We start from the raw sequence: 126,438 nt of genomic DNA on the forward strand, positions 1-126,438 counted from the left end.
ACCCCCGCCCGCGGCCGCCTCTCCTATGAGGGATCCGGGCCGGCGCCTCCTTCCACGCCCTGAGTCCCGGGCGCCACTTCGGACTCGGAGCTCAAATTGCCCAGGGCGGGAAACCTGCCCGGCCAGAGCCCAAGCCCCGGGCGGCCGCCGCGCCCCCACCCTGGCCTCGGCGTGCGGCTCCAGCCGGGATCCGGTGTCCCTCGGCGGCCGCCGCCCTGCCCTGCCCGGCCCCGCGCCCGCCGCACCCGCCTCACCTGCCCGCTCGCAGCCCGGTCCGCAGTGTCTCCGCGCGCCCGCTCCGCCCGCATTTCAAGCCACGTAGGCCCCGCCCCGTCCAGGGCGGCGCCCAGGTGGGGGCCCCGACGCGGGGCGGGGCAGGCAGGTGCCGGAAACCCCGCGCGACCCGGGCCTGGCGCTTGCACCCCGGGCAAGAGGCGGCGGCCCGGCAGCCGGGACCCTCCCCTCGTTCCCAGCAGGTAGTCACCGCGAAGGAACGCAGGGCCTGCGCGGGGGCGTCCTGTGCCCTTCAGAACAGTTTTTTTTTGGGAAAGGAGTTTGGAGTGAAATGCGGACCGACCAGAGCAGCGGTTTCCATCCCCACAAGTCACTTGAGTGCCCTGCGGGCTGGTGTCCCTGTCTCCAGCCCCGACCCCGCCTTGTCTGCTCATCCTCTTGGGGACACTGCTTCGCCCCCTGTGTCTGCTGGGTCCAGGGTTCTTCAAGGCTCTCCTTGGCGGGCCCCTCTGCTCCCATGACGTTGTAAGAGCTGGGGTGCCCTCCCTGTGGACAGTGCCAGGCCTCACCCCCTGGTCTGGCCCCTCCACCCGAGCTCAGAGAATGTTCCCTGTTACCCTGGGAGTACCTGGTCCCCTCTCTGAAGCCCATCCTGGCACCCACATTCCAAGGCTGGGGCCTGCCAGAGATGCTGGGCATGGAGGCTCACAGCCTCGGGGGCTGGCCTGGGGGCAGCCTCAGCCTGGCACGGGAACCTTCCATGGATCTTCTGGAGGGCCCTCCCCGTTGCTGCCCCGAGATCCCAGGTGGGCAGGGCCGGGGAAGGACAGGGCCCAAGGCCCCTCCTCCACTGTCCCCAAGGCCCCTCCTCCTCTGTCCCCTAGTCCTGGAGGTCCTGAGGGCTCAGGTGCTCCCCACCCCCCACAAGTGTCCCCTTCCTCCAAACCCCAGCCTTCACCTCTGCCCGAGTCATTCTTGACCAGAACATCATCCAGAGCCGCCCAGCCACCTCCAACGCACACCATGAGGGTACTTGCAGGCCCTGGCAGGTGCAGCAGGGAGAGGTCAGGCCTTCAGGGGTGAGGGTGCTTGGGACCACTGCCCTGGCTCTGCTCTCACCCACCCACCAGGCCCACACTCACACCTGCTCGCCCAGGCTGCCTGGACCCTGTCCACACCTGCCACGCTGGTCGCGCGGTGTGGCTGCTGCTGGCTGCTGGGCCCTGACCTCGGAGGAGCGCTGGTGTAACCCGCATTTCCCCAAGGCACCGGCAGACCAACAGCATCCATTCCCAGCCCTGCTCACCGGACGCCTGGACACTGTCTGTGTGGTCTTGCTGGGAGGCATGGTGGTGCTGGCTGCAGCCTGTGGCCCGGAGCACACCCCAGAGCCGCTTCTTCCTGCGGCTGAGCCGTTACAGGCAGCACCTCTGCCAGGCCACAAAACCTGGGTGTATGCCAGCCCCTCGCTGCAAGAAGAGGGTGTGAGGCTGGCCAGGCCAAGCCTTCTCAAGTGCCCAGGGACGGGCCACATGCCTGTCTGCCCCTCCCCCCTCTGGTATAGGCAAGTGGCACGGAGCTGGCCCTGCTCTGCTGCACCCATTGGCATCTGTCCCCTGACTCCTCTCCCTCAGCTTTGTCTTCCTGTGACTCCAGCTCCCCTGCCCTGTGGTGGCCCCCAGCCCAGTGACCTCTGGGGACACCTCCGGGGGCAAACTTGAGTGCCTGCCCTACTCCCCAGGTCCCTGGGCCACTTCTGGTCAGGGCTTCTGGGAACCGCTACCTCCCCAGGGATGCCAGTCCAGTGCTTCAGCCCAGCAGTCCCCGGAGCCACAGGCCACTCCTCCAGCCCCCAGGCATGGGCCTATACCACATATATAGCAAGGAAGGGCGTCAGGAGGTGAGCGAGAGCGCTCCCATGCCCAGTACTGCTCACAGCTCTCACCTCCACCTGGCGCTGGCACCCAGCTTCCCCCTGGTGGTCAGGGAGGCTCTCAGAGGACCTGGTCCAAGGAGGGAGGTCCCAGAGCCCCAAGACCAGTGCCGATGCTGCCCCTGGGCTGGTCCGTGGAGTCACTGTGCTGGTTGGAACCTCTGGCCAGGATCCCCACTGGTCCCATGGAGCCTGGCATGGCACAGCCCAAAGGGGAGTGCCCGCCACTGCTCCATAAAGCAACGGGGAGCAGGGTGTCCCCTCCTGTGTCCCCTCCAGGGCACATGGCCCAGAGAGGAGACAGGGCAGATGTGGGCAGGATGGAGGGCCTGGCAGGAGTGGGTGGGACAGAGCTGAGCAGCAGGCTGACCTCTCCACCAAGGTTCTGGACATAGCAGCCTGCAGCTCCAACCACAGGCCCAGGTACTGGGGGTGGGCAGCCTTGGGGTGGGCCTTCCTCTCAGGCTGGGTGCCCTCACAGCAAAGACATGGGCTGCTGTCCCAACAGCTCTCGGGGGACACCTGCCATCAGAGGAGCCTGGTGACGCACCTGCCTCCTGGGGTGGGGGAAGGGCTGAGGTGGGAGTCGGAGACCTGCTGCCTCTGTCCCCCTCAGAACCCCCCACCACATCCTAAATTCTCTTCTGCACACCCTTGTCGCTGTGCCTCTCACTGATCCCCCGTCCCTGGTCAGTCAGGGTGATGATATGGGCTGGCCCAGTTTCTCCTACCCAGGCCTTGGAAGCCGGCCGACACGAGGAGCACAGCCTCTGCCTGCCAGGGTCCCCATGCTGCTCAGTCAGGGCCAGGAGAGGAAGAGCCAGAGGGTTCCTCCCAACTGTGGCTTGAACTCCATCCCCCAAATTCCCGCGTCGAAGTCCGGACTCCAAATCCTCTGGGAATGTGACCTTCTTTGGAAGCAGGGTCGTTGCAGATGCGGTTAGTTGGGATGAGGTCATGCTGGAGTAGGCGGGCCTCATCCCATGTGCCTGGTATGCTTTCAAAAAGGGGCATTGGACACAGACGAAGACCCACAGAGAGGGAAGATGATGTGAAGATACAGTAAGAAGATGCCGAGGAGGGGCCCGGAGCCGGGCCTTACCTCACAGCCACTGAGGGAAACAGCCCTGCCCACATTTCCGTTTTAGACTTTGGCCTGGAGAGCTTAGGGTCGATACATTTCTGTTGTTGGAGCCACCCCCTTGGTGGTGGTTGGTTAGGGCAGCTCCAGGAAACCCAAACAGTCCCTAAGCCAGGGAAATAAGCCAGGGAGAGCAAGGGCAGAGGGGGCTGCAGGGTCCAGGTGGGAGGCAAATCCTGAGGCTGCCTCATGCAAGCCCAGCTTCTCCCATTTTATAGAAGAGACAGGAAGGAGGAGGAGGGGGAGGAGGAAGGGGAAGGGGAGAAGGAGGGGAGGAAAAGGGGGAGGAGGAAGGGGAGGAAGGCTGAGCCAGGGCAGAACCCACTTTGGGCCTTGAGGTTGCATTAAACACAAGAAAGGAGGCCCCAACCTGTATCTCAGAGTGAAATCTTTTTCCTATCTTGCTTCAAATGTATATTATTTCCAGTTGCCACATAAATGGGAGTCATACGTAGCAATACCATGTTCTTATTTGGGAATTCTACTTGATTGGAGAGGTAGAAGGCACACCCAGGTACCTGGGCCCGCTCTGCCCCACCCCAACACAGTTTAGAGGCTGGGCAGTGCTGTTCTGAGAGGTACTGTCCTTGGGCTGACTAGACCCGCCTGTGGGGGCAGCCAGGGCCACCTGTACCTCCAGCTCTGACCCCGTGGGAGAGCAGCACAGCCATGCATGGGGGCTTGCAGTCGTTAGAAGGATGGGAGCTGAGGCATGAAATCGGCACCAGAAATCACTGCTCAACCCCGCCTGTCCCTGCCTTCCTTCTCCCCTGCCGTACCCTCTTCTCCCTAAAGGGTGGGTGTCCTCTGGCTAGGCTCCTCCCAGCAGCTCCAGCCCAGAGCCCCCAAGTTGTCCAGCCTGCCCATGGTCACCTCTCCTCCTGAGGGACTCTGGGGTGACCTCCTCCCTCTTCAATTGTCCAAGGCACCTGCAAGGCTGGGGCCTAGTGGCCCTCTGGCCAAAGCCCCTCCTCCAGCCCCACCAGACCCCACCAGGTCCCACCAGGCTTGCTGGTCTGGCCCCTAGGTGGCCTCCAGCGCCGTGTCCTGCTGCAGAGGCCCTGACCAGGGTTCCCCCGGGGATTCCTCCTCTGCCTAGAACACCACTGGGGAGAGACAGCACCGCCTGAGCACCAGCCTGGGGCCTGGCACCCTCCCCACCTGGCCCCAGTCCCCTCCAGAGCCTGACCACGGGCAATCTCTAGGTGCCTGGCAGGAAGTGCTGTTTTGGGGCCACCACTGGGTGTGCTGCTGCCTGGCCAGGGGCTTCTGCCTCCCATACCATATTGGCCACCTGGGCCCTCAGCTGGGGGAGAGCCAGCATTGTCCTGGGCAGCCTGGCCTGCGGACTGAAAGCCCTCGGCACTCCCAGCCATCCTTGCTCCTTGGGGCTGTGAGCTCCAGCTGCCCCAAAGGGTACGGGCAGGGTGGAAACCCTTCTTCTGGGGTGGGCCAGGTGGGCGCAAACACCTGCTCCTGGTTCTTGAGTCCTTGATGCTTCCGCCAGTGTGAGCTGGGCCTCCAGGACTGCTCAGCAGATCCTATCCTCGGGGCACACCGCGGCTCCCCCGGGCACAGGCAGCACCATCCTTGGTCAGCCTCACGCAGTCCCGGAGCTGCTGCAGCGGCGGCTCCACCAGCTGAGTTTCACCCCCTGCCACACCCGGGGAAGGGACCAGGGGCTGGGGGGCGGGGGGCCAGGACACGGGCATTGGAAGGGGGCCTTGGACTGGGGACCTGGGACGTATGCCCCAGGGCAACCTCCCAGACCTCAGCACCAGGATGGCGCCCCAAGGCATGGCGAACGAGGGGCTGGGGAGGGGCTTCTCTGGGAGCACTCAGGACTCCTTGGGGGGCCGCCAGCCAGGCTGAGGGACAAGGCTGAGGGGCCCTTACTTGTGAGCAGCTCCACCAGCCTCTGGCCCGTCTCCAAGATCTTCAAGTCCTTGGTCCGTGCCGCAGCCCCGTCACACACATGCTGCAGACACATGGGCTAGGGGCACGTGTGTGCTGGGGCCATATGCCATGGAGCCCTGTGCCGGCCTGCCGCATCTCCCTGGGCCTGGGTCTTACCTGCAGGCACAGAACGGCCCCTCCTGGCCCTCGGGCTCCAGCTGCCCTGCCACCACGCGGCCAGGAGAGCGTCGTGGGCCACTTCGAAGCTCTGGGCTGCCAGGAAAAGCTGCTCCAGGAGCCCTGACCTGGGGACCAAGACTGGGCAGCCAGCAGCTCGCTCCCCGTACTGGTGCCCTCACCACTCATGCCCCCCACAGCCTCACCAGGCCTCTGCCTGCGGCACCAGGCAGCCCTGCTGTGCACGCAGCTCCCAGGGGCTCCTGGCTTCCTGCGGCCTCTACCCCACCTGTGGCGCCCTCATGCCCAGCAGGCACAGGAGCAGCTGCTGGGGCATGGGGGTGGGCTGAGCGCAGGGGGCTGGTGGTCGCTGTCCTGCCCTCCCACCACTGCCCTTCACAGGGGTCACTGGCCATGGGGACAAGAGCCACATCTTCCACCAGAGTCTGCCATCTGTCCACCCCACAGGGAGGGTTGGCTGTGACCTGACACCCAGCGGCATCATTAGGTATCAGTGGCTTGAGCTGAGATTCAGAGGAGATTCAGAGGTGTCCCAAAGGTGTCACTACCCAGCCCTGCCCCCTGCTCCCTGCACCTCCTGTTCCTGCAGCTGCCACAGCATGAGGGACCAGAGACCCTGAAAGGCCTGAGCTCTTCTACACCATCCAGCCAGCTGCGAAGGGCATCCAGGGACCCTGGGGATGCCTGCAGGAGGAATGACAGCCCCAGGGGCTGTCCTGCTCCCTGACCCTGGCTGCTCCTGCCTCACCAGAGCCAGCTGCCCTCCTCACTCTCCCGGCTCCAGTTCCACAGGCTCTGTCACCACCATCTCCATCACCAGTGTCTGTCACCTCAATGGCACGGGGGCTCCACCAGGCCCAGGAGCTCCCAGAACACTGCTGGCAGCAGGGACCCCCCCGGACTTGGGGCCTAGCCCCCGTGTGTCTCCTCCTCAGCCCCAGGCAGCCTGACCATGAGGCCAGGTTTCCCGTGGTGAGCACTGTGGGACAAGGGGACCTGAAACCGATCTGGAAGGCCACCTGGCCCGTCCAGCCCCTTCAGCCCTGTGCTCAAGGCTGGGGCTAAGGTCACATCCTCAGATTTACTGTCTGCGGCCACTGCTGCAGCAGGCCTGGGGGCCAGAGGGAGCCCAGAGCCCAGGGGTTAGCTCCACCTTTGCTGACGTCCCTGCCCCCAGCCTTCCCTCCCGGCCATAGCTTGGCCCGCCCGTCCAGCTGTTGGTGCGGCCACTGCAGCCGGTCGAGTCACAGCCTCAGCGCTCTCCTCTTGACCCTGCCTCCTACTGCCTCTTGTTTCCAGGGAAACCAGGACCCGGCCCCAACCATGCAAGTAGGAGAGACTGGGAAGGGGCTTCTCACCCTCCGCCTGAGTTTCCGGCACCGCGGGGGAGGTGAACTGGCCAGGGTTGGAGGAGCTCACTGCCCCCGAGGCCCGTCCGGCCCACTGGACTGAGCCCCGACGCTGGGCAGGCGACCAGAGGGTGGGATTGCTGGCAGTGGGTGCCAGGCCTGCCCTGGGAGGATTTGGGGGTGGGTAAATGGGGGTGCTGCTCACATTCCTGTGGACTGGGGACTGAGGAACTACAGGTGGGCTCTCCTGCCTCCTCCTCTGCAGCCCCCAAAGATCCCTGTTTCCTCACCTACACCCTCGATGGCCCCTCCACTCCCCAGCTGCCCCACCCCTGGGGCCCCAGCAGCCCCCACCCAAGACTTCCCACCACCCCAGACTGGCCGGTCTCGCTTCCAGGAACCTCCACCCTGTGGCCACACCTTTCCCACCCAGGCCTGGAATGAACCTGCCCTTCCTCAGCCTGCAGCCCCCTCTCCCAGGCCTGATGATGCGGGGAGGTGACTCCCCAGTGCAGGAGTGGGTGCCCCTGGTCCCTGCAGGTGCAGGGTGGTCAGCTGCTTCAGCAGGTGCCAGTGCAGGCCCTCCCCCCACCCACTGAGTCCTTCATCCAACACTGGCCTCTACTGAGGAGTGGATGCTGTGTTGGGCACACCGGCCAAGGCACATCTGTGCCCACCACTGTGCTGGGCCCCAGGCCCACCAGCACCGTTGCCTGGGTGAGAGAGGGGGTGGAGAGCAGGGGCCCAGCCTCGGGGCAGCCTGGACAGACACGGGGAGTCCCTGTGGGCCCAGGCCCACCCCTGCCCAGGCACGTCTTTTTCACAGTTTGTGCTGTTGTTGCCTGGGGAACTTTCCATCAGAAAATGCTGGGTGGGGTGAGTAGGCAGGCCGGGCGGGCCGCAGACACGCTGTGGGTGGATGGGTGGTGGACGCCTCTCCCGGGAGGGGCTGCTCTGGCCTGCACCCTTGCACGGCCCACCCTGCCCACTCATGCCCCCACCTCCAGGCCCAGAGGTGCCAAGCATGTGAGCCCTGCAGAAGCCATGGTGGGCATCCCAGCACAGCTGCCAGGGAGGCCGGCATGTCTGTACCAGGGCCTGTGCCAGGCAGGCCTGATGACCCCTCCACTTCTCCCCTGGGGAGGAGGGGCAGGCGCCCTGGCTCCTGACGCCCTGGGTCACCTCCCCGCCCAGGCAGGGTGTGTGGGGTCTCTGTTAGAACCTCCACAGGGCCAGTCACAGGGCTAAGGCCCAGGGCAGCCTCCAGCTACTCCTTCCCGGCACCTGGGGCAGGGTCTGGGCTGAGCCTGGCTCCTGGAAGGGAACAGCAACGCTCACCAGGCAGGACCCCAAAGCACAGCAGCCACCCTGCCTTCCCCAGGGGCTCTGATGGCCACTCTTCGAGTTGTGGGCACACCCAGCTCCTGGCAGCTCAGCCGACCACAGGGTCCCTTTCCACAGTGAGGCTTCCCCATCACAGCAGGGGCCCCGCCCTCCACGCCTGCGCCTGCACACGGAAGCAGCTGCCTTGCTGGGGCCCATGGCCCTGTAGCTTGGGGTTCATCCTGGGTGCTGCCGTGGGACCTTCACACAGGCCTGGACGCTGCCATGGGACCGTCACGCAGGCCGCCTCTCTGCCGTGACCTCCCTTCTCCCTGTCCTCTCCTTGCCCATTCAAGCTGACATCCTCTCCCAAGACCTCCCCCTGGCTTCCTGCCGACCCAGGCTGGGGACAGAGGTCTAGCCCCACCCGCACCCAAGGCTTTCTGCCTTCAGGGTATCTCAGCCCCTGCACGGGGCAGGGAAGCAGGCCCAGGAGGACCCTGTGTGCATGGCCTGAGGGCAGGCGCAGATGAGCCCGACTGGGGAGGGGGAACACAGGCAGGGCCAACGCTGAAGACGCAGCCCAGACCAGTCCTAGCCCCGGCCGGCACCCGGGGGACCTCCCGGTGGACACGCTGTGTGTGTCCAACAGCAGCCATGGACCGCAGGCACACTGATGTGCTCATGGGGCCTGGAGCGCACCAGGGTCTGGGGGACCTGCCGAGGCAGGAGGCTTAGGGGCTGGAGTGGGTCGGGGTGGGGGGCCTGGGACTGGGACACCTGCTTCCCCTGTGGCCCAGGACGAGGGGCCGATGGGCACAGCAGGCACTCACTGAGGTACTTCTCCTCTCAGGGGCCTCCGAGGCCCTGGGAGGAAGGGACTGGCACAAGGAGGGGTCCCAGGGAGAGCCAACTCTGGCAGAGACCTCGGCTGGCAGGGGTGGAGGTGGAGGTGGAGGTGTAGGTGGTGGTGTAGGTGGCCGTGTAGGTGGTGGTGTAGGTGGCCGTGTAGGTGGCGGTGTAGGTGGAGGTGTAGGTGGCGGTGTAGGTGGAGGTGTAGGTGGCCGTGTAGGTGGCGGTGTAAGTTGAGATAAGAAGTGGGTTTTCTTTGCAAAATCTAAAGATTCACTAGGAAAAAAATTATGGCAGGAATAATTGTTTCCACACTGACCAGCTCAGGTGTCTCTGTGATAGAAAAGCCCAGAGAGTTGGGGGACTTGGGCCTGAGGGGCTTGTACCCCCATCCCAGTTGGGCAGAGCTCCTGGGCCCCTCCCAGAGCTGGAGAAGTGGCTGCATGGCCAGTCCAAGGCTCTGTGGCCCGTCGGAGCAATGGGGGGAGCCCAGACTCCCGCCGGTCCCCAGAAACCCAACTCAAACTGTCTTTAAACACAGAAAATAAAAAGGCCGCTCAGCTGGTAGCACTGACAGGGTGGGGGGGGGGTGCTGGAGCAGGGGGTTGCATAGCGTCAGGCTGAGGCCTCCAGCCTGGGGAGCCCTGAGTGCCAGGACCCCCAGGGCCAGGCCAGCACGAAGCCAACAGGACAGAGGAAGCCCATGAACTTCTCTCCCGAAATTCTAGAAAAAGCACGTTAGTTCTCATGGGATTGCCTGCTGTTCTGAGCTGAACTGTGTCCCCTAGAAAGACGTGCTGCAGTCCTAATCCTGGTACCTGTGAACGCAGCCTTACTTGGAAATAGAGTAGTTGCCAACGTCATCAAGCAAAGATGAGGTCACTAGGGTGGGTCCCAATCCTAATAGACTGGTGTCCTTACAAGAAAACGCCGCCCTGTGAGGACGCGCGAGGGCGTGCGCGGTGACAGAGGCAGAGGCTGAAGAGCTGTCACCGCAGGCCCAGGACTGCCACAGGTTGGTAGCAAATGGCCAGAACTGAAGGAGCAGGGAGAGGTCGGCACAGAGTTTCAGAGGAGCAGGCCCTGCCGACACTCTCTTCACAGGCTCTGGCCTCCAGAACTGCCACATAACACGTCTCTGTTTGAGCCCCACTTTGTGGTGCTTGCTTGAAGCAGCCTCAGGAGACAGGTCCACCTGAGCCATCTTGGGGCCTGGAACTGGGGGCAGGGTCAGCCCAGCTGGGCCGTGGCCTGAGGGTGAGGAGGGAGTGGCTCCCCAGAAATGTTACTGCCAGAATCTGGGGCAGCGTCTGCTGAAAGATTTATCGGGGCAGGGCCTGGGAGGGGGTGAGTGCGTCTCAGCAGACGCTGGGGAGGGAGAGGCGGAGGGCAGGGACTGGATTCATTCCAGCCCCCTGCATGCTGCAGCAGCCACAGCCTGAGACAAACCCCCAAGGAGAGGGAACCCGCTGGCTGAGCCCAAGAGTCTAGGCTCAAATAAAAATGGACGTTGGCTGTGAAAACAGCACAGTCACTTCTCGCCCCGCTGTGTTTGTGGTCCAAGGTGGTGCTAGGTGTGTGACTGTGGCTATGGAATCTAGGAGGCCTTGTGTGGCTTCAGAGGGCTGAGGGCAACACTGGAGGACACCCTGAGTTCCTGATGGTTCCGTTTGGCTGAGCCGCGTCTGAGTAAATGTGACAGGAAGCAGCTCGGGCACACTGAAGGCTGGAGGTCCTGCTGCTTGGTGTGTGCCGCAGGCCTGTGTGTCCGAGCCGTCTCTCACGACCACGCTGGCCTTGGTCTCCTCATGGCTTTGCGTTGGCTGTTCTTTGTGCCATTTTCTTTCCGGCTCCATCTTCATCCCTGGAATGGGAGGTGTCTAAACAGGCATCCAGAGTGTCACCAGGTCCCAGTGCCATGACACCCGGCACAGTGGGTCACCATGATGCTCCATGGCCTGCCAGGTGATGGGTGCCCTTGGGCCCCATGGTGACAGAGGGTGCGAGGGTGCCACTGCCCCGTGACAAGCTGTAAACACATGCTGTTATCCATCCCAGGAAAACACACACTGCATCTGTTCCTCTCTCTCAGCAGATAAGGGAAGGAATGCCCTCCCAGGCTCTGGGAGATGTGCGTGTGCGGGATGCCACATAACACAGCTGAACTTGCAGGGCCGCTTTTGGCAAAGGCAGCATGACAGGCCCGTGTCATGGGACCCATGGTCGCCGTGGTGATCCGCATGGCAGCACCCGAGCTGCAGCCCTCAGGTGGTGGAGCCGCCCTGCAGAGTCACACTCAGGGGCAGACAGGTGACCACGGGCTGTGAGCTGGATGCTGCGCTCCACGGCGGGGCTTAGGCCCTGAACCCATAAGCAGTGCGTCCTCGGCGTCTCCTCCCCAGTAAGTAGAACGCATGGGCCTGGGGTCAAAGGGTGGAAATGGGAGGGGCCGCACTTGCCATCCCTGCTGGTGCCCTCCTGAGGACCCTGCGTCCCCTCCTGCAACCAGATACCCCCAAGGGCCGAAAGCCCAGTCTGAGCAGAGGACACTGAGGCCACCGCCACGCCAGGGCAGCCGCTCCGTTTTCAAGTGAACCTGAGCACAGATCCTCGGTTGCATGAGGGGCGGGCTGGGTGGTGCCAAGCAAGAAAGCACAGGTGTAGCGCCGGGGCTAACTGCGTGGGTGTGGGCTCAGGACCTGGAGGCTGTGGCTCGAGCATTCAGTCCACAGCCAGGCCAGGGCTGGCTCAGACACCGCCGTGATCCCAGGAGGAGTGAGCGGATGGTGGGCTCCAGGAGTCACGGCCAGAGAGTACGTTTCCAGGCCTGGAACTTCCTGTGGGAAGGGGGCCGGTGGCCTCCAGGAAGGCCCTGCCTCCCGCAGCCCTGGCGGGCCCCCTTACACCTGTGTCTGCTCCAGCAGGTGCATTCCTGGGCCTCTCCAACACCCTGCACACCTGTCCAGTCCTCCTGCGTCTCTGGCCACCTGCCTAAGCACGGTTGCTGGCCCGATGTCCTTCCTCAGTACTGGATGCCTGCTTTCAAATGCTGTGCGGGGCTCGTGAGCCGTGGGCCCCAAACCAACTGGGAGAGACCCAGCCTCCCCGGTCTGCGGCCGACTCTGTGCCTGATCCTGGCTGACTCGGGCCCGTCCTTGGCTCTCAGGCCAAGCAGGCGAGGCCCTGGGGCTGCTGTCCACTGCAGCTGATTTGGGGCCCACAGCTCATGAGCCCAGCACAGTCTCATGCCCCGCTGCCTCCGAAGGCTCCCTCATCTCTGGCGGGCGGTGTCCCCCATGTCCCCTGTGTTCAGATGGGCTGTGCCGCCGGCCCCCTCCTGACGTCCTGGCACCTGCCTTTCACTCCCTCATTCCTTGTCACCCCAGAAGCACTCGAGTCCCCACGCCCCTCCTCGCAGCCCCGATGCAGGCTCTGCCGACCCCCGGCTGTGGAGCCAGCTGGGCCCCCAGGACCGCTGCTTCCACAGCCCCGAACTACCTTCCTCCCTCCACTGCACACCGGCCGGGGAGGGGCGGCAGATGTTAGCAAACTCTTCCTGCCCAAGAGGCCACACCTGCCGGGCGACTCTCAAAATCAGCCGTGGAGAAGCTCCCCAAGCAAGAAGGGGTGTGGACTCTAGAAACCACCCAGTGAGGCCCCGGTGGGGGAGCTGGTGGGCAGTGGGCTCTGCTCTTGCTGCTCCCTGGCCTGGCCTGCAGACCGTCATCTACCCCTTCACCACAGGCCACTGCTGCCGTCAATGGTGGCTTTGAGGAAAACCCTGGCTAGGTGACCGGTTGTGACAGGAGCTGGGGGTTAACATCGCCGGGCCCCTCCTCCAGCCCCGGGGCTGCAGGAAAGCAACCTGGGAAACCCACCTCCCTCAAATGCATATGGGGGGATCCATGGCGCCCTGGCCCCCAGGACAGACCCTGTAGCCTGCCAGACAGGGGGGCAGCTGTGAACGTGCAGTGGAGGCGTGGGCCACATCAGGCACAAACACGGCTGGGCGGCAGGTGGGCCTGAGGCTGGGCTGTGGAGGCAGCCAGTCAATGAGCCAGAGGACTTTCCCGTGAACAAGGGACGTGATCAGGCCAGAAGCAAGGGTAAGAATTTGTTTAGGAAAAGTTCCAAACCTGCCAGGGCAGGGACGCAGGCGGAGTGTACGGCATACTGGGGGCCAGGCCGGGGCCTTGCTGCTGGTGGCTGTGAAGGAAAAGGAGACCAAAAATATACAAGAAAATCCAAATGCTTTGAAGAATGGAGGTGAGAGAGCCCAGGAGCTGTGGACTCAGGTTCCCCAGAGTTGGGGCGAAGGGGAAGATCTCGCACAGAAAGGATGAGGGGTCAGTGAGGCCACACCTGAAAGCCCCACCCCGTGACCCAGACGCGTCAGAGGCAGGAAAACTGAAAAAACGTTGGGATAGAACGAGAAGCCTCCTAAAAGGGGCATCACGAGGGCGTCAGATTTCTCAGCAGCAGCCCTGGCTAGGCGAGGACAGCAGTGCCTTGTTCTGAAAGAAAGAACGGTGGGCCTTAGACCTCCATCCCTGACTTTAGACCTCTGTCCCTGACCTTAGACCTCCGTCCCCATCTTAGACCTCCATCTCTGACCTTAGACCTCCATCCCTAACCTTAGACCTCCATCTCTGACCTTAGACCTCCATCCCCAACCTTAGACCTCCGTCCCCACCTTAGACCTCCATCCCCACCTTAGACCTCCATCCCCAACCTTAGACCTCCGTCCCCGACCTTAGACCTCCGTCCCTGACCTTAGACCTCCATCCCCACCTTAGACCTCCGTCCCTGACCTTAGACCTCCATCTCTGACCTTAGACCTCCATCCCCACCTTAGACCTCTATCCCCATCTTAGACCTCCGTCCCTGACCTTAGACCTCCATCCCCACCTTAGACCTCCGTCCCTGACCTTAGACCTCCATCTCTGACCTTAGACCTCCATCCCCACCTTAGACCTCCGTCCCCGACCTTAGACCTCCGTCCCCGACCTTAGACCTCTATCCCCGACCTTAGACCTCCGTCCCCACCTTAGACCTCCATCCACACCTTAGACCTCCGTCCCCGACCTTAGACCTCCATCCCCACCTTAGACCTCCGACCCTGACTTTAGATCTCCGTCCCTGACCTTAGACCTCCGTCCCCACCTTAGACCTCCATTCCCAAACTTAGACCTCTATCCCCACCTTAGACCTCCTTCCCCACCTTAGACCTTCGTCCCCGACCTTACACCTCCATCCCCACCTTAGACCTCCGACCCCGACTTTAGACCTCCGTCCCTGAGCTTAGAGCTTCTTTACCACCTCAGACCTCTGTCCCCGACCTTAGACCTCCTTCCCCACCTTAGATCTCAGTCCCCACCTTAGAACTCTGTCCCCATGTTAGACCTCTGTCCCCGGCTTTAGACCTCCCTCCCCATCTTACACCTCCGTCCCCGACCTTAGACCTCCATCCCTGACCTTAGACCTCCGTCCCTGACCTTAGACTTCTGTCCCCACCTTAGACCTCCATGCCCACCCTAGACCTCCGTCCTCACCTTAGACCTCCGTCCGCAGCCTTAGACCTTCGTCTCCAGCCTTAGAGCTTAATCTCCGAACTTAGGTCTTTGTCCCTGGCCATCCGGGTATCTCTCAAGCAAGAAGACATCGTGAGAACAACCGTCTCAGGCCTCCAGGACCCCCATGGAGTTAACGTGCGGAGGGGTCAGGAAGGAGAAAATGAGAAAAGAAACCAATGGGTGCGTGGGGTCACAACCACGGGGCTGAGGAGGGTAGAGGAGAAAGTGCAGCTCCACACACAGTGCTCCGGGCCAAGTGCCGGCGAGGGGGCCCTGGGGAGCACGCGGCGTGGATGAGGCTGAGAAGAGCAGGACAAGCTTGTCTGAGCCCCAAGGCAGCCAAGGTCAGAGCGGACGTGCAGGCTCCACTCACCAGGCCGGCAAAGGAAACACAATGCATCCAGGGCAAAGGAATAAGTGAAAGCCTAGTGTGTAGAGGCTGCAGAATAAGACGAGGAAATCTCTCCAAATACAGCAGGAGATGCCAGACCCAGCCAAGCTCACCCAGGAGGAGACCCTCGGACCCCCTGGAAAAAGAGCAAATGAGACCTGGCAACTGGCGGGCTCTAAGGGACAATCTTAGAACAAAAAGACATGTGGGTCCAGGGCAGGAGGCACCAACCTCTGACCAACTAGAATCACAGTCGTGTGGCCGGGTGCGGTGACTCATGCCTGTAATCTCAGCACTTTGGGAGGCCAAGGTGAGCGGACCACCTGAGGTTGGGAGTTTGAGACCAGCCTGACCAACATGGAGAAACCCCATCTCTACTAAAAATACAAAATTAGCCGGGCGTGGTGGTGCGCACCTGTAATCCCAGCTACTTGGAAGGCAGAGGCAGGAGAATCGCTTGAACCCAGGAGGCAGAGGTTGCAGTGAGCCGAGATCACGCCATTGCACTCCAGCTTGGGCAACAAGAGTGAAACTCTGTCTCCAAAAAAAAAAAAAAAAAAGAATCAGAGATGCATGCCCAGGAGGGGAGGACGCCTATCTACCACAGGGACAGCAGGCACCGACTTGCAGAACGGACCTCACAGACACCAGGGGCCAGAGAGACACAAACACAGAGGCTCTCACGGCTGACCCATCTTTTTTTTTTTTCTCTTTGGCCCTGTGGAACACTTCTGCCCCTTCATCAGAGATGTTTTGGAACAGCCCAAATGGTCAATATCACACAGACAGTCCTCTGACCAAAATGCAGTAATTTAAATAACCTCTAACAAAAAGAATCTGACGAGGTGACAACTGCATCAGCATATCACTTCTTTCTTATTTTATTTTTATTTTTATTTATTTATTTCTTTTTGAGATGGAGTCTCGCTCTGCTGCCCAGGCTGGAGTGCAGTGGCACAATCTCGGCTCACTGCAAGCTCTGCCTCCCGGGTTCCTGCCATTCTCCTGCCTCAGCCTCCCGAGTAGCTGGGACTACAGGCACCCACCACCTCGCCCGGCTAATTTTTGTATTTTTAGTAGAGGGGGGTTTCACCATGTTGGCCAGGATGGTCTTGATCTCCTGACCTCGTGATCCGCCCCCCTCGGCCTCCCAAAGTGCTGGGATTACAGGTGCAAGCCAGCGCCCCTGGCCTAACTTCTTCCTTATTTTCTTGAGACGGAGTCTCACTCTGTCGCCCAGGCTGGAGTGCAGTGGTGCAATCTCGGCTCACTGCAAGCTCCACCTCCCGTGTTCACGCCATTCTCCTGCCTCAGCCTCCCAAGTAACTGAGATCACAGGCATGCGCCACCATGCCTGGCTCATTTTTGTATTTTTAGTAGAGATGGAGTTTCACCATCCTGGCCAGGCTGGTCTTGAACTCCTGACCTCGTGATCTGCCCACCTCAGCCTCCCAAAGTGCTGGGATTACAGGCGTGAGTCACCGTGCCTGGTTCTTTCTTTTTTGTTTTTTAAGAGACAGAGTCTCACTCTTGTCTCCCAGACTGGAGTGCAGTGGCAATCACAGTTCACTGCAGCCTCGACCTCCTGGGCTCAAGCGATTCTCCCGCCTCAGCCACTCGAGTAGCTGAGACTACAGGTACACGCTGCCACATATGGCTAATTTTTGTATTTTTCTGTAGAGGCAGGGTCTCGCCATGTTGCCCAGGCTGGTCTCAAACTCCTGGGCTCAAGTGATCCTCCCGCCCTTTGAAACTGTGAAGCCAATCGTTGGCTTCTCTCCCGCTACGAAAGTCTTAGATGGCCTCTTCTTCCAGGGAAAGTTGTTTTGTCTGCATTGGAAACGTGTTGTTCAGGATAGCCACCTTCATCAGTGTTCTTAGCTTTGCTGAACCAGGGACCTCGTAACCCTACCCTAGGATTCGAGGTGGAAGATACCGTCCCAGGATGTGGGATGGAGGAGACAGTCCAGGTCTCTGCGGAAAAAGCAGAGAGAAAGGCAGGCAGGCACCATGAGTTTCCAGGCCACTGCCCCGGATCTCTAGATTTCCTAGAGACGGCACTCTCTCCTGCTCTTCAGCTGGTGAGTATCAATAGTTTTGAGAGACACTTGGAATTCCTCGGAATCCTGTGTCAGAAGCCCGAGGTAGAGAGGGGACCCTGCTGGCCCTGAGTCCCTCTCTGGGGTCTACATGCCTATCCCAGCCCCTAGAACCTATGCTCAGGGTTGCAGAGGGCAGGGCTGGTGTGGGGGCAATCCCAGGGCAGTGAGTGCTGGGACTCTAGGTGGGTTCTGGGCTCAGTGACTGGCAGAGCTTGCTTCGTGTTTCATTGACCCACATATGATTTGTGAACTTTAGGGGGTCTTAAAAATGTAAAGGCCCTTATTATTTGATGATATTGAGGCCCAATAATGACGTTGTGATTATTATTTTGTAAAAGCTCCCTTGTTTTCGATAGACATACACGGACGATGGGCCGTGGGAGATGGACGGGGGTCCAGAGACGAAAGGCTGGCCATGAGCTCCTCATTGCTGAAGCTGGTGGGGGGCGCTTGGGAACTCTTTATCCTATTCTGTTTACTTTAGCATGGGTTTGAACTTTCCACTATAAAAGCTTGAAAGAAGTAACAGAGGCCGGGCGCAGTGGCTCAAGCCCGTAATCCCAGCACTTTGGGAGGCCGAGACGGGCAGGTCACAAGGTCAGGAGATCGAGACCATCCTGGCTAGCATGGTGAAACCCCGTCTCTACTAAAAAATACCAAAAAAAACTAGCCAGGCGAGGTGGCGGGCGCCTGTAGTCCCAGCTACTCGGGAGGCTGAGGCAGGAGAATGGCGTGAACCCAGGAGGCAGAGCTTGCAGTGAGCTGAGATCCTGCCACTGCACTCCAGCCCAGGCGACAGAGCGAGACTCCGTCTCAAAAAAAAAAAAAAGAAAAGAAAAGAAAAGAAAGAAGTAACAGCAGAAAGAATTGTCTTCTTCCTCATCTGATCCTGTGGCTGCGCGTGCCAGTGCCCACGCCCGCAGATCTTTGCTAGAGACTAAAGGTTTGATGGCTGCTTTGCTCTGTACACTCAGGCCTCTTTTTCTTGACTTAATCATAAGCACCTCAGTCCCTTCAGGGACCTTTAGTTTCTTTTCCTAGAGCCATTTTGTTACTTAAAAGGATTTACAAGGTGCCTGCCCAATTCATCAGGGATTTTAGCCTCTGATGGGTGTGCTGGCCTACTCTTGACTTAATCCCTTGATTTAAGGCTGAGATCTATTAGGCTTTGTCACTCAAAGCATTTCAGCCTAGGGTTGAGAAGCAGTTGTCTCTTCCAGCTTTGTAAGTCCTTGACAATATGACTGGCTCCCTTCTCTTTCATTCCTGCTTACAACGCAGGCTGTTCTTGTCTAAACCTCTCTCTCTCTCTCTCAACATATACTTCACGTACCATAAAAGTCACCCCTATGAAGTGTACAATTCACAGTGGTTTTTAGTACAATTCGAAGGTTGTGCAACCATTACCACTACGTAATCCCAAAACAAACCCACACCTTTTAACAGGAACTCTCCACCCCCTGGAAAGCTAATCTGCTTTCCGTCCTGGGGAATTTGCCTTCTCTGGGCATTTCATATTAAGAGAATCATACAATATGCAGTCTTTGGTGTCTGGCTTCTTTAGTCTAGCATCCTGTGTTCAACGGTCATCCAAGCCATAGTGTGTGTCAGAATTTCATTCCTGTTCATGGCTGAGTAATATTCTATGGTGGGGAAGTCTACATTCTCTTTATCCACTCACAGCTGATGGACATTTGGGTTTTCACATTTTAGCTATGATGAACCGTGCTCCCGTGAACATCAATGTTTGAGTTTCTGTGTGCACAAATGTCTTCCATTCTTTTGGGTGTACACCTAGGAATGGAGCTCCTGGGTCACATGGTGATTTGTGTTTAACTTTTTGAGGAACTATCATTGTTTTCCAAAGTGGCTGCACCATTTTACATCCCGTCCAGCAGTGCATGAGGACTTCAGTTTCTCCACCTCTTCACCAACACTTGTTACTGTCCATTTTAAAAAATCAATTATGAGGCTGGGCACAGCGGCTCACGCCTGTAATCCCAGCACTTTGGGAGGCCGAGGCAGGTGGACCACTTGAGGTCAGGAGTTTGAGACCAGCCTGCCCAACATGGTGAAGCCCTGTCTCTACTAAAAATACAAAAAAAAAAAAAAAAAAATAGCTGGACATCGTGGTGCACGCCTGTAGTCCCAGCTACTCAGGAAGCTGAGGTGGTAGGATCACCTGAGCCCAGGGAGGTGGAGGCTGCAGTGGGCTGTGATCGCACCACTGTACTCTAGTCTGGGCAACAGAGTGAGACCCTCCCTCGAAAAAAAATTAAACATAAAATAAAATTGGGCTTTTGTCTTCTTATTGTTCAGTTGTGATGTTCTTTATAGATTCTAGATATAAGTTTCTTATCAGAAAGATAATTTCCAAATATTTTCTCCCATGATGTGGTTGTTTTTCTTTTTTATTTTCTTTCTTTTTTTTTTTTCTTTTATCTTTTTTTTTTTTTGAGACAGGGTCTTGCTCTGTTGCCCAGGCTGCAGTACAGTGGCGTGATCTCGGCTCACTGCAACCTCTGCCTCCTGGGTTCAAGCGATTCTTCTGCCTCAGCCTCCCAAATAGCTGGGAGCACAGGTGTGCACCACCACACCTGGCTAATTTTCTAATTTTTAGTAGAGATGGGGTTTTGCCATGCTGCCCAGGCTGGTCATGAACTTCTGAGCTCAAATGATCTGCCAGCCTTGCCCTCCCAAAGTGCTGGGATTATAGGCGTGAGCCACGCCCCTGACCCTCTTTTTGTTTTTGAAATGATGTCCTTTGAAACACAAAAGTTTTAAATTTTAATGAAGTCTAATTTATCTGGGCTTTTTTCCTATGGTTGCCTGTGCTTTTGGTGTTATATCTAATAAGACTGCGTAATTCAAAAGAACAAAAATTTAGGGCCGGGCTCAGTGGCTCACGCCTGTAATCTCAGAAGTTTCGGAGGTTGAGGTGGGCAAATCATGGGGTCAGGAGTTCGAGACAAGCCTGGCCAACATGGTGAAACCTTGTCTCTACTAAAAATACAAAACGTTAGCTGGGTTGGCCAGGTGAGCTGTCTCACACTTATAATTCCAACACTTTGGGAGGCTGGGGCAGGTGGATCACCTGAGGTCAGGAGTTCAAAACCAGCCTGGCCAACATGGTGAAACCCCGTCTCTACTAAAAATACAAAAAAAATTGCTGGATGTGGTGGTGGGCGCCTGTAATCCCAGCTACTTGGGAGGCTGAGGCAGGAGAATCACTTGAACCCAGGAGGCAGAGGTTGCAGTGAGCCGAGATACACCATTGCTCTCCAGCCTGGGCAACAAGAGCAAAACTCAGTCTCAAAAAAAAAAAATTAACTGGGTGTGGTGGCAGGTGCCTGTAATCCCAGCTACTCTGGAGGCTGAGGCATGAGAATCACTTGAACCTGGGAGGTGGAGGTTGCAGTGAGCCGAGATTGTGCCACTGCACTCCAGCCAGGGCCATAGAGTGAGACTCCATCACAAAAAAAAAAAAAAAAAGATTACATCTGTTTCCTTCTAAGAGTTTACTAGTTTTAGCTCTTATCTTTAGGTATTTGATCCATTTTGAGTTAAGTTTTGTATGTGGTATATGAGGAAGGTGTCCAGCTTCATTCTTTGCATGTAGAATCCATTTGTCCAGCACCATTTGTTTATTTTATTATTATTATTATTATTATTATTTTGAGACAGGACCTTACTCTGTTGCCCAGGCTGGGGTGCAGTGGCGCGATTTCGGCTCATGGCAACCTCCACCTCCTGGGTTCAAGCAATTCTGCCTCAGCCTCCCGAGTAGCTGGGATTACAGGTGTGCACCACCACGCCCAGCTAATTTTTGTATTTTTAGTAGAGATGGGGTTTCACCATGTTGGCCAGGCTGGTCTTGAACTCCCAGCCTCAGGTGATCCACCCGCCTCGGCCTCCCAAAGTGCTGGGATCACAAGCGTGAGCCACTTCGCCGGCTGATCACCCACCTCGGCCTCCCAAAGTGCTGGGATGACAGGCGTGAGCCACTGCGCCGGCTGATTTGTTTAAAAGATTATTCTTTCCCTGTTAAATGCTCTTGACCTCTTTGTCCAAAATCAATTGATCGTAGATGTGTGGTTTTATTTCTGGATTCTGAATTCTTTTCCATGATCTATCCTTACCCCAGTACTGCACTACCTTGACTGTAGTCGATTTTAATTACTATGAAGTAATTGAAATTGGGAAGTGTTAAGTCCTTCAATTTTGTTGTTCTTCAGGATTGTTTCAGCTTTTCTGGGTCTCTTGCAATTCTATATGAATTTTAGGAACTGACCATTTTTGCAGCTTGTCCGTTTTTTGCGTGAAGGCAGTGGGGTTTTGTTGGGGATCGCACTGGATCTGCAGATCAGCCCAGGGAGCGATGCCGTCCAAATAGGAACACCCATGGGCATGAGATGACTTTTCATTCATGTCCTCTTAATTTCTTCCAAACATGCTTACAGGTGAGTATACAAGTCTTGATCTTCTTTTATATTTATTCACAGGTATTTTAGTATTTTTAGTGCTGTTGTATGTGGAATTGTTTGCTTATTTTCATTTTCAGATTGTTCATTGCTAATATGAAATACAACTGGTTTTTGTATATTCATTTGAACTCACTTATTAGCTCTATGAGGTTTTTGGTGCACTCTCTAGAGTTTTCAACATACAAGATCATATTGAGTTAGTTTCACTTCTTCCTTTTCCATCTGATGCCTTTTATTTATTTATTTATTTCTTGCCTAATTCCCTGGTTAGAACCTCCAGTATTATGTTGAATAGAAGTGGTGAGAGCTGACATCCTTGTCTTATTCTTTTTTTTTTTTTTTTTTTTTTTGAGACGGAGTCTGGCTCTGTCGCCCAGGCTGGAGTGCAGTGGCCAGATCTCGGCTCACTGCAAGCTCCGCCTCCCGGGTTCATGCCATTCTCCTGCCTCAGCCTCCAAGTAGCTGGGACTACAGGCGCGCACCACCACACCCGGCTAATTTTTTGTATTTTTAGTAGAGACAGGGTTTCACCGTGTTAGCCAGGATGGTCTCGATCTCCTGACCTCGTGATCCGCCCGCCTTGGCCTTCCAAAGTGCTGGGATTACAGGCGTGAGCCACCGCGCCCGGCCCCTTGTCTTATTCTTAAAGGAAGCTTTCAGCTTTTAAAACTAAGTATGATGCTAGCATTGGGAAGTGTTTTACATGCCCTTTATCAGATTGAGCAAATTCCCTTTGATCCCTAGTCTGTTGACCATTTTTATTATGAATGGATGTTGGATTGTGTCAAACACTTGTGTCAAACACTTCATCTATTGAGATGATCATGTGGGTTTTTTCCTCCTTTTACTAATTTAATAGGATGTATTACATTGCCTAAATTTCATATATTGAACCAACTTTGCATTCTTTGTTCTCTTGGTCAGTCTGGCTAAAGGGTTTTCAATTTTATCTTTTTTGTGGTTGTTGTTTCGTTTTTGAACATCAACTCAAGATTTTATTGTCTTCATAATAAAGCAAAAGATGACACTTAGAACTGTATCACTTGGCCCTTTCCCTTCTTGTCTCTTCCCAGTTTAAAAACGTTTGCATCTTTTAGTAGCCAGCATTCTCTTAGATCTGCAGTTGGGCTCAACGCACTCAAGCCTTAGCACAATCTTCTTGGTAGTTTCAGCCTTTTTCCGGAAAATCGGCTTAGTCTGCCCACCATAGCCACTCTGCTTCCTGTCATGACCTGCTTACCCTGGGCGTACCAGGAATCCTTGCCTTTCTTGTACTGTGTCACTTTGCGGGGTTGGTGCTTGCCACACTTCTTATAGAGAGCCCGGCGGGTTTTAGGAACATTTACCACATTTGTATGAGCGCTATCGGCACTGAAAGCCAATTTTATCTATTCATAGAATCAACTTTTAGTGTCATTGTTTTTTGCTACTGTTTTTCTGTTCTCTATTTCATTTATGTCTGCTCTAACCTGTTATTTCTTTCTGCTTGCTTTGGATTTAATTTGGTTTTCTTTTCTAGTTGCTTAAGAAGAGAAGTTAGCTATTGACTTAAAATGGTTCTTCTTCTTCTTTCTTCCTTCTTCCTTCTTTCTTCTTTCCTCTTTCTTCTTTCTTCCTTCTTGAGACAGGGTCTTACTCTGTCGCCCAGGCTGGAGTTCGGTGGCACAATCATAGCTCACTGTAGCCTCAAACTCCTGGGCTCAAGAGATCCTCCCACTTGGCCTCCTGAGTAGCAGGGATTACAGGCATGTGCCACCATGCCTGGCTAATTTAAAAAAATTTTTTTAGAGATGGGGGTCTTGCTATGTTGTCCAGGCTGGTCTTGAACTCCTGGCCTCAGTCAATCCTCCCACCTCAGCCTCTCAAGATGTTTTTTCTTTTCAATGCAGGCACTTACAGCTACACATTTCCTTCTGAGCACTGCTTCCACTGTATCCCATAAATTTTGATACAGTTTTTAAAAAAATTCATTTCAAAGTGCTTCTAATTTCCCTTAGAATTTCCTCTTTGATCCATGGGTTATTTAGGAGTATGTTGCTTAATTTTCACAAATTTGTGAATTTTTCAAATTTTCTTCTGTTTATTGATTTCTAATTTCATTCCACTGTGGTCAGAGAACATACTTTGTATGATTTCAATCCATTGAAATTTTATTTTTTATTTTTATTTTATTTAATTATTTTTTGAGATGTAGTCGTATGTAAATATAATATCCTTTTTATAGATTGACCCTTTTATTATTATAAAATGTTCTTCCTTTCCTCTATTAACAACTTTGTCTTAAAGTCTATTTCGTCTGTTCTTACTGTCCACTCTAACTCTCTCCTTTTTTCTTTTCTTTTCTTTTCTTTTTTTTTTTTTTTACCAGTTATTTTCTTAGTGGTTGTTGTAGGGATTACTATTGACCCATTACCTGATAACAATCTAATTTGAATTATTGAAAACCATGCTTAAATAGTACCCAAAAATGTTGCTCCCAGGCCACTCCCTTTTCACCTCCTTTATGCTATTCTTGTCACAGATTACCTCTTTGTACACTGTGTTCTCATCAACATAGATTTGTAATTATTACTTTATGCAGTTACCTTTAAATCAGCTGGAAAACGGAAGTTACAAGCAAAAAATAAGTTTATGCTGGTGCTCTGTGCTTCTTTATACGGATTTGAGGGTTTTTGTTTGTTTGTTTGTTTTTTGAGACAGAGTCTCACTTTGCCACCCAGGCTGGAGTGCAGTGGCTCGATCTCAACTCACTAAATCCCCTGCCTCCTGAGTTCAAAAGATTCTCCTGCCTCAGCCTCCCAAATAGCTGGGACTACAGGCGTGTACCACCACATCCAGCTAATTTTTGGTAAAGATGGGGTTTCACCATGTTGGTCAGGCTGATCTTGAACTCCTGACCTCAGGTGATCTGCCCGTCTCAGCCTCCCAAAATGCTGGGATTACAGGCATGAGTCACTGTGCACTGCCACCTTTTTATAACTTTGATCTCTTTGTGCATATCCTCTATCTGGTGAGAGATTTCTTTTATACTTTAGTTTTTGGTATTTGTTTTTTTTGTTTTGTTTTTTTCCAGCTGAGTTTTGCTCTCGTTGCCCAGGCTGGAGTGAGTGCAATGGCACAATCCTGGCTCACCTCAACCTCTACCTCCCAGGTTCAAGCAATTCTCCTGTCTCAGCCTCCCGCGTAGGATTACAGGCATGAGCCACCACGCCCAGCTAATTTTGTATTTTTAATAGAGATGGGGTTTCTCCATATTGGTCAGGCTGGTCACGAACTCCTGACCTCAGTTCATCCACCCGTCTCGGCCTCCCAAAGTGCTGGGATTACAGGCATGAGCCACCGCGCCTGGCTACTTTAGTTCTTCAAATATTGTTTCCCTTAGCTCTTCAAATATAGATTCAATCATAGCTAATTTTAAGTCTTCATTTAGTAAGTCCAATGCCTGGGCTTCCTCAGGGGCTGTTTCTGTTGATTAAATTGTCTTCAGTGTATGAGCATACTTTCTTGCTTCTTTGCATGTCTTACAACTTTTTGCTGAAAAGTAGACATTTAAAACAACACAGAGGTCGGGCACGGTGGCTCATGCCTGTAATCCCAGCACTTTCATAGGCCAAGGTGGGCAGATCACTTGAGGTCAGGATGACCACTATGGTGAAACCCCATCTCTATTAAAAATATAAAAATTATCCAAGTGTGGTAGCGGCACCTGAATTTCCAGCTGTTCTGGAGGCTGAGGCAGCAGAATCGCTTGAACCTGGGAGGGAGAGGTTGAAGTGAGCTGAGATCGCGCCATTGCACTCTAGCCTGGGCGACAGAGCAAGACTTCGTCTAAAAAATATATATATATATATATATAAAAAATATATATAATGTAAAAAATATATATATAATGTAAAAATATATATATATATATGCATATACTTTATATATATAATAGGATATAGGCCTGGGTGCAGTGGCTCACACCTATAATCCCAGCACTTTGGGAGGTCAAGGCAGGAAGATCGCTTGAGCCCAGAAGTTAAAGACCAGCTTGGGCAACATAGCAAGACCCCATCTCTACAAAAAAATACAAAAAATTCGCCAGGCATGGTGGTGCACACCTGTAGTCCCAGCTACTCAGGAGGCTGAGATGGGTGGATAACCTGAGCCTGGGGAGGCAGAGGCAACAGTGAGCCGAGATCTTGCCATTGCACTGCAGCCTGAGCAACAGAGAGAGGCTCTGTCTCAAAAAAACCAATCGTAAAAATAATAAAACAACATAATGCGACAACTTTAGAAATTCGATTCTCTCCTCCCCTCCGGGATTTGGTGGTGTTCTGCTTGTGGCAGTCGAGCACAGCTTCCCTTGTCAACGTCCTGCAGGTGTGGCCATAGTGACCCACGTATTTCATGAGTTCTATTTTCACCCCTTCTCTTGGACACAAGTTCACTGATACGAAACCTGCTTCCCAGTTATCTTGGAGACAGTTTTGTCACGTGTTTTGCATAATGCTGGTCTCTGTCCTTCTGGTAAGTGCTTTGCTGTCAGACCACTAGTTAGTGTCCTATGGGGTTTGCTGTAGCAGCACCCCCCTCCTGGTCTCAAAGTCCATCCACTGCAATAGGCTTGCTTATGCCATGTTCACAGGCAGCCCCAGTGTCTCTGGCTTAAAGCCACAGCTTGTTCTCACTCACATTGCATGGCAGGGGTTGGCTGAGGTTCTCGTTCTCTCTTCCATCTTTGCTTCAGGACCCAGGCTGATGGAATGACAGCTGCCTAGAGCATTGCGGGTCCTCCCAGATGAGACGCAGAGGCTCTGGAGGGTCGTGCAATAGTGAGTAAATGCTCTGGTGTAAGGTGCCACGTAAATACCTCCTCGCATTCCTCATTGGCCAATATTGTTCACATGGCACCACCTCATGACTCCCTGCCATGGTCCCCCTCATGGCCATGGTGGGCCCAGGCAGTCCAGCCCCCCCCACACACCCGAGGATGAAGCAGAGTTGGGGAGCATTGCTAGGGAGCACCACTCCCCTCATTCCAAATCATCACCGTTATTCTCTGTGCCATAATCTTATTTATTGGGTTAGATAATTTATCCTCTAAATAACAAATCGTAATATTTAGTATAAATGATTGTTTTCCATGTACATGATTTGGCAGCATGTGATTAAATTTTGCTATGATTTCTGGCAAATGAATGCTATTTGCCTTATCCCACGCATGCGGTTGTTTGAATGGTCTTCGGAATCCTAGATACTGCCTCACCAGAAGCTGAGCCTGGTACAGGCAGAGCCCACAGGACACCCACAAGAGTCACGTACCTGCCAGTGACCACCTCTGGGCTTTTTTTTTTTTTTTTTTTTGAGACGGAGTCTTGCTGTGTCGCCCAGGCTGGAGTGCAGTGGCTGGATCTCAGTTCACTGCAAGCTCCGCCTCCCAGGTTTACGCCATTCTCCTGCCTCAGCCTCCCGAGTAGCTGGGACTACAGGCGCCCGCCACCTCGCCCGGCTAGTTTTTTGTATTTTTTTAGTAGAGACGGGGTTTCACCGTGTTAGCCAGGATGGTCTCGATCTCCTGACCTCGTGATCCGCCCGTCTCGGCCTCCCAAAGTGCTGGGATTACAGGCTTGAGCCACCGCGCCCGGCCACCTCTGGGCTTTTAATACCGAAACCTCAAAGAACTTATGTATCTCTCATTACACTTTTTAGCAATATTTATACAGGAACATGTTGTATTTATGCCCCCAAAAATCAGTCAGAGAATTTTAACAATGTACAAGAAAAGTCTTGAGTCACATTTCAGAAACAATGCGCAGACGACTGTAATAGCATGAGGGCGTTTTGCAAAGTTTGAGAATCAACAAAGAGGTGTGCGCACAGCCAGGGTGGGGCGGGGGCGAGGGAGGCTGTGCTCCTGCAGAGAGATTTGCCGACGGCTTGGTGTTCAGGAAGCCATCTGCATCAAATGTTACCTTCACTCATGCGTAGTGTGTGTTACTGGTGTATGCGTTTGCCTGGTTTTTAGTAACATTGTAATTTTTCTCATTTTTTAAAATTTTTTTCTATTTTTTGAGACAGGATCTCCCTCTGTTGCCCAGGCTGGAATACAGTGGTGTGATCACAGCTCACTGCCATGAGTCTGGGAGCTTCAACCTCTGGAGCTCAAGCAATCCTCCCATCTCAGCCTCCCAAATAGCTGGGACCATAGGAGTGCGCCACCACACCTGGCTAATTTTTGTAGTTTCTGTAGAGATGGGGGTCTCACTATGTTGCCCAGGCTCGTCTCAAACTCCTGGGCTCAAGTGATCCTCCCACCTTGACCTCCCAAAGTGCTTGGATTAAGGCATGAGCCACCACACCTGACCATTTTTCTCTCGGCCGGGCACTGTGGCTCACACCTGTAATCTGAGCACTTTGGGAGGCCGAGGCGGGTGGATCACTTGAGGTCAGGAGTTTGAGACCAGCCTGGCCAACATGGTGAAACCCCATCTCTACTAAAATACAAAAATTAGCTAGATGTGGTGGCAGACACCTGTAATCCTAGCTACTGGGGAGGCTGAGGCAGGAGAATGGCTTGAACCCAGGAGGCAGAGGTTGCAGTGAGCTGAGATCACACCACTGCACTCCAGCCTGGGTGATGAAGTAAGGCTCCATCTCAATAATAATAATAATAATAATAAAATAGATTCTCAACGGAAGGTTCTTGGTATTAAGTGGAGACTAAGTGGAGGGCATGTGTGTGAGCGCCAGCGGCACCCTCGGATGCTTTTTTCAAACCACATGTATTCATGGCATGGACTGCCCTCTTTTTCACATTTTCTGTTGACTTTCATTGCTCTGTGCTGCAGATGTGCAGGTCACGCTAAGGCTGTGGGTAATCACCGCCATCCTCCCTCCTCAACTGATCCTTCCGTGTTCAGAGAGGCTGAAATAAAAATGAAATTTATGGCCGGGCGCGGTGGCTCAAGCCTGTAATCCCAGCACTTTGGGAGGCCGAGACGGGCGGATCACGAGGTCAGGAGATCGAGACCATCCTGGCTAACACGGTGAAACCCCGTCTCTACTAAAAAATACAAAAAACTAGCCGGGCGAGGTGGCGGGCGCCTGTGGTCCCAGCTACTCGGGAGGCTGAGGCAGGAGAATGGCGTAAGCCCGGGAGGCGGAGCTTGCAGTGAGCCGAGATCGCGCCACTGCACTCCAGCCTGGGCGACAGAGCAAGACTCCGTCTCAAAAAAAAAAAAAAAAAAAAAGAAATTTATAAGCCTGGCCGGGCACGGTGGCTTACACCTGTAATCCCAACACTTTGGGAGGCCAAGGCAGGCGGATCATGAGGTCAGGAGATGGAGACCATCCTGGCCAACATGGTGAAACCCCGTCTCTACTAAAAATACACACACACAAAAATTAGCCGGGCGTGGTGGCAGGTGCCTGTAGTCCCAGCTACTCAGGAGGCTGAGGCAGGAGAATGGCGTGAACCTGGAAGGCGGAGGTTGCAGTGAGCCGAGATTGTGCCACTGAACTCCAGCCTGGGCGACAGAGTGATACTGTCTCAACAACAACAACGACAAAAGAAGAAGAAGAAAGAGAAGGAGAAGGAGAAGGAGAAGAAATTTATAATTCTTTGAGTATTATATATTATAAAGTAACCAGGATCTAGTTGTTTTGTTTTGCTTTTTTTCACCAGTTGGAATAATTCACGTTTAATGTTTCCAAAGCCTTCTGCCTGCAACTTCTGCCCTGGGGATGAGAAATCTCTGGGGAGGAGGAGTTTGGGGGCCACTGTCTTGTGTTGGGGCACAGGTTGTTGAGATGACACTAGCACCCCCCCACCCCCCGTCCTGCTACTGGGCTAGTTTCCCCTCCAGGGGGTGACGTGGCAACTCCCAGAAGGGACACAGCCTGCTGTCCCCACTCTAGTCAGAAAACAGGAGTGAGACAGGTGGCCAGGACGAGACGCTGGGGCTGGGAGGCACTTTGCTGCCATCTGCTGGGGAGGCCGCGGCAGTAGCTGCCGTGGACCTTGTGCTGGTGGAAAGCACAAAACCACTGTCCATGTGAAGGCCGCCCGTGTCCTGGCAAAGCCCCTGAGGGGTGGCCTTCTGCAACCACCCTCCTGCAACCACCCTCCTGCAACCACCCTCCTGCGGCCACCCTCCTGCAACCACCCTCCTGCAACCACCCTCCTGCAACCACCCTCCTGCAACCACCCTCCTTCGGCCACCCTCCTGCGGCCACCCTCCTGCGGCCACCCTCCTGCGGCCACCCTCCTGCAACCACCCTCCTGCGGCCACCCTCCTGCGGCCACCCTCCTGCAACCACCCTCCTGCAACCACCCTCCTTCGGCCACCCTCCTGCGGCCACCCTCCTGCGGCCACCCTCCTGCAACCACCCTCCTGCAACCACCCAGGGAGCCACAAAGCCACTCTGCTCGTGCTGGCCTAGCCTCTGAGCCCATTGTGCTGTAAGACAGCAGATAATCGAATGGGGTGTGGCCCAGCATGCACTGCTCAGCCTGGTCTTGGTGAACGGACTCCATCCAGCCTCCGTCCTCAGAGATGGCAGGTGGTGCCTCATCTTCCTGGCAGACCTGGAGGGGGTGTGGGTAGAGTGGGACCTAGTCAGAAGTCCAGGCCCCGAAGCTAAGGGCAGGCCCATGTCTCCACCCGCCCACAGTCCAGCATCCTCAGACCAGGCCCAAGAGAAGCCCCACTCCTGAGCAGGGGGAGGAAAGGGGAGACGGGGAACTCAGGCAGCCGCCCTTTAGAGTGGGAGGGAAGGGCCTCAGCGTTTCCCAGCTCTAGCCCCACTTGGCTTTCCGTCCCTTAGCTGTGGTCCCCAGGGGTGTGGCTTCCCGGGGGCTGAAGCAAACACGCGCGGGGCTCCAGTCCCTCGGCAAACACGTGCGGGGCTCCAGGGTGGGGGATCAGACTCTGCCCCCAGAAGGCTCTGAAATGTGCCGGGATGGGACATGGTGGAGCTGCCCAGGTTTCCAGCAGGTCTGCGGGGCTGAGGCCTGCATTCCCTCGGAGGCTGACATGTGCTGTCTGGCACGGAAGGTGGATCCCTTCAGCTATGCCTTCTTTGGTCATTGGTTGGAAAACTTCGGCGACAATGAACTGCCTTCTCATGCTGTTTGGTTACTCAGAGGCCCATTTGCATAGGAAAGACAGAATAAGCGCTTGATTCTTTTCTTATTTATCAATTTAAAGAATGTAAGCTTGTTGCCGGAATCCCCTAAGGATGATCAGTTAATTTTTTTTTTAACTCAGGGATTTAAGCGGGTGAGTTGAGGAAGCTCAAGCCGTCCCATCTTCTGAACGCGCTTCTAGGATGGCAAAGCCTCCTGTTCCGAGAGGGGCAGAGCAGGAAGCCACTTCCCACGGATCACAGCCACCCATCCCTTCTGGGTGTCCTGCCTCACCTCGAACTCCTGGCTCAAGTGGCCCATTCCCTTTCCTTAGAGTGTGGGATGAATGCCTCCGGGAGAGAGGCTCCGTCTCCAGGTCAGCAGCTGCAGCAACCTGAGCATTCTCTTCTCACCCACAGGGCCCACAGCCCGGGGTTACGGTGAGACTCCAGTTCAGGGTGGGGGCTGCCAGGGAGCTGTGGGTTGGTCGGCTGGAATCAGCTGAGGCCCAGATCCAAGAAAGCCCTTTCATGCCAAGTCCAGGGAGGAGGAGCCTGTGGACAGTGTTGTCCCTGGGACATGGTGGGCAAACAGGCCGGGGACGAGAGCTCGGGGCGCAGAGACCCGAGTCTTGCCTGCATATGATCCAGTAGGGAGGGCAAGCTGGTCTGTCCCCCAGGCCCGGCCACCAAGCTGGGCTGTCCCTAGAGGCCCTGGAGGACAGGTGCGATGCTCGGTGGGCTGTCTCCGCAATATACAAACATCAGTTGTATTTCATGCTAGCAGTAGGCAATCCAAACACGAAACTAAGCAAGCAACTCCATGCACAATAGCACTGCAAATAATAAAATACTCAGGAATAAACATAGCCAAAGAAAGGCAAGACTTGTGTACTTAAGACTAGAAAACATTGCAGAAAGAAATGAAGAGGACATGAATGAATGGAAAGTCATCTCCGCATCACACCCCAAGCTGACCTGCAAATTCAGTGCGATCCCATCACAATTCCACCATCTCCTGCCTGGGGGCTGCCCCTCCCCACGTCCGCCCTCTGCCCAGGACACAAGACTGCTGGGTGGCCTTGTGTGTGTGTTGGGGTGGGAGGGCTCCACTCCTGTCTGTGGTGTGCAACCCTGCTCAATGCATTCCCAGCACTGAAGAATGGCCTCTCCCCGGGAGAATGGTGTGAACCCGAGTGGCGGAGCTTGCAGTGAGCCGAGATGGTGCCACTGCACTCCAGCCTGGGCGACAGAGTGAGACTCCGTCTCAAAAAAAAAAAAAAAGAAAAAAGAAAAAGAAAAGAATGGCCTCCCCCAGGGCCCAGCAGTCGGGGCAGCCTTCCTCCTGAGGTAGGAGGCAGGACTCAACTCTGGAGGCGGGGTTTGGACACTGGACCAAAGTGAGGACTAGCTAAAACAGGTGTAATATTAAGTTGTTTCATTGGGACTTCTCAGAACCAGGTGAATACACAGCAGATAAAATACCCTGGAGGCCGGGCGTGCTGGCTCACACCTGTAATCCCAGCACTTTGGGAGGCTGAGGCAGGAGAACTGCTTGAACCTGGGAAGCAGAAATGAAATTCCGTCTCAAAACACACACACACACACACACACACACACCTTGGAAACGGAGAAACCTGTTCTACCCTAACGGGAAGCAGCAGCCCTCAACCAGGATCTGCCTGAGATAGCAAGTGCCGGCAGGTCCAGCGACCTGCAGGGCCACCCCCTTTCCCGCTCTCACCCCCCTGCCCACGCTGTGGTGAATGCTTTCTTTGTTAGCATTCCTTAGTCACCCTGTTTCCTGTTGGGACTCCACTGACAGACACACTGAGTCTCCATTCTTTGAATAGTTGCTCTTACATTTTCAACATGGATATTTGACAAAGTCCAGATTCAATCTAAATCTCTACCCTCTTCCTGAAAAATACAAAGGCAGTAAAAGTTTTGTTGTTGTTGTTGTTTGTTTGTTTGTTTTTTGAGACTGAGTTTCAGTTTTGTCGCCCAGGCTGGAGCGCAATGGCACAATCTCAGCTCACTGCAACCTCTGCCTCCTCGGTTCAAGCGATTCTCCTGCCTCAACCTCCCGAGTAGCTGGGACTACAGGCACACACCACCACGCCCGGCTAATTTTGTATTTTTAGTAGAGATGGGGTTTCCCCATGTTGGCCTGGTTGGTCTTGAACTCCTGACCTCAGGTGATCTGCCCACCTCAGAGCCCCAAAGTGCTGGGATTACAGGCGTGAGCCACTGCACCCGGCCTGGATGTGCCAAACTCTTTTCCAAAGTGGTTGAACCACTAATATTTCCATCAGCTCAGGGCGAGGGCTCTAGCTGCTCTACCTCCTCATCAACATTCGATATGTTTAGTCTTTTAACATTTTTAGGCATTCTAGTGGGTGCACGATGGTGTCTCACTGTAGTTTTAATTTATATCTTCCTAATGACTAATGTTCTTGTGCATCTTTTTATGTGCTGCTCACCACCATAGATCTTCACTGGTGAAATGTCCGTTGAAACCTTTTGTCTAGTTCTAAATTGGATTATTTCTGTTTATTGAGTGCTGGGGGTTCTTTGTATATTCTGGATACAAGTCCTTTATCAGTTACGTGATTTACAAGTATTATTCCCAGTCTGTGGCTTGTCTTTTTATTGTCCTAACGGTGTATTTTAAAGGGCATAAGTTCCTAATCTTGATGCAGTCCAATTTATTGATCTGTTTCTTCTATAGATCATGATTTTAGTGTTGTATTCCAGAAATATAACTCAAAAATCACAGAGGTTTTTCTCTCATGTTTTCCTCTCGATGGTTTATCATTTTCGATTCCAGTTGTGATCCATTTTGGGAGAAGTTTTGTACATGGCGTGAGATTCATTTTTTGCATCTGGAGATTGAAAAGATCATTATTGCTTCACTGAAGTGCTTCTGCACCTTTACTGAAAATCAAATGACAACAGGCGCACGGGTCTATTTCTGGACTCCATTGATCTATGTGTTTGTGTTAATATCAATACCTCACTGTCTTGATTACAATAGGCTTGCAATAGGCCTTCAAGTCAGATGGTGGATGTTCCCTCAATTCACTCTTCTTTTTCAAGGTTGTTTTAGCTGCTCTTGGTCCTTTGCGTTTCCATATTAATTTTAGAATCAGCTTGTCAATTGCCACACAAAAAACCCTACTGGAATTCAGATTGGGTTTCACTGACCTGCAGTTCCAGTTCGAGGCTGTATCTCAGCAGTCGAGTCTCCCAGGGCATGGACAAGGTCTCTCTCCACATGGATTTAGGGGTTTAATTTCTCTACTTCTTTTTTTTTTTTTTTTTTTTTTTTTTGAGACGGAGTCTCGCTCTGTCGCCCAGGCTGGAGTGCAGTGGCCGGATCTCAGCTCACTGCAAGCTCCGCCTCCCGGGTTCACGCCATTCTCCAGCCTCAGCCTCCCGAGTAGCTGGGACTACAGGTGCCCACCACCTCACCCGGCTATTTTTTGTATTTCTTAGTAGAGACGGGGTTTCACCGTGTTAGCCAGGATGGTCTCGATCTCCTGACCTCGTGATCCGCCCATCTCGGCCTCCCAAAGTGCTGGGATTACAGGCTTGAGCCACCGCACCCGGCCGGGGTTTAATTTCTCTCATCAATGTTCAGTCGTGTTCAGTGTTCAGGTCTTGCACATCTGATCAGAATTATTCATATTTCATATTTTTGATCCGATTTTAAGTGATGTTTTAAATTTCACTTTATAATTGTCCATTATTACAATATAAAAGTACAGCTGATTTTTATATCTTGATCTTGTTTCCCACAGTCTTGCTAAACTCAATAGTTCTAGTTGCTTTTCTGTGGATTCTATCAGATTTTCTACATGGGTAATCATGTCAATGGCAAATAAGGACAGTTTTACTTCTTCCTTTTCAATATGGATGCCATTTGTTTGTTCATTTATTATTTATCTGTCCTTTTTTTTTTTTGCCACTGGCTAGAAGCTTCAATACAATGTTGCCCTTTTTCCTGATCTTAAGGAAAAGCATTTGGTTTTTCATCATTAAATATGATGTTACCTGTAGAGTTTTCATAGATGCCCTTTATCCGGTTGAGGATATTCTCTCTTCTTCAATTTTTTGGAAGCATTTTTACAGAATTGTTATTGTTTTTCCTTAAATGGGACACTGAGTTTGCAGTAAGCCATGATGGCCCACTGTACTCTAGCCTGGATGACAGAGGAAGATCCCATCTCTTAAAAAAAAAATGCAGGTTCTGGACGGATATGGTGGCTCAGGCCTGTAATCCCAGCACTTTGGGAGGCCGAGGCAGTTCACCTGAGGTCAGGAGTTCGAGACCTGCATGGCCAACATGGTCATCTCTACTAAAAATACAAAAATTAGTCGGACCTGGTGGCGTGCACCTGTAATCCCAGCTACTCGGCAGGCTGAAGCACAAGAATTGCTTGAACCCGGGACAGGGAGGTTGCAGTGAGCTGAGATCGTGCCACAGCACTCCAGCCTGGATAACAGAGGGAGATTCATCTAAAAATAAAAATAAAAAATGCAGGTTCTATCAGCGCGTTTTCCATGAAAGGGTCACTTATGCAAAGCGATCCCCACGTGAGGACGGAGCTGAGAAACCAAAGAATGAGACCGACAGATTCAGTTTGTCAGGAGAGGGCGCTGTGCCGGGGAACCTGCCGCCAGGAGTATGTGGCCGTGGGTGGAACAGGTGCAGCTCTGCACCATCGCTCCCTAGACCCAGGGCTCAGCTTCGTAGGGAATGGGTCTGCGTGCTACACACAGGCAAGAATGCATCATTGCCCGTAATCTGTGTTATAACACCAAGGCTGCTTTGATGGACAGGCAGGATTCATAGCGAGTGCATGTTCTTACACTAAGGACAGTAGATACGGCAGGAATCAGGGGGCATTCCCGGGACTGCGGCTCATCAGAAGTCTGAACCGTAGATTAGAACCTAACATGGAGTCACTTCTGTCTCCACGGTGGGTCTGCGCTGGGTCTCGAGAGCCTTCATTTCAGAAGTTCAAGGGTGAGGCCCTCGCTCCTAGTTCACGGAACACACATTAAGAGGCTTCCCCTTTTGCTAATGAGTTGTGTCCGTTATCCTTTAGGGAAGGGTAGGGAATCTGTCTTTTCTCTCTAGCTGCTTTCAAACTTTTTTTCTTTTTTGGTTTTTGGTTTTCTGCAATTTCACTACAATGTGTTTTGATGTGGACGCTTTATTTGCCATACCTGGGTTTTACCGTGCCTGTTGGATAAATGGTTCATGTTTTTAATCTATTTGGAAAACAATGATCAGCTGCTATTTCTTCAAAACGTGCTCACCTTATTCCAGGATCTTCTTACAGAACTCCAGTTAGACTGAGGCTAGATATTTTCTGTTCTGCCTCCTAACCTCTCTCATATTTCCCATCTCTGGGATAAATTCGGAGTAATTTCTTTAGCTGTACCCTTTAATTCAGCAATTCTTCAACTACGACTAGTCTGCTGTTTAACTAGCCCATTGAGTTTTAAATATTACTAGTATTATTAGAAATTCTATCAAATGTCTTTAAAATCTTCTCGCTCTTTTTAGCTAGAATTTTGCTTTTCACATGATAAATTTGTTGTGTCATAAACATTTTAAACATACTTACTATGGGCCGGGCGCGGTGGCTCAAGCCTGTAATCCCAGCACTTTGGGAGGCCGAGACGGGCGGATCACGAGGTCAGGAGATCGAGACCATCCTGGCTAGCACGGTGAAACCCCGTCTCTACTAAAAAATACAAAAAACTAGCCGGGCGAGGTGGCGGGCGCCTGTAGTCCCAGCTACTCAGGAGGCTGAGACAGGAGAATGGCGTAAACCTGGGAGGCGGAGCTTGCAGTGAGCCGAGATCCGGCCACTGCACTCCAGCCTGGGTGACAGAGCAAGACTCCGTCTCAAAAAAAAACAAAACAAAACAAAACAAAACAAATAAACATACTTACTATGTATTCTTTATTGAATAATTCCAGTGTCCTACGTCCTTCAGGTTCCGGTTCTGCCCTTGTTCATGACGCTTGTTTCCATGCGTCTTATAACTTTTGACTGTATCATATTGGAAAGCCCAAGGGCTTTTATCTGAAGCCGGGGAAGCCTTGGTTGGGGGCAAGACCTCCAGATAAGTTTATGTTGGCTCATGCCAGGTACCAGGCAACAACTAACCTGGGGCCATGGTGATGTAATCCCTCTACACGGGATTCTTCAGACCCTACAGGGGGATGGCCTGAATTTGTAAAGCTCGGTGGAAACGCTTTACTGCCAGAGCCCAGGCAGGATCCAGCGTTTCCCTTCTGTGGCTGGACCATTGGAGAACCCATGTTCTTGCTGGGTGCAGCCCTTTGAGGATCCGGATGCCACAGAGGCCCCTGCCTGTCCGGCCCGCATCCCTGCCTCCTGTTCCTGAGGACCTTTAAAACCCTAGGCTTTGGGTTTCCAGGATCAGCAAATTCCTCGGGAAGTGTCAGCTCAGCCGCTGCACTGAGGCCCCCCTTTATCTTTCAGCCCTGGGGGCTTCCTTGTCTTTTTGGTAACGTCAGGAATGCACCTGAGAAGCTATTTAAATTTTACCTGGATTTACGCGGAGGAGTTTTCAGGATCTCTTGGTCCGTCCACATGGCTGCTGAGGAGCGGCCACCGTGAAGGCAGCTGCCGTGGCCGATCCTCCAAGATCCCCCTGGGGGTCCGTGTGCACCCCCCAGCTGCTGCAGACGCTCACCTGTGCCCTCCTCCAGAACGCTGCCCTTGGCTGACAAGAGCTGCTCATTCAGAGATGCCTGAGGACCATGTGCCACCCCACAGGCAGCTCAGACCCATGTCTGGGCAGGAGCGAGAGCCTCTGAGCTGTGCCCCTGCCTCTCAGATGTCCGTGGGGCAGGGCTATGGCTCCAGCCCCCTTTGCCAGCTCCTTGCCCTCCCCACTTGTTGCATCCCTTTCCTGAGAGTTCTCCAGAAACCATGTGTAGCTGAGGCACCGCCTTGGGGAGCCTGCCTGGGACAGGGGGCACAGACGTGGTCCTGGGGCACAGACGCCACAGTTGCTCAGAACACCACCGACTGCCTGGTGATGCTGTCAGCCTGGCATCCATGGCAGTGCAACCGCTGGAGCTCCCACCTGTTGAGACATGCTGGCAGCGGGAGGGAAGGTGGGGGCAGCGGCCAGAAGACCCGGACCACGGGGGCCCATGAAGCTGGCTCATGAAGCGCCGCGTCCTGACAGGAGACGCAGATGGGCAGCCTGTGAGGGGCTGCTTAGTACACTGGTTCTCACACTCAGGCACATGGCAGCCCCTGGAGGGCTCCTTAAAGCATAGCTGGCTGAGCCCCAGGCCCAGGATTTCTGACTCAGTTGGTCTGGGCCAGGGCCAAGACTCTGCCCCTCACAAGCTCCCAGGTGGTCCTGAGGCACACTCAGAGGACCACTGGCTTAGCACACAGCACCCACGAATTTTAAAACGAGTGAGTCCAGGTCCACGGCTCCACAGCACCGATGAATTTTAAAACAAGTGAGCAAGTCCAGGCCCACTGTTCTGATGGAAAACACAACTGCTTGCTTTGTTTCCTTATGTCAGCCAGTTCTCAGAGCCAGAACCCATAAATGGAAAGAGGGGCCAGGGCCCCTTGTGAAAGGCCTCACGCCTCCAAGTGTGGACAGCAGTGACCCCCCCAGCCCCTCACCCAGGGACCCAAAGATGCTTATCTGGACAACTGTGCCCTGGGGAGAGGAAGACGCCCAGATCAGGGTCTGAGTGGACGCTGACACCTGGGGCGCAAAGCACCCTCAGAGGCTGTCATCTGGGTGGGGAATGTGGGGTCAGGAAGGACATGGAGTCCTGGCCCAGGCCTCAGCCCATCATTTCCCAGCCCCGGAATGTGCAGTTGGAACTGGCATGCTCAACAGTGGGCAAATCCTCACGTGGGCTTTTTGGCCCATGGAGTAAAAATCACCGTAGTAGGAAAGAACAAATGGAAGCCTTAGAAACTACCCCTAGCTCCAGCCAAGGAAATAAAACGATACGACATCCTGGTCAAAACAGCAGTGACAGCAACACCTCCGATAACTAAAGGGTACAGGGGTGATGATCACCATCTTCCCACTTAGTTTGCTGGTCAGGTCCCTACAAGAGCTGGGCGGACTGTGGTGGATGGCGGCTGAGCCACAGCATCCCCCGGCAGCGCCGACTCCAGCCGCTTGCTGTCTGTGGTCTTCCCTGGAGCAGACTTACAGCCTCACAAGGTGTTCTGTGGCTCCTGGCTGGGCAAAGGGCTCTCTACTGCACCAGGAAGAGGTCAGGGCAGTTCCCACTCACACGGGGTGGACAGCGGCGCACAGACCTGCAGACACACAGACAACTGACCAAAGCACAAACACAAGTCCGGTTACTGACAGCATCGCACCCACCAGGCCTGGCAAGCAGGAAGTGGCGGGCGTTCTGAACATCCTGTTAGGACACGGGCACTCCAGGGCAGGAGAGAGGCTGAGCCAAGATTCAGGGACTGGTCACGTCATGAAGGTTTTAGGAGTCCAGAGATCTAGGCATGTTAGGACGTCCTGTTCAAGGTCAAGAATGAGCTTTGAGCCTTGCATTTCCTACCACCAGGAAAAAGCTGGCAGATGGCAGGCCTCTGGGTTCTGGACACAGCACGATGATGCCAGACACGGCACGATACCACACACGGCATGATGCCAGACACGGCACGATACCAGACACGGCACGATACCAGATATGGATCTCCATCGGTTGGCACAGAGGCTTCTCGTTTTGAGTGGGGCCCAGGAAAAGGAAGGGTAGCGCAGTTGGTGAGGCTGTGGAACGAAGTCCTGCCACTCAGGTCCCGTGAGCTAACAGAGCTCTGGCACGGGGAGTACCTGCCGCAGGTGGGGAAGGATGCGTCAAGGGGTCTCCAGCAAGGCTCAAAAGAGCTGCAGCACAGGCCCTAAGTTTTGAAGCAAGGAGGTCCCGACTGCAACAGAGAACTGCAGACTGTTCAGAGAAGTTTCTGGGGATGGTGTAGCCACAGCTCCCACCAGAAGCCAGTGCCACAGGACCCACCCAGGCTAAGGTCAGCGGCACAGTGAGGATCCAGGGTAAGGAGCAGTGCACAGCCGGGCACCGGCCATGAGAGCCAGAGGGCTGCACGGGCAGGTGGCCCAGCTTCCAGCTTGCCTGCTGGTCAGGCCACAGCCTTGGGGGTCCCTGTGACTGGGTAGGGGTCCAGCCCGGCCTGCTTCATGGTGGTTGGGTTCGTGGTGGTCAGACCACTCCACTCGGGCTGGCCCTGGAGTCAGGGGTGGGGGCGATCCCTGGCCTCTCATGAGGAGAGAAGAGCAGCTCACGGTAAGGACACACGTGGACAGGGCTGGGGAAGGGCTCGGCTGGCTGGTCAGGGCCTGAGAAGGGCAAGGCTGGAAGGCAGACTGGGGAATAGAACTGCCGGATGGACACCGGTGTAGGGACTTGTGGGTGTTCACCAGGGGCCCCGGCTGCAGAGCAGGCACCAAGCCACCCACAAGCCAAGGACGCGGCCGGCGAAGCAGCGTCGGTGCGCCCACACGGCTCCCGCCTGGAGCAATGGAGGAGCAGATGGAGCCGAGCACCCCACGACAAGCCCAGCTCCTCTCGGCAGCAGCACACCCTATCCTCTGGCAATAAAGACCACCAGGGACCCTGGACACAAAACCAGCCAGAGACCAACCGGTCACTTGGAGGTAAACTCAGCCCTGGAGGCCCCTTCCCCTTGGAAAGACAACAGCTGGTATTCCAGGCACGGACCCGCCTTTCCAGCCCACGGTGCCTCTGTCTGCCCTGGGAGACCGGCTCCTGTGTAACGGCCCCCAGGGCCCGACTGCTTCCGGCAAAGGGGTGCAGGGGGAGCACAGGCGCCGCAGAGCCTGCAGCCTCGGTGAGCTTCTTGGAAAGAGCTGCTGCCACTGTCCTGACACCAACCCTCTGGGACTGTGGTGGCCCTGTCCTCAATGGCCCCACAGAGGACCGCATGGGTCTGGGGACCAAGTTAGAGGCAGGAGTGGCCGCCCACTCACCAGCTCCCAGTGACCCACTGACAACGTGTGCTTCCTTTCCCTGTAACTCTAAGCTGTGAGAGCTCAGAGGTCCTAAAACCCAGCTACCTGGGACTGAGTGAGGCGCTGCCCCACTCGATGGCTGTGGGTCACCTGGCTGGGGCCGCTCCTGTTCCAGCGGATCAGCAGGCAGAGCACCCACCACTGGGCCGGGGCGGGGAGGATAGAGCCCTGCAAGAGCGAGAAGACCAGGACTCGGACCCCAGGGTGAGGGCCTGGGTCCCACCAGCAGAAGAGGGATGAAGGCTGGGCATGGTGGCTCACGCCTGTAATCCCAGCACTTTGGGAGGCCCAGGCAGGGAGGATCACTTGAGGCCAGGAGTTTGAGACCAGCCTGGCCCACATGGTGAAACCCCGTCTCTACTATAAATACAAAAATTAGCTGGGCGCACACCTGTAGTCCCAGCTACTTGGGAGGCTGAGGCAGTAGAATCATTTGAACACAGGAGGCGGCGGCTGCGGTGAGCCAAGATCACAACACTGCATTCTAGCCCGGGTGACAGAGCAAGACTGCCTGGAAAAAACAAACAAACAAACAAACAAACGAAAACCAGGAGTATCGGCTGAGCCTGGGCCAGTGGCTGCTGCAGGCTGGGGTTGGCCCCACTTCCCTCCTCCCCTACGTCTTCCCAGAAACTGCCAACAATCGGAAGCCTGGAGAAGCCCATCCAGGTGGAATCCCCGGAGCGTGATGGGCATCGGGCCGAGAGACACGGCAGACTGTCGTGGAGGCCCTCACACTAGGCCCACTGCTTGTGGCCTCTCCTCTGGAGGGCTGCCCGGCCAGCACGAACCAACTGACCCGGGGCCATGTAGCACCCTCCCCAGAGGCCAGGGGGCCACAGCCAGTGACTGATATGGGAGCATGCTAGACCCCGCCTCAGATGAGAAACAGCCCCTTATAGTGCAGGGGTGGGGCTGGGGGGCTGGTCAGCACCTGACCAGCAGCAGGCCCCAGCAGGCCCGGCCTCAGTATGGCCACCACCCTGCCCTACACTGCCCCCTCTGCCCAGGGTCTCTCAGCCGCCCTCCTGCTGGCACCTGGTCTCTGTTGCACACAGACGTCTGTCTCTGGCCAGCCATAGTGGCTGAGCTCAGAGCCTGGAGCCCGGGGCTGCAATGTCCACCCTGTCCCTGACACACACCTGACCCCAAGACAAAAACACAAAGCAGGAGGCACAGGAAGGTTGGAATTGCTTTTATTGGGGGCGGATGCCGCAAGGCCCCGCCCACGGTCAGGTTAGTGTTCTGCCCTTGCAGAGGCGCCAGCAGCCTGACACCTCCACCTGCCACCCGCCCAGGGTTAGTGGAACATGCAAAGCTCAGAAGGTGGAGGCAGGGGCGGTCGCTGCTGAGGCCAGGGCTGGGTGGAACAGGACGGTCAGCACAGAGCCTGGCCGGCGTCCCTGGGCCCAAAAAGGGCTGGGGCTCCCTGGGAGAGAGACGGGCAGGCAGCACCCCAGGGTGGGGTCCACAAGCTGAAGGGGCCCCTGGACCCACCAGGGCAGGTCTGCAGCTCCCAGCCATGCCAGCTGGAACATCCGTCTCCCCACCGGGTCTGGGTCCTCAGGGCCTGGGGTTAGAGGCCGACATGGAAGGCACTTACTAGGGGAACAGAGGCTGGAGGCTGATGCCGGAGGCCAGAGGTCTCAGGAGTGAGTGTGGGGGGTGAGCTGGAAAGCACAGGTCAGACAGCACTGTGGGGGCTGGGCCCGAGGGCCTCGTCTTCCCATGGGGAAGGGGCTTCTCTGGGTAGACCGGGAGAGAGGCCGACTGGGGCTCCCCATCCCCAGCAAGGCCTACCGTGCAGGCCAGTGCTAGAAACACCAGGGCAGAAACGCCAGCCCAGGGCTCCAGCCCTGAGAGGCTGAGGGCCCTCTACTGACGGGGCTGAGCCCAGCTGCCCTGTGCAGCTAGGACAGGCAGACGGGCAACCCTGGGGACAGGAGGGTGGGCTGGGGCCCAGCGTGGGACCCTCCAAGGCACCTGGCTGTGTGAGTGGCAGGTAGAGGGGAGTGGGGAGACCCGAGGGGGTGAGACGGCCAGCAGGGCTGGGCCAGCCCTGTCCCCCAAGATACAGGCTGTCTGGACAGCAGATATATATTAATATATTAGTCTGGTCTTTTTGGTTAAACTTTAGGCACCACTTGGGAGGAAGACACCTTTAAGCGTTGAAAACGACCCCAGCGCCTCGGTGGGAGCCGGGCTGGGCCGCATGCAGAGCGGGGTGGGCGCAGGCAGGCTCAGGCCACGGCAGACTCAGGGCCCCCCACGGAGGCCGAGGACCCTGAGGCGTAGCGGCGGCCGTAGCCCGAGGAGGAGTAGGAGGACGAAGAGAAGGTCATGGAGAAGCCAGAGCCAGTGGCGTCAAAGCTGCCGCGGCGGGAGCCGGCCCGGGAGCCGGTGCGGGAGCCGGTGCGGGAGCCGGTGGTGGAGCCGGAGCCGCTGACACTGTAGGGGCTGTAGTAGCCCTTGCTGGACTGCGCGGCAGCCTCCAGCAGCCGCAACCCTGTGCCCTCCTCCACCATGCTGCGGTCCAGCGCGTCCTTGTAGGAGATCTTGAGCTTGGTCTTAGGGCAGGTGAGGTACTTGGAGTAGGCGCCCACGTCACGCAGCTTCTGTGCAGTGCGGGCATCCACCGTGCCGCGCTGCAGGGCCTCGTCCAAGGGCACGCGGCCCGGCGTGTCGGGCTCAATCAGGCCACCGGTCAGGTACTGCACCTCCAGGAAGCGCTGGCCGGCCTCGTAGTAGAGCCAACCCTTCTTCAGGGCCTGGGCGGCCGACATCTTGGTCTTGGTGCGTGGGTCCTCAAAGCCGCAGAAGGCCTTCTGGGCCAGATTGATGCGGTCCACCATGATCTTGTCCACCAGGCCCTTGTTGACAGCATCGGTGACAGGGAAGCGCTCACCGGTGCTGGGGTCGATGATGCCCCCGGTGCAGGCCTGTGCCTCCAGCAGTCGCTGCCCTGTGATGTTATCCACCAGGTTGCGGTGCATGGCCTCGGTGATGGACACCTTCTCCAGCGTCTCCGTGTCCAGGATGCCAGCCACGGGGCCCGTCTCCTCAGTGGGGTCTGACCAGGAGGCCAGCTGGGTCCTGGAGACGGCGGGGCTGATGGGGTAGGAGGAGGAGGATCCCACGGAGGAGGAACGGGACCGGAAGCCGCTGGCATTGCCCGAGAGCATGTCGGCGAACTCGGTGATGGAGAGCGTGCCGGCGCGGTACTGGTCCAGTGCTGAGCGGTCGATGAGGTTCTTGGCGATGGCGTCATCAATGTCATATTGGCGGCCGGAGCGGCGGTCGATGATCATGGACTTAACTACGCCGTCCGAGGAGGAGATGGTGATCTCCTCCCACTCGCACTCCTGCTCGGACAGCTCCAGGTACGTCTGGTGGTCAATGAGGCCCTTGCGGTAGGCCTCGTACACTGACATCTCCTTGCCCGTCTCGGGGTCCACGATGACCACTCGGCGCTTGCGCACGGAGGACTTGGAGGACGTCTTCCGCTCCCGCTTCTTCTCCTTCAGCGGCAGGAGGCACAGGCCCGTCTGGGGGTCGGTGATACAACGCTCCATCAGCTGCAGGTAGGTGAGGTTCTCCTCCGTGTTGGGGTCAAAGAAGCCCTTGGTGTCGTCCGAGGGGTCGGTCAGGATCTCGTTCATCTCCTCGTCGAAGAGGCCACGCTTGTAGGCCACCTCCACGGGCAGCCGGTGGCTCTCCTCGGGGTCGATGATGCCGCCTGTGGCGATCTGGGCCTCCAGCAGGCGGATGCCGTGGTCCTTCAGGATCAGGCCCTTCTTCATGGCCTGGAAGAGGGAGATGAGCTTCCCAGAGTAGGGGTCCTTGTACCCGGTGACGGCTCGCTCGGCCGACAGCAGCTTGTCCTTGAACTCGGGGCCCACAATGCCCATACGCACAGCCTCCTCCACCGTCAGCTTCAGTCCCTTGATGGGGTCGATGACGTACCCGGTGGCCGCCTGTGCCTCTAGAAGCTCAAAGGCCGTGCCGGGGCGGATGATGCCCTTCTTCATGGCCTGGTACACTGAGAGCCGTTCCTTGGTGGCGTCCACGAAGACGCCAGCGATGCAGCTGGTGCCTTCCAGGAACTTCTGTAAGTTCTTGGTGACCTCCTCGATGGAGGTCAGGCCCTCCCGCAGCTGCAGCGCCGTAGCCTCGTCCATGACCTGCGAGCGCACCAGCTCCTCCACGGTGATCTGCTTCCGCAGGCCACGGAAGGTCAGCTTGCGAGCGTCCGACAGCGGCAGGAGCAGCTGGCCAGTGCCATCGTCACGGCGACACCGTCTGAGCAGCTGTGTGTAGCTGAGGCGCTCGTCGGTGGATGGGTCCACGTAGCTGCGCACCTCGCTGGGCTCGGACAGCTGGTCGTGCGTGTCCTTGTTGAGGTAGCCGCGCTGGTAAGCCACCTCCAGTGGAAGGTGGAAGCCCAGGCGGGGGTCCACGATGCCACCGGTGGCCAGCTGGGCATCCAGCAGCCGCAGGGCCTCCTCAGTAGGGATCAGCTCCTTCTTCATGGCCTGGAAGAGCGAGATGGTCTGCTCAGTGTAGGGGTCGCGGTAGCCGGTGACCGCCCGCTCAGCCGAGAGCAGGCGGTCGTGCAGCTCGGGCCCCACCAGGCCCTTCCGCACAGCCTCATCCACAGTCAGCCGCTGCCCCTTCACCGGATCCAGCAGGAAGCCCGTAGCTGCCTGTGCCTCCAGCAGCAGGCGGGCCACCTCGGCACTCAGCAGCCCTTTCTTGAGGGCCTGGTAGATGCTCAGTGTCTGCCTGGAGCCGGGCAAGTAGACGCCGGCCACGCAGCCCGTGCCATAGAGGTAGCGCCAGGCGGACTCCGCCTCGAGGGCCTCACGGAGGCTCCTGGTGCCCTCCCGGAGCAGGTTGTAGGTCTCGAGGGAGATGATCCGAGCCTCGTAGAGGTCCTCAGCCGTGAGGCGGCGGCGCACGTAGTCGTAGGAGGCCAGACCCTGCTGGCGGATGATCTCCGTCTTCTCAATGATCTCAATGATGATGATGATCATGCGTTCCTTGGTCACCCGGCCGGCCTGAAAGTCAGCCATCAGCTGGGCCCGCTGCTCCTCGGGGATCAGGTCCGACTGCATCACCTCCCACAGGGACATGGTGGAGCCGCCGTGGCTGCCGCCGCCAGGAATGTCAATCTGCGTCTCTTCAAATGCCCTTCGTGTCTCCTCCTCAGTGTACACCTGTGTGGTCTCCACCACCTCAGCCTTCTCCGCCCCTTTCAATGGCAGGAGGCGCAGGCCCGTCTCAGGGTCCTCCACGCAGCGCTCCAGCAGCTGCCTGTATGTGAGGTTCTCGTGAGTGTTGGGGTCGAAGAAGCCCTTGGTGTCGTCGCTGGGGTCCGCCAAGACGCGGTTCATCTCCTCGTTGAAGTAGCCACGCTGGTAGGCCACGTCCACGGGCACGCGGTGGCTGTGCACGGGGTCAATGATGCCGCCCGTGGCAATCTGGGCCTCCAGCAGGCGGATGCCGTGCTCCCGGAGGACCAGGCCCTTCTGCATGGCCTGGAAGAGGGAGATGGTACTGCCTGAGTAGGGGTCTCTGTAGCCGGTGACAGCTTTCTCAGCCGACAGCAGCTGCTCATGAAGCTCGGGGCCCACCACGCCTGCCTTCACGGCCTCGTGGACATACAGGCGCTGGTTCCGCACGGGGTCCACCAGGAAGCCAGTGGCCGCCTGCGCCTCCAGCAGGAGCGCAGCGGTGCTGGGTCTCAGCAGGCCCCGGCGCATGGCCTCGTAGATGGACACCTTCTCCTTGGTGTCCTCCAGGTAGATGCCGGCGAGGCAGCCACTGCCCTGCAGCAGCGTCCGCACGGAGTCCAGCTCCGAAAGGTCCTTGACCGTCGTCTTGCCGTCCTTGAGCTGCTCAAACTGGGCTCTGCTGAGGACCCTGGAAGCCAGGAGCTCGCTGGCTGGCACAGGGGCACGGAGGCCGCTGAAGGACAGCCTCTCCTGCCGCAGGGTCTCCACCTCCTCCACGATGGTGATGAGGATCTTGATGACCTTCTCCACGGTGACCTTGCCGGTGCGGAATTGACGCAGCAGCTCCTGCCGCTGCTCTGCGGTGAAGTACTCAGAGCTGATGAGCTCCCACACTGTCACCGTCCTGCCCTTGAAGCCGCCCACGGGGACGTCAACCGGGGTCTTCTCGAAGGTCTCACGGGCCTGCAGCTCTGAGTAGAGCTCCTCCTGCCGCGCCCGAGCAGCCTTCTCTGAGAGCGGCAGCAGGCTCAGCCCAGTCAGCTGGTCGGGCCGGCACCGCTGCTGGAGCTCGCTGTAGGTGACCGGCTCCCCTGTGCTGGGGTCACAGTAGGCCTTGGCGTCGGCCCTTGGTGCTGACAGGGCCCTGCTGGTCTCCTCGTCCAGGAAGCCTCGGGCGCAGGCAACATCCAGGGGCACGCGGTGGCTCTTGCTGGGGTCCACGACACCGCCCGTGGACAACTGGGCGTCCAACAGGCGCAGGCCCTGCTCCCGGGGAATCAGACCCTTCTTCAGGGCCTGGAACAGCGAGACACTCTGCCCCGTGTAGGGGTCCCTGTATCCCGTCACAGCCTTCTCGGCTGACAGCAGCTTCTCATGAAACTCGGGGCCCACCAGGCCGGCACGCACTGCCTCGTCCACGGTCAGCCGGGCGCTGGTGGAGGGGTCGATGATGTGCCCGGTGCCAGCCTGGGCTTCCAACAGGGCCACAGCCACGTCAGACGGCAGCAGGTCTTTCTTCAGGGCATCGTAGATGCTCAGCCTCTGCCCTGCCTCCTCCAGCCACACGCCTGCGATGACGTTGGCACCCCGGAGGGCCCGCCGCACAGTGTCCACCTCGGCCACCTCTCGCACAGAGCGCTCACCTTGTTGCAGCTGGTGGTAGAGCTCGCGGTCGATGACCCTGCTCTCCAGCAGCTCGGCGGCTGGCACCAGGCTGCGCAGGCCCTCGAAGCAGAGCTGGCCCTTCTGCTCCTGCTCCTCCACCACCGTGATGATGATCTTGATGATCTTCTCCACCGTGATCCGGCCCGTGCGGAACTGCCGCAGCAGGTCCCGCCGCTGCTCTGCTGTGAAGTATTCCGAGTTGATGATTTCCCAGATGGTCACCGTCTTGCCCTGGAACTTGCCGAACGGCGCGGACACAGTGGCCTTCTCAAAGACGTCCCGGGCCTCGGAGTCGGTGTAGACCAGCTCCCTGCCCTTGGCAGCCTTATCCGTGAGCGGTAGAAGGCGCAGGCCCGTCTCGGGGTCCTCCACGCAGCGCTCCAGTAGCTGCAGGTAGGTGAGGTTCTCGTGCGTGTTGGGGTCGAAGAAGCCCTTGGTGTCGTCGCTGGGGTCTGCCAGGACGCGGTTCATCTCCTCGTCGAAGTAGCCGCGCCGGTAGGCCACGTCCACGGGCACGCGGTGGCTGTGCACGGGGTCAATGATGCCGCCCGTGGCGATCTGGGCCTCCAGCAGGCGGATGCCGTGCTCCCGGACGATGAGGCCCTTCTGCATGGCTTGGAAGAGGGAGATCTGCTGCCCGGTGTAGGGGTCCTTGTAGCCAGTGACGGCGCGCTCGGCCGACAGCAGCTTGTGGTGCAGCTCAGGGCCCACCACGCCCTCCTTCACAGCCTCATTGACAGTCAGCCGTTGGTTCCGCACCGGGTCCAGCAGGAAGCCTGAGGCCGCCTGAGCCTCCAGCAGGATGAGGGCCGTGCCAGGGCTCAGCAGCTGCCTCTGCAGGGCGGTGTAAACACTCAGCTTCTCATTGGTGGGCTTCAGCAACAGCCCCGCGATACTGCTGTGGCCCTGCAGGTAGTGGCGTACATCTTCCCGCCGCGCAAGCTCGTCCACTGTGGTGTGGCCCTGTGCCAGCCGCTGTAGCTCCTCCGCACTCAGGATGCCGGCCTCCTGCAGCCTCTGGGCTGGCACCTTCTGCCGCAGGCCATTGAAGCTGTGCTCCGGCTCTGCCTCTGTTGCAGGGCCATCAAGTGCATCCCGGCCGTTGGGCAGGGTCTTTGTGGCGGCCACCTGAGAGGCAGTGACCTCCTCTGAGTGCGCAAGTGCGGCCCGATGCTCCTCCTCCAGGCGCTGCAGCTGCTCACGCAGCCTCTGGTTCTCCTCAGCCAGCAGCTCCTCCTGCTGCCGCCGCTGCTGCTCCAGCTGCTGCAGCTCCTCCTGCTTGCGCCGCACGCCCTCCTCGGCCTCATGCTGCCGCCGCCGGGCCTCCTCCATGCTGGCCACCAGCCGCTGCCGCTCCTGCTCCATCTGTTCCTGCTGCCGCTGCTGCTCCTCACGCAGCTGCTGTGCCTTGGCCACCTCGTCCTGGAAGAGCCGCTCCAGCTTGGCCTTCTCCTGCTCGATGAAGCGCTCCCGCTGTAGCAGGCTGTCCTTCTCAGAGAGGAAGCTCTGCTGCAGGGCCTGCGTCTCCTGCAGCAGTTGTTCCTGCTGCACCGTCTGCATCTGCAGAAGAAGAGGGTGTGATCAGGGACCGCCAGCCCGGGAGCACCCACCACCCACCGGAGCAGATCCCCAGGCCCACCCGCCTGTCGCATGGAGAGGGGGCGGTACCTCCTCAGACTTGAGCTGCAGCAGTTTGGCCTCCTGTTGGAGCTTCTCCTTCTCACGCTCCAGCTCAGCAATGGCCTCCCGCAGGCGCTCGGCATCGTGGTCACTCTGCTGTCGCTGGATCTCCAGTGTCTGCACCAGCGTCACCTTCTCCTGCGTAGCAAGCTCTGTGCGGTGCAGCTTCTCACCGATCTCCTCCGCCTGCTTCCGGAAGCGCTGGGCGTCCTCCTCAGCGCGGGCCTGGGCGCGGCTCATCTCAGCCATACGCAGCTTGAGGCGCTCAGCCTCAGCACTCATCTCCAGCTGCCGCTGCCGCTCGGCCTCCAGTGTCCGCTGGAAGCCCTGCGTCTCCTCCGCCAGCTGCTGCGCCATCTGCTCCTTGTCCTCCTGCAGCCGCCGAGCCTGCTCCTGTGCAAGCTCCTTCTGCTGCTGCAGCAGCTCTGCCTCAGCCTTGAGTCGCGTAGCCTCCTGCACCGCCTGCATCTTCTCCTTGAGCATCTTCTCTGCCAAGGCTCGCTGCTGTGCCAGGTCCTCCTCTGCCAGCTGCCGCAGTCGCGCAGCCTCCTGAGCTGCCACGCTCAGCCGCGCGGCCTCCTCCGCCACCTGCTTCATCTTCTCAGCCTCCTCCTGCAGGAAGCGCTGCGTATTGTCCTTGTCGCGCAAGATGAGTGCACGGTTCTCGGCCTCGATGCGTGCCTTGAGCTTGCTCAGCTCCTCCATTTGCACGCGCACTGAGAAGAGCTCCTCCTCCACCTGGCTACGCTGGCGTGCGGCCTCCGTCGCCTCTGCCTTCAGCCGCTGCAGCTCCTCGTCCAGCAGGTTCTTCTGGTGGTCGGTCTCCTCCAGCTGCAGCCGCAGTGTGGTCAACTCCTGCTCCACCTGCGCCTTCTGCCGCAGCGTCTGTTCGGCGAACTTCTTATGCTTCTCCATCTCTGCATCAGCTGCCTGCTTCTGCCGCAGGGCCGCCTGCTCCGCCTGTGCCCGTCGTGCTGCCTCTTGTTCGGCTTCCTTGCGCAGCTTCTCTGCAGCCGCCTGCGCCTGAGCCCGGGCCTGTGCCTGCTCCTCTGCCGACTGCTTCAGCCGCTCGGCCTCTTCCACCTGCCGCCGGGACTGTGCCGCCTCACGCTCCGCCTGCACCCGGGCCTCCTCCGCCTCCTCAGCTGCCCGCCGGGCAGCCTCTGCCTCGCTGCGTAGCCGGTCCAGCACGCTCTGCTCCTGCTGCAGCGTCTGCTGCAGCTCCTGCTCCTTCTGCTGCACCGCGAACGCGTGCGCCTTCTCTTCTGCCTGCAGCCGCTTCTGGGCAGCCTCCTGGGCCAGCTGCAGCTGCCGCGCCGACTCCTGCTCTGCTCGCTCCCGCAGGCGCCGTGCCTCCTCCACCTTGGCTTTCAGTCGCTCAACTTCCTCCAACGCCGCCTTCCGCTGCCGTGCGGCCTCTTCCTCGGCCGCCAGGCTCTTCTGCACGCGCTCCTCAGCCTCACGGCGCCGCTGCTCCTCCTCTGCCGCCAGCTGCCGCTGCCTGGCAGCCTCCAGCTCGGCCTGCTCCTTGCTGCGCAGTGTGTCCTCCGCATTGCTGCGGATACGCCCCAGCTCCAGCTCCAGCTCCGCCTTGCCAGCGGCCGCCTTCTCGAAGCTCGCCTTCAGCGCCAGGATCTCCTCCTCCACCTGCCGCCGCTGCCGCAGCGTGTCCTCCACCAGCCCCTTCTGCCGCTCCAGCTCGCTGTCCGACGCCTTGCGCAGCTGGGCCAGCCGCTCCTCAATGTCAGCCTTGTGTTGCGCCGCCTGCTCCTCCAGCCGTCGCCGCTGGAAGGCCTCGTCCTCTGCCAGCCGCCGCAGGCGCTCATTCTCTGCCTCCTTCTCCTTGAGCGCAATCTCGGCCTCCGTCTTGAGCCGCGTGGCCTCGCTGATGGCAGCCAGCTTCTCCGCAAGCACCCGCTCCGCCTCGGCCCGCTGCCGTGCTGCATCTTCCTCGGCCAGCTGCCGCTGCCGCTTGGCCTCTTCCGCCAGGGCACGCAGGCGGGCGGCCTCCTCGGCCAGCTCGCGGAACCGGCCGGCCTCGGCCTCCAGCCTCTGCTTGGACTTCTCACTGGTGGAACGTGACTCCTCCTCGGCCCTCGCCTTGCTGGCCAGCAGCACCTCCATTTCGGCCCGCACCTTGGCCAGCTCGGCTTCCAGCTCCTGGCGTTTCTGTGTGGCCGCAGCCGCCTCACGCTGTAGCCGGGCCAGCTCCTCCTCCAGCAGCTGCCGCTGCTGCTCCCCCTGCTCCGTCTCGGCCCGCAGCCGGATCAACTCCTGCTCCGCGGCCAGGCGCTGCTGCGCGGTGCCTTCCGCCAGCTGCCGCTGCTTCTCCAGCTCTTGTTCAGCCAGCTCCCGCTGCCGCACGGCCTGCTCCTCTGCCTTGCCGCGCCGCCGTGCCTCGCGCTCCGCCTCCTCCTTCTGCTTCTCGGCCTCAGCCTGTGCCAGGCTCTTCTGCTGCGCCACCTCCTCCGCCTGCAGCCGCAGCCGTAGCGCCTCGTTGGCCTTGAGCTGCCAGCGCTCCAGCTCCCGCTCCGCCTCCTCACGCGCGCGCTCGGCCTCGGCCTGCTGCTGTGCCCGCCGCTCAGCCTCCTCCCGCAGCTGCGCCACCGCCACGTGTTCCTCCTGCAGAGAGCGCTCCAACTGGGCCGTCTTCTCCGCGAAGGAGGCGCGTTTGCTCTGCAGCTCCACCTCTGCACTGCGCTGAGCCGTCTCCAGGGCCACCTGTACCTGCCGTGCCCGCTCCACCTCGGCCTGCCGCAGCCGCCGCTCCGCCTCCTCCGCCTGCAGCCGCAGTTCCTCCAGGGACTGCAGGGCCCGCTGCTTCTCGCGCGCTGCCTCGGCCTCGGCCTTCACGCGCAGGGCCAGCTCCGCCTCCGCTTGCCGCTTACGCTGGCTCTCGTCCTGCACCTGCCTCCGCAAGCGCTCGGCCTCCTCCTGTGCCTGCCGCTTTTGTGCCTCCGCCTCCTCTGCCCGTGCACGCAGGGCCTGCAGCTCCCCCTCGGCCCCACCACGCTGGCGCTCAGTGGCCTCCAGCTGCAGGCGCACCACGCGGATCTCCTCCTCAATGCGCAGCCGGCTGCGCTCCGCTGCCTCTGCCTGCCGGGCCTTGGCCTGGATCTCTGCCTCCGAGCTCTGCCGCAGCTGCTGCAGCTCCTCCTGGATGCTGCGCTTCTGCTGCTGCGCATCCACTGCCGCCTCCTCCCGCCGCACCACCTCCTCCTGCATGCGCTGCTGCAGCTCCTTCGCCTCCCGCTCCGCCTGTGCCTTTGCCTGGGCGTGCGCCTCGGCCAGCTGCCGCTGCTTCTCCAGCGCAGCCTCCACCTCGGCCAGCCGCTCGCGCTCCTCTGCCCGCTGCTGCTCAGCCAGCCTCTGCGGCCACAGCAGAGAGAAGAAGAGAAGCAGAGAATGTGTGAACATGGGCAGGCACCAGCGCTCACAGGGCACGCACCAGCACAGTTCACTAAGACAGCGCGGAGCAGGGGTCGGGGAAGACAGAGGCCCCAGCCCGGCGGAGGAGACAGCGTGCACCCGCCCAGGGCACTCGGGCAGCGATCGCAGCCGGCCCCACTGTGCTCACCAGCCTGGGGAAGGAGGCCCAGGCGTCCTCCCCTCTTCCCGCAGACAGGCGACGGAGACAGACGGACGGGGAGAGAGAGAGCAAAGCACGAGCTCGGAACCTGCGAGCCACGCCCAGCACGCAGCCCTGCCTGAGCTCTGCTGGACACGAGGGGCCTGGCTCCCACCACTGGACCCCTCTCCCCAACCAGGGTGGGAAGCCAGGGTGGGGCGGGGTGAGGCGAGGCGGCCAGCGTGGAGACAGCAGGGCAGACCCGAGCCAGCTCGGAAGAGGATTCAGGGCCACGCAGAAAGTAAGGAGAAGCCAACAGGTGGGTGCCTTGGAAGACCCCTCCCTAGCCCCACAACCCAACACCCCCGACTTCTGGCAGCAAAGGCTTGAGCGGAGAGGCCAACGCAGAACGCCAAGGTAGAGCACACAGGAGGCTGCAGAGAGGACTGCAGAGGGGACGCTCACGAGGGAGGAGAGGCGGCGCCAGCCACTGTGGGGAAGCAGTGTAGCCGCGCCAGGCCCGGGGGCAGGCCACAGGTGGGGCAGGCTGAGCTGGGGGCAGAGGGTGCTGGCAGCGCCAGCGGGGAGAGTGGGGAGGGCCATGAGAAGTGGCCTCAGGCAGCTCCTCTGGCTGTGCGTGGGCCGCAACAGGTGGTGAGATAGACCCCTCCGCCCAGCCTCTGCCCAGTGGGCTGTACCTCCTCCTCCTCCATGCGACGCAGAGTCTCGCTGATGAACTTGATGTACTGGCTCGTGAGTGTGGTCAGCTCACTATAGCGCGTACGCAGGTCCACATACTGTGGGGTACAGCCAGGGTTAGCCCTGCAAGAGCCACAACTCGAGGCCCGCCAGCTCCTCGTCCGGCTAGGCTCAGCCCCACCCTACCTCCTGGATGACACTCTCTGATCCGGACTGGACCTTGGGCTTCTTGGCCGGGGAGGCCACCGGCTCAAGCTGCGCCTTGTATGTGACCAGCTGGAGTTCATAGTCCTGTGGGAATGCACTGTGGTCAGCCACCAGCTCTGCCCTCTGGTGACCCCTGCCCAGCCCCCAAACCCTCACACAGGCTTTCCCTCGCATGGCCCAGGCTCAGGGAAAGCCCGCTGCCCCGGCAACAGTCCCGGACTTGGGGCCTGGCGCAGGCGGCGGGGCCTTACCTTGATGGCGTTGATGTACTGTTTCGCAAACCTCTGGCACTCCTCGACCTTCTCGCCATGGCGCTCGATCTCCTCCAGAAGGGCCTGGGGGACGGTGCGGTTAGAGCAGCGGCCGCAGGGCACGCCCAGCCGCCCCGTCCCCACCGACCCAGGCCCACCTTCTCCTGCCGCAGCTGCTCCCGCACAGCCTGGCTGTTGGCCAGAGGCACGGCCTGAATCTGCTCCTGCCGCTGCCTGGCATCCTGCAGCCAGGCGCCCAGGGGGTCTGCGCTCTCGCGGTAGTAACGCAGCTGGCGGCCCAGTTGCTCGAGCTCACGCTGCCGCACATCGGTCTGGGCCAACACAGCCTGCCAGCGCTCAAGCAGCTGGGCGACCCGCTCCCGCCAGCGCTCCACCTCCACGTCCCGCTCCCCGTGCCGCTGCTGCAGTCGCTCCCCCACCTCCTGTGCCCCCCGCAGCTCATCCCGCAGGGCGTCGAACACGGGCTGCTGTGCCTCAGCCTGGGACCGCAGCTTCTGTTGGGGACAGGAGGGACGTGTGCAGTTTCAGCTGGGCCCGCTGTACCCCCACCCCACTGTGAGGTCCAAGGCCGGAAACAGTACCTTCAGAGAGGCCTTGGTGGCCTCGAGCTCCGGGAGGGTGGCCGGCACGGCCTGGGCCTCTTTGAGCTGCTCCTCGTGGGCCCTGAGCACCTCCTCGGCTCCCTGCGTGCTGTGGATCACCAGGCTGATGGTCTTGAGCCTGGTGGGAAAGCACGGCTCAGGGCCAGGACATGGGGCTCGAGCAACAGCCCAAGGGGATGGAACCCGAGCCACAGCGACCCAAGGTGCTGCCTGCCAAGCCCAGACCCAACCCTGGGGGTCGGCTGACCCTGTGGTCACAGGCTTGCTTCAGGGAGAACAGACTTGGGGAGAAGGAAGCTGGGAGCCTCTGCAACACAAGGACACTCAGGCCCCAGCCTGAAGAGGGAAGAGGGGGTGTGCCAGCCAGGAACGGCAGACCCCAAGGCCCTGAGACAGGAAGAGCCCACTGGCTGGATGACAGCGGTGTCCTGGTGCCCACAGGGCCTGAAAGCATAGTTCTCAGCCCTTGCAGCCCAAGACCAGGTAAAGGGGACACTAGGGTGGAAATGGCACCCTGTGGCAGACAGTGGCGGCCCTATCACTGTGTTGGTTTTGTGAAGAGTAGATAGGGGCTGGACATGTGGTTTGCAACACAGGAAGAGACTATGACGTAACCCATTGGAAATAAATGCCAGAGGCCGTTAAGTCCAGGCCAGGAACAGGACAGACAGGAGACAGGGTGCAGAATTCCTTACTGTGCCACTGAAAGGAGATCCACAGCCTCCCCACCTCACCCAGCAGCCACCACCCAGCTCCACTCTCTCTTCCCCACACCCAAATCTCATCACCAGGAAGGCCCCCGGCCACCACTGTAGAAGAGCACGCAGCCCTGAACTCTTCTCACCACCTCTGCGGCCGCCACCCCAGCCTGGGCCTCCCTCCTCCTGGCCAGCACCTCCCAGCCCACCCGAGCGCCTCGCCTGTGGCCAGGTGCACTCACTTCTCCAGGTAGATGGCAGACAGGCTGCGGACCTGCTCCAGCTTGCCCAGCGTCAGCTCCAGCTCCGAGCGCAGCGTGGGGGCCGCAGGTGATGGCTCTGGCAGGGCCAGGACCTTCTCGGCCTCGGCGGAGAGCCGGGCGACCCCTTTACCCAGTCCCTCCACCTCCGCCTGCGCCTTCTGCAAAGACAGGAGTGGGAATGCACTTACCACCGGGCGCAGCACACAGCGCCCCTTGAGGGCCGAAGGAGGGAGGGTGGGGAGAGGGCTGGGGAGAGGGATGGGACTGGACAGGGTGGGGACAACCCCTGCCTGCTGCTCAGCGATGCGCTGCGCACACTCCCGGGCCGGCTCTTTGTCCAGCGGCAGCCGCAGGCGGTGCACGGTGCGCGTCTCACAGGCCTCCAGCTGCAGCCGGATGTCTTTGAGCTCAGAGATGCAGCGCTGGCAGCGAGACTCTTCCTGTGCACCTGGGGAACACATCCGGGTCACTCCACTGCCCACCTCGCACCAGCCCAACCACCCCAGCCCTGCCATGCCCTACCCTGCTCCAGGCTCTGCAGTAGCTGCTGGTAGTGGTGGCTGCAGGAGCCATACTCGCGCTCGGCCATCAGCCGGTCCTCAGGCCCAAAGCCGCCCGCGTCCTGGCTGTCCCGCAGAAAGGCCTGGTAGTGCAGCTCCAGGCTGTGCAGGGCTTGGCGCTGCTCCTCTGGCTTCAGGGTGCGGAACTGGGGGAAGCACGTGGGGCTAAGTGCCGGGCGAGGCGATTGTGCCCTGCAGAATGCCCCTCCCCTCCTCCCACCCAGAGAGCCCCTGGCTGGGGGGCAGGCGTACCGTGGCCAGGGACCAGGAGCGGATGAGCTGCACGTCGCGGCGAAGGCTCTGCCAGGCCAGAAGGCTCTTCATGTCCACGTGCAACTGGTGCCACAGTGTGACCAGGGCCTGGTGCTGGGCCTCCAACCTGGCAGGTCAGGGCTACAGTCAGCATCACCAGCGTCCCACCCGCCGTCCACCCCCCACCTGCTGAGCCCCTGCCATCCACCTGGTGACAGCCTCCTGGGCCTCCTGGTTGGGCGGGGGCACCAGGAAGCACACGGAGGGCACGGCGGCCTCGCTGCCGGAGCTGCTGAGCACCTTCCAGTGGGACGGCTGCGCAGGGCCCACCAGCTGGCACTCGTCACCCTTGTGCACGGTTACCTGGAATGGATAGAGTTGGTGAGGACACGGCCACACCGTGCCCTGCCTGGTCACGCCCCCCGGTGGAGCCTGGGCCTGCCCTCACCTCCACCTGCTTATAGTCGCACACAGCCAGCAGGGGCAGGCGGCTCCGCATGGGGTGGGCTGGGTGGCGGGGCTTCAGCTGCACGATGGCCTTGGCCCGCTTGGCCAGGCCCGAGAGGTGCCCCTTGTACTCGTTCAGCTGTTCCTTTTCGTCCTGTGGGGGAGGGGCAGCATCTAGACAACGGCCATGGAGACCCACAGGCCTGCCCCAGGCACCCCCAGACCCTGGACCAGGCCTGTGGGGCCCTCCTGACGCTCCCGGGCTGGCGGCACTTGAAAGCAGGACGTGTAGCTGGGACGGGCCCTGGGGGTTGGCCCCAAGCAGACCCATGCGCCCTCGCTCCTTCCCAACCCAGATAGGGCACCCTCCTCTCACCCCAGCTCACCCACCATGTCCGCAGCTACGCTCTGGCCCCTACAATGCCCTCGCCCCTTGCCCCTCCCCTGCGGGCTGCAGAAGGTCACTGCCTCCTCCCATCCCACCCCTCTGCGGAGGCCAGGCTGTAGGATGTACCTGGGAGCTGCTGGCTCTCCCCAGGCCCAGCCCTGCCGATCTCATTCCAGCCTCCAATCCCTTTTCCCTGTCACTCCCCACTGTGCCGCCACCCTCCTGGGTGATCCCACTCCTGCCCCCAGAGCATGAAGCCCAGCTCCACTCTGCCCACTCCAGATCTCAGGCCAAACAGCTGGTGCCCCTTCTACAGTACAAGGGCTGGCAATAGCTGCTGACTTCAGGCTTCTACTAGCTCTGTGGCTGTGGAGATGGGGGTGGCCTGGCTCAGACCGGCTGCCTCTTGGCTCCCCACACCCTGCCTCATTCCCCCGTCAGCTGACCTCTACACCCCCCATGGTGCCTCCCAACCCCTGCTGGCCCCTCCAGTTGCTCCCCCCGCCCCAGTCTCCAGGGTATCCATGCAGCCCAGACTCCAGGCCAGCCTCTCCCGACATGCCCCTGCACACCCCTTCCCTCACCTGGGCATCCTGCAGCAGGTCCTCCAGCCGGGTGACGGTGGCGGAGCGATCACAGCTGTACTTCCTACGCAGCGCCTCCTGCAGCTTCTGCAACTGCCCCTCGGCCTCCCGCACATCTGAGAAGAACTGGGGCAGTGGGAGGGGGTCATGCCGGGCTACCTGGGACCAGAGCCCTAGCCCACAGCTCTCCCAGGGCAGGCCCAAGACGGGGGCATTGAGGACGGAGTGGCAAAGCCCCCAGGAGGCCTGGGGAGCATCCCTGTCTAAGGCCCCAGTCAGGCTGCAGGTAGCAGCTGGCAACAGATAGGAGGGTTCCTGATTGGAGCTGCTGAGGGGATCCAGGGGCTCCTCCAAGGCGCCACTGAGCCACAGTGGGGAGGGGAGCTCCAGTTCTCACCTGAAAGTAGGCAGCGTTCTCCTTCAGGTGTGCCTCGATGCAGCAGCACAGCTGCAACATCCAGCTCCACTGCGTCTGCAGGGCCGCCTGGAAGGACTACAGGGCAGCAAGTCCTTGTCAGTCCCTGCCCTGCCCTGCCCCACCTGGGGGCCCAGCATGGCCCCCTCTGCAGCCCCGCCCCTGCCCAGGGAGCCCTGGGTGGCTCCCTCAGCCCCACCTCCACCGTGGGCCGGGCCGGGTGGTCCTCCCGCAGCAGCCGGTCCCCAGCACTCTGGAGCTCCTTGATCTTCTTCTCCTTCAGCTCCAGCTCCCGCATCAGGGCCTGGCACCAGGGCAAAGGGTCTCAGGGCTGGCCAGCCACGTCCAGCTTTGCCAAGCTCCCAGCAAACTCGACCCAGGGCCCCCACTGGTCTCTGACTACAGGGGACAGCCAGGGCACAGCGGGGAGAGGACTGTGGGGTTCAGGGGCGCTGGGCCACCCCTCACCGAGTAGCTCTCCTTCTTGGCGGTCATGTTGGTGTTGCGGTCGCTCCAGTCGAAGCCCACCTCCTCCTCCTCCTTTTCATTTAGCCACATTAGCTCCTTAGTGGCGGCTGCCACAAAGCTGTGCAAGCTCTCCAGGGACCTAAGGCGGGCCTTGGAGGAATTCTGTGGGCAGGAGGATGCGTGTCAGCAGGCCGCGGACTACCCACCTCCCCCAGCTGGCCCTGCCCCCACTCACCAGCAGCTTGGCGTACTGCAGGTCCAGCCGACCCAGGCAGTCACGGTAGGCACCCCGGGTGGCAGGGGAGAGCTGGCCCTGCAACAGATGAGATGGTGAGGCCTGCAGTGGCTGGGCCTGGCCCACCCCCTCCGCTGCCCATCGCTCAGTGCCACCCACCTCATCACTCCGTGCCCGCTCAATCTTGGCCCGGAATTCTTCGATGGACTGGTGCAGGCCTCGGTGGCTGCCCAGCTGCGCCTCCACGCTGGGCAGGTCCACACCCCACTCAGCGCCATCCACACGGTGCTGGTTCTCCTCTACCCACGCCAGCAGGTCCTGCAGGTAGCGCAAAGTGGAGTCCTCCAGCTCAGGGCGCCTCTGCACACTCTGCAGAGTCACCTGGGTCACCTGGGTTGCAGGGGCCGCCACGCCTGCCTTCAGCCGGAGGTTGTACTCGGTGCGGATGGCTACCAGGCGCTCGTGCAGACGGTATACCCTGGGGCAGCAGAGGACTCAGGTAGGTGTTGGCAGGCCTGGGGCTGTGTGGACCTGGGCATCAGGGAGGGCAGGGCGGGGCCCACCTGCGGTACATCTGCTCGCCCTGCGGGTGCCGTCCATCCTTGAGGGTCTGCACGTCATTGAACAGCAGCCGGATCATGCTATCCGCTTTGTCCAGGTCCCGTTCCACCTCCCCTGCCCGCTGCGGGACTTTGCCTGCGGCCAGCAGCCGGACATCCTGCAAGGTCGTTGTCGTGACTCGGAGCACAGCTGATCCCCCTCTGACCTCACTGGGGCCCCGGCCAAGACGGCCACCCTCACCCGCTTCCTCAGCCTCAGTGGGCCCTGCCCCCGTCCCCATCCTTCCCCTTCCCTCCCTGCCCACCTCACACATCTTCCTGCTGGCCTTCTGGGGGATTGGGACCAAGTCCAGAGTAATTCTGCCCAGTCCAAGAACCGATACCCCCATGACCACGTCCGTGGGATCCTGGGCCTCATCCTCCATTACCCACCCCACGTAACTCCTCCTGTAACGCTGTGTGGCCCTGTCCTCCTGGGCAAGCAGCGTGGGTTGGGCCCTCCCCTCACCCCTCCCTTCACCCCTCCCCTCACCCCTCCCTTCACCCCGCCCCTAACAGTAAACCGCTGTAGGGGAGGGGGCCTGATGGGGGCAAGGCAGCCACCCTGGGTTCTGCCCGGTGACCAGAAACCAACTCTGCCCAAAGCAGGCTGTGAGAGTTGGCTGCAGAGGGAGGAGCTCAGGGCTGGACTCCCCACCGCATGCCCCGCCCCTGCCCTTGCCCCAGGAGCCCAGGCAGACAGCCCCCCCTGGCTTTCCGGCTGCAGGGCGGGGCAGGCTCCTCTGGCCTCCCTCCCGTGCTGCCTGCCCCACACCCCTCACCGACTGCAGCAGGGTGTCGGCCTGGTTCAGCTGCTCCTCACACAGCCCCGCCTCCATCTGCAGCTTGGTCACGATGCGCTGAAGACACTCCAGCCTATGGCAGAAGCACGGGGAAGGGGCTTCGTTGGCCGGGTCTGGCACAGCCCTGGGCACAGACTGTAGCTCGCCTCCTGCTCTGGCCTCCCTGCCTGTGGCCCACTGTCCTAAGGCCAGTGGGAGCTCGGGTTCCCCCGCCGGGGGCGGGCGGGCCGGGGTTTCCTCCCCAGGCAGTGACTCACCCTCGGGTGGTTCCCCTGCCACCACAGGGCCCCACCCACCTCTCAAACTCGCTGCGGAGCTGCTTCTCCCGCTCCAGGATGGCCACGTGCAGCTTGCCCCACTCTTTCTCCACGTCCAGCGGGTGGTAGCCAGGGGGCACCTTGAGCTGGCCTGCTTGCACCGCTCCCTGTGGACAGGGGCCAAGCTCAGGCCCTATATGCAGGGGGCAGGGGATGGGGCGCTGGGCCCTCAGACCCCAGTCCACCAGACCCGGGACAGCCCTGGTCCCAAAGGCAGGGCCAGGTCGGGCTCTGGAAGAGCCTCTAGGACACCACTGGTGGTCCAGGACACCACCCACGCCTCCGGTGGTCCCACTCACCTCCAGGGATTGGTAGATGCCCTTGGACCGGTTCTTGTCGGCCTCCTTGGCTGGAAGCTCCATCTCCTTAAACTTCAAGAACTGAGACCACAGGATCTGCCGGGGATGAGGGTGTCGGCAGCCATGCCCAGCCCTCAGGGCAGGCCCAGGACCCCACCCCACACGGCAGGCCCACCTCAATCTCCTCGAAGCTGGAGGGGAACCTGCGTTCCTCAAAGGCAGCGGTGTGGTGTCGTATCCACTGCAGCAGCAGCAGCACCAGCTCCCGGTACTCCTGCCAGCGCAGCTGCAGCTCCTGCAGGCGGGCACAGGCAGGCACGGATGGCTGTCAGGGGCCATTGGTGCGTCCAGGCCCAAGCCCCCTGCCCTCCAGGCCCCCCACTCACGTTGGCCCTCACCCCATCCTGCACGTCCGGCACACGGGGCATGGCGTCATACAGCGACGAGACGTAGGTGATGATGGACTTCTCGTCGGGCTGAGGGACGTCCACATCTGCAGGGAAGGGCAGCTCAGCGGGGGCTCTGGGGCAGGCAGCAGGGGAAGGGGCAGGGAGGAGGGCCACGTAGACGTACCCTCAGGGTCCAGGAGCCGTGTCACTCCCAGGTCCCGCTCTGCCACAGAGAAAGCCTGGTCCAGGTTCTCCAGGTTAGTCTGCCGGTACACCTTGTTCATGTCGATGAGCATGGGCCTGGGACAAGCAGGTGGCTGGTCAGGTGGGTGGGACAAGACCAGCGGCCACACCACACAGGCGGGCGCACAGGCTTGCTCCTCACACATCCCAGCAACCGTGGACCCCACCCCACACTCACCCTGAAAGGTGCGTTGCCACACGGGCAGAGCTGAAAGCGCCCTGCCACCCCCATGCCCAGGAGCCCAGGGCACAGCACAGAGGACTGTGCAGAGCGGAGAGTGCCAGGCAGCTGAGGCTCCCTGCAGCCACCCTGCCCACCAGGCCCCTCCGGAGGCGTCCACAGCGGGCACATGCTCCTGGCTGTGAGGACCAGCAGCCTGCAGGCCCTCCAGCCTCGAGGAAGCGGTGGTGCTTCTGAAGGGCACCAGGGTAGGGCCGGGCCCTGAACTCCACCACCCTGAGGCGGCCAGCTGGCACTCATCCCTGTTCCTCCTGCCCTCCTCCCTGCCCCGACGTGTCTGAAGTTGCCTAGCGGAGGCACTGTGGGGGTGCCCCCAGCCCCCTGCCCCCGGGGCAAAGTACTTGTGACGGTGGATGATGGCGTTGAAGAGGCGGCCGTCTCTCCAGCTGGAGGTGAAGTTGTCACATCGCAGGCCCTGGTACCCTTCCACCATGCGCTGTGACCACAGCAGCAGCTTCTCCTTGGCCGTCATATCCTCCGACTGCCCGCTCACCTGGATGTCTGAGATCTGCCCACAGCAGATAGGAGGCCACAGCTCAGCCACAGCTGTCAGGCCTGCCCTGTGCCCACAGCCACATGCACAGGGGCAGGGGCAGCTCGGCACCCAGGGGAGTGTGTGGGGCCACCAAGCTAGCCAGGGCAGCACTGGGCCCCAGGGCCTTTCCCTGTTGGGAAGCTGCTGGGACTGGCCATGCCTCGGGGCCACAAGTCCAGCCACTCCAGCCGGTGGCATCTACCACCACGCAGCTCAGAACCCCCAACCCTCACTGCCACCACACAGCAGGTGCCCACTCCCCTAACTGGGGAGGCTAGGCTGCACCCTGCACCTCCAGGGGCTGGGATGGAGCAGAGTGGAAGGACAGCGGGCATAAGAGGAGCCCATAAGTATACCCCTAAACCTGGCCCAGAACCCCCAGGCCTGGAAAAGGTGGGGCTCAAGTTTCATCCCTGGTTTCGGGCTGGCAGGTGGGGCCTCTGGCAGCCTGGCTTTGCACTTAGTGGCATGCTCAGGCCAGGTTCTGCCCACCCACCCCTAGCTGCCTGTCGTCCTGCCAGCCTGTGTGACTCATCTGCCGTGCCAGCACCAGGCTCTGCCTGCTCAGCTCTCAGATTTGTGGTTTCCTGTGCAGCCAGGACAAGCAGCGGGTGACTCAGCCTGCGCTGCTGCAGAAGCCTCCCCAGGGCAGGCACCGGGGCCCGCATTCCTCCACAGGGAGGCTCCAGGCCCTGCCCAGCCGGGGCCAGAGGGCACGGATAGGTGGCCTCAGAGAGAGGCCTGTACCCTCAGGCCACAGATCCAGTCCAGGGCTGTGGCTGGCAGGAAGGCACCCAGGCGCCACCATACCTATGGTGCCAGCCACCTCCCGGGCCACACCCAGCCAGAAAGCGGATCAGCCCGCCAGCCAAGGAGCCCAGGCTACTCCGCAAACTCCTGCAGGGGGTGGGGGTCCTGGGGGCAGCCGTTCTACCTGGAAGTGCAGAATGATTGTCCAGATGAGGCCAAGGGTCAGCTTGGGGTTGCCGTCGGCAATGTCATCATTCCTGATGTTCACCAGCTTCACCTGTGAGCGAGGGGCTCTCGGTCACGGCCCACAGGGTAGGGCTGGCTTGGTGAGGGGTTGGCTGGGCCCAGGGCCGGGTGGGCAGCCTTACCTGGCGGTGCCGGAGGTAGTCCAGGGCAATCTGGACGTTCTGCAGCTTGTGGAAACGCATTCTCCCCTTCTCCCGGGGCTGTGGGGGGGATCAGTCAGCACCCACAGTGCAGCTGCAGCTCCCAGGCCCCACCCTCAACACCCCCTAAGCACCGCAGCGACCAAGCCAAGGGTCTTCCCCGGGGGCAGCAGCCCCTCTCATCCCAGGTTCACCCTCCCCCGCAGGGAAAGGGAGGCCACCGGCCCAGGGGCCGGGCCAGGCCCACCAGGGCTCGGGAAGTCCAGCGATCCAGACTGAGGGAAGGAAGGAAGGGGTGGGAGGAGACAACAGCCAGGAAGCCTCATGTGGAGGGCAGTGGCACTAAGGGGGGTCCTCCTGCCCGGCGGCGGCAGCCACAGCAGCTGCTGGTGGGTCCCAGGCCAGCTCTGGGCAGCACGGTGGACAGGCAGCTTGACACCCAACCACCTGCCCGCCCAAGAGCCAGGCAGGGGTCGGCCGATGGGCCGCCAGCCCCCAGAAAGCTGGGCTCCATGGTCTTGGGGAGCTCCCGTGCCGCTGCGGCCAGCAGGCACAGCCACTCACCAGGCGTGAGCTCCTGCTTACGTCCCGCTCCCTCGGCTGCCCAGCCAGAGCAGGGCAAAGGGTAAAGGGCAGAGGTCAAGGTTCAGAGTCCAAGCAGCAGAGAAACCAAAGCAGAGCAGAGCGTGAGGTTACTGTGTCAGGGCCCCGATGTGGAGGGCAGCAAGGCCCAGAGCAGCCGAGGTCCGAGGGTTGCGGCCACTCCCAGGCCAGGCCCTCGGCTGTGATGCCCAGCAGCCTGGGCGGGAGGCACTGCCAGGGATGAGGCCAGGCTGCCCCCAGGGAGACGGCAGGAAGGGCTAAGCTGGATTCTCAGTAGAGTGGGCGGCCGAAGAGGCCCCAAGGAGGGAAGGCAGGCAGAGGTCTCCAGGTGGGGGCAGGCAGGGCCCGGAAGGGGCAGGGGCACACGTACCAGGCTGTCCCCTGAGAGGACCTCCAGCAGGGAGATGAGGTTGTGGCCATCGCGGAGGTCTTCATACAAGTCACTGATGTGCCTCTGGGCCTGCGGGGACAGCAGCAGCTGAGGTGGCCAGTCCCCCAGAGCCACCAACAGTCCCTGGGAGGTTGATCCACCGAGTGGGTGCCAGTACCAGAGGGAAGGAGGCGGGGGCTGAGTCCCCCAGGAGCCCACGGAACACACCCCTGCCCCGCGGAGGCACCTACCTCTGCCCTCCAGTGCTGCAAGGAGAGACCAGGAAAAACCAGAAGGAAGAGGAGGAAGAGAGAGACAGGAGCAGGCGTAGGGAAGAAAAAGGACAGAAAATAACAGGTTTCAGAGATGAAAGGTGAGTGCACAGGCAGCATGGGGACAGCCGTAGGCGGCGGGGGCCACCCTCCCTCGGCGGCTCCTGCAGCCTCGGCCCCTGTGACACGCACGAGCATGCACCACCAACCTTGATGAGGTGCTTGTTGACCCACTTGGTGAAGGTTTTCTTCTGCACACGATCCCGCTCATCTGGGGGAGACAAGACCAGTTTACCTGGGGCCTGGGAGAAGCCCCGGGGGCCCTCCAGTGACCACCATGCAGACACGGCAGCCTGGCTGGCCAGGTCCCGCCTGGGGAGTCCCAAAGCCTCCCTCAGATCACACAGAGACCCAGGCGCCCTCACCCACAGCCCAGCCAGGACAGCAGAGACCCAGGTGCCAGGGGCCCAGGCGCCGCCAGGTGCACCACCCCACCCAACTCTTCCCCCGAGGAAATGGGAGGGTCCTGGACCGCACCCTGAGCCCAGGGCACACATGTCCCGTCCTGCACTCCTGCCGCCCCCTACAGACGGAGACCCAAGCAGGGGTGTGGCAGAGCCAGGGCCAGGGCCCGCGGGGGTGTTGGAAGGGAAGCTGTTGTGCTGCTGACAGAGCAGCGAACCTTCCCCAGAGTGCAGAGTTCCTCGCCCGTCCAGGCCTGACACTTGATGCTCAGAGGCCCCCATCAGCCTTGCGGGCTCCTGTTGGCCCACTCTGTGTTGGGTGGGGATGGTTGTCCCCCGACCCCCATCTCCAAGACCAGCCCCCCACCCGGTGCCAAGGCTTCCTGCCACAGGATGTGGGCCTTCCTCCCACAGGGGCCCGCCCTGCCTGGTGGAGGTGCCCAAGGGGAGCCCTGCTACCTTTCTTGCCCTCAGAGGCCCTGAGCACAGCCAGGTACAGGTTGTCCTCCGAGCTGGTTCTCTTTCGGCCCAGGCCCTGGGGCTCCGGCACGCGGAGCTGGTGCTGAGACATGCTGCCCCCACACCTTCGTCGCCCAGACGCTCAGCCTCAGCACAGTGCTCTGGGCAGCCCCGCGTGGCACACAGGCAGCTGAAGGCTGGCGGCCCCACGAGACGCTCACTCGGCACAGGGGCACAGGCTCAGCTCAGAGCCCCAGTCGATGTGGCCACTCCCTGCCTGCTGTACTCCCCAGCGAGGCAGGCCCGCCCCCGAGGCCCCACCCCGCCCAGGCCGCCAGGGAGGGGAGTGTCCCGGCGGGAAGGAGCAAGGAGCCCCCTCCCCCACAGACACGCCCTCGGCCCGCCAGAAACAGGAAACCGGGGTTTCCTCACCCATCCTGCCCAATGCAGTCCCCTAGGGGGACCTGGGGACACAGGGGGAGCTGGCACTTCACTGCACACCAGATGCTACCAGGACCACAAAGGAACACAGGCCATCCCCACGGCCACCCAGAAGGACCCCCCAACAGACTGAAGGGCTCCCCCAGTGGGAGGGGCTCTGAGGCCACGCCTCTCTTTGAAGCTCCCTCCAGGCCCGGGCCAGGCCCTACTTCAGCCTCTGCCCACCCACCCTGCCAGGGAGGACTCGGGAAGCCGCTGACACCTGGCTAGGGGAGGGGGCCTGCTGCCCGTCAGCTCTTGCAGCCCCCCAGTCACACTTCCTCACAGACCTGCATGAAGTGGGGAGCACACCCTACCCCATGGTGCCTGCCCTGCCCCAGGCCAGGCTACTGCTCCGGGGCCAGTGGGGTCCCACGCCAGGCCTAGCCCCTCCCAAGCTGCCCATCTGGCACATCCTGGAGCAGCGCCCACCTGCAGAGCCCACCCTGGCCCAGGAGGACACCTTAGGCCGGAGGCTCGTAGCTGAGGGCTGACTCACAGAGGCTGGGCCTCGTTGGGGGATGGAGCATCGGGAAGCCCCAGGAGGGGCCCTGCCAGTGAGTCAGAGACGGGGAGGGGGCCCAGGCCTGTGACTCACGGAGGGGAAGCCACACCTGAGGCAGGACCTGGGCGACCCCAGGGTGGGGGGTGCTGTTTGCAGCTGGGTGGGGCTCAAGGGAAGCAGCCTCCTGCTGTAAAGGGCAAAGGGCAAAGGGCCTGCGCTGGTTGAGGCCTCTGGCTCCCTGGGGTCTGGGGCGGAGCTGCCTCTGGCCAGCTTCTGGGCCTGGCCAGCCCACCCGACCACCATAGGAAAGAATGCGCTGCCCCAACCACAAGAATGTTCCAGCCGTACATCAGGCAGACTCGGTCCAGCTGGGAGCTGCACTCAGCCCTCGGTTCTGGGAAGAGCTCACCCCACCCCATTCCTACTGCCCGTGAGGCCGTGAGGGGGTGCCAGAACCCTCACAATGGGGGGTGCCCAAACCCCTCAGAGGTGAGGAAGCCCCCACCCCACGCCAAGGGGCACGGTCAGTCCCCAGGGCTCTGCCACGTCTTACACCCCGCCCCACAAAGACACCCCTTGGTCTCCACACGTCGACTCTGAGCCTGCCGTGAGATTCGGGGTGACCCTCTTGCTCTGCCTGTCTGGCCCAGCAGCCTCCAGGACCTCAGGAGTCACAGAAGCCCCCAAACCAAAACCTGACCCCGTACTGGTCAGCGCCTCCGGTCGTGTGCCCGAGGGCACCCCGCACCTCACACCTCTGCCACCCGTCCACGGGTGCAAAGCCTCTGGAAACACTGTTTGCCTCTTCAGAAGCCCGGGGCCCAGCAGCTCTCCTGAGGCCAAGCACCGCGCCTGCTGGGCGTGGGGCTCTGGGGTCCCGGCCGTGACCAGGTGGCTCCTGCCTGCGGGAACGCGGCTGCCACTCTGCTGAGGGGCACAGCATGAGATCCCGGAACAGCCAGGGAGGTGGGCACAGGGAGTCCAGGACAGCTGGAAACCGGGAGCTGGGGCCAAGGTCCAGGACTCACGTGGGCCCCACCCTAGTCAGGCCCCTGTTCCAGCCTTCTCCCTGCCACTAACAGGCCTCCAAATATGCCGCCCTGGGCCGGGCCAGGGACAGGAATGGGGCAGGGGCTCAGGGAAGGGAAGGGGCAGGGTGGGGAGAAGGGCTGGGGCAGGGCAGGGCTGGGGCTGGGTGTGCTGGGGGCTCAGTCAGGGGCCTCCACCTCCCAAGCCTGGCTCGAGTTCCCCTTCCCCACTTCCTGCCTCTGGGCACCTCTTTGCTCTGAGCTCTTCCCTCCTCATCACCTCCCCTCCCTCCCAGCCCAGCCTGCCCCTTTGATCCCTACATGGATGCCCCATTCCTCCTATTCTGACCCTAAAACCAACCGCACCCCCTCCCCACTGCCCTACCCAGCCAAGCCACACCCACCCTCTACAGCTGCGGCTCAGCTGGCTCGCCCACCTGGGACATACCCAGAACAGCCCCAGCTCAGGTGCCTCTGCACACCTGCCTGGCACCTGTGCTGTCCAGGGCAGCTGACCCTCGGCCGCCAGCCCAGGGTCCCTCACGACAGGCACTGCCATGGCCCTCTGAGGAGTATCGCCCCCCGTTTTATAGGTGTGGATGCTATGGCTGAGGTCCCGCAGCTAGTGGAGACAGTCCTAGGACAGAAACCCCAAGACTGGGAGGGGAATCCCACTGGCCCAGGACTGCAGCAAGTCCACAGAAGGCCCGGAGCCCCGCCTTCAGCACCTCCTCCCTCCCCCGTGTCCTGGAAACCCGGGCCAAAGCCCAGGCTGACGTGAAGCAGCTGGGAGTACGCCAGCCCCGCCCCCTCCAGCCCCTTCTCTAGAGACAAACAAATGGGGGTAGGGGAACATCACCCCGCCTTCCTCCCCAGGTGTTTCCGGAGCTCAGGGGGCAAGGCTGCACCTGGCCAGGGCACCACCCCCATCCCAGGCCGGGCGGCGGTTCCCAGCAGAGACCAAGCCCCACTAGGTGAGGGCGACGGTGGCCCCTTCGGTGCCACCGGCCACGCCACCGCACCCACCTACGCAGCACAGCTGCCGGTAGAGGTAGCCCCTGCGGGCCCGCTCGCAGCCCCCGTCCAGCCAGCACGGCCGCTCCAGCAAGACCTCCCTCGGCGAGGCAAAGGCGCCCCCCGCCCCCGACATGCCGGTCGCGGCCTGAGCCCCGGTTCAACCCCCGGACAGTGCGGGGAGCTGGACCGCGGCTGCGCCTCTGCTTCCAGCCCACGCTGCGAGGGCGCCGGCTTGATTCTCCACCTCTTCCACCTCCCCCCCCCACAATCCGCCCACTGCGGGAGCGAGGCCCAGACCCAAAGAACCTGCCCCTGGCGCACAGCCCCGCCCAGCGCAGCCAGGAAGCCGCGCCCCAACCCACGGGTCGGGCTGGGAGGCTGCCCCGGGACTGCCGCGGCATGGGAGGGGCCTCCCAGCAGGATGGCACTGTGAGGCCCAGGGAGGAAGGCAGGGCATGGGGCCAGGTGGTGGGCAGACAACGCTAGGGGCAGAACCAAGGGGCTGAGCCACCTCTGGCACCACCTGGGAGTAGAGGCATCCTGTGAGCCAGGACGGTGGCCGAGGGGGACAATCGTGGGCTGAGATGGGGAGGGAGGAACAGTGTCTGGTTCCCGGCCAAAAACATGGATGGGGAAGAAGCCCTCAGCCCAAGTCCCATCCTGGCAGCTGAGTCCCCGGCAGCTCCGAGCGTCCCCAGCTCCACGCCTAGAAGCCCCATCTTGAGTCATCTCAAGTTCGGGGATCCAGCAGAGGAGCTGAGCCAGGCAGCGCCCTCACTGCAGGAGAGGTCCAGCCGGCCAGGTCCCTGATAGGCAGTCCCTCTGGCCAGAAGCCCATGCTTGAAGCTGCCCAATCCCCAGGGCCCCGCCCCAGGCTCCATTCACTCCAGCCCCACCCCATCCTGTGCTGGGCACAGCTGCTACCTGGGACCACAGCCCAGGAGCTGGTGACTTTGAGCAGGGAGGGCAGGGCACAGCCTGGCTGCCCCCACCCCCTGTGGGGCCTGAGGGCATGAGGGCACCTGCCTCACCTGTGTGCGGCTCCACCCCCTGCTCTGTGGGCAGGGAGCCACCTCTACCTCAGTGATGGCCGGACAGGCACCTGCCCCACTTGTCCCTGCCACGGCGGCTGCCACAGGCTCCTGCCCTGCCAGTCTCCCCTTCCACCCTCCTTCCCAGCACAGGCTGCAGGCTGAGGGCCGCCGCAGAGCCCGCCCCGCCCTGGGACTGCAGCAGGGTCAGGGTCTACACTGCAGCGTGGGGTGGGGGGCAACACTGCTTTCACTGACGTGGAGCTTGGAAACAGGAAGAGGAGGGCACAGGGAATGAAGGGGCGGGAGGCAGGCGGCCCCTCTGCCCCGCCCCGAGTCCCTGGCAGCCACCAGCCGGGCTTACCTTGCTCGTCCTGTGCCCACCGACGTCCCCTGCGCCAGTGCCACACAGCGGCCAGGGTGACAACATGGCCCACAACCACCAGGGAGGGAAACAGGCTGCCTGAGGGCTCCATGGCCACCACACAGAACCGCCAGGGCTGCCCTTCCTGCACTGGGAACCGGCTGCTCCAGGCTAGACAGGCCCCCTCCCGGCATGCAGGGTGAGCAAGGGGGAGCGCCGGGACGGAGCCTGCCCTGCCTGCAGGACCGCCCCATACGCGGTGGCAGCCCCGAGACAGCTCCCGCCCGCCTTCTCCCCTCCTCCCTCCGCTGGTCCAGCCCTCAGCACCTCCCCACCCTCGCTCCCCACCCGGCCCGCTCAGCTGTCCCTGCGCAGAGCTACTGACGCTCAAGGTTAGCTGGCCTTAACCCGTGCGTCCCCGTGGCCACACCCGCCGGGAGGAGGGGCCAGCCGCACGCATGGCCAAGCTGCAGCCCCCCAGCACTGCCCGCAGCCTCGGCACACACCCTCCCTTCCTCCCAGCCTCCCCCTGCTGTCCCCACCAGAAGAGGGGCCTGAGCAGCCCACGCCGCCTCCAAGGCTGCCCTCTGGGGAGAGCCGGCCGGCATGGAGGGATGCCAGAGCCCCCAACCCAAGCCTGCAGCTGATCCCAGCGCACTCCCTCACCTTCGCCCTCCTCACCAGCCCCAACGCCCCCAGAGTGAGACTGCAGATTGGGGGTGAGGGGGTCTAGGTGAGGGCGCATGAGGCAGGCTGCGTGCAGGGCAAGGGACAGAGCCCCTGGCCTCCAGCCTCAGCCCCAGCCCTCTGGCTCCTGTCCCCAGCAAGGGGCCAGGATTTCACAAGGCTTTCAAGGGCTGCCCACCTACCGGGCACGATCTTCATCGGGGACGGTGGCAGGAGCCCACAGGGCAGACGGAGCGGGCCAGGGGTGTGGGAGGTCACAGGCCCCTCGGAGGAGGCACAAGCCACCAGCGGCAGCGTCGGGTGGGAGGAGGGCACGGCCGTGCCGCTGTCAGCAGCAGCTTGTGGGGGAGGGGAGCGGTGGGCAGGGACCCAGGGGATATAAATATCTGAGGAGGGCGCGCGAGGACCGTCACCACCCAGACTTAGAACATGACGTGCAGCGCGAGGGCACCCAGGCCCCGATGCAGTCGTGTCTGGCTGGGAGATGCCACCCGACACCTCGGTCCCCCAGCTCCCACAGGGGGTTCTAATATAATACAGCAGGGCGCAGGGGGGCGCAGGCTCACGTCCCTGCAGGAGGGGGTGCAGTCCCCACCCACCTGCCCTGCCCACCCAGGGGGTACTCTTGGAAAGGCCACAAGGGCCAAGAGAAGAGGCTGCCCATTCTCCCAGAGGGCTCTGCGCAGGTCACTCAACGCAGCACCTGGCCCCACCGGTGGCCGGGACAGCCGCCCCAAGGTCACGCACGGGCCAGATACCCAGGCAGCCCGAAATCAGGGCTCAGGCCACCCAGGCCAGCGCCTGCCCCACAGCACAGCCTCTCCTGGGGTCCCAGGAATCTGGGATGGAGACGCCTCTCCTGGGCCACAGCAGAAGACTGGCCTGGCTCCACCCAGGAGCCCCAAAGCCCTGCTCTGTGGAAGGTCTGGGTCAGGGGGCCTGGCCACAGGCAGGCCCATAGCATATCCTATGCAGATCAGATCCCAGTGCAGCCAGGGAAACAGGATGTGGGGCATGCACAGTCCCGCTCCTCTCCCTGGAACCCCCGTCTGCTGGGCACACCCCTCAGGCCCAGCAGAATGCACGTTGATGGTCTACCCCATCCCACAGCATCGCTCCTGGCACCACATGGAACCCTCAGCAAAACCCATGAAGTCCTATACCAGGAATGCGTCATACAGACCAGGAGCCTGAGGCGCCGCCCACCGTCCTGCACGCTGCCATCTGAGCCCAGGTGGCCTCCACCGTAGTCACTTCAGCCCACAGCAAGGCACAGTGAACCAGCCTGGCCCCGGGCCACTAGGCAGGACACCCCGGTCCATGCTGGGAAGCCCAGGGACAAGAGGGCTGGGCCCACCCCAGCCTCCTGCTCTCCAGCCCCACACCTCAAAAACGTGTGGCGGAGGGAAATGCCTGCAGTGGCCCGCTCTGGGTGGCCAGGGGTTGGGCGGGCCCCGACAGCCCTGAGGGTCAGGGATACCCGCTGCCCCAAAGGCATGCCAGAGACGGCCCAACTCCCAGCTGAGCCCAGGCTGGCATCTGGCCAGCAGTAGGCAGGGGCTGACAGGCTGGACGTTTCAGCCCACTCCCCGTCACAGGCTGGGGAAGCCCCAGAGGAGCCTGACTCAACAGCCTGGGTGAGAACCAGCTCCTGGAGGCAGGAGTGCCCCAGGCTGGCAGTGGGCAGTTCTTCTACCACTCCACGGAGGCCCGGACGGGCCTGTGCTTCCGGGACACACATCACACACACCCCTGGGGCAGCTCCAAGAGGAGGCCGTGCCTATCCCTGCATCCCAGATTCTGGCGTCTGGCGGCACAGAACTGTGGGCAACAGGGAGACAGGTCTGCCAGGGGTGGCCCCGGCCCCCTTGTGGCCCTGCATAGCCGGAGGCCTTGGTCCCTGGCTCCCCATCCTCTGCCTCCCACAGCCCCCAGCTCTGCCTGCCCTACCTTGGCCCAGCTGAATCAGCTCCTCCATGCTGTACCTGTCCATGGCTGCCGCACAGGCCAGGCTGCTCCGAGAGCCGGCAGGGAGGAAGGCGAGGCAGGAAGGAGGGAAGAGGTGGGAGGCAGAGGGAGGGCCCACTCATGCCCTGGTAGCAGCGGCTCCTCCTCGCAGCCACCCCTTAGTCAGTGAGCGGAGCTGAAGCCCAGCCGACTGACGGGTCAGACCAGCCCGGCAGACCTGCCTGGGGGTGCAGGGGACTGGCCTGCCTGCGATCCGGATAGCCCTCTGGCCCCAGCCCATGGGTATTCCCTGCTGTTCCTGCTCCGCCCAGCAGACCCCACCCTATAGCCTCCCCTCCCCGCTGCAGGCCCCACCAGCCCAGCCCTGCCCTCCCACCCTCCTACCCACATTCCAGGCATCCATGTGCCCAGTGGTATTTCATGAGCCAGGCGGGAGCAGAGCCCCAAACTGCCCACCCCATCCCACTCCTTGAGACTCACGTTCCTCAGCCCCAAAGGTGGTCTCTTCCTCCACCTGAGTCCTCCCCAACCAGCACAGCCCCAGGCATTGTGTCCAGGGGTGATGGTGACACCTGCCTCCCCTCTCCATACCTCTCCACCCAGATGCTTGCTGACCAGTGAAGTGCAAATCAAATCCCACCATAACTCCCCTTAGAAGCCTGCGGGCGATCTACAGAAATCCTGTAAACAGGCGACTCGGCAAAGCCAGTGATCCCTGTGGAGAGCTGGCCGGGCCACAGTCCACCTCCACCCGGGCACCCTGTGGCCGTGAAGAAGGGCAAGGCAGCCAGGCCACCTCCAGGTGCCCTCCTTGACGCAGGGCCACAGAGAGTCAAGGAGGGAGGTTGGAGGCACAGGCGTGTCCTCCGTGTAGAGTGGAAGTGGTGGTGGCTACCCGACCCCTGCCCTTTGCTGTGAGAAGCAGCTCTAGGTGCTGTGTGTGGACAGTGCTCGCCATGGTGGTGGCTGCCTGGCCCCTGCCCGTTGCTGGTGCATGGACAGCACTCAGCTGGCATCTCCTCCACACAATCCTCGGTTCCTTCAGAATTTTGAGCCAGGCAAAGCATCGCTATTTGCAAGGTAAATTAGGACTGGGTGGTAGTTGTAATCTCAGCACTTTGGGAGGCTGAGGCGGGCGGATCACCTGAGGTCAGGAGTTCGAGACTAGCCTGGCCAACGTGGCGAAAACCCGTCTCTACTAAAAAAAATAAAACAAAACTTAGCCGGGCGTGGTGGCTCACGCCCGTAATCCCAGCTACTCAGGAGGCTGAGACATGAGAATCGCTTCAACCCGGGAGGCAGAGGTTGCAGTGAGCCAAGATTGCGCTACTGCGCTCCAGCCTGGGCAACAGAGTGGGACTCCATCTCAAAACAATAAATAAAATAAAAATGAAACATACACGAAACTCACATATAAAAACACACTCCTACAGCTTCCCACCACACCAAGCAACTGAAACTCTCTGCCACAGGCCCAGGGCCTTCCCATGAGTCCCTCCGGCCTTCCGGCCTCCCTCTGTCCCTCTCTCCAGGCTGCTCCTGGCAGGGCAGGCACCTCCTCAGAGCCCTCCCTGGTTGCTTCTGAAGCCACCTCCCCATCACTCTCTCCTCACCCAGTTCACCCCACACATCTGGAGCCCCCTGGGGCAGGGGCTCCGTCTGGGTCTGGCCCTGGCCTGTGCATGGCTATGCAAGCAGGTGGGCAGATGGCTTCCCACACAGATGTGCTGCCAGCAGGCCCCGAGGGGCCCCACCCAGGGATAAGCAGACCACCAGGGCACAGGGAGGGCAGGGGCCTCACCTCAGGGGTATAGCTGGCGCTCCCTAGCCAGGGCTGGATGGAGAGGGGCAGCCCATCCAACAGGGCCATCGTGGACCCGCACAGTTGGCCCACGAGCTCTGACCTTGCCCTTCTGCCGACCCACGGAGCGGCTGTGCGGTGGCGAAGGGCAGGGTAGCTCGCTGCTTGATCACTTAAAAAAATCCCGAGAAGTCCATGGTCTCAGGTATCATCAGAACTGCCACGTGCTGTATGCAGGGCCATCGTGACCGCTGCCACTGCCTGAGGCCCAGGCCTGGCCCTCTGCCGCACTCCACATCCGAGCCTCCTCCTTCCCATCCCCAAGCTCAGCCCGTGAGGTCCAGGGGAGAGAGGGGTCTGAGCCTGCTGGCCCTGACTCATCCGGAGCTGTGGCTCGCTTCCTGTTGGAAACTCTGAGCTGCCGCTGGCGGCTGTGGCTTCAGGGGGACTGAGTCACCTCCATCGGGGAGGGGTGCCCTCCGCTCTGCCTGCTGCAGCCACACCCAGCACCCCCCTTCCTTGGCCCTGCCGCCAGCTGCCTGCCCTGCAGGCCCAGCCCAGCCACGGACAAGGAAGGAGAAAAAGGAGGGGAGGGGCTCCCAGTCACCACACCCAGGAGTTGAGCATGAGGAGGCTGGGCTGCCAAATGACCCGGGAGTGGGTGGGCAGGGGTGCCGGGTGGGAGAGGCCAGCAGGAAGGCCACATGGGCTGGGTCTTTGTCTCATGCCTCCTGTCGGAGACATGTCGTCCATTTAGCGAGGAGCTAGAGAGGCCACACAACCTGTCCGAGGCCTCAGAGACAGCCAGGAGGGGAGGCCAGCCTCCACCCCACAGCCTCACTGATCCTCCCAGATGGGCCCAAGGCAAGCCCCTAACAAGTCCAACTCACCCCAGGCCAGCCAGCACCAGGGCTCCGCCCAGCCCCCCATAGAGGGAGCTGTGCCCCAAACTTGGGCCTCCCTTGGGCCCCCTCCCTGACACCCCTGGCAAACTCCTGGCCACCCTGAGAGCCCCACTCTAGGCCCCCTTCTTCAGCCTGAGACAGCAAGCTGCTCCCCAGGTGCCAGGCCCAAAGAGGGAGGTGGGGCCAGGCTGGCCTCAAGCTGGGGGATCGGGCCATCCTGAGCCAGCACGGAGGGCAGAGCGCTCCACAGTACGTGTGTGAGCCTTGGGCTGCAGGGGACACATCTGCCCACCTGGGTCCTGCCGGTACAGGTGCTTGTGGACAGAGGGAGGCCACAGAGAAGGGGCAGAGCAAAGGGTCTCTGGAAGCCTCTGGGACGACAGGACCCGTCCTGTCCTGTGGGACCTGGTTCATACCAGGAAGGGCCTATCTAGGCCCCAGGCTGGGCCAGCAAACACCACACCCCAGCCCTGCGGCCTCTGCCGTGCCGGAGGAGCCTCCTGCCTGGACCCTGCGCTTCTCCCCATCCCACCCAGGGCCGTCCCCAGCCACCACCAAGCCCAAGCTGGTCAAGCACTCAGTTACTGGGCACTCTGTGCAACACCAAGCCTGACCCATCAACCACTGTGGCAGGGGAGGCAGCCGGGCCACGTGCTGGAGGAGGGCCACACCCAACCAGCGCCAGCACCTCCTCGCACACCCCCACCTCGGTGCCAAGGAGCCTCGGGGCAGACAGGTCACTGGGACAGCAGAGGCGGCGTAGGGGGTGAAGGCAAGGGCAGTGTTGGAGAGAGGGGAGGGGGCGCCCCAGGGTGTGCCTGGGGAGGCACTGGCATCAGCCACAGGCTCCTCCTTGGCCTACACACCCCAAGGTCCCCAGCCAGCCGAGGAGGAGGGGCCATGTGGGTCCATCAGCAAGCACACCCCCCCCTCGGGCGGGGGGGCCACCTGCTGGCGTGAGCAACGCTCCACAAGCCGGCCGACCACTGCAACCACTCCAGCCCAGGCCCAGGCCCAGGCCCAAGACCCGACAAACCAGACCCCCACTTTCCACCCCTCATGATTGGGGTCAGGGTGCAGCTGACCTGTGGCTGGGGCAGGCTCCGGGCCTGGCCTGGCCAGGGTCCCCTGGGTGCTAGCAGGCACCACAGGGGTCTCAGGTGACACCTCCTCAAGCTCCTTCCGACGGTAGACCCGCTGCTCCTCCACCGGCAGGGGCCCCCGCTTGGGTGGGGAGCCCAGGGGACCCTGCACAGCCTGCACGTGGGGGGTGCGGCGTGCGGGCATCACCATGGCGACGGGGCGGCGCACGCGCTGCAGAGAGGCGGGCACGATCTCCGGTGGCAGGTGCAGGTACTGGCGGAGGTGGGCAATGCCTTCATTGGTGAGGTACCAGTAAAAGTGGCACCAGGCAAAGGTCTCACGGACCAGGCCCCGTGCCCGCAGGGACGCCATGGCACGCATGACCTGCAGGTTGGTGACGCCGGGCACATGGGGGTGCCAGCTGCGGGGCCGCCGGTCCTTCTTGGCCACCATCACGCCCTCGCGGAAGAGCACCTCATAGATGGCCCGCAGCTGGTCCCGTGGCATGAGCATGCCGGCCACCATGGCTGCTGGAGCCGGGCAGGCAGCGCAGGGGCGAAGGCAGCAGGCGGGGCACCACGAGAAGGCCCGGGGCACCGAGAGAGGCTCTCGCGCTACAGGGTGTGACAGCGGGCAGCGGCAGGGCAGGCAGGCAGGCAGGCTGGGCGTGAGGGCGCGGGCTCCCGGCTGTGTGGCTCACGGCGCCTGGCTCCGTGCAATCCCGGCGGCACTGCTGGCTGCCCGCCCTCCTCCAGGATGCCGGGCCGGCCCCCTCTGACTCAGCAGCATGGGCGGCCCCTCCCACCCACAGCCGACGGGGCCCTTGTAGAGTAGGGGGCACCTCAAGAGGCAGCGGCCATCCCCACAGCTGCCCCTTTCCCCCCACCAGGCCCCGCGGCTCCAACGTCAGAAATGACATCAGTTTCTAAACACATCCTTCAAGGTCCCTAAGACTGTGCTGGGGCGAGTGGGGGCGGATACAGACCAACAGTCTAAAGAAGAGGGTGGCAGGGCAGGCAGGGGGGCTGAGGGCAGGAGGGGTCCTCGGCAGGGATGTGGGTCTGGTGTCCCGGCTTCACAAGGTTCTGAAGGGGGGTGCTGGGCTGCCAGGCCTGGAGGGACGTGAGGTTTGAGCGGAGAGGACTAGGGCCTGGGGAAGAAGCTGGGGTCTTGAGGGAGGAAGTCTGAGGGGAGCGGCTGGGGGCAGCTGCCACAGCACAAGGACGGGCGGGCTGCAGGAACCGCTGCTGCTGTCCATCAGGCAGGCAAACGGACAGAGCCCCCACCTCCACACACCAGGCTTGGAGGCGGTGGCCACCCAAGTTAACACTTCCCACTCCAGGCCAGATTAGGGGTGGCCTCTCCAAGCCCACAGCCCTGTGAGCAGAGCACCGGCTATGGGGCTCAGAGGGGCCTCTATTCACCCCCGCCTCCAACCCAGCTGTTGGAGGCCAGAGACTCCCAGATGCTTTCACAGAGAAAGTCACTGAGTCCCTACGGCCCACAGATGCCCACCCTGGGCAGCCCAAGTGCCCGTCTGTGGGCCAGATGGATGGCTGCAGGGTGGAAGAATGCCAGGCCAGAAGACGGCCAGGGCCCAAGGGAAGGGAAGAGGAAACTGCCCTGTGAAGCCCTGCAGGCCTGGCCTAGCCACACCCATCATGCCCCCACCCCCTGCTGCCGCGCGCACTGAGGGTCCAGGCATGGGCACCACACCCAACACTCCCACCGTCCCACGCTGTACTCCATGAACCCCCACCGGACTGCTGCTCGCCCTGAGCGGACACACCCCTTCCCACCAAGCACAGCAAACCCGGGAACTGATTATAAATAGGGCAGTGGGGGGGGAGGGACGGAGAGGGGGGATCCCGAGGTGGGAGGCGCTGGCCAGCAACCGGCAGGCGGCCAACAAGCAGCTTGTGGGGGCGGGTTTATGGGGCCGTCTCCATGGCGCCACGGTGCAGGCTCCAAACACAGACACACACGCGCACACACACGCACGCGCACGCCTGCGTGCACAGAGATGTGGTGGCGGGGAAACTCTGAAGGCACAGCCGCTGTTCCCACAGCCCTCCGGCAGGGCCAGCTCGCTGCGGCATGGCTCTCCCTCCCTCTGAAGCCAGCCCCAGGCAGGAAAAGGCCAGCCTCAGAAGGTGAGGCTCAAGGAGGATGTAGGGACCACAGAGGCCACGCCCCTCGGACCACCAGCACCTGCGGACCCTCCACCCACCAGGGCTGTGGCTTTGGGAACACCACCAGCTGGGTCCAAGCCTGCCCAGCCCAGTGCCCAAAGCAGTCCCTACCCTTTTGGCCAGTCCCTCAGCGCCCCCCACACACTGACCTCCTGCACTCCCGGCAGGCCCACCGCATCTTCCTGGCATGATTCCCTAACCTGATCCCCACCAAATCTCCAAGAGCCCCACCAAATTAACGCACGATACCCACACTGTCCCAAAATGACCCCAAGGCTCCTTAAAAGCACGTGGACCTAGGTTCTTTCCTACACAGGCCTGCAGGGGAGCCGGGACTGACCTCCACCGAGCCGCCACCCGACCAGCCCGCCTCCCCCAAGCCAGCTCGGGGCAGGAGAGGGCGGTAGCTTCCTCCAGCAGAGAGAGGGGGCGGGGCTCGGTGGGAATCCCCTCCCTCCCACCAGCTAGGGGCCTGCAGGCGGGAAGGGAAGCCGCAGGGAGGAGCCCGGAGCAGAATGTTCCCGGCCCACCCTGCCAGCTCCGCACACGCCCCCCCTGCGGCATGCACCACCCCCACCCTGCCTTGCAGCACACACCTCCTGCAGCACACACACCCCCGAAGCACACACCCCCCTGCGCTAGGGTCCAGGCGTCCCCCCGACCCCCGGGCGGAAGCTACTGCCCCCCGCCCCCACCCTGTGGGAACCGAAGCGGTAGCTGATTCAGCACGGGGAGGGCCAGGGTGTGCGACTGGGCGGCCCCTCTCCCCCCACTCCAGGCCCCTTCAGGTTTCCAGAGCAACCAGTCAGGGCTCCTGGGCAGCCCCCAGCCCCCCCACCCCACCCCAAGACAAAGAGCTGCAGTGTGGACTTGCTCAGGGCCAGCCGGCCCGGCGCCTCTTCACAGTGGTCCCCACAGCCCTGCCCTGCCCCTTGGACGCCAGGTTGTGGGCGGCAAACTCGGGCGGGGTGGAAGAGGCTGACCCTGCTGTGAAGGCTGAGCTCCCACCGGTTCCCTGTCCCCGCCCCGCCGCCGCCGCCGCTGCAGCAGCCACCCCGCCCCCGACGCTCCTGCAGGGCTGCGGAGCCGCGGGAGCCAGCCCAGTAGGACCCCGAATCAGGTGGAGCCCGGAGGGACAGGGTCTGGGGTCTCCTGCGGCTCCGGCTCAGCGACCCACAGTGTCGCCCCAGGGATGGCAGACCCTGCCCGCCACCCTGCGTGGGCTGCACCAGCCAGAGGTCACTGTGTGGTCCGCGCCCCCCGGCTCGGGCCTGGCCCCGGGACCGCACCTTTGAGGGAGCTGATCTCGTGCTGAATGGCTCGCGAGGGGTCCATGTCTGCGCCGGGGCTGAGGGCGGCTGTGCCACCGCCAAGCAGAGTCCAGCCCCGCACCGCACTGCCCAGGCCAGCGCCGCAGCCGGGGGAGGAGCCCGGAGGTCTGGGGCAGGGCCTGCCGGCCAGGGGCGGGGCTTCAGCTGATCAATGCGCCGGACAGGGCCGCCCTGGGCGCATGCTCCCGGCCGGCCGCACCGCGCACCCCTCCCTCCCAGCCCGCAGTTCTGGGGCACAAGACCCTGCTAACCCCAGCCAGACTGCCAGGTCACCAGGCCGGATCCAGGAGCGCTCGGACGGCCCCGGCCCATCCCACAGCCCCCCGCGTCCACTGCAACGAGCCATGCTTAGAACTGCCTGTGGGACACAGGTGGGAGGGCCTCGAAGCCGCCACCCATGCCCTGCAGGAGATACCCACCCATCCAGATCTCCCAGTGACCTCCTCAGCCGGCCCAACTCCAGGGCCTGGGCTGGCAGGCTGCTGAGATCAAGCCCCCGGACCCTGGGCGGCCACCTCCCACCTCCTCAGCCCCAGCATTGTGCCCCTTCCCCGGGCCGTCTGGCCTCTGTGCAGCCCTGGGTCAGGCACCTCCTACACTGGCTCCCAAGATGACAGGTCCGACCTGCACCCTGGCCTCTGCCTCTCCCAGCCAGCCTCAGGATGCCCCACAGGTCCTCCTGGCTGCGCCCCCCACCCCCCAAGTCTGCCCACTCGCCAGCATCTCCACTCCTGTGAGGATGACACTGTGGCTCCATCCCACACCCACCCTGCCACGACCACCAGGGACCCTCCACAGCTGCTCAGATCCAGCCACCTCTATGGTTAATTGGGTCAGCCTCCTCAGCCAGCAGGAGTAGCTGTGTGTCACTACCCAGGCCTAGGGGAGCAGGTTGCACTGGCAGGGTGAGGTCAGCTCTGCCTCACTGCGCTGCAGGGAGGCACGGAGGAATGCCTGGGCCCTGCCCACACCAGGGCACCCCTTCAACACTGGCCCCAGGACTGTGCTCCACCCTAGTCCATGCTGGTAGTGTGGGGTAGGATGGCCTCCACAAGATAGAAGTGACCAGCCTGCCTGTCTCCAGCCAGGCCTTTCCTCTGCCTTCACCCAAAAGTCCCTCCCGTCCTGCAAACAGACCCACTGTGCGCCAGGTTGGGGCTGGCGTGGAGGATGTGACCATGACCCGGGAGCGAGGCTGGTAGCTCCCAGGGGTACAAGCTAACAGGCAAAGGGCCAGAAGCCCCAGCTGCACTGCAGACCCAGCAATTCTGGGGTCTCTCGTCCCCCCGCCCATCCCTGCCCTCCCTGGGACTCAGCCAGTTGGGGTGTGGGGAGTCTCAGGAAACACCAGTTTCCTGAAATGGTGAAGTGAAGAATTAAAACAGAATTCCAGGCTGGGCACGGGGGCTAATACCTGGAATCCCAGCACTTTGGGAGACCGAGGCAGGTGGATTGCTTAAGGTCAGGAGTTTGAGACCAGTCTGGCCAACATAGCAAAACCCCATCTCTACTAAAAATACACACAAAAAAAGCAGCCAGGCATTGTGTCGCATGCCTGTAGTCCCAGCTACTAGGGAGGCTGAGGCACGAGAACTGGTCGAACCCAGGAGGCTGAGGTTGCCATGAGCCAAGATCGCGCCACTGCTAAATTCCCAGTTAGGTTTTACTAAGCTGTATCTGGATGAACCTAAATTTGGCCTGCAACTGAATCGTACTTCCTTATTAAACCTCAGCTGAAAGTGACAGATATTTATAAACAGACCTAAAAAGTTCATACGTTAAAAAAAATGCTGTTTTTTGTTTTGTTTTGTTTTGTTTTGTTTTTTTTGAGACAAGGTCTCACTCTGTCACCTAGGCTGGAGTGCAGTGGCTCAATCACGGCTCACAGCAGCCTGGACCTCCTGGGCTCAAGCGATGCTCCCACCTCGGCTTTCTGAGTAGTTGGGACTACAGGCGTGCACCACCACTCCCAGTTCATCTTTTGATTTTTTATACAGTTTGTCTCTCTGTTGCCCAGGCTGGTCTCAAACTCCTGGGCTCAAGCAATCTTCCCACCTCCCAGTGCTGGGATTACAAGTGTGAGCCACACTGCCCGGTCCAGATCGATTTTTTCAATTTAATGCATAAAAATTTTCCTCAGCCTAGGGAGATTTTTTTTTTCTTTTTTTTTTTTTTTTTGAGACGGAGTCTTGCTCTGTCGCCCAGGCTGGAGTGCAGTGGCGCGATCTCCGCTCACTGCAAGCTCCATCGCCTCCCGGGTTCATGCCATTCTCCTGCCTCAGCCTCCTGAGAAGCTGGGACTACAGGCGCCCGCCACCACGCCCGACTAATTTTTTTGTATTTTTAGTAGAGACGGGGTTTCACCATGTTTGCCAGGATGGTCTCGATCTCCTGACCTCGTGATCCGCCCGTCTCGGCCTCCCAAAGTGCTGGGATTACAGGCGTGAGCCACTGCGCCCGATGTTGGTCAGGCTGATCTCGAACTCCCGACCTCAGGTGATCCACCTATCTTGGGCTCCCAAAGTGCTAAGATTACAGGCATGAGCCACTATGCCCAGCCAGGAAGATTTTTTTTTTTTAAAGATTAAAATGCATACAATGGAATGGTGTAAGATTGGCCAGGTGTAGGCCGGGCGCGGTGGCTCAAGCCTGTAATCCCAGCACTTTGGGAGGCCGAGACGGGCGGATCACGAGGTCAGGAGATCGAGACCATCCTGGCTAACACAGTGAAACCCCGTCTCTACTAAAAAAAATACAAAAAACTAGCCGGGCGAGGTGGTGGGCGCCTGTAGTCCCAGCTACTGGGGAGGCTGAGGCAGGAGAATGGCGTAAACCCGGGAGGCAGAGCTTGCAGTGAGCTGAGATCCAGCCACTGCACTCCAGCCTGGGCAACAGAGTAAGACTCCGTCTCAAAAAAAAAAAAAAAAAAAAAAAAAGATTGGCCAGGTGTGGTGGCCCAGCACTTTCAGAGGCTGAGACAGGAGGATCACTTGATCCCAGGAATTCAGGACCAGTCTGGGCAACATAGCAAGACACTGTCTCTGCAAAAAACTAAAAAACTAGCCTGACATGGTGGCCTGTGCCTGTGGTCCCAGCTCTTTGGGACGCTCAGACAGAAGGATAGCTTGAACCAGCCCACCCAAGGCTGCAGTGAGCCATGATTGCACCACTGCGTTCCTGTCTGGGAGACAGCAAGACCGACTCAAAAACAAACAAAAAAATAGGATCATGGTTTTAAGCTAATGAGAAGGTGAGGGCACACAGCTGTTCAGAGAAGGAACACACAGGTTTTCACACACCGACTCTGCCTTTAACTTGCCCCCTGAAGTCAAGCTGCCCACCTATGAGTGGCCACCATAGTCACCTGTGGTCACCTGCAGCCAGAGGCTTATTAGACAAGCTGCAGCAGCTGCAAGGTTCTGGGAAGGGGCCTGAGACTGCCCAGCCCAGGCAGGCTGGAACGGTGGCTATGTGGTGCAGCCTCGGAAGTGGGGGCAGCCACGATGACCCCGGGAAAGGCTCAGCCAGCAGCACGTTAGTCAGTTCTGTGGTTCCTTCCCGGCACAGGCTTCCCAGAGGAAGGGACAGCTATGTGGGGACAGGCCGCAGGCAGCCAGCACAGGAAGAGGGGCCACATGCACCAAGGCCTTGATGTAGAGAAAACAAGTCCAGGCAACCCCCATGAATGTGGAGGTGGCTGTAGCCAGGAGGGGGGCGCCTGGAGACAGGGCTACAGCCAGGGATTTCAACAGGACAGGCAGGTCCCAGGCTGGCAGCGAAGGGCCTGAGAGCAAGAGATGTAGGCAGCAGGGAGGAAAGGGAGCCGGGATAGAGGAAGCTGGGCGCCCTGATGACACAGCTCTGGAGCGTGGGAAGCAAAGCCCCGGCCACTGCCCAGGAGACCTCATGGCTCTGGCCCCGCAACCAATTCATGGATCACAAAGGAGTCTTGCCGAAAAAGCACGTAGGTCTGTGTGTCCAGGCCAGTGAACTGGAGGGGCCTCCAGGCTGGAGTCGGACTCACCAGCACCAGTGCCGCCGGAAAACCCCTACCTCTACCTTCTGCTCTGCTGATCAAACCCAGCACGGTCCCCATGCCCCCATGCCCAGCTGGGGTGCCATCAGGCCTCCTGGCCAAGTCTCACACCCTGGGCAAAGCCAAATCCTCTTGAAGCTCTCTGCAAAATCCCCACACCACTGGGGACCCCAGAAGCAAAGTTGAGCCCAGACACCACAGATAAGCCCTCCCTTCTTCCCAACCCCTCTGTCTGGGCACAGAGCAACCCCCTCTTCACCAGTCCCCTGAGACCCTGGCTGCCCTGGCCACAGGCCCAGGCCAAAGAAGGGGCTCCAACCCTGTCTCCCATACCATACCTGCGCATGGGATGGGCCCTCTCCTGAGGCCCTGCCCACCACCACCCTGCCTGCCCTCCGCTTTGCTCCCCGCCCCATCTTCACACCCACCCACCCACCCAGTCCCTAGCCCCATGGCAGCCTGCCCTGCTGGGGCTCTCTGGTGGTGGTGGAGCAGGCCAGTGGGCTGTGACCTGGTGATCCCATGCAGAGGTGACCTGCGACAGGCAGACACTTCCCTCTGGGGTCCCCTACAATAGCCGCAGGGAGACCAGGCCCAGTGAAATCCTGCCATAGATACATCCCGCACACACCGAGCCCTCCGAACGCACAGACCCGTGCTCTGCTCCCCGCCTGACCCTGAGGCAGACCTGCAGGAGCCACCTCACCTGCCCCAGGCTCCTGCCCCTGCATATGCTGTGGGACTGAGGTGGGAGGAGAGCCTTCCATGTCTGGAGGCCACCCCGTGCAGGGTGGGGCTCAGTGCCAGCTCAGTCAGCCTGCAGGATTTCTGGGGTCCAGGGCCACCACTGCGGGACTGGATGCCCACCAGGGCTCCTGGGAGTCCCAGTGAGGGACCCAGGAGGCACAGAGGTTACCTCTCCAAGCCACATCCTTCTCCTCCCTCCCCTGCAGCCCAGTACAGGAGTATCTCAATACCACGGGTCTGCTGGAGACCAATTTGGGGGGAAGGTCCTGGGTCCCACCCACGTGACCCATCCATTAGGGGGCCTGTCCTACCCAAATGTCTCTCAAACCTGTCCTGTGCCCACTGTCGCCACCACACCCTGGCCTGGCCACCACCTTTTCATCTCAAAGAAAGTGGTAGCCTCCCCTGTTGTCCTCACCTCCACGCACTGGGCACACAGCAGCCAGCGCTCTCCAAGCACAAGCAGGTCCCACCACAGCCCTGCCGCTGCCCTCCCGAGGCCATCCTCACGCGGGCACCTGCTCTGCTGCAGCAGGGTGGACCTTGCCAGGCCTCTGCTGAGAGGCTTCTCGCCTGATCCTTGGTGGCTCCCCTTCCCTCCCTCTCAGCCCCCCAACACTGAGACGCCTGTGTGCCCCTGGGGCGGCTGCCTCACCCAGCACTGGATACGAGGGTGTTACCACAGGAAACGTGGAGCAAGAGAAGAAATGAATTCCTGGAGTTCAAGGATGGGCTGCACTTTCCCAGAACTCTGCTAATATCATTGACTTCACTAGTAGATTAAAGGAGAAAACCTGTATATTGATCTCAAAAATTCTGACAGCTCATTTGATAAAAACCAGCGTTTATAACAAGGGATGATGCTCTCTGCATTGTTAACATGAGAATAAATGCCCCTCGTAGCACAGCGGGGCACCCTCCCAGAGCCAGGCGAGGCTGCTGAGGGGAGGGCATGTGAGGGTGAATGCCAACGGTGCAGGTGCAGCTCTTGGTCCAGTGCCAGGACATGGGACAGCATTTACCCAAGTCAGCACTGCTCCTCTTGGCACCTGAAACAACTCAACTCACCATTTACTAGAGCTGAGAGAGAGTTCATTGAGAGGCTGGCTTCAAACGCAGTTAAAAGAGCCGAGAGATTTCTTCAGGCCAGCAATAACAAGTTAGGAAAATACAGCAGGAAAAAAACTCTTCGTCAGCACAAAACACTCTGGAATAAGACAACTGATGATCAGTCAGAGCTGATGCAGGGAACGCCCCGGCTCCAGGATGGCTCCAGGACCAGGCTCGGGGTCCGGGATGCAGAGGTCCCAGATGGCAGACGCTGTGCTAACCTGATTCGGCCGCAGTTCTGCTCACCCTCCCACTGGCTCTGCCAGGAGACTCATTACACAAGTCCCCATCAGACAGCGAGGCCACGTGGCTTGTCTGAAGCTCCAACACTGGGTGCTGGGCAGGCGGGAGGAGTCTGCCCACTTGGGCACTGCTGGGGGGATGACCCTTAGAGAAAGGACTGCAATACCCAGCCAGCAACTTAGAAATTGTTTAAAAATTGTGTCTGAAACCTCGTGCAGTGGCTCACGCCTGTAATCCCAGCACTGTGGGAGGCTGACGCAGGCAGATTACTTGAGCCCAGGAGTTTGAGACCAGATTGGCAAACACGGTGAAAACCCATACCTACTAAAAATACAAAAATTAGCCAGGGGTGGTGGCTCACGCCTGTAGTCCCAGCTACTCAGGAGGCTGAGACAGGAGAAGTGGAGGTTGCATTGAGCTGAGATTGTGCCACTACACTCCAGCCTGGGCAACAGAATAAGACTGCATCTCAAAAAAAATAAAAAAGAACTGGCCAGGTGCTGTGGCTCACGCCTATAATCCCAGCACTTTGGGAGGCCGAGGCGGGCAGATCACCTGAAGCTGGGAGTTCGAGACCAGCCTGACCAACATGGAGAAACCCTGTCTCTACTAAAAATACAAAATTAGCAGTGCGTGGTGTTGCATGCCTGTAATCCCAGCTACTTGGGAGGCTGAGGCAGTAGAATTGCTTAAACTCGGAGAGTGGAGGTTGCAGTGAGACGAGATTGCGCCATTGTACTCCAGCCTGCTGGGCAACAAGAGCGAAACTCTGTCTCAAATAATAATAATAATAATAATAATAATAAATAAATAAAATACAAACTTAGGCTGGGCCCAATGGCTCATGCCTGTAATTCAGCAATTTGGGAGGCTGAGGCGGGCAGATCACCTGAGGTCAGAAGTTCGAGACCAGTCTGGCCAACATGGCGAAACCCCATCTCTACTAAAAATACAAAAATTAGCCGGGTGTGGTGGCGGGCGCCTGTAATCCTCGCTACGCAGGAGGCTGAGGCAGGAGAATCGCTTGAACCCAGGAGGCGGAAGTAAGGTGATCCAAGATTGCAACACTGCACTCCAGCCTGGGTGATAGAGCAAGACTCTGTCTCAAGAAAAAAAAAAAGAACTTATAACAGTTTACATTCTTCCCTTCACTAAACTTTAAAAAAATAAAATAAAAATCGTGTTGGAATAGAAAATATTCACGTGACTCAAACACTGAGGGCAGAGAGAGGCAAGTCTCGCTCCCCCCTTCTCTCTGTCTCCCCCGCCCCCCCCCCACACACACTGTGAAAATCACTGTTAGCGGCTCGCTCCCCCCCTTCTCTCTGTCTCCCCCCACCACACACACACACTGTGTGAAAATCACTGTTAGCGGTTTCCTGTTTGTTTCTCCAGAATTTCTTTACAGAAAATCAAGCAGGCCGGGCGCGGTGGCTCAAGCCTGTAATCCCAGCACTTTGGGAGGCCGAGACGGGCGGATCACGAGGTCAGGAGATCGAGACCATCCTGGCTAACACGGTGAAACCCCGTCTCTATTAAGAAATACAAAAAACTAGCCGGGCGCGGTAGCGGGCGTCTGTAGTCCCAGCTACTCGGGAGGCTGAGGCCGGAGAATGGCGGGAACCCGGGAGGCGGAGCTTGCAGTGAGCTGAGATCCGGCCACTGCACTCCAGCCTCCAGAGTGAGACTCCGTCTCAAAAAAAGAAAAAAGAAAAAAAAGAAGAAGAAATGAACCCCTCCCAACCTCCCAATTATAAATAGAGGGGGAAAAAAAAATCNCTAAAAAAAAAAAAAAAAAAAAAAAAGAAAATCAAGCAAATACCATGTGATTCTTGGTTTTCTCTCTTTTAACACAAACGGTGAAATCTTCTGGGCACCATTCTGCCCCTGCTTTCCCACCCACCCCACGCTGGAGGCCTCCTGCTCTGCACGGGGACCGTGCCCACGTCTGGCCATGCAGAGTGGCATGTGCGGGCCCAGCCTCCGAGCACACGCAGGCCAGTGCCCGTCTTCTGTTCGGACACACACTGCATTTGCGGCTCTGACAGACGCTTTCTCTGGCCTGGTTCCCACAGCTTCACCAACAGAACCTAGATCCAGATTTGCGATTTTTGCCAATACGAAAGGTAAAAAATGGTATCTTGGTGTAAATTAAAGCTTAAATTTTGAAAAGCCCTTAACCCAGAAATTCCTTTTTTTTTTTTTTTTTTTGAGATGGAGTCTTGCTCATTGCCCAGGCTGGAGTGCAGTGGCGCGATCTCGGCTCACTGCAAGCTCCGCCTCCCGGGTTCACGCCATTCTGTCTCAGCCTCCCGAGTAGATGAGACTACAGGCGCCCACCACCATGCCCGGCTAATTTTTTGTATTTTTAGCAGAGACGGGGTTTCACCGTGTCAAGCAGGATGGTCTCGATCTCCTGACCTTGTGATCTGCCTGCCTCGGCCTCCCAAAGTGCTGGGATTACAGGCGTGAGCCACCGCGCCCGGCCTCCTTTTTTTTTTTTTTGAGACGGAGTCTTGCCCTGTCACCCAGGCTGGAGTGCAATGGCGCCCAGCTCGCCGCAACCTCCACCTCCCAGGTTCAAGTGATTCTCCTGCCTCAGCCTCCTGCGTAGCAAGGATTACAGGCGCTCGCCACCACACCCTGCTAATTTTTGTATTTTTAGGAGAGATGCGGTTTCACCATGTTGGTCAGGCTGGTCTCATACTCCTGACCTCGTGATCTGCCCAACTTGGCCTCCCAAAGTGCTGGGATTACAGGTGTGACACACTGCACCTGGCCAGAAATTCCATTTTTAACAACAGCCATAGAGATGCACGATGACCCAGCTACAACACTGTTCACTGTAGCCATTTCTAATACAAAAATCCAAAATTAAGCTCAATGTCCTATGAGAAAGGATCGATTGGTTAAATATGATATGGTTGCCATACAGGGGAATGCTGTATTGTAAATCAATGTCACAGAGAGATGCCCAAGCTGTATCACTAAGTAAAAGAAGTTACGTATGTCTAAAATACTTCATAACATTAAATCATGAAATTACAGGTAAATTAACACATACTAAAGTACACTGTGCGTGCTTTTTTATTTTTTTTACTTTTTTTGAGACAGGGTCTTGCTCTGTAGCCCAGGCTCACTGCAGTGTTGACATTCTACGCTCAAAAGATCCTCCCACCTCAGGCTCCCAAAGTGCTGGGATTACAGGCACGTGCCACCACGCCCAGCCCACTGTGCACACTTTTTAAAACAATGACTATGGAACAAAAACATGTTAAGTTCTACATTAACCAACTACTGAAGGATGGCTGGGTGGGTTCCATGGTGGCCACAAAAAATCTATGTCCATGTCCCTGGAGCTCATAAATGTGGCCTTATTTGGAAACAGGGTCTCTGCAGGTATAATTAAATAAAGGATCTTGAGATGAGATCATCTTGGATTACCTGGGCCCTAGATCCAAAAACAAGTGTCCTTAGATGAGGAGAGACACAGAGGCAGGGACTGGCATGACCCAGCCACAGGTCAAGAGGCAGTGGAGTTGGAAGAGGCAGGCAGCCCTTCCTAGGCTCTTCCCGGTGCCTTCGGAGAAAGCGCCGACCTGCCGACACCGGGTTTTTGATTTTGGCCTCCGGAACAGTCAAAAGATAAATTTCTATTGTTTCAGAGTGCTTTGCTTGTGGTTCTTCCCCATGGGAATCACAGGAAATCAATAGACAGTGAGCAGGAGCAGGGTGCTACAGTGACAAATATCTGAAAATGTGGTTGTGGCTTTGGAATTGGGTAATAAACAGAAGCCGGGACATCTTGAGGCACACAGTAGAAAAAGCCTAGCCTGTCTGACCAGACTGTTGGTAGAAATACGGGCATTAAAGGTGCTTGTGGTGAGGCCTTAGAAGGCAACGAGGAAAGTGGAGGAAAGGTGCTTCTTACACTGAAGCGAGACTTCGCCGAATTGTGTTCACTGTCGGCTCAACAGAACTCGTAAGCAATGAACTTGGATATTTAGCTGAAAAGATTTCCAAGCAAAGTGTAGAAGGTGTGGCTTGGCTTCTTCTTGCTGCTTATGGTAAAGTACAGGAAGAAAGAGATAAATTGGGCCAGGAGCAGTGGCTCACGCCTGTAATCCCAGCACTTTGGGAGGCCGAGACGGGCAGATCACGAGGTCAGGAGATCGAGACCATCCTGGCTAATACGGTGAAACCCCGTCTCTACTAAAAATACAAAAAAAAACTAGCTGGGCGTGGTGGCAGCCCCTGTATTCCCAGCTACACGGGAGGCTGAGGCAGGAGAATGGTGTGAACCCGGGGGGCGGAGCTTTCAGTGAGCGGAGATCACGCCACTGCACTCTAGCCTGGGCGACAGAGCGAGACTCCTCTCAAAAAATAAAAAATTAAAAAATTTTTAAAAAGAAAGAGATAAATCGAGGAAGGAACTGTTAAGCAAAAAGGAACCAGCATGGGTGATTTGGGATATTTGCAGCCTATTTAGATTGCAAGAGATGCTAATGTTGGGAGGTTCCCTGTTAGGAAAGTGTGTTCTGCAGAGATGAGGTGTGTGACTCATGGGTCCATTCACTCATCTCAACAGAAGCCAGGAACAGAGACGAGATGATCCAGGGAGGATCCAAGTGAACACTTCTCTCTAATGGCCTGACTCCCTGTGACATACAGGGGAGACCCAGAAGGTTTATGAGAATGTTGTACCAGCGGAAATACTGCCTGCTTGGATTGAAGGGGACAGAGACAGGATGAAATGAAGGAAGGTATTGGGCTTCTGAGTCTACAGGCAAGAAACAGGATGACAGACCCAGGCAGCTGCAAACATGTGCTGTCCTTCGAGAAAAAGGAAGAACGACTCCAAGGTCAGAGCCTTAGGCCTAGAGGCAGAGGCTGGCAGAGCTGCAGGTGTGGCGGGGGGCACTGAGCCACAGAGGGGCATTCCCAGGCCTTGAAACCCCATGGAATTCGCCCTGCTGGATTTCAGACTTGCTTGGGACTGGCAACCCCTTTATGCCTTTATATTTCTCCCTTTGGGAATGGCGATGCCTAGTCTATGCGTAGTCCAACATTGCAGTTTGGAGGCATAAAACTTGCTTTCTAGTTTTACAAGTAAAAAGATGGAGAAAAATTTTGCCCCCATCTGGATCCTACCCAGAGCCTCACCAACACCTGATTTAGACACAACTTCAGTGATCATATTTGAGACTTCTGAGCTGATTAAATGTTGTTCTTCTTGCTTTTTTTTTGTTTTTTTTTTTAAGATAGGGTCTCATTCTGTCACCTGGGTTCAGCCTCCAGGGTTAAGCATCCTCCTACCTCTACCTCCTGAGCAGCTGGGACTACAGCCATGCACCACCACACCTGGTTAATTTTTATTTATTTGTTTATTTTTTGAGATTGAGTCTTGCTCTGTCACCCAGGCTGGAGTGCATTGGTGCAGTCTTGGCTCACTGCAACCTCTGCCTCTTGGGTTCAAGCCAGTCTCGTGCCTTATACACCTGAGTAGCTGGGATTATAGGTGTGCACCACCACGCCTGGCTGATTTTTGCATTTTTAGTAGAGACAAGGCTTCACCATGTTGGCCAGGCTGGTCTCCTGATCTCAGGTGATCCACAGGCCTCCCAAAGGGCTGGGATTATAGGCGTGAGCCACTGCGCCTGGCTGGGCTAATGGAATTTTAGACTTAGAGTTGATACTACAATAGGTTGAGACTTTGGGGCATGTTGGGATAAGAAACATTTACTTTGGAAGTGGGGCAGATATAAATTTTGAGGGGCCAGAGGATAGACTGTAGTGGGTTGAATGGAGGTCCCCAAAAGATATGTCTATGAACAATTCCCTAGAACCCATAAATGGTATCTTATTTGGAAAAAGGGTCTTTGCAGGTGGAATTAAGACAAGGATCTTGAGATGAGATCGTCCTAGATTACCCAGTGGGGGGGCCTAAAGCCAAAGCCAAGTGTCTTACAAGAGATGGAAGAGAAGCCACAGGGAGAGGGCCACGTGAGAATGGAGGCCGACACTGGAGTGATGCGGCCACGAGCCCAGGCACCGATGGCCACCAGGAGCTGGAGAGGCCAGGAACAGAGTCCACCCTGGAGCCTCCGAGGGAGCGTGGCCCTGCCAACATCTTGATTTTGGACGTGTGGCCTCCAGAACTGTAAGAGAATACATTTCTGTTGCTTTAGGCCACCCAGTTTGTGGGCACGTTTGACAGCAGCCACAGGAACCTAAAACAGGGCACCTTCTTTGGGGGTATTTGTATTCTGTAAACGACCATGCATTCTTGTGGCCGTCACGACAGTGGCATCCAGCTGTGTCTCTTAGGCCTATCCTGTGCCTGCTCTGTTAGCTTCCCAGGTAGCCACTCATTTAGCAAGAAAGAAGAGAAAGAGATGCACTTTCAAAAGGTCAAAAGACACATTCATTTGAAAAACAGAGCAGAATAAAAATCATAAAAGCCACACCCAGAGACCCTGACTGCAGATACCTCTTTCTGCTGCACCTGCAGACCCGCACTTTCAGCCCTGACTCGACCCACTCCCCCACCCAACCCCCACCCCCCATCTGCCCTGGTGTGTCCCTGTGGATGGCCTTCCATACCCTCACTGCCCCGCTTGGCCCTAGCCCGCCTGACACACCAGCCTGCCCAAGAGCACCCAGACTCAGACCAGCCACCCTGCTGCCATCCTGGGGCCTTCCTTTCCTGCAGCCCTGGCCCTGGGTCTGCCCCCACCCCGGGAGTCACACAGGGACACAAAGTGATCCGCATCCCATTCCTGGTCTTGGGTCCCCTCTGCCTCCGGGAAGCGGCAGCAACAGTCCTGCCAAGAGCTGCCCACCAGCTGGGAGGACTCTTCTGTAGCTAACCAGGACCCAAATCTCCAAAGAGCAAAGGAAGAGAAGGAGGAAGGAGAGCAGGCCCTGCAGGCTGATGTCCCAAGTCCTACAGGATCCTGTCTTCCCAGCTGGCTCCCTGCTTCCACCATCTGAATGCGTGTTCCCAACTCCCCTTCCGCCTGGTCTGCCATCATGCCAGGCCACTGCCCCTACAGATGACCCGGCCCATGCCCCATTTTGGGTTCCTGACCTCATGACTCACAGTCCCCGCTCTCCCAGCCCTGCATCTCCCTACCCACTGTGGGTCTGTGGGCATCAACCATGACCCAATGGTGGGAGATCTGGGCACCTGGCCCCATTAGCATCACCCTTCCCAGCCTCCTCCAGTCCCTTCTTGAGGTAGCTGGCCCCTGGCCCCTCTGCTGCCAGCTCCTCTTGGGCTTCACTGGGGAAACTGAGGCCACAGGGCACCACTGCCCACACCTTCCCAACAGCCCAACCCAGGGAAAATCTCCAGGGCCCTCAGTGGCAAGCAGCAGTCTCGACTGGCCAATGATGATGTGTGGCTGGGTAAATGTGAGCAACCACTCAGCATTCACCCTGGCCAGGAGATGCCCATGCCCCCTATGGCCATGCAGGTCCCTCAGGCCAAGGCCCAGGGAACTCCTTCCCCAGGGAACTCGGGCCAGTGTCCAGCTGAGGCTGTGCCCTGCTGTGGCCTGGCCTCCATGTCACCACTCTGTCCTGGAGAGGGTTCTCCCTCCCTGCCACCCTGTTGGACCCACCATAGCCTGGCACCAGCACGGCCTCCTGAGCACTTCCCACATGCCCCCAGCACCTCCAATCCGAAGACACCCCAAGCAGTCCCGCTGAGGTCCCCAACACCCCTCATCACCTGGTCCCAGCACCATCCAGGCCTCACCCTGCTCCCGACGTGGCCCTGCTTCCTCACGCTCCTCCCCGCTTCGCAGAGCCAGCAGGCCCCCATGGCTCTGCTGCACGGCTGCCCACGGCTCTGCTTCCCGGCTGCCTGTTCTCATAGGCCCCTAAGCTCTGGAGGACCCCAGGCTCAGAGCTCTGGCCTGAGGCCTGCCCCAGTGATGGCCTCCCAGCCCGGCCTCCCCACCTCAGCCCGGCATTTCCTGCACCCCAGTGTCTGCACAGGCGTTCCTATCTCACAGGCATCTCTGATTTTATGCACCCGAGGCTAAGTGCCGGCTCTTCCGCCCTCTCTGCCGCAGGCACATCCTCTCCACCCCAGGCTGCTCTCCACCTCCACAGCCACCACCCGGGTCTCCTCAGCCGCTCCTTGGGAGGCACCAGACCAGGATCTTGCAGGGGTCCAGCCAGCTCCAAGTCCACCTATCTCTCCCACCCAATGCTTGTTTCAAGCCACAGCTGCCACAGGACAGGGCTCGGCTCGGCTTGGGGGTACAGAAGTGCAGCAATGCACAGCCCCTGTGTCAGGAGGCTGGATTGGCAGAAGGGGAGATGTTTACAATCGTCCCTGTGAACCCACAAGCCCACAGCCAGACCCTATGAGCGTGACACCAAGCATGACATCGAGTATCCCTGAACATCTCGGCCTCAGCCCCAAGCAAATTCCACAAAGATTAACGACAGAGATGTTTTAAAAAATGCACCAGTGCTGGAGGCAGCTCTCAGCAGATGTTTTTACAAAAGAAAGCCATTTTAAGCATAGCATAAAATCCAGAAATCAGAAAAGACTGGTGAATGTTAAAAACTGATATGGCTAAAGAAACCACAGGCAGAATTAAACAAAAATAGATGCGTGGTGTGAGACCCGTCCACGGTGTGACCAGCTACTGGGGACACAGCGGGAACTTTCAAGGAGCTGAAAAGTTCTGTTCCATGAGGTGGTACTGATCACAAGCAACTTCCAAGTTTAAGCGAATACAATCGTCCCTCAGAATCAGCGAGGGATGGGTTCTAGACTTCCCATGGACACCAAAATCCACAGATGCTAAAGTCCCTGATGTAAAAAGGTGTAGTAGCCGGGCATGGCAGTAGCTCACCCTGTAATCCCAGTACTTTGGGAGGCCAAGGCAGAAGGATCCCTTGAACCTAGGAGGCTTTTTTTTTTTTTTTTTTTTTTTAGAGATGGGGTCTCACTATGTTGCCCAGACTGGTCTCAAACTCCTGTGCTCACGTGAGCAGCCCTGAAAGCATGATGGCAAGTCATAAAAGCCAGAAACAGGGCTGCATTCCATTTCCATGTGAACATAGAAGTTTAAGACCGGCCTGGCCAACAATGCTTTTGAATAGGCAATTCACAAAAGAAAAGGTGCAAATGGTCAACAAGTCTAGGAGATGTGCTCAGCTTAATTAATAATCAAAGAATTCAGGCCAGGCACGGTGGCTCATACCTGGAATCCCAGCACTGAGGCTGAGGCAGGTGGCTCACTTGAGGTCAGGAGTTCAAGACCAGCCTGGCCAACATGGGGAAACCCTAACCCTACTAAAAATACAAAAATTAGCCGGGTGTGGTGGCACACACCTGTAATCCCAGCTACTCGAGAGGCAGAGGCAGGAGAATTGCTTGAACCCAGGAGGCGGAGGTTGCAATGACCTGAGATCGTGCCACTGCAGTCGAGCCTGGGTGACAGAGTGAGACTTCATCTCAAAAAAAAAAAAAAGAAAACATTGGTGTAAAGTTTCATGACTTGGGTTAGACAGTGGCTTCTTAAATATGACACCAAAAGCACAAGCAACCAAGGAAAAAAATAGATACTGGAGTCATAATAATTAAAACAGACGTGCTTCAAAGGACACAATCAGCCAGGTGAGGTGGCTCACACTGTAATCCCAGCATTGTGGAGGCTGAGGCCAGGAGTTTGAGACCAGCCTGGCCAATATGGCGAAACTCCATCTCTACTAAAAATACAAAAATTAGCCAGGTACGGTGGCAGACGCCTGTAGTCCCAGCTACTCGGGAGCCTGAGGCACAAGAGTCACTTGAACCTACTCCAGTCTGGGTGACAGAGCAAAACTCTGTCTCAAAAAAAAAAAAAAAAAAAAAAGACTCCAGCAAGCAAATAAAAAGGCAAACCATAGAAACAGAAAATGTTTGCAAATCATATTTCTGATAAGGGACTGGGATCTAGAATATATAAAGAACACTTACAACTCAATAATACCAAAAGGCAAATTCTAAAATGGACAAAGGATTTAAATACACATTTCTCAAAAGATATAAAAAATGACCAACAATCACATCAAAGTGCTCAACGTCATTAGCCATCAGGAAATGCAAATCAAACCACAATGAGATTCCACTCGACACCCACTAGGATTAGATGTCTGCAATCAAAGAGTCAGATAATAACAAGTGTTGGTGAGGATGTGAGGAAATTGGAAACCTCGCACCCGGCTGTTACTGGGAATGAGGAATGGGGCGCCCACTTTAGGAAGCCATCTGGCAGTTCTTCAAATGGTTAAATATAGAATTACCACACAGCTGAGCAATTCCACTCCTAGGTATCTACCCAACAGAAATAAAAAACATACAACCACCCAAAAACGTGTATGCAAACGTCCATGGCAGCCTTACTCATAACAGCCAGCCCACTATCCATCAACTGATAAACGCATAAGCAAAAGTGGGCACTTCCACGCCACAGAACTGACTCCAGCGCGGGGCGGGTGAGGTGCTGATGGCGCAGCGACTTGAGCAGCCCTGAGAGTGTCCCGGCAAGTCGAAGAGGTCAGACCCAGGGCCAGTACAGGCCAGTACGGGCCAATCCATAACCACTGAAAGGAGAGCAGTGTTGCCAGGGGCTAGGTGACAAAATGTCCTGGAATTGACAGCTACCCAACTCCCAATCTACTAAAACCACTGAATTGGACACTTCGAATGGGTGAATGTTATGGCATGTGAATGACTTCTCAATAAAGCTATTAAAAAATACTAATAATCAGCATAAGGTCAACCTAATCGGTACTGACATGAAAAGCCATTGGCTCCAGAGGAAATCTCAGTCTGAGCTCCCTGTGAAGGGGCGGCCAAATCTGTGTGTTCTCTCCCGCCCTCTCTCCCGTGCAGCCGTCGCCCCAGCCGGGAGCCTGGGTCTCATCATTTTTCTTCGTATACTTCCACCCTGTTTGATTTTCTTCTTCTTCTTCTTCTTTTTTTTTTTTTTGGAGCGTTTTACTTTTGACAGTAAACACCGGCCAAAATTCCTCTCCAGTGAGCCCCAAATAACCTCCAGCCTGCCCTCTGCCAGCTGAGCACCAACCACTGCAGACGACGCCCTACGCCATCACCCACTCACCCGTGCAAACACCCTGCAGTGCTGGCTGAGGGCCTGGGGCCAGTGCCAGGGACACAGATAACCAAGCTCAGAGTCCAGGACAGGGGAGAGTGGGGACACATGAGGGGGCCAGGCACAATGGCACTGGGCAGGCCCGGGGCTGGCGAGGGGTCCTGAAGAGAGTGCAGGCCACAGGCTGGGCACATGCTCTGTGGGCACCGAACACACCCAGCCCCTCTCCAGGCCCACTTTTCCCCCAGACCAATGCAGGCCTCCCACCCCTGGACCCTGCCCCACACCAACCCCATGCACTCACCAACAGTACTCACCCCAGCCTCCTTCTCACCCCTGCTGCCCCTCCAGGACCACCTCACAGCAGACCTAAGCCCCACTCCCCGGCCTGCATTCATGCCCTGACCCTCCTTCTTTCTTCACTGACCGCCTCACCTCCACTCACCTGCATCACCACGACTCTCCCTTAGAACTGTCCCCGCCCTGCCTCACCCACCCCAGGTCTCTCTCCAGGCTCCCATGGGATGGCAGGACGGCCCAGCCTCTATGAGCTGTCACAGGCCAAGCTTGGGGGGCCGGGCGACTGGACACTTACTGGCAGCTGGGCCGACTGTCTAAGTCACCAGCCCACAGCCCTCAGCATGGAGGCCTCTCCCACAGGGCGCCCAGAGCTCTCCCACCACAGGCTGCAGTAGCCTCAGCCCCAGAGGAATCTGCCCTGGATGGGGGACAGGGAGAAGGGGGGGTGGTTGAGGGGCTCAGGCAGACAGGAAGTTGTTCTGGGTGGAGCAGTGGCCGACTGACTGTACAGGGAAGACCGGGGATTTCCAGGGGACAGCCAGGGAATGACGTGTCCAGGGGAGGGTCTGAGATGTTGTGGGGTGGGGGTGAAGGTCACCGGAGTGAGGGTCAGACAGGGAGCTGTCTCTGTGAGAGGGCAGAGTGAGGTGGAACCGGGGCAATGCCACAGAGGGGAGGAGGCCGGGAGGCCTAAGCCAGGGTACCTCCTCAGTGCAGGGATCAGCTGGGCAGGGGTCCCTGGGTGCAGGCCTGGCCTCCCTGCCTCCTCAGAACCACCAAATGCTGAGCTGGGCCCAGAACGGGCCCGCAGCTGCTTACCATGGAGGGACTTGGGTCTGCCTCGCTGTCACGGGTTGGGTGGCAAGGGGGGCCGTGCCCTCCCGCAGTCCCTCCACCCCAGGGACAGGAAGGGCCAAGGCTCCTGCCCTCTAGCAGGTCCAACGGGCTCATAGAGGCCAGGCCTGGAGAGGTGTAGGGCACACGGGCCACCTCTGAACTCCTGCACGCCCTCCTAAGCCTTGGCCCGTGGCTCCCAGACACAAGTACCAGCCCAGCCCCTCCTGTCCCCTTGTTGCAAGCCAGGAGCTAAGGGGATTTGGGGTGCCTGGTGGGCTCAAGGAGCCTCAGCACCTGCCTTGCTGTTTAGCCACTCTCAGGCCAGTGCCACACACATGCGGGCAGCTGCACCATCACGTGACGACTCCACTTCAGGTAGGCACCCCAGCACCCCCTGCCCCTCACCAGCCTCCACAACCAAGCCCAGAAGGCAGACAATGGGCCAAGACTGCAAGTGTGTCCAACACCAATCCTGGCCTTCAGAGGAGCTGAGCTTGGGAGGGAGGGCCCTGAGATAGGATTCCAGCAACCTCCAGCCATCTGTCTGGCTCACCCCCGGATGAATCAGAAGTAGCCCCCACCCTAGGAGGTAAAGAAAAGACATCCTGGGGCCAGGAAAGCCTCAGCACAATGCCCCGAACAGGCATTGTGCACCCTAGGCAGCCCAGCAACCTGACCAGACCAAGGACTCCAGGAGGAAACCATTCTGCACAGGTCCCGCACTTTGAACAGAGTGGTCAGCTCAGAAACAGCTGTCTTAGGGCTTGCCAGGAGGGCTGGAGCCAGGTGGGCGGCTGCTTCCCTGCCCTACACCCCAGCACCTTCCGGGTGCTCCCTCCAAGGCAGGGCTGGCCATGCACAGCATGAGCACCAGGCCGCCCCCTCAAGGCCTCCCCAAGGGTGCAGGAGTGTCTCCCCTGGCCCAGATGAACTAGTCACACAGGCAAAGGGGCTGGGCACAGCACTGTCAAAGAGAACCACAGCAGCACATCCACCCTGCCCCAGAGCCATCCACGGAGGACGCCTGAAGGAGATGAGTTCAGGGCACCATGAAACCTACCCAGCTGGGCAAGGCTGTGGTGGAGAGCGGCACCACGGGGCCCCAGCAGAACCTCTCTCCCTGAGCTGCCCTTGGGGGCAGAGCCAGCAAAACCAGCCAGGTGGAGCTGGAGCCTGCTCTGATCGGTTCTGCCTGGGGCCCCCACCACGACCTTCCCCAGCAGCTCAGTCCCTTGCCCCTAAGCCTCTGCAGGCGGAGAGCCAATGCTGTGTCCACAACCGCCTGGAGCTGGGCGACCCAGGCCGAGCCAGGCAGCTGGGTTGCAAGAATGGCAGGTGGGTGCCAGGGCCTGGGCAGGTCCAGGGGCTCCCCGTGAGCGTGGACTAGGGCAAGGGGGTCTGCCCAGGCACCAAACAGGAGGCACCAAACAGGTGGGCAGGCCACTCTGATGCTCCCCTAGTGAGGAAGGAGGGGCCACCATGACCCCTAGCCCACAGCTGTCCCCTAGGGAACAGAGAAGGGGTGTGTAGGGGGTGCCCTGCCAAGGAAGGGTGGCAGCCCAGGCCCTCACCAGTTTAGGGAGGTGAGGAGAGCCGGCAACTATGTGACCCATTGCCAGGCGGCAGGGCCTCCCCTGTCCCATGCAGAGGTGTCCCAAAGGAGGGGCAGGGGATGGTTCAGCCTCGACCCATGTGTCTGCTGGCCACAGACACCGGATCCTGGCCCAGACAGCCGACCCCGACAAGCCCTGAGCGCCCCCACCCGCCCGAGACCCGCCCCCACCCACCCGGGCCGCGCGATGCCCTATTAAGGGCATGGCCGCGGGGGCTCAGCGGAGCGCGCCCGTCCCTTCCCTAGGCACTGGCGGCCGTGGGGGGCGATCCAGGAGGACGAGGCCGGCGGAGTGGCCACGCTCGGGTCGGCGATCGGACCGCCACCGTGGACAACAAGGTGCTGGGCGGCTGGGCTGTCAGGAGCGGCCGGCCCGGCAGCGGGGCGGGGGGTCGTACCTTTGTACTTCTCGCGCACCTCCTCGTAGGCCTGGATGAAGTCCTGCTCGTCGGGCTGCGGGCCAGGCGTCAGCAGGGCGGCCATGCCAGCGGGCGCGGGGCGCGGGGCGCAGCGGAGCCTCCAGCACCCGGCGGCCACTCTGTCCCCGCGGCCGCGCGCGCCGCTTAAAGAGGCCGCCCCCGCCCCGCCCCCGCACCCAGGATGCCCCACGGGCGGGGCGGGGCTGGGGCCGCCGCGGCCGGACAGAGGGAGCCGCGTCTGGGCGCCTCCCCGCGGGCCGGTTCCGCGAGTTCCGAGTCCCGCACGCACGCCCCTTCCCGTTCCCGCCCGGGTCGCGGCCGCCGACACCCGGGGTCCTCGGGTGGCCCCTGCCCAGAGGCGGCCCCGACCTGTCTGTTCCCCGCCGGGCCGGCGACCTTACTGCCTCCGAGATGCGCCCCTGCCCGCCCCCCACCTCGCTTCCCGCGTGCAGCTGAGAACTTTCCCATTGCAACACTGGAGACGACTGAGTCGGTATAAACAACCCTTAAAACACCACACATAAGAAAAATTAAGTCCACAGGCCGGGCGCGGTGGCTCAAGCCTGTAATCCCAGCACTTTGGGAGGCCGAGACGGGCGGATCACGAGGTCAGGAGATCGAGACCATCCTGGCTAACACGGTGAAACCCCGTCTCTACTAAAAATACAAGAAAATTAGCCGGGCGAGGTGGTGGGCGCCTGTAGTCCCAGCTACTTGGGAGGCTGAGGCAGGAGAATGGCGTGAACCCGGGGGGGCGGAGCTTGCAGTGAGCCGAGATCGCGCCACTGCACTCCAGCCTGGGCGACACAGCGAGACTCCGTCTCAAAAAAAAAAAAAAAAAAAAAAGAAAAATTAAGTCCACATACAAGGACTGGAATAGCCCATTCACAGAAGGAAAAAATGCTCGGTGATAATTAAAACAGCTCTTTCCACCCATCAGATTGGCAAAGCTCCAGCTCTTCCCGCCTTCACCAATGTCGGCCACCGTGTCTGGGATGCCCCTGGCCGTGTTTTCTCCAAGCTTAATGCCACATGTCCTGTAACTGCAAGTCCCGCTTCCAGGAATCCGTCAGAGGTCCTAAGGAAACCGTCAGAGGACGCAGAGCCCCGGGGCGCGGAAGGTGCTTGCTGCGGGCACAGCCTTTGCAGTGAGTACCGGAGGCCACCACAGTCAGCCAGGGCCTCAGGACCCCCCACACTCCTCCACAACTGTAAAGGTGATGCCGAGGAAAGCCCAGGCGTGGGAACGACACAAGTGATTCCCTTTCAAGTGGGAAAAAAGTGACTTCTTTCTTTAAAGTCCGCGTGTGCTGTGAAAGGCCCTGAAGGTCATGCAGGTCGAACCAGACCCTAGGGCTGGGGCTGGGTCCAGGGCGGTGACCCTCTCCTTCCCTCTCTCCTGCTCCCACCAGCCCCGATTCCTGTCGCCTGCAACATCCCCCTAGGGCTCAGCACCTGGCCTTGCAGCCCTCTCCTGGCCTCCCGCAGGGGCCTCCCTTCCCTCCGGCTGGAACAGGTCAGGACTCTCCAGCTGAAGCCTAGAGAGCTACGGCTCCTCCCTCTCCTAGCACACCCTGCCCATGGCCTCCAGCTCTAGGTCACCCACTTCCCCCCTGCCCTACCCCTTCCCCAGGCCTCTCGCAGGTGCTTCCCATCCTGGAGGCTGGGGCTCCAGACAACCAGGCGTCCCCTCCCTATACACTGCTCCTGTACATGCCCACCTGGCCCCCATGGTGGCAGCCAAGACCGAGGGCCTTGTGGGCAGCTCTGCCCCAGGAGCCCAAAATATTATCCTTGTTGCATCTGGGCACTGGACTGTTTTAAAGTCAATGATGGACGCCGCAGCAAGAAGCCCAACCCCAGGTCTCATGAACCGCCTGGGCCGGCCCAGCAGGTGGCGCTGCGCCGCCTGCACTCACCTGGGATGCGCGAGGCCCTCCCTGACCCGCAGATCCCCCCGAGCCCAGTCCCAGCTCCAGCGCCTAGCACGCAGCGGGAACTCAGTCAACCTGCGTGTGCTAAGGCGGTGCACAGGCAAGGCCCTGCGCAGTTACCTGCGATGCGAATGACCGCCCGCTCCGCAGGGTCCAGCACACTCCCGTTGCTCCCAGCGCCACCCCCACTGCGCCGGCTCCGCTGCGTTTTCCCAAGGTTCCAGGGCAGTGTGTCCCCGGGGCTGGGCGAGCCACTGCTTCCATTGGAGACATCTTCAGGGACTGCCCGGACCTCAGCGTCCTCACCCGACATGGCCTCCTGGAGGGGAAGCAGGAGGGGTCACACCTCTGCCTGTTCAGGAGTGGACTCTGCACGCCGACCCACCCACCACCTCCTTAATCTAGACACTGACCCCGCCCCACTCACCCTCTCGCCTGGACACTGGCACCCACACCCCTCCTGCACCCTGCTGTACCCACATACTGACCCCCATGCTCTCGCCCCAGGCACTTACCCTCTCTCCATCCATGACTGCCTCGCCCCCTCCCGCCCATTCCTCAGACACCCACACAGTGACCCCCCCCCCAGCCACTGGCCTCACCCTCCAGTCTATCACCAGGACACTGACCACCCTGGCCACCCCCACTCCCGCACATTGAGTGCCACTCTCCTCTCTTAGTCACCCACACCCTCCTACTCTGTCACCCAGGGGCTCAACCGGCACAGGACAGACCACCTTCCACCCTGTCCAATGGAAGGCGAAAGGCGACTACCTTCACTCAGATGCGGGCCTCCACTGCCTCCATCCCAAACTGGACCCGCCTCTAACCCTCTAATCGTAGGCAGGCGAGGCCATCAAGGAACGCTGACCACTGCCCCCACCACTCCCCGGGTCATCAGGGAAGGACACCCAAGCTCTTCCCCTGGACACCAGCAGTCCACCTCCAAGCTGTCTTGACCTCTAGGACTCCCCATCACGCCACCCCACCTCAGCCAGCAGTCCCACCTCCATCTCCGCAGCGAAGGCCTATAAATAGCTACAGCCGCAGCGGCGTGGGCCGCCGGAGCTCTGCTGCGGCGAGGCCGGGAGGGAGCCCAGGCAGCCGCTCCAGCAGCCCACCGTGGGGGCGCGTACACCTGCACGGCGGACGCAACCAGGGCGCACGCATACCCACGCGCGCACACTTCCCAGCCCCCGTCCCCAAGAGCACTGGCGTGCGAGAGGTGAATGGGACTCTGTCTCGGCGAGGGTGGGCTGGCGTGGGGGCACAATGTGGGCTCTGTGCCTCCGCCCTCAGGCCAAGGGCTAGGGAGGAGACAGCGGACACCGAGCAGGGGCCCGCCGCGCCCCGCCCCCACTGGCTCCTCCACGGGCCGCCCTGGTTGCAGTCCCCGGCCCAGAGCCCTGCGGTCAGCCGCGCCTCCCCAGCAGCCTTTCCTGCCTACACCCCGGGCACCGCCCGTCCAGTTCCGCAGTCTCGAGCGCGCAGGGAGATCCTGTCCTCTCGAGCGAGGGCAGGAGGGGGCGCGACGCAGCCCCCAGTTCCGTGTGGCCTGCGGCCGGAGACCCTCCCCCCGACCCCCCCCCCCCGCAACGCCCGCACGCGGCGCGCCTCTCCATCCTGGCCGCGGTCTTACGTGCCTGGTGGCTCCGCTCGCTTCAGCTCTGCCGCCGCAGCCAGACTGCTCGGGCCGGGAGAACGGCGGAGGCGGCGCAGGCGGGGCGAACCCCGAGCCCCGCCCCGGCCCCCACCCAGAGCTGCACCGCGCGGGCCCGGAGGAGCGCGAGCGAACGCTGCCCGCGAGATCGGGCGCCCGTGTCTGCGCGGCGCGCCCGTGTCTGCGCGAGATCACGGGAGCGGCGGGGCCGGTGCCCGCGCGGGACGACTCGGCCAGGGCGCGGCGCACACCTGAGTCCCGGGCGCACGGGGCGGGCCGGTCGGCAAGGAGACGCTGTCTGCGCCAGCGTGCGCGACACAGGAACGCAGTGCGCTCGCCCCGGTGCGCTCCGGGCCCCGCCCCGCACCCCGACGCCTCCTCGGGAGCTGCAGACCCGGCCCCTGGGCCGCGGAGGTCCCCAGTCCCCAAACAGAGGTCGCAGTCGGAGTTCCCGGGGCCCTTCCGCTTGGGTTCACGTTCACGTTTATTCAAACAACAGAGCCGATTCAGGCGAGGTCTGGGCGCGGCGGGGGGGCGGCGTCGCCTCCTGGGCTCTGCTGACCCCTGGTGGTGGGGTCGGCCCAGGCGGGGACCCAGCCCAGCCCCCCTCGGCCGCTGCTGACCCCCAGCTCCACACCGCCTTCTGGATTCCGCAGCTCAGGCGGCCACAGGTGGGGGCGGGGGGCATCAGGCTGTGCGGAGCCGGGAGCCTGGGAAGCAGGAGGCCAAAAGGTGGCCCCTTCGGTTAAGTGTCTGGGGAGTGGCCCCGGAGCCCAGAGGGGTCGTCGGGGGAAGCCTGGGGCATGTGCTCGCAGGTGATGAGGTGGGTGGGCAGCGCCTGGGTGTCGTGGAAGATGACGAAGATGCTGGGCTGGCAGATGCAGTCCACCGCGCTGTCGTAGCGCAGGAGCACGTGGCCTGGGCCCCGCAGAGGGGGCGCCCGCAGACCGCGGCGGCCCTGCCCGTAGTCGCCGGTCAGCACTCGTGCCACGAACACCGCCTTGTGGCCATCGGCGTTGGGGGGCGAGTAGCGGTCCTGCACCGACAGGGAGGCGCGCTTGGCGAAATACACGCCCTTCCCGTAGACCGTGGCTGCAGGGCGGGACAGGGCAAGGTCAGGGTGGTCAGGGTGCGCAGAGCCCCCGCGCCTGCCGGGCTCAGGCCTCACCGTTGCGGCCGCAGAAGCTGCGGTTGAAGCCGTGGGCGCAGATGTCAGGCACTGCCGGCGCTGTCGTGCCATGGTACAGCACCTGCTCCACCGGGCGCCGCTCGCATCGCTGCAGCAGGCGCTCCCGGTACAGCTCATACTGCTGCTGCAGCAGCGGGTGCAACACCCGCTCCACCTGCGGGGGGATGGCCCGGGCCAGGATTAAACATCCTTCCTCCGCCCTGGGGCCCACCCAGGGCAGAACTGAGCCCGGCAACCAGGAGCCCTCTGTTGGAGGGTTTGAGGGAGCCCTTGCAGCCTCCATCATGCTCTGTCCAGCAGCAGACAGTAGCACCTCCATGAGACAAGTGACTTCAGAGGGCCTCTGGGGAGACTGACCCCTCCAGGGGAGTCTGATGCCCCCCTCCCCCCTCCCGTGGAGGTCTACAGGTGGGCAAACCCCACCCACTCACACCGAGGCCTCTGCAGAGAAGAGCTGAGCCACGGCCCTATGCTGCCTGCAGGACATGACTCCAGCACCAGGAGCTGCCCACAGACCTCTCAGTGCTGAAAGACCCAGGTGGGAGAGAAGGCCTCAGGTGACCAACCCGACAGTCAGCCCTGGGAAACACTTTTAAAGAAATTCTAAATAGTTTTTTCACAGGGTTGCAAAAGAACACTATGTCCATTAAACAAGACTAGCTGCCATGAAAAGGAACTAGTCTGAAAACCAGAGTGCTCCTACGTTCAGAAAGGGACGCTGAGCTCACTCCAGCGGGGTGAGCCAAATGAGGAAGTGGTTCAAACTAAAGCCCCAGCTAGTGTTCTAGATGGAGTTCAGGAACTGACGCAGGGTGCGGAGCTAATGGAAGAGAAAGGAACTCCGAGGGAGCAGGTGAAGGGGCATGAGCTCCACCGACCGGAGCTCCAGTGCACACAGGGAAGATGGCTTCCCTGAGCTAAAGGAACATCTTCAGACACACAAGATCTGTGAAATGCCAAGAAGGACAGTGAGGAAAGACACACCCCTGCCAGGGGCACCCACCTGCCAGGAAACCTCAACCCTCAGAGTGAAAGAAAACCCTGCAAGTTCACACACACACACCCCGAGCTCAATATGCAAATGGGAAGAAATCTCGCCTTCTCACATTGGGTCTCTCACTGCGGACACCAGATGCTAAGAAACCATGGGGGGATATTTTTTAACTTTCCAAGAAAAATATTTTTTAAGAAGGAAAAAAACAGCAATGTCTTCAAATATCTGAGGAAAAACATATTTTGAACCTGAGCACTATATTCCGCCAAACTATTAATGAAGAATGAGGACAAATAAGGGCATATTAGGACACACGAGAACATGGAAGTTTATACCAACATCAAATTACAGTTGCAAAATACCTCCAATTGTAAAGGGCAATGTAAATTTAAAAGTCGGCCAGGCACAGTGGCTCATGCCTGTAATCGCAGCACTTTGGGAGGCCAAGGCAGGTGGATCACTTGAAGTCAGGAGTTCGAGACCAGCCTGACCAACATGGCAAAAGCCCGTCTCGGCCGGGTGCAGTGGCTCACGCCTGTAATCCCAGCACTTTGGGATGCCAAGGTAGGCAGATCACGAGGTCACGAGATCCAGATCATCCTGGCTAACACAGTGAAACCCCGTCTCTACTAAAAATACAAAAAATAAGCCAGGTGTAGTGGCGGGCGCCTGTAGTCCCAGCTACTCGGGAGGCTGAGGCAGGAGAATGGCATGAACCCGGGAGGCAGAACTTGCAGTGAGCTGAGATCGTGCCACTGTACTCCAGCCTGGGCGACAGAGTGAGACTCCATCTCAAAAAAAAAAAAAGCAAAACCCATCTCTACTAAAAATACAAAAAGTAGCTGGGTGTGGTGGTGTGTGCCTATAATCCCAGCTACCTGGAAGGCTGAGGCAGAATCACTTGAACCCAGGAGGCGGAGGTTGCAGTTAGCCGAGATCGTACCACTGCACACTAGCCTGGGCAACAGAGAGAGACACTGTCTTAAAGAAAATCATATATATATATAAATGTGTATGTTTATCTATATAAATGTATATGTTTATATATATGTTCACATATACATAAATTTAAAAGTCAAATATGTTTGCCATCCACTCAAGGAGATACTCCCACTAAACAAAAGAATCTGTGCCAAAATGTGACAAGTGGGGACTGAGTAACCCAGTGGTCAAGCATGACCCAGAAAAAATAAAGTCAAAAAAACAACGGCCATTAGCCTTGAATTCTAGAATACCTTTTTCACAGAACACAGTTTTAATAACTAGGATTTCATTTCTCTTTCTATGGCTCAATGGTAAATATTTTTTCATTATTATAGTACGTCTACCAACCTATGGTCCAAGCATGGAGGCTTTGTGATAATTACAGAAACTTTTACTACATAATAAAAATAATGTAACTGACCAAATTGAGATGGAAGGTGAGGAAGGAGGCAAAAGAGAGAGAAGCGAGGCCCATTCTCCTCCATCTTACCTTCTTGCAGGAAGGCAAGAAACAATCTCTAAAGCTGTCAAGTGAAAAAAAATATTCAAGTGTACCAGTTAAAGTCATAAAGGTGCTCACCGGAAGAACCAAGTACATATAATTAACAAAACCACCAGGATATGAGCTCAGTGCGTCTGGGTGGTGGTGATGCTGGTGGTGGTGAGTGGTGAAGGTGTGTTGGTGAAGCTGACAGTGATAGTGGTGATGCTAATGGTGGTGATGGTGATGATGGTGGCCGTGGTGGTGGTGATAGTGATGGTGATAGTGGTGGTGATGACAGTGAGTGGTGAGGGTCATGGTGATGGTGATTATGGTGATGGTAGTGAGGGTCATGGTGATGTTGTGATGGTGTTGGTGATGGTGGTGATGGTGGTGGTCAGGTCTGAGGACAACCAGAGGTTCTTTCTGCATTTCTGACCAGCTCCCGGTGGAGGGTGATGCTGCTGGCCCCACGCACAACTTTGAGCATCAAGAGTTGAGAGTGCCCCACGCAGTGTTATCAGCACAGTGACCCCAGCACAGTGACCGCAGCGAGCCTGGGCCTTTCTGTGGAGGCAGAAGAACACCCCGAACAGCACAGGGGATGCGTTTGTGAAACGAATAATCCTCACAATAGCCACAAGATGGTGTCACCGCCCATGCTCCAAATAAGGAAACTGAGGCCTGGAAGTGGTCCCATAGTCCCTGGTGACCCAGTCATGAGCAGCAGAGTGGGGACCTTCATTCAGGCCTATCAGATCCCAAGACCCCACTCTGTTCCCTCCTGTTTCCCTACCCACTTTGGGAACGCCCTCTGGGCAGAGAACAGGGCTGGGAGCCTGTCAGCTCCTGGTCAGCTGACCTTGATGTAGGCAAGAGGGACAGGCCACAGACTTGGCAAGGTGCTGATGGTGCAAGAGCCCAGGACGCCATGGGGCCAGAGAGACAGGGCATGGACTCACGCGAACGATGCGGATGCTGCTGTGGGCAGCGTCCAGGGTGTCGTAGAAGGCCTGCACCACCTCTCGGAATTCCCCGGTGCTCTCTGCCAGATGCTCCAGCTTGTTCCAGGGCCCCTTCAGCGTCTGCTCCGCCACTGATGTGTGGGGAAAAGGGGAGGTCAGAGCCATGCCTGGGGCACTAGCTCCTGCTAACCAGCCCACCCCACCATCCCTCAGTCCAGGATGTAGACTCACAGGTAGGGCCTGAAGCTGCCAAGGGAAAGGCCAAACTCTGATCCCAGGGGCCAGCCAGAAGTGCCACCAAGTGGCGGGCAGCACGGGCAGGATGGGCCCCGAAGCCACGGATGATGGTGCAGTCACCGCGCAGGGCAACATTCACACCGTGGCGCCGCTCCAGGCGGGCACGCAGCTCTGCAGGCAGTGTGCGGCGCCAGGGCCCCACTGTCTCCTCCCGGAGGTGGACCTCCAAGGCAGCCCTGAGTGCCCGGTCCAGCTCCTCCACATCCTGCTCAAAGGCCGAGTGCACCACCAGCTGGGCCTTCCCATCAGTGCCCGCATCTGGAGGCTCTTCTGCCTCCAACGGGGGCTGCTCCAGCAGGGAGAGGGCTAGGGCTTGGCGCAGGGCAGCAGACTCCTCCTGCTCAGCCGCCTGACCTTGAGGCTCCAGCGACCGGTGGAGGGCCAGCTGCAGAGCGGCCTCCTCCTCCAGCCGCCTGGGTGCCAGGATGCTGGGAGCCACAGGCTCCTCCTCCTCATGCCCTGGGGTCGCCTCCTCCTCTGGCTGCTCCTGAGGCCCTTCCTCCTCCAGCTCCAGAGGCAGCCAGTCCTCCCCGTCTAGGTCTAGGCCCTCCAGGGTGGCCAGCAGTTCTCGGACCTCCTCTGGAGGCAGGGAGAGGCCACTGGGTCAGGGGCTGGGCCCAGGAGGAGTTGGAATGGGTGAAAGATGGGAAGCAAGTTTTTGGGGTACACGGTGGGCCTAAGATGGGTCAGTAGACAGATGGGAGGACAGAGCAGGGCAGGGGGTGGGGTCAAGTGAGGGCCACAGGATGTGCTGAGGGCTCCCAGGGAGTCCTACCCAGGCTCACGTCCTCCTGGTCACTACTTGTACTGTCTGGGGGCCACAGGGTGTGGGCATCACCAGGGAGCACTGGGAGGGCCTCGGTAGGGTCCACCTGTAGGGAGAGGACGTCAGGACCACTAGCCTCTGGGCAAGGGCAGAGGAGGTCTGGGGCAGAGGCGTGAGAAAGCGGAGGGCAGGGGTGGGACTCCATCTCTACCTCTTCAAGGCCTGTGTCCAAGGTGGCTGTGGCCAGGCGCTCTGTCCCAAAGACACACTGGAATTGAGCCTCCAGCCCCTGGAGAAGGCGCTGCCCTTCTGGGCCCAGGAGAAACCTGGCGCTGCCCGGGTGCTCCAGGCGCAACACATGGCAGCTAATGCTGCCCAGCAGGCTCCGCAGAAACTCCTCAGCCGCCTGGCAGGAAGTCTGGCCTCCACAGAGCTGCAGGGCCATGGCAGAGGCGGAGTTTGCAGGTTTAGAGCACAGAAGAGGTATTCTGAGTCAGTAGGAGGAGGGGGCCGAAGGTGAGGAGTCCTGAGGGGCCACTCACCCGAAAGCCAGTCACATCCGGTCCTTCAAGTGGGAAGAGAGCGACGTCTCCCAGGCCCGCAAGAAGGTCCTCATGATAGATCTGCAGGAAGCGCATCGCCCCTGGCTCCATCAGCAGCACCATCTCCGCCAGGCCCTCCTGCCCCACCAACTTCACGTGTCCTGGGCTCACAGGCCCGGCCTTCTCCAGACACCCCATGGCGATCTCCATGGGACCCACCAGCCCTTCTTGCCCTGGTGAGTCCATGGCAATTTCCAGCAGGCCCTCCTGCCCTAGCAACCCCTTAGAGATCTCCACTGGGCCTGTAGACCCCACAGGCCCCACGCTCATGGGCCCCTCCTGTTCCTGCAACCCCACAGGCCTCAGGCTTACCAGCCCCTCATGTTCGAGAGACCCCATGGGCATTGAGCCGACTGGCTCTGCCTGTCCCAGAGACCCCATGGGACCAGTCCTCAGAGAGGCCTCTGACTGCCCTGATTCCTCGCCAGAGCCCGTCGTCATAGTCCCTGTACCTTGCACCATGGGACCAGTCCTCAGAGAGGACCCTAACTGCCCTGGTTCCTCGTCAGAACCCATTGTCACAGTCCCTGCACCCTGCAGAGCCGTCACCAGCCCTCCAGTCCTCAGGATAGCATGCTTGGTAGCCCTAGGCCCCAGGGTGGATGGGTGGTCCCCTCCACTGGTGTTCTCAGCCAGCTCCTCAGGCTCCAGGACGTCGTAGTGGGGGACAAGGCTCAGCTCCGAGCCCTGCAGCTGGTGCTCCTGCTGCAACACTCGTTCTGCCACTTGGAGGAAGGGAAAGGACAGAAAACCTGTCAGATTTCTGCAGGAGAGGGAGGGTCAGCTGGGTCTGCCCAGCCCCACTCACCTTGCCACTGCTGGAAGGAGGCAACAGTGCCCAGGGGCCCCGGCAGGCATCGCAGGTCCTCCAGGGGCCCCCCACCACTGCGGCGCTCATTCTCCAGGTACAGCTCCAGCAGCAGTAGGTCCACAGAGGCGCTGTCCCCCACCACACGCACTGCTCGGGCCTGGGGCACCCGGGCCAGGGACACCGAGGACCCCTCCAGGCCCAGATTCTGGGCCTGCTCCTCCAGGACACGGACATCTGTGGGGAATGTGCAGGTCAGCTCAGGGAACCTCCCCTAGCCAGCACCTCAACCCCAACCCGCCTCTCACCTGCCTCAGAAAGGGGCTTGGGCAACTGGACCAGAGCCCGGTCCGGCCGGGGGCTGGCCAAGGCACAGCAGGGCTGTACTGGGAGCCCCGAGGCACGCAGCAGGGCCTGGACATGCTGCTCCAGACGCTGGGGTGCGGTGCCAGGGGGCAGTCCTTGGAGCAGCAGGCGTGCAGGGGCTCGTGGTGGAGCTGGCCGCAGGCTCAGCTGGGCACCATGTAGTTCGTGATCTGCCTGGGCCAAGACCCTCTCAGCGTCTGTGGGCAGTGGCAGGGCAGGACGTCAGGCATCAGAACGTCAAGGCACCCAGGCTGCCCCTTCAGCCAGTCCTCTCACCTGCAGGCTCTCTGAAGGTGAGGATGCCCCCGCAGCCCAGTCTCTGCCAGCTCAACACAGGCCCCCCTCCAGAGCGTCGGCGGTTTTCAAAGTAGAGTGTGAGCAGCTCGTCGGGCACGGCAGGAGGCAGTCCACGGACCTCCACTGCCACCCCTGCCTCTGCCTCCGCCATTGCAACCCTGGGATGGGGCATCGGGTGGGTAGGGAAACAGCCCACTCCACCCCTCCTACCCCTCCCCAGGCCCCTCCGAGGGGTGCCCTCAATACTCACCCGTTATGGGTGGCCCCACACACGGTACTTACACTCCCTGCTGCCGCGCTCGGCAGCCTCAGGTCATGAGCTCAGCCAGGACTCCTGCGCCTGCCCCTCAGCAAGCCTAACTCTGCAGGGAGCAGGAAAACAAAAGTGAAACTGAAAGACGGAAGGAGGGAGGGAGCAGCTGGGCCCCGGGCGCTGAGGCCTGGTTACTGGGGCTCAGAAGCTTCCTCTCCTGCTGCAGCCTCAACCCCCAGATGACCAGGAGGTGTTGGCCAGGCTGGACCCCTCAGGACACTCCAGCCAGCCCAGTCCAGTCCACTGGCCCCATCTGGCCCACTCCAGCCCCTGGCTGGCAGGGTAGACAGGAGTGTCCTCTGGTGGCCCTCCACTCCCCTGGCCTCCATGGTCCGAAAATGGCCAATCACCTTCCCCACTAAACCCACCAAGGGGCCTGAGTCACTGCCCCTCACTCAGGATCTCCAAGCCTCTGTGTCCATGACACCCTCTGCATGACAAGTGCTGGGTCTTCAGGTCCGCCCCTGGCCAAGGCTGGCCTTCAATGCCTCCAGCAACCTTCTCAACCCTGCTCCTGGTCCCTCACACCTGCCAGCTGCTGAGCATAGGCAGCTCCCCACCCTTGGTCTCCAAGAGCGTGCATTGCAGCACAGCCTTCCTCCCGCCTTGGGTCCTGCCCGCCCATTCCTGCAGCTTTCTGTCCTGCCTGCACCTCCCCATCTCACACCATCATTGGCATCGTCACAAATAACCCCAGAAGGTGACAGGGTGATGGCCTCACTGCATTCTTTGCTGCCACTAATCCTCACCACAGAAAGGGAAACAGAGGTGCAGACAGGCCCACAGCAGCACCAGGCCTCAAACCTGGGCAGTGCCTTCAGAATCCACAATCCCACTCGCCACAAATCCCCGACATCACCCAAGCTCCATTTGTTTCCAGCCTTTCAAAGAGCTGTGGCTACTACTGCTCTCCGTCTCCTACTTCCCACTCACCCCTCAGCCCACCAAAACCTAGCCCCACCCCTGCTGTTCCTCCCTCCAGGGAGCTGAGGACCCTGGCCAGCCTTCACTCCCAGCCCTGCACATGCCGCACCTCTGCTGCCCCGACCCTGGTCCCAGCCTCCAGAATCTCTCGCTAGGTAGCTAAGCTCACCTCTTAACTAGTCTCTGTCTGCCTGCCACTCCCATGGTGGGTCCTCAACAGAGGGGTCAGGGTGGGCCTTGTAAAGTGACACCAGCAGCTGCTACATAGCTCCGAGCATCAGCAACAGTAAAAACCAAAGTGCTGGGGGCTGGGCGCAGTGGCTCACGCCTGTAATCCCAGCACTTTGGGAGGCTGAAGCAGCTGGATCACGAGGTCAGGAGTTTGAGATCAGCCTGGCCAACAAAGTAAAACCCTGTCTCTACTAAAAATGAAAACATTAGCCAGGCATGGTTGCAGGTACCTGTAATCTCAGCTACTCGGGAGGCTGAGTCAGGAGAATCGCTTGAACCTGGGAGGCAGAGGTTGCAGTGAGCTGAGATGATGACATTGCACTCCAACCTAGGTGATAGAGTGAGACTCTGTCTAAAACAAAACAAAACAAAACAAAACAAAAACTCCAAAGTCCTTTTGAGGACCTGCCCAGCTGCACCTGACCAGACCTCAGTCCCTTCTCTGGCCCCATGCCCCCTGCACACCCTGATGCTCAGAGGGCTCCAGGTTCTCAGCTCTTCCTGCAGAGCTACAGGCCACTCCTGCCTCAGTGGCCCGGGACTGGCCCTTTCCTCTACTTGGCCTTCCCCACAAACCCCCATGGCCACCCCTCTGGCATGATCTCCCTTACTCTGCCTTTTCTTTTTTTTTTCCCCGAGACGGAGTTTCAGCCTTTCACCCAGGCTGGAGTGCAGTGGCGCGATCTCGGCTCACAGCAACCTCCACCCACTGGGTTCAAGTGATTCTCCTGCCTCAGCCTCCTGAGTAGCTGGGAAAACAAATGTGTGCCACCACGCCCGGCTAATTTTTGTATTTTTAATAGAGACGGGGTTTCACCATGTTGACCAGGCTGCTCTCGAACTCCTGACCTCAGGTGGTCCACTCACCCAAAGTGCTAGGATTACAGGCACAAGCCACTGTGCCCAGCCCCTTAATCTGTTTTTAAGGCAGATTTAACATAAATCTAAAGACACTTAGGGACTCTGCCTACACGACCCCTCCTGAAGCCCTTTACTCAACTTTGTACTCAGCATTTTACTTTATTTATTTAATTTTTAAAAATTTATTTATTTTTGGCCAGGCGTAGTGGATCACGCCTGTAATCCCAGCACTTTGGGAGGCCGAGGCAGGCGGATCACGAGGTCAGGATATCAAGACCATTCTGGCTAACGCGGTGAAACCCCGTCTCTACTAAAAATACAAAAAATTACCCGGGCATGGTGGTGGACGCCTGTAGTCCCAGCTACTTGGGAGGCTGAGGCAGGAGAATGGCATGAACCCGGGAGGCGGAGTTTGCAGTGAGCCGAGATCAAGCCACTGTACTCCAGCCTAGGTGACAGAGCAAGACTCCGTCTCAAAATTTTAAAAAAAGTGTTTATTTTCTTTGAGACGGGATCTCCCTCTATGTCCAGGCTGGAGTGCAATGGTGTGATCTCAGCTCACTGAAACTCTGCCTCCCTGGTTCAAGGGATTCTCCTGCCTCAGCCTCCCAAGTAGCCAGGATTACAGGCACATACCACCATGCCCAGCTAATTTTTGTATTTTTAGTAGAGACAGGGTTTCACCCTATTGGGCAGACTGGTCTCGAATTCCTGACCTCAGATGATCCACCTGCCTCAGCCTCCCAAAGTGTTGGGATTACCGGCGTGCGCCACCATACCCGGCTATTATTTATTTATTTATTTATTTATTTATTTATTTATTCATTCATTCATTTATTTTTTGAGACAGAGTCACACTCTGTCATGCAGGCTGGAGTGCAGTAGCACGATCTCAGCTCACTGTAACCTCTGCCTCCCAGGTTCAAGCAATTCTGCCTCAGCCTCCTCAGTAGCTGGGATTACAGGTGCACACCACCACACCCAGCTAATTTTTTTTTTTTTTGTATTTTTAGTAGAGACAGGGGTTCACCGTGTTAGCCAGGATGATCTGGATCTCCTGACCTTGTGATCCGCCTGCCTCAGCCTCCCACTGTGCTGGGATCACAGACGTGAGCCCCCGCGCCCGGCCGGCATTTTATTTTTCTTAAAGGTCTCTCAAATTTTGTGAGCTTCTGCTTCTACAAAGGTAAATCCATCCCTGCTTTTCCCACGTTTCCTCTAATGGAACTCATCACAGGTTACCCATTATGCCAACCCTGGCTGCAGAGGGCACAGGCACCACTCACACCACAAGCAGACTGGTACAGTTTCAGGAATTCCTGTGGACTGGTTGCTCAGCTGGGGGTAACTTGAAACCAGCCCTGGTGGAGTAATAACACCATGGGCATGTGCAAAAAATGCACCCCAGGCTTCCCCTCACTAGGTCTGGTTGCTAAACATTGCACCAGTGCACCATAGGTGCAGGACTCAGAGCGGTCTGGGAGCGGCCAGCCCTCCAAGGGCAGAAGGGCAGGTGGGGTCTGGGCCCTGGGTGGGAAGGCTGGCAGCAGGATGCACCCTGCCTGTGCCAGTCACTGTTCCCCCAAAAGGACTTGGGAGCCAAGCAGGGAGGCGGCCTGGCCTCCAGTCCTGCTGTATCCTCAAGCCTCAGCCCCTCGCAGCTTGTGAGGACGTCAGGCAGACAAGTGAGCGTTCAGGGTCTCTAGTGGGAAAATAAGACATCGTATTTGCTAGTACAACAGGGTGACTGTAATCAAAAATAATTTAGTTGTACATTTTAAAACAACTCCAAGAGTATAACCGGATTGTCTGTAACACGAAGGACAAATGCTTGAGCTGATGGATACCCCATTTACCTTGATGTGATTATTATGCATGCCTATATCAAAACGTCCCTTGTGGCCCATAAACATACACCTATGTATCCACAAGAATTTAAAAAAAAAAAAAAAAAGGTCTCTAGTAGCAGGCCTGGCCGAGTTTGGGCTGATAGAGAAAATGGGGCAATTAAACCATGAGGCCTCAATTTGGGAACTAAACGATTAGGCTTCTTGATTTGGGATAGACCTGGATGAAAAGAAGTGAACGTTGTGTTTTAAGGCCGAGAACGGATGGTCAGTCCCGGGCAGCTTCAGCAAATCCCTCATTTAGGAATAAATTTCTTAACTACCGAACGGCCAGCCAAATTGGCCAGACCAGACTTCTGCCTCCAGGGGTCTTCAGCGCCCACCGCCCGACCCCAGCCCTCGGCAGGCAGTGAGGGGCTCAGGCCTCCAGCCAGAGCCAAAAGAAACAAGCATGGGGGCGCAGTGGGTCGGGTCCGCGGAAGCCCCGCCCGCCCCGCCCCGCCCCGCCCCGCCCCGCCCATCCCCGAGCTCGCCCGGCCCCGCCCCCTACCCCGCCCCGTCACAAGGCCCCGCTGCGTCTTCCCAGCCGCAGGCGCAGGCCCAGCCGAGCGGCCGCCGAGCGGGAGCGGGTGCGGGTGCGGGTGCGGGCGCACCGGCCATCACCGCGCGGCCGCGCAGCGGACACCGTGCTCACCGGCCTGCGGCGCCCCGCCACCGGTGAGTCCCCGGCCAGAGCCCAGGAGCGCGTCCGACCCGCCGCGCCGTGCGGCCGGCCGCCCCCGCCCCCGCCCCCGCCCCCGCCCCCGCCCCCACGCGGGTCCTGCGCATCCGAGCGTGGCCGCCTCGGGTCGGTCAGTTGGTCCCGCTGGGGCACGCGGCTGCTCCCGGCCAGAGGTGGCGGCGGTGGTGGGGGCGGGGAGCCGCGGCGGCCTGGAGCAGGAGGGAGGGGGCGGCGCGCTGCGGCGACTGCTGGACCCATGACCCTGTGCGCCCCCGGCCCGCGGAGGGCCCATCCCCCCTCGGTGCCAGTGCCACGGCCGCAGCCCCTACCCGCCTCGCCCCACGCCCGCTTTGTTCCCCGCACGCTCCGTGGTCGCTTCCATCCCCCACACACCCCCGCACCCCGCTGTTCCCGGCGTATCCCACTGGCAGGCACCGGCAGCCGATCGAGGCCTGATCCCCCCCACCCGGAGCCCGGGGCCGTTGGGCCCTGTTGTTGGGTTCGGGGGGGTGGGGGGGCTCGGGCCCTTGTTGGTCACAGATGGCCCGGGGATTTCCTGGGATAGAAATAGCCGCCGGCTCCGGCCCCTTAAAGCTGCTTAAGGGGCGGGATGCGGAGGGGAGGGTCCGGGCACACCCCACACGTCCCCGACCAGACCCCAGCCCCCACGCGCTGAGCTCCCACCCGGGAGACGCCGGCAGCGGTGCAGGCCTCCGGTTGCTTGTGATAAACAACCAAGCCCCAAATCCCGAGGCTGGCGGTTGTCCCCTCGCCCGGCCCCTCCCCCACCCTAAAGGCGGCCTAGAGCCCTGGGAAGGCCCCACAGCGCCGGTCCGGTCAGGTTCCCACGCGCTTCTCCAGGCCCAGGCTCTGGGGCTCCGCACAGCCCGTGGCAAAGGTCACGGTCTTCCCTTTCTTCCCCCTGGGTTCCCAGAAGCAGGTGGAGTTGCGCAGGGCTGGGTCCCGACACTGTCGCGCGAGCCAACTGTTCCGCTGTTTCTTGTTTGCCTGCTCTAGGGGCGGACCGCCGAACCCGAGGCCATGTCCCATGAAAAGAGTTTTTTGGTGTCTGGGGACAACTATCCTCCCCCCAACCCTGGATATCCGGGGGGGCCCCAGCCACCCATGCCCCCCTATGCTCAGCCTCCCTACCCTGGGGCCCCTTACCCGCAGCCCCCTTTCCAGCCCTCACCCTACGGTCAGCCAGGGTACCCCCATGGCCCCAGCCCCTATCCCCAAGGGGGCTACCCACAGGGCCCCTACCCCCAAGGGGCCTACCCACAGGGCCCCTACCCCCAAGAGGGCTACCCACAGGGCCCCTACCCCCAAGGGGGCTACCCCCAGGGGCCATATCCCCAGAGCCCTTTTCCCCCCAACCCCTATGGACAGCCACAGGCCTTCCCAGGACAAGACCCTGACTGTGAGTCTCAGGAAGGGAGGTGTGGGGTGGCGGGGAGGGCAGGGGGAGGTGCTCGTGAGTGGCGCTGACCCAGCCTGTCTGCTCCTCAGCACCCCAGCATGGAAACTACCAGGAGGAGGGTCCCCCATCCTACTATGACAACCAGGACTTCCCTGCCACCAACTGGGATGACAAGAGCATCCGACAGGCCTTCATCCGCAAGGTGGGTGGGGGCATCTCGGAGGAGGTGGGGGGTGTGGCGCCCAGCGGATGACTCTGAGTGGCTCCTTTCCCAGGTGTTCCTGGTGCTGACCCTGCAGCTGTCGGTGACCCTGTCCACGGTGGCTGTGTTCACTTTTGTTGGGGAGGTGAAGGGCTTTGTCCGGGACAACGTCTGGACCTACTATGTCTCCTATGCTGTCTTCTTCATCTCCCTCATCGTCCTCAGCTGTTGTGGGGACTTCCGGCGAAAGCACCCCTGGAACCTTGTTGCACTGGTAACCCCCAAACCTGAGCCTCTGGGCCCGGGTCTGGCCATGCAGTCCCACACGCCCACTCTTCCGGGCCTGGTCACCCTGGTTCTCCCTGTGCTCATGAGGCAGGGGCGGGCGGGGGTGGCACACACCCAAGGCCAGCGTGTGTCTCCCACCCACAGTCGGTCCTGACCGCCAGCCTGTCGTACATGGTGGGGATGATCGCCAGCTTCTACAACACCGAGGCAGTCATCATGGCCGTGGGCATCACCACAGCCGTCTGCTTCACGGTCGTCATCTTCTCCATGCAGGTGAGGGGCCTCCCATGGCTGGGCTGTGGCCGCAGGGGCCGAGCGGCTTTCCCGGGCCCAGCCCCATGGCCCGTTCCTCCCCCGCCTGCAGACCCGCTACGACTTCACCTCGTGCATGGGTGTGCTCCTGGTGAGCATGGTGGTGCTCTTCATCTTCGCCATCCTCTGCATCTTCATCCGGAACCGCATCCTGGAGATTGTGTACGCCTCGCTGGGCGCTCTGCTCTTCACCTGCGTGAGTGAGGGGCGGCCTTGGCCAGGGGCAGGACGCTGGGCGGGCAGGCTTGTCCCTCAACACCACTGTGCTGTCACCTCCAGTTCCTGGCAGTGGACACCCAGCTGCTGTTGGGGAACAAGCAGCTGTCCCTGAGCCCGGAAGAGTACGTGTTTGCTGCGCTGAACCTGTACACAGACATCATCAACATCTTCCTGTACATCCTCACCATCATTGGCCGCGCCAAGGAGTAGCCCAGCTCCAGCTCTCTGTGCCCGCTCAGGTGGCATGGCTGGCCTGGACCCTGCCCCTGGCACGGCAGTGCCAGCTGTCCTTCCCCTCTCTCTTGTCCCCAGGCACAGCCTGGGGCAGAGGACGCCCCTCTCCAACCCTCCCATATGTACACTGCAGATACTTCCGTTTGGACCCGCTGTGGCCACAGCATGGCCCCTTTAGTCCTCCCGCCCCGCCGAGGGGCAACAAGGCCACGTTTCTGTGCCACCTCCTGTCTACTCATTGTTGCATGAGCCCTGTCTGCCAGCCCACCCCAGGGACTGGGGGCAGCACCAGGTCCCGGGGAGAGGGATTGAGCCAAGAGGTGAGGGTGCACGTCTTCCCTCCTGTCCCAGCTCCCCAGCCTGGCGTAGAGCACCCCTCCCCCCCACCCTGGAGTGCTGCCCTCTGGGGACATGCGGAGTGGGGTCTTAACCCTGTGCTGAGCCCTGAGGGCAGAGAGGACGGCATGTTTCAGGGGAGGGGGAAGCCTTCCTCTCAATCTGCTGTCAGTGAAATTCCAATAAATGGGATTTGCTCTCTGCCTTCCCCTGGTCACTCTTTCTCCCTGCCACTTTCAACATGAAGTCGGGAGGGGCTCCAGGCCTTCCCTGCTGATGGGGACACAGGACCAGAAATGAAAATGGAGGTTAACACAGTGCCAAGCCTCTGCCCACACGCAGCAACATAAGGTGTGTGTTGAGTTCCCAACTGATGGACAGAGACCCTGGGGTGCTCAGAGTGAGCTAAGCCTGTGCTGGGGTACCCCGATGGTAAGTGGCCTGGCTGTGTCTACCAGGTGGTCCCTGGAGATGGCACGGTGTAGCCCTCTCACTCTTCTGTTGCCTGGGCCAGCGGCGCAGGTCACTGGCCTGCCCCAGGGCAGCCTGCCATGCTCCTTGGGTGCTCCCTGGGCCTCCCCAGCTCTGTGCAGTCCATCTGTGTGGGCACCCTGATATTCTGCCCAGGCCTGCCTCACACAGAGGTCCCTGCCTCTCTCCAGCCTTCCCACGAGAAACGCAGGCTGGAGGTCCCGTCCAAGAGCTGGACAGAGACGGAGGGCTCAGCCATTTGGGCCCGTTGGCTTGCCCAGGCCCGGTCTTTTGGAGCCCTCAGCCCCAGCCTGTACTGCGTTTCCTGCCCTGTGACGCCTGCTACTCCTGCAGGGGATCCCTCCACTGCCTGGGACCTGGCTGCGTGTGAGCCGTGCTGAGCTCTCACGCCCCGCGGCTCCAGGCCAAGAGGCAACTTTGGACTTGGACATTCCCACTGCAGCCTCGAGGCTCTCCATGCAGCACGGCCTGAGGATCTCTCAAGGCCCCTCCCCACCACCCAGTCAGTCCCCTTAGCACCTCCATGTACGAAGCCAGCGCCACCCTGATATCCGTGGCCACCACAGCTGTGGGCTGCCCAGGGCCTAGCTCATCCTTCCTGAAACCACCTCCTGCATTATCTCCAAGCCAGAGCAGGGCTGCCCCGCTTCCCTCGCCCTCCCAACTTCCCCAGCCTCACCTGGCCGCCTTGCCTGCCCCACCCTCCACCAGGACCCTAGCGGTGTGTTTCTGGAACATCTATCGCGTCCATTGCACTACCCGCCTCCTAAAACCCTCAGTGGTGCCCTCAGGATGAAGTCCACGCTCCTTAGCCTGGTACACGGCCGCTGCCATCTGTCCACTGGTGGCTCCAGCTGCCCTCCTGCTGTCCCCTTGCCTCTCAGCCCGGGGCCCTGACCCTGCACAACCTGAGTCATGAGTGTGCTCCCTGCTGCAGCCCCCTACAGCGTGGGGACACACGCTGCCTTCCCAGCCACGAGGGCACTTCCTGGAGTCCACATTGCCCTCTGCAGCGGCTAATCACATGCTGAACAGCAGGTGGGCCACACGGCTCCCCCTTACCCCACTTCCCCTTCCAGCCGTTTCCTGAGCAGGTTCCATGCTCAGGTTTCCTGAGCCTGTGCTCCAGCATGCTGAGGAGGAGAAAGAACCCGCCTAGCTCTATATCCCAGACCCCTCAAGATTTTATACGAAAGAGTAGAATAAAGTGTTTATGTGGCTAACAAGAACGTCAGTGCAGGGGCAGGGGGTGGTCTCAGGAATAACTGCCAAGTGAAATGTGCCAGGACAGTGTTTTCTTGAGGAGTTCGAGACAGACACAAACTCCGGGCTGAGAGGGAGAGGCTTTAGTGAGGGTCCCTGGGGAATGGGGCAGGGCCAGGGGGCCGGAGGATCTATAGCAAAGACCCCCACCACCAGAGAGAAGGCCAGGGCTGAACACAGGAGGGCTTGGGCCTATCCTGCAGGTGTAGGGCCCTCAGGCAGGGGCCACAGCTGGGTTTGTGTTTAGGAAGATGAGTCTGGCAAGAGACTGTACAGGGGAAGCCATGGGGGCTGTGAATAGGTGACTGTACAGGGGAAGCCATGGGGGCTGTGAATAGGTGACTGTACAGGGGAAGCCATGGGGGCTGTGAACAGGTGAAGTGGGCCACAAAGAAGCCCTGAGACATGCCAGAGGAGCTGGGAGCACAGATGCCTCCAGAAGCATCGGGAGGCACCAATTAAGCCAGGCTGGGCGCAGCCGAAGGCCATTGGGATGTGTCTGGCAACTGAGAGGTCTGCTATCTGCTGTGTCCCAGCCATGGAGTGAAATGAGGAGTCCAAGTACCTGGTGATGTGTCCGGGTGGATGAATCGGCAGGGGGTGCTCACATGGAGTCATGAGGCTGAACGCACCTGTAGTAACTGTGAGGCCACCACACTGATTCTTCAGGTAGAAAGAAGACCAGTCGCTGACACCTGGGAGCTGATCTGGTCCTATCTTCTAGGCCTCAGTGTTGCTAGGAGCGGCCTGGCGTTCACAGATAGAGGCCTCGGTGTTGCTAGGAGCGGCCTGGCACTCACAGATAGAGCCCTCAGTGTCTCCTGGTTAAAATTTCATAGAACAGCAACAGCAGACTACTCTGTCACCATGATGAATCAATACAAAAGCAGGACCCCTCTGTCATCACGTCTGAACACAGACAAAACATGGGCACTGTCCAAGCTGTAAAAAGGGCAAGCAGTGCCCTGTCCGGGACAGTCTGAGTGGCTGCTGCCTCTTCACGGCTGACAGCTCTGGCCTGGTTCTAGTCTGTCCTCCTTCCAAATACGATGCATTGAGACTCCCAGTTGCAGAATGATGCCTGCTTCCTGACAGCACCAATCCAGAGCAAACTCCCGCTTCCCTAAACCCTCCCCCAGATTACTCAAGCCGAATCCTGTAAGAAGTCCTTTCCGGCCGGGCGCGGTGGCTCAAGCCTGTAATCCCAGCACTTCAGGAGGCCGAGATGGGTGGATCACGAGGTCAGGAGATTGAGACCATCCTGGCTAACACGGTGAAACCCCGTCTCTACTAAAAAATACAAAAAACTAGCCGGGCGAGGTGGCAGGCACCTGTAGTCCCAGCTACTCGGGAGGCTGAGGCAGGAGAATGGCGTAAACCCGGGAGGCGGAGCTTGCAGTGAGCTGAGAAGATCCGGCCACTGCCCTCCAGCCTGGGCGACAGAGCGAGACTCCGTCTCAAAAAAAAAAAAAAAAAAAAGAAGTCCTTTCCAGCACCCTCTTAACACGACGCCCCAGGGTGTGGACGCTCCCCCACGATGAGCAGCCACAGGCTTGTTCAAGCATGGGCCTGTCCCGGGGGGTTCACAAGGAGCGCTGACACAGGTCACTGACTATATGAAAGTCAAAAAGAGACCTAAATAAAAGAATTTATTTTTCAATTAAAAAACAGTTATGTACATAAGCAAATATTAAACCCACACTTGATTTCAAGATTAAACAACACAGACATCTATGGAACAAAATGTTCAAGTCTCCACTCCACCCCATTCCCCACCCTGCAAAGCAACGCCGTCAGTCAACGGTGGCAGCTGAAACCCTGACAGACAGTTGGAGCCAGCTCTGGACCCCAGCTCAGGTGAAAACGGCACGGGAACCCCATTCCACTGCCTCTGGCTAACCGGGGCCACTGTTCGGCACCTCTGGATTGGAAGCACCTTCAGAACAGGGACTGTGCTCTGTGAGTTTTAACATCCAGCCTAGCACCTAGTCCAGGGCCTGGCACACCACAGGCGTCGAACATGAAAGGAAGGAATGACCTTTTCACAGCACGAATGCTCACTGCCCTCACCAGGCACAGAGGACGCCGTTCTCTGCTGGACCTTGGTGCAGCGTCAGCATCTGAGGAGTGCAGAGAGCAGCATTAAAGCCCAGGGAATGCAGGAGGCACATTTGGGGAAGCAGGTAGAAGAAGGGGAGGACGCATGGGAGAGTCGCAGGGGCTGAGGAGGCCAGTCGAGACTGTAAGTAAAAAGCTCAAAAGTCTGAACTGTATTTTGTAGGCAGTGATCATCCTTGAAATGGTTTAAGTAGACGCAGGAAGATCAGTGAGGACTATGGTGATGGTGCAGGCAGGGAGACCCGGACTTAGGGGCAGTGGGAGCGGGGAGGGGAGGGACTCCTGGGGGACTTGGTCCCAGCCCTGTAGGCTCTCAAGGTGGCCCCTCCTCCGCCAGGGCCCAGATGCTGCTTACCAGGAAGCAGGATGGCTTGGCTCATGCTGGCACCAAGACACTCTACAAATGTCTCCCAAATGTCTGCTTTGTCTAAGGCTCGTAGGACACACTGGAGACTTTTCAGAATGCCCAAAATGCAAATACCACCCCCAACTTCTCAACTCCCATCTCTTCACTGGTGGAGAGTGCCTCTTCTCTCTGCGGGCCCTCCGCCCTCTGGACCCACTTCACTCTGTCATCCACATCTCCGGCCCTGTCACTGCAATTTCCAAACCCGAGGCTCTCGTGCAACTCCTGCCTCCCACTCTGGCCAGCTTTTCACTGGTATCCACAGCTTCCTGGGAGGACTCGAGTACCAAGCTCAAAATCTTCCTCTCTACCCCAACTGCTATCATGACCCTTGGCCATTGCTGGCTCTATCTTCTGATCACCTCTCAACTTTATGCCCTTCTCTGAAGGCAAGGCCATGATCACCTCTATAGCAGCCCTTAATCTGTCCTCAGCACCACAAAGGGATCTTTTTCATGAACAATCAAATTATGCCATTGCCCTGTTTAAACTCCTTCACTTCTCTGAAGTTCTCTTTGGAGAACTTCCAGCCAAGATGGTGGACTGAACTGAGTCCCAAGAGTTGGGACCTGAGATCCCAACTCCCACTCTTTTTTTTCCCAGCAGTAACTGAAGCAACCAACTCCCACTCTTTTTTTTTTTTTTCCATGAATGTTTTTTTTTTTTTAATTATTATTATACTTTAAGTTCTAGGGTACATGTGCATAACGCGCAGGTTTGTTACATATGTATACTTGTGCCATGTTGCTGTGCTGCACCCATCAACTCATCAGCACCCATCAATTCGTCATTTACATCAGGTATAACTCCCAATGCAATCCCTCCCCCCTCCCCACTCCCCATGATAGGCCCCGGTGTGTGATGTTCCCCTTCCCGAGTCCAAGTGATCTCATTGTTCAGTTTCCACCTATGAGTGAGAACATGCGGTGTTTGGTTTTCTGTTCTTGTGATAGTTTGCTCAGAATGATGGTTTCCAGCTGCATCCATGTCCCTACAAAGGACACAAACTCATCCTTTTTTATGGCTGCATAGTATTCCATGGTGTATATGTGCCACATTTTCTTAATCCAGTCTGTCACTGATGGACATTTGGGTTGATTCCAAGTCTTTGCTATTGTGAATAGTGCCGCAATAAACATACATGTGCGTGTGTCTTTCCAACTCCCACTCTTAACACATAAAATTTGCTACACAAAATTCTTTCTTTTTTTTTTTTCGTTTTTTTTTGAGACAGGGTCTTACTCTGTCACCCAGACCGGGACACAGATCATGGGCCACTGCACCTCAACCTCCCAGACTCAAGCAATCTTCCTACCTCAGTCCCCCAAGGAGCTGGGACTATATGTGCCCACCACCATGCCTGGCTAATTTTATTTTTATTTTTGTAGAAACAGGGTCTCACTATATTGCCCAGGCTGCTCTCAAACTCCTGGGTTCAAGCGATCCTCCAACTTGGCCTCCCAAAGTGCTGGGATTACAGACATGAGCCACTACGCCCAGCCAAGACAAAATATTCTAAAACACTTAAATATACGTAGCTGAGCAGGAATGTAATAAGCAGATGTAAAGAGAGAGCCCTCGACTGTGAGGAAAGAGTTGCAGCTGTGTGATTCACAGCTGTTGCACTCAGGAGACAGGGATTCTCATTCAGGACCCACCCAGCGAAGGATCACTGGCGGGACCCCAGGCTCTCAGGTAGAAACCTAAAGGGCTTGGCCCAGGGGCAGATGTGAACCAGACAGAGCTTCAGCAAAACCACAACCCAGATCCACTCAGCTGTGCCTCTAATGGTCGAAGGTAGTCAGACAAGGCAAATGCTTTCTGGAAAAATGTATTATCCACGACCTCTGCAATTTTTTTATAGATAACACCTGTCATTCAGTTAAAAATTACTAGGCCTTTCAAAAAAAAGGACCCTATGACTGAAAACCAATAGGAAAAATAAGACAACAGAAACAGACCTAGAGGCGACTCAAAAATTAAAGATAGCAAATAAGGACTTTAAATAAATATGGTGGATAAGAAAAATACACATGGAAATGGAGAAAAGTGAAAGAAAATGTGGAGAATTTCCCTAGACAATTGGATTTTATAAAAAGAATCAAGGCCGGGCGCGGTGGCTCAAGCCTGTAATCCCAGCACTTTCCCAAAGTGATCCGAGACGGGCGGATCACAAGGTCAGGAGATCGAGACCATCCTGGCTAACATGGTGAAACCCCGTCTTTACTAAAAAAATACAAAAAATTAGCCGGGCTTGGTGGCGGGCGCCTGCGGTCCCAGCTACTCGGGAGGCTGAGGCAGGGGAATGGCGTGAACCTGGGAAGCGGAGCTTGCAGTGAGCCGAGATCGTGCCACTGCACTCCAGCCTGGGCGACAGAGTGAGATGCCTTCTTTTTTTTTTTTTTTTTTTTTTTTTTTTTTTTTTTTT

At 59.1% G+C, this 126,438-nt stretch overlaps 3 protein-coding genes across 13 annotated transcripts; 1 reads left to right on the forward strand and 2 right to left on the reverse strand.

The window, feature by feature from the left end:
- Positions 1-41,874: 41,874 nt before the first annotated feature.
- On the reverse strand, positions 41,875-102,734 carry PLEC (plectin). Of its 9 annotated transcripts, none has more exons than XM_025393323.1 (32): positions 102,535-102,734; positions 64,948-65,009; positions 64,467-64,556; positions 63,476-63,553; positions 63,292-63,384; positions 62,164-62,330; positions 61,523-61,638; positions 61,336-61,442; positions 61,125-61,244; positions 60,950-61,045; positions 60,630-60,757; positions 60,313-60,406; positions 59,495-59,649; positions 59,091-59,409; positions 58,932-59,009; positions 58,697-58,858; positions 58,428-58,532; positions 58,211-58,306; positions 57,814-57,939; positions 56,843-56,995; positions 56,603-56,757; positions 56,395-56,521; positions 56,105-56,288; positions 55,873-56,030; positions 55,562-55,740; positions 54,601-54,739; positions 54,157-54,513; positions 53,999-54,082; positions 53,727-53,831; positions 53,540-53,638; positions 49,262-52,642; positions 41,875-49,153 (listed from the first exon to the last, which is right to left on the reverse strand). In XM_025393323.1, exons 1-32 carry the CDS (start codon positions 102,725-102,727, stop codon positions 42,935-42,937), a joined length of 13,725 nt encoding a protein of 4,574 aa, XP_025249108.1. In that variant the 5' UTR covers positions 102,728-102,734; the 3' UTR covers positions 41,875-42,934. The 9 variants fall into 9 exon arrangements, with proteins under 9 accessions (XP_025249108.1, XP_025249113.1, XP_025249114.1 ...); XM_025393328.1 differs by lacking the exon at positions 102,535-102,734 and adding an exon at positions 100,460-100,595; XM_025393329.1 differs by lacking the exon at positions 102,535-102,734 and adding an exon at positions 80,012-80,114.
- Positions 102,735-104,519: 1,785 nt separating this feature from the next.
- PARP10 (poly(ADP-ribose) polymerase family member 10) lies at positions 104,520-112,214 on the reverse strand. 2 transcript variants are annotated; one of them, XM_025393450.1, is made up of 11 exons: positions 112,106-112,214; positions 111,803-111,981; positions 111,469-111,723; positions 111,161-111,397; positions 110,293-111,077; positions 109,962-110,183; positions 109,760-109,856; positions 108,919-109,563; positions 108,685-108,818; positions 105,243-105,417; positions 104,755-105,166 (listed from the first exon to the last, which is right to left on the reverse strand). In XM_025393450.1, the coding sequence occupies exons 2-11, from the start codon at positions 111,972-111,974 to the stop codon at positions 104,820-104,822; spliced, it is 3,069 nt and encodes a 1,022-aa protein (XP_025249235.1). In that variant the 5' UTR covers positions 111,975-111,981; positions 112,106-112,214; the 3' UTR covers positions 104,755-104,819. The 2 variants fall into 2 exon arrangements, with proteins under 2 accessions (XP_025249234.1, XP_025249235.1); XM_025393449.1 differs by having other exon boundaries at positions 104,520-105,166; positions 111,803-112,210.
- Positions 112,215-116,562: 4,348 nt separating this feature from the next.
- On the forward strand, positions 116,563-119,936 carry GRINA (glutamate ionotropic receptor NMDA type subunit associated protein 1). 2 transcript variants are annotated; one of them, XM_025393455.1, is made up of 7 exons: positions 116,563-116,846; positions 117,738-118,140; positions 118,230-118,342; positions 118,416-118,616; positions 118,775-118,903; positions 118,995-119,138; positions 119,222-119,936. In XM_025393455.1, the coding sequence occupies exons 2-7, from the start codon at positions 117,762-117,764 to the stop codon at positions 119,369-119,371; spliced, it is 1,116 nt and encodes a 371-aa protein (XP_025249240.1). In that variant the 5' UTR covers positions 116,563-116,846; positions 117,738-117,761; the 3' UTR covers positions 119,372-119,936. The 2 variants fall into 2 exon arrangements, with proteins under 2 accessions (XP_025249240.1, XP_025249239.1); XM_025393454.1 differs by having other exon boundaries at positions 116,569-116,716.
- Positions 119,937-126,438: the final 6,502 nt, after the last annotated feature.

The sequence above is a fragment of the Theropithecus gelada genome, chromosome 8 (genome assembly GCF_003255815.1).
Source record: "Theropithecus gelada isolate Dixy chromosome 8, Tgel_1.0, whole genome shotgun sequence".
In the NCBI taxonomy this organism is placed as follows: domain Eukaryota; kingdom Metazoa; phylum Chordata; class Mammalia; order Primates; family Cercopithecidae; genus Theropithecus; species Theropithecus gelada.

What these genes read in the sequence shown, in the direction of transcription:
- PLEC (XM_025393322.1), bottom strand. Translation starts at nt 77,055, where the DNA reads ATGGTGGCCGGCATGCTCATGCCACGGGACCAGCTGCGGGCCATCTAT. An exon ending in ACGGCTCCTGGACCCTGAGG is followed by an intron (nt 61,443 to 61,522) that starts GTACGTCTACGT and finishes CCTTCCCTGCAG; the next exon opens with ATGTGGACGTCCCTCAGCCC. An exon ending in ACTGCAGAGCCTGGAGCAGG is followed by an intron (nt 56,031 to 56,104) that starts GTAGGGCATGGC and finishes TGTGTTCCCCAG; the next exon opens with GTGCACAGGAAGAGTCTCGC.
- PARP10 (XM_025393449.1), bottom strand. Translation starts at nt 111,995, where the DNA reads ATGCCCCATCCCAGGGTTGCAATGGCGGAGGCAGAGGCAGGGGTGGCA. An exon ending in CACCTTCAGAGAGCCTGCAG is followed by an intron (nt 111,724 to 111,802) that starts GTGAGAGGACTG and finishes CACTGCCCACAG; the next exon opens with ACGCTGAGAGGGTCTTGGCC. An exon ending in TGGACACAGGCCTTGAAGAG is followed by an intron (nt 109,857 to 109,961) that starts GTAGAGATGGAG and finishes CTCTCCCTACAG; the next exon opens with GTGGACCCTACCGAGGCCCT.
- GRINA (XM_025393455.1), top strand. Translation starts at nt 117,762, where the DNA reads ATGTCCCATGAAAAGAGTTTTTTGGTGTCTGGGGACAACTATCCTCCC. An exon ending in CCTGGAACCTTGTTGCACTG is followed by an intron (nt 118,617 to 118,774) that starts GTAACCCCCAAA and finishes TCCCACCCACAG; the next exon opens with TCGGTCCTGACCGCCAGCCT. An exon ending in GCGCTCTGCTCTTCACCTGC is followed by an intron (nt 119,139 to 119,221) that starts GTGAGTGAGGGG and finishes TGTCACCTCCAG; the next exon opens with TTCCTGGCAGTGGACACCCA.